The sequence below is a fragment of the Tubulanus polymorphus genome, chromosome 4, assembly GCF_964204645.1.
Source record: "Tubulanus polymorphus chromosome 4, tnTubPoly1.2, whole genome shotgun sequence".
NCBI classification, from domain to species: Eukaryota; Metazoa; Nemertea; class Palaeonemertea; order Tubulaniformes; family Tubulanidae; genus Tubulanus; species Tubulanus polymorphus.
This window is the reverse complement of record NC_134028.1, coordinates 486,283-604,099: the sequence shown is the minus strand read 5'-3', so window position 1 is coordinate 604,099 and position 117,817 is coordinate 486,283. Positions and strand designations below refer to the sequence as shown.

Here is a 117,817-nt window from a genome sequence, read left to right as displayed (position 1 = left end):
TTGCCACCATCGCTCCCGATGCTGAAGGTGCAGGTGACTCTACCCGTTTTATGTCGTCACTAGTCGGCATACTTTTAGTTGATGAACCACTTGGACTCCATCGTAGTAAATCCGTATCTGTTATTGGCAGCGAGCCAATCGACCAATGATTTGATGCCATTTGATCGAATAATCAGCCTCGGAGTCACGTGACTCCTATAGGAAACAACACCGCGCAGTATTTTCAACGTGTTACATCCAAAATTACGAAGAAAACAAATTCCTCTCGATATTTATCATCATCCTTTCTTTCTTCATATTCATTCAAATGTGTAAACGTTGACAGAGAAAGACAGTGTCGACACTACTGTGTACAGTCGTATAAAGTAGTAGTGAAACGAGTCACTCCGCACCGCGTGCGCGCGCAGTACAGAACGTGGCCAGTCCTGCAAATATTCCAACTATCTATTCAAAACAGTAAGTCATGCTTACAAACGAAATACTGTGTAAACGAACGCTAGTGGGTTTAGATATTTGGAACAATTTGGTCCGTGAAGGGATACTTGAGTAGTCTGCGCTGTGTGTAAGTCTTTCATTTGGAGGGTATTTCAACTGCGTTCCGTAGAACAATTTAAATCTAACGGTATTGACCTGGGCTGGAGTACGATAAAACAAAACATTTGGAATTTTCGCATCAAAGTTCCCCCAGCCTACGTTATTTCCTGGCATGATTAAAATGTCTTTCGCTGGAATGACGGATAACCGCACAGTTTATGCGCGCAAAATAAGAATATCATATATTCAGATGTATTTTCTGGAGGTATTTTCGCTCACAAAAAACAAATCAACATATTTCCTTACATTCGACCCGAGCGGGCTCGACCCACAGTATTTACCCACCTGGAGCGACATAAAAACCTGCTACAGCTATGGACTGTGTTCTCTTCATGTGGTGCTCGGAGCGCTATTCATGAGTCCTAGTACAGTTCGGGCTGCGTGGTCTACAGAACTAGCCAAGTGGAGCATGCCCCGTTCAACATGGCGGACAAATCAATCGAGAGTTTTCATGTTAATGATTTCTTAGTGACTGAGTGTGTGGCGCAGACAGTACTCCAACTAGGCGGCATTTTGTATATCGGGCTCGTATGCAGTATCATGAAACTATACAGCACCGGGCGCGGCAGGTGCTCATTTCCCGAGTCGGCGCCTATCTATTCTATCTTCGCTTCGGATCGATTGCTTTCAACAATCTTTCTCCTCACTTGCCGAGGGTTAATACTCCGTGTGACAAAAAATGAAACCGAAAGATCAGGCAGTTGACTGAGTTCATCTGATAGCATGGACGGATTGGAGATAATTGACGATTCCACGAGGAGCCCAGCCTCTGCCGGGTCCAGTTCCAGGAAGATAAACTTGAATTTTCGGTTGAGCGTCTACTCGCCACTTCCCTGTCTAAACTAACTGCCGCAGACCCTGGTAAATCATTCCCGACAGCGAAAGATCATTAATGGTAACTTTTGCTTGTGGGAAATGCTGTGCATTTACTTACTAATCCAGTTATATTTGAATATTATGTTCACCCTACATACAGTGTTCGGTGTAGGCCTACATTGTATTAAGTGGCGGATACCTTCAAAAGGAAACAATATTTCATAATATTTGAAATGAAACGACTGTTAGACTTCACTCCCTCCCCAAACCCTATCATAAATTAGACTTTCATCTAAATTGTTATAAAGACACTGCAGTAGTTCATGAGTATTTTTACTATTTTAAGCATAGAAATACAACAAAAACGTGGACAAATTATCAATGGCGTCTTTATATTTAGCATTGAATCGTTAACGTGTCTTATCACGTTAAATTTCTAATAAGAGTTAAGTGAATTTAGAAGATATATAGAGTTAGGACAGGCATATTCTTCAACGAGGAACATGAACTTGAAGAAGACTTGTTGAAAATTAGATCTCAATGAAATAGTTTATATTCATTGCCGTTCCAGCAATTTTATAGGGTTGCAAATAATCATTTCATAACCAGATTTTTCACTGCTTTTACTTATTATTCATTGATGGTAAAAAAGTGAAACTAGTTTTGAATTGTAAATACCGTGTATTAGGAATTCCCATAGTATTGTTCTCTTTACAGATACCACACCTTTACTTCGCAAAAATGAGAGCCTTCGATTGAATGGCGACTTCGATTGAATGGAGAGAGATAAAAATTAGTTCTGGTTCACATTCCAAACTAGTGACAGTTTTCTTGTCACATTTTATTAAGTAAAAATCTCAGACGTACGAATTCTTGTTTCGTGAAAAGATAATTTGCCCGATAGTCTAAAAGCACCTAACTTATGACTGAACTCGTTTTAATATAACTTTAAAACGAAAATAGACATCATTCAGTTTGCTAGGCCGGGGTTGAGGTACATTATGTACACGAGATTTAAATCTAAATATATGAATGAAAATATCGGTGACGAAAAAGTAGATTTGGTTTGATAAAACATGTATTTCACTCGTAGATTTATTTTTCAGGAAAATATTTTCGAATGAGTCTATTCAGCCACCATAGTTTATCAAGGTATTTCTGTTGTATTTTTAGTTTCGTATTGAAAACTTAACGAAAATATCATTAAAAAAGTGTTTACTGCATTTCGTCGATATTTCTACAGTCGGTCACGTGACGACATTCCAGGTATAAACCGGTTCAGCACTATTCACGTGATTGGGTTTTTCTTTTGCCCCCGATTAAACTAATTATCGACAGAGTTTGATATCGTGTGTTTCATGTCCAAAGCTTACACTTCATTATGAATAAGATTGATTATACCGCATGTTAATCATGTTTTTAATTTTTCGACTAATGAATCCATGAATTGACTTATGAATCCAATGTCAAACTTTACATCCAATAAAAACCTATATGGCTAAATGAATAAAAACGGTGATGAAATCTTTCTTTTTTTGTTTACATAAAATCAACGGCAATTTTGTTTGTATTTTAAGTTGAAACTCGAACGGCAAATTCAGGGATTCAAGTTTGGTAAAAGGAGAAAATTTCTTCTGAAGGTTTGAACCAATTCAGGTACAAACGCTAATTTACCCGGGGAAAACATACCGAGTATGAGCTACAAATTATCGCTTTCTGATTGGATACAATCTTCGTGGAATAACTTCTAATTGCAAAAAAAAGATATACATTTTGGTTCGACAAGCTTTACAATTCAGCTCACGACGATTACTTCATTTCGGGTCGAATTTATTTTTTCATTCACGTACTATATTTCATTGTCTGGTTGTGTTTATTGGGTTAAATTCGAGAACACGTTTGGTTCAGTAACGAAACAACTTCCGTTTCGTAAAGTCGTTCGGATCTCCTGGTTCTACGCTATGTTGAATGTGATACGATAAAGAAGCGGAATGTATCATTTACACAATTATCGGTTATCTTTACTCGCTGTTGTTTTCTTCGTTGTGTTGGTGAATGCGACAATTACCGGTTTGTATAGCAATTTGTGATTAATATTTAAACAAGATGCATTTTAGTTTCATTTGCTTGAATTGATAGAAAATTGAGTACATTTCGTGTCTTTAGGTAATTATACACAATCTGGCACAATCACTACACCAGCACCATCTACTGGCAGCACCGCCAAAAAGGCAACGACACAATTTTATACAACCGCTCCAACAACGACAACTGCAACAGATACTGTCACTAATGGAACGACTGAATCTACTGATACATCCACTTTCCAAACGGAAACTTCAAGTTCTTATACAACTACCGGTACTAGTGTATCGCATGAATCTATTGACGCATCGAGCACAGAGACGACATCACCGACAGATTCGTCTACTTCATCCTCGACTGTCAGCTCAACTACTGTGGACACATCGACCTCGGCGAGCACCGATACGACCTTAACAACGGATTCGTCTACTTCGTCCTCGACTGTCAGCTCAACTACGGTAGACACATCGACATCGGCGAGCACCGAGACGACAACACCAACGGATTCGTCTACTTCGTCCTCGACTGACACCTCCACTACGGTAGACAAATCGACCTCGGCGAGCACCGAGACGACATCACCAACGGATTCGTCTACTTCATCCTCGACTGTCAGCTCAACTACGGTAGACACATCGACATCGGCGAGCACCGAGACGACATCACCAACGGATTCGTCTACTTCGTCCTCGACTGACACCTCCAATACGGTAGACACATCGACCTCGGCGAGCACCGATACGACATCACCAACGGATTCGTCTACTTCATCCTCGACTGACACCTCCACTACGGTAGCCACATCGACCTCGGCGAGCACCGAAACGACAACACCAACGGATTCGTCTACTTCATCCTCGACTGACAGCTCAACTACGGTAGCCACATCGACCTCGGCGAGCACCGAAACGACATCACCAACGGATTCGTCTACTTCATCCTCGACTGTCAGCTCCACTACGGTAGACAAATCGACCTCGGCGAGCACCGATACGACATCACCAACGGATTCGTCTACTTCGTCCTCGACTGACACCTCCAATACGGTAGACAAATCGACCTCGGCGAGCACCGAGACGACATCACCAACGGATTCGTCTACTTCATCCTCGACTGTCAGCTCCACTACGGTAGACACATCGACCTCGGCGAGCACCGAAACGACAACACCAACGGATTCGTCTACTTCATCCTCGACTGTCAGCTCCACTACGGTAGACACATCGACATCGGCGAGCACCGATACGACATCACCAACGGATTCGTCTACTTCGTCCTCGACTGACACCTCCACTACGGTAGACAAATCGACCTCGGTGAGCACCGAAACGACATCACCAACGGATTCGTCTACTTCATCCTCGACTGTCAGCTCCACTACGGTAGACACATCGACATCGGCGAGCACCGAGACGACATCACCAACGGATTCGTCTACTTCATCCTCGACTGACACCTCCACTACGGTAGACACATCGACATCGGCGAGCACCGAGACGACAACACCAACGGATTCGTCTACTTCATCCTTTAGTGTCAGCTCCACTACGGTAGACACATCAACCTCGGCGAGCACCGAAACGACAACACCAACGGATTCGTCTACTCTATCCTCGACTGTCAGCTCCACTACGGTAGACACATCAACCTCGGCGAGCACCGAAACGACAACACCAACGGATTCGTCTACTCTATCCTCGACTGTCAGCTCCACTACAGTAGACACATCGACATCGGCGAGCACCGAAACGACAACACCAACGGATTCGTCTACTCTATCCTCGACTGTCAGCTCCACTACGGTAGACACATCAACCTCGGCGAGCACCGAGACGACATCACCAACGGATTCGTCTACTTCATCCTCGACTGTCAGCTCAACTACGGTAGACACATCGACCTCGGCGAGCACCGAGACGACATCACCAACGGATTCGTCTACTTCATCCTCGACTGTCAGCTCCACTACGGTAGACACATCGACCTCGGCGAGCACCGAAACGACAACACCAACGGATTCGTCTACTTCATCCTCGACTGTCAGCTCCACTACGGTAGACACATCGACATCGGCGAGCACCGATACGACATCACCAACGGATTCGTCTACTTCGTCCTCGACTGACACCTCCACTACGGTAGACAAATCGACCTCGGTGAGCACCGAAACGACATCACCAACGGATTCGTCTACTTCATCCTCGACTGACACCTCCACTACTGTGGACACATCGACCTCGGCGAGCACCGAGACGACATCACCAACGGATTCGTCTACTTCATCCTCGACTGACACCTCCACTACGGTAGACACATCGACCTCGGCGAGCACCGATACGACATCACCAACGGATTCGTCTACTTCATCCTCGACTGTCAGCTCCACTACGGTAGACACATCGACATCGGCGAGCACCGATACGACATCACCAACGGATTCGTCTACTTCATCCTCGACTGTCAGCTCAACTACGGTAGACACATCGACCTCGGCGAGCACCGAGACGACATCACCAACGGATTCGTCTACTTCATCCTCGACTGTCAGCTCAACTACGGTAGACACATCGACATCGGCCAGCATAGAGACAACTTTCCCAACGGAAACTTCAAGTTCTGATATGACAACTGGTGGAACGACTGAACCTACTGACACATCCACTTTCCCAACAACAGAAACTTCAAGTTCTGATATGACAACTGGTGGAACGACTGAACCTACTGACACATCAACTTTCCCAACAGAAACTTCAAGTTCTGATATGACAACTGGTGGAACGACTGAACCTACTGACACATCCACTTTCCCAACGGAAACTTCAAGTTTCGATATGACAACTGGTGGAACGACTGAACCTACTGACACATCCACTTTCCCAACGGAAACTTCAAGTTCTGATATGACAACTGGTGGAACGACTGAACCTACTGACACATCTACTTTCCCAACGGAAACTTCAAGTTCTGATATGACAACTGGTGGAACGACTGAACCTACTGACACATCAACTTTCCCAACAGAAACTTCAAGTTCTGATATGACAACTGGTGGAACGACTGAACCTACTGACACATCCACTTTCCCAACGGAAACTTCAAGTTTCGATATGACAACTGGTGGAACGACTGAACCTACTGACACATCTACTTTCCCAACGGAAACTTCAAGTTTTGATATGACAACTGGTGGAACGACTGAACCTACTGACACGTCCACTTTCCCAACGGAAACTTCAAGTTTTGATATGACAACTGGTGGAACGACTGAACCTACTGACACATCAACTTTCCCAACGGAAACTTCAAGTTTTGATATGACAACTGGTGGAACGACTGAACCTACTGACACATCCACTTTCCCAACAACAGAAACTTCAAGTTCTGATATGACAACTGGTGGAACGACTGAACCTACTGACACATCAACTTTCCCAACAGAAACTTCAAGTTCTGATATGACAACTGGTGGAACGACTGAACCTACTGACACATCCACTTTCCCAACGGAAACTTCAAGTTTCGATATGACAACTGGTGGAACGACTGAACCTACTGACACATCCACTTTCCCAACGGAAACTTCAAGTTCTGATATGACAACTGGTGGAACGACTGAACCTACTGACAAATCCACTTTCCCAACAGAAACTTCAAGTTCTGATATGACAACTGGTGGAACGACTGAACCTACTGACACATCCACTTTCCCAACGGAAACTTCAAGTTTCGATATGACAACTGGTGGAACGACTGAACCTACTGACACATCAACTTTCCCAACGGAAACTTCAAGTTTTGATATGACAACTGGTGGAACGACTGAACCTACTGACACGTCCACTTTCCCAACGGAAACTTCAAGTTCTGATATGACAACTGGTGGAACGACTGAACCTACTGACACGTCCACTTTCCCAACGGAAACTTCAAGTTTTGATATGACAACTGGTGGAACGACTGAACCTACTGACACATCAACTTTCCCAACGGAAACTTCAAGTTTTGATATGACAACTGGTGGAACGACTGAACCTACTGACACATCCACTTTCCCGACGGAAACTTCAAGTTCTGATATGACAACTGGTGGAACGACTGAACCTACTGACACATCAACTTTCCCAACGGAAACTTCAAGTTCTGATATGACAACTGGTGGAACGACTGAACCTACTGACACATCAACTTTCCCAACGGAAACTTCAAGTTCTGATATGACAACTGGTGGAACGACTGAACCTACTGACACATCAACTTTCCCAACGGAAACTTCAAGTTCTGATATGACAACTGGTGGAACGACTGAACCTACTGACACATCCACTTTCCCGACGGAAACTTCAAGTTCTGATATGACAACTGGTGGAACGACTGAACCTACTGACACATCAACTTTCCCAACGGAAACTTCAAGTTCTGATGTGACAACTGGTGGAACGACTGAACCTACTGACACATCAACTTTCCCAACGGAAACTTCAAGTTCTGATATGACAACTGGTGGAACGACTGAACCTACTGACACATCAACTTTCCCAACGGAAACTTCAAGTTCTGATATGACAACTGGTGGAACGACTGAACCTACTGACACATCAACTTTCCCAACGGAAACTTCAAGTTTTGATATGACAACTGGTGGAACGACTGAACCTACTGACACATCAACTTTCCCAACGGAAACTTCAAGTTCTGATATGACAACTGGTGGAACGACTGAACCTACTGACACATCTACTTTCCCAACGGAAACTTCAAGTTCTGATATAACTACTAGTGGAACTATCGGAACTGCATCTTTAACTACCAGTCAATCAGGTATGATATAGTCGTTAGTAATTACCTAATTAAGATTATTTTTTTGTCGCATATAGATTGGTGCCATTGATTCTCGTGATATGTGTTATGTATTTCAGTGCATGGAAACTGTAATCAATGCCACGTCGATGCTTATTGTATATCGAGTCAACTCGGGGCGATATGTCAATGTCGCGATATGTACGTCGGTGATGGTGTCAACTCGTGCAAGAAAGGTACAAACCTTTTGGATTTTAATCTTTTCGGAATCTTTTGAACGCGACGAGTGAACAACTCGTTTCGAGCCAGTTCTAAAGTCAGGAAGATAACCCTTGAAAATGCATATTTACTTCGGGGGACTTCAACTTACCTGTGGTACCCATGCAGCAAGCCCTAGCTGCAAGATATCTCGCTAGACATTTTCGGAATAGCCTATAAAATTGGATGAGGCAATTTTCGTTCTGCTTCTCAAAAAACCCATCGCAGACGCGAGGCCCGGAGGGGGGGGGGGCTACTTAGGAGAATTATGATATTCACTTCCTAGTACCTAAATCTTTAACCCTCTCGTATAAGTGATACATTTTTGATGTTGTATTCTAGTGATGCTCTGTTCTATTTATTTGATATTTATTACAGTACGTACGTCATTGACTCTACAGTTTACCTTAGATCTGGCGTGGATTGTCCAATACGCAAATCTCAATACTACTGAAAGTATCAAGTTAAAGTTGCAACTGGAAAAAGCTGTACGTATCTCAAATCAGGAAATGGTTTTGAATAATGAAGATTAAACCTTCTCTTAAGTTATTGATTATTTTTTCTAGGTTAAAGCATATTATGAAGCGGAAATGAGAGCTTTAGGTTTTGAAGCGGCTTTGGTTACAATGTTTAGGTAGAGTATATCGTTATAAGATATCAGAATAACATATACATCTCGGACTCATGTGAAATTTATCAATCGAGATTGATCAATATGAAATTTATCAAATTGTCGGTGTATACTGATAACGTGTATCGAAGAACAAATGATTCCATTTTTTACAGTACTTTGATTTTTACTTTTTTGTCTCATTAGAGTTTTCATGTGAATAATCGATAAATGCAGATAACATATTTTAGGTTCAAAGCTACGGGAATCGTACTGGGGACATCTTTATTAAATGAATTTGAAAATTAGTTTTAACAGATAAAACCAGTATATTCCAAATTAACAAACTCGGAATAAATCTCGAAATTCGTTTTTGCAACTATGAATATCTTGATTACAGTAAGTCAAGTGTATTGGTTCATATGGCGCTGTTATTCGATGAAACGAGAGTTAATCCGGCTTTGCTACCTACGCTGTCGGATATAGAAGAGACTTTCATGAAAGCAGTCCGTCAGCCCAACGGCCAATGTCTTCTAGATGGGCATGATGTGCAATGCGATAGCACTAAAGTTTACGGTAAGCCGGAACCTGTAAGCCTGTTATTATTCGGGTGGTCGACAGTGTAACAGTCGGTTCACCATTAAACGGCTTACCGTATGTTCGTGTTGCGAACTCGAGTAAGGCCTAGTCTTTTAGGTATCGGTTTAATTCGAACCCAAAGTTAAGTCATTTGGTTTTTAATAGACAGGGCACTCACTGTCTTATTCGATTTATGAATAAAACCCCTACAATATGAGGAAAATCTGTTACAGGATTCCGACGTTTCGACTGAAATATATCTATGACGACCATTTTGAAATGAAAATGGCTCATTTTTCTTTAATATCGGATTTCATTCGTAAATGGTATCTTCTTAACTATTAACATAGGTTGCCTAAGCCTCCATCATAGTATGTGTGTCATTCAAAACTTTGAAAACAAGTATTGAATGGCAAGAAACCAATATTCCAAATTTCTTGATCTATAAGATTTGCCTTTGCAGATCGAGATGAGTGTGCAGACCCAACATTGAGCCAATGTGCTGTAAATGCTCATTGTATCAATACACCTGGGTCGTATGAATGTAAATGTAATGACGGTTACTACGGTTCTGACCCTGAAACTAGTTGTACAGGTAAGTGAGATTACTTCGAATAACTATACAAGCATATCCGCTCAGTGAAAGCCAGGGAACTTCCAATGTTGAAAGTTTCACTTATAATGTAGTCATTTAGCCGAATAACTTTTCTTTATTATTACTTCAGATGTGAACGAGTGTGATAGAATAAACGCCTGCGATGGAAATTCCGTGTGCCAAAATACAATAGGGAGCTACACATGTACCTGTAAAGCTGGCTATGAGGGAGATGGAAAACCCCCGAATACTTGCAACAGTAAGAACTTCATTTCACTGGCCTCGATGCCGCAATTATTGCTAACGTGTGCCCGCAAAGAAAGTGAACTGACCCAGCTAGCGGTCATGTAACTGCTAGGTTTGATTGACTCGAAGTCGCTTGGGTATGGTATCTGTCCAAAGTGGTAGTAGAGGATCCAACAGAAGAAATATATCTTTTAACTTCTAAATACCGAATCAGTCACTATGTCAAGCATCAGTCTACTACATGTCAACAGGCTTGATTACGACGATTTGTTGTTCTTGTTTTCAGAGAAGATCTTATTTCCGGAATGTCGCTATTATAATCGCCTGAAAGGTGATGATAGGTTCTCGTGGCGTTACTACGTTCCATCGGTGAAACTAGGATACAGGACCCACAGATACCTTCGGGTAAGATACGTCTTTTAACGGAGAGAGTAATATATTTGGATTTCATTTTAGAAATCTGCAAAATCGCCAATAATGAAACAATAATTGTTAATTAATATGCGCTTATCTATGTGTACATTTCATAATCGCTATAATATCTATGTATCTATTCTCATTTCACAGGTCAATACGAACGGCTTCATTGCATTTGGGGACAATCTCTTTCGTATGAGAAATACATACAGACCTGTATCGGTTAAAGATTTTAACTTGAAGATGGGATTAGTGGCGCCGTTCTGGGCCGATTTTGTTTTTCCATACAGCAGCAGGACTTCGACTGTAACTTATTGCTCTTACTATTTCTCCAGTTTTTACAAAAAGTATCGCGATGTTTACTACAGGAATCGACCCGACTACCACGCCGTTTACGATGCAGCCCAGGACATTGTGAGGAGCCACGGTCAAGATGTGTCACAAGATCAATCGTCAGACTTCAAGAATTTTGAACCTAGGTATGTATGACATGAGAGCAAATGTTTCTGATCACCAAGTCGTTGCTCAGCACTGATAAATGTTGGTTGCCCACAATATTTCTGATCAGTTAGACACGCGGTACTGCAGAGATATCCATGATTCTGACATATTTCTCATCTATTTCTAATAAGGTGGGTTTTTATGGTGAACTGGAATAACGCCATTCCATATCCTGCCTCATACTACAAGGGCATTGAGGTAATAGATTTTTCTTTTTGTTTTCAATGAAAGTATAAGTAACTCTAGATAATCATTAGTATAAAATCGGTAAACCTTGAGAAACTCAGTTGAGGCTTTTGTAAATACGAAACAAAATCTTGCGAGTTTGGTTGCGATTTCCGAACTTCAATTCATAGGTTTATAACCGATATGTCATTTCAGGACGCATCGTTTCAAACTATACTGATCGCCGATAAAAATCACACGTTTTCTCTGTTCAACTATCAGCCTGGTCAGATAAATCTGGATGTTGATAAATATTGGAGAAAGATAGCGATCGGTTACGCGGATAAATCATACACTGGTTATGAGGTCTATCACGAGAATAGTATGTCGCTCACGCCAGAAGCGTTAGGTGTTGACAAGGTTACCGGTAACACAGGTATAATCATATATCACACTTTGAATCAATTATGTTTTTACGTTCTTAGAACTGCCATCTCCTTACATAATCCAAACCAGTTGAGCATTCAGATTTTAGATGTGCCTACTCGCCTACTATGATGACAAGCCCAATCTATCTAGTTCTCAACACGATCAAAATGAATGCTCTGTGATGTACCCAAAGATGACATTGCTATTGAGAAAGTTACCACCTAATGTGAGAATGTTCCTTTTATAGGCGTGAAGGGTCAATGGCTGTATAGAGTTAGCGCTGATACAACTGGATTCGACGAGTATACGGTACGCTGTAATGAATGGTACGAAGATGAAAGAGAAATGTCTGAAATACTGGCGAGGTTTGATTCACCTGATACGTGTCCGTGTTCGTTCTGGCAAGCTCGCCGTGATCGGCGTTTCTTTTGGTATTCGTGGTATTGGATGGGAAGAGACTCGGAAGGAGATTATTCTTATCGACTCTGCTTCATCAGTAGGTTCAGCAGATTTATAGCACTGGACTCATACAGCGAAAATACCGGTTGGAGGAAGATTCGATATTTCTACAGGCGAGAATCCTGTTGTTATCTATATAAATGGAGGATGAATGGAGGTCAGATTATGGCTTCACTGATTACAAGTGCACCATACTCCGGATCTATGATATTCTCATACCGCCGAGATAGAAAAGCTCAAATGGATTGTTGTATCAAGAGTTCTAATTGTGATTTGTACCATTCATTACGTCGTGTCACGACTTGTGAAAAATACGAGCCGCCAATTGATGGTTAGTAAATGATACCCGGAATGTACTCGATATAACTGTTATAATGATAATGATTTATTTCTTAAAAACGCTTAAGATTGAGAACAATCTCAAAACCCTTCACATCTTTATTGTGAGTCTGTGAAAATTGTTTTCAACTGGAATTAAATAATATTTGTATACTTTCAGGCTGGGCCAACGGAGATCCTCATATCAGAACTTTGGATGGCGTACATTATACTTTCAATGGCATCGGTCAGTATGTAATGTTAGAGACTTTCGATCTGTCTCCTAAACAGGCCGATCCGGTCATCACATCAAACACGACCCAGTCAGATATCGGCAACGACAACAATGTGGCGGATTCTAAATTCGTCATACAGACACTTTTAGAGAAGGCATCTACCGATGGAAATAATACAGTAGAAGCGACTATATTTACGGGTTTTGCGATGAAATCGAATGACTCTGACACAATTCAGGTAATGTTATCTGCGAATCGAACGAGTATGGAAGTTACGATCAATTCCACCATAAAAATGACGCTAGATGAAATGACTACCAATTCAACCGACTATAACAAGGTCAGCTTGGAAAAAACTGAGAACGAAACTATTGTAGCAGCTTTTGAGAATGGTTTTTCTGTTGAGGTATGTAAAGTAGTTGCAGTTTACCGAAAATGTGTAAAAAGAAAGCCAGCTAACCGGAGCCTGACCGTTACGTCACAACTATTACAACTAACTCCTAATGTTTGAACTTTGAAAACTAGGTGATTCTTGGCTACAAACTGTTGACAATAGGTGTAAGCGCACCTCGTCAGTACCAGGGTCATGTGCGAGGTCTCCTCGGCTTCTGGAATGGAGATAAGGCCGATGATTTTAGAAAATCAGACGGGCAAACATTGCCAGCTTCCAGTACTGAAAGACAACTATTCGATTTCGGTACATCTTGTACGTACAGTTACATCTTCCACTTCTTAGCCTTACTATTCAGGACTACAAGAATAAAAGAACTTGAAAAACTGCATATTTTATACATTTCAGGGCGTATAAAACAAATTTCTGATTCATTCTTTACTGATTTGCCAAAGGCATTTGACGAATATTATGATGCCAACTTCAAACCGCTTTTCCTGGATGAATATGAAGATAAACTTCTAGAACTATTTCACAACAACAGCGAATTACTTCGTTCATCTAACGCTGTAAGCAACCATTTGATTGAAAAAATTACCGAACTCACTTCACATTATCAACATCATTCAAAGGTTTAAGTAGACGATGAGTATCTGTTACTTTTTAATGTATTCTATATAGACTTGTACGGGTAGTTCTAACTACATGGCATGTATGTACGACTCGGCACAAATGGCTTCGCCAAAAGCTGGTAGTTCCGCCTCATCATCCGAAAATAATTTCCAGAAACAAATGGAGGAACTGGGTAATTTGAAGACGTTGTATAAATACGTATTACACCAATTACAATCATTTTCATATATTTTCTTTTGTTGGAACAGGAAATTTCCCTCCGACCTTCAAAAATACGACGCTAAAGGTGATCGAATTAAAGCCGAATGTAACAGTAACTATTCAATTAGAGGTGACTGATCCGAATGAAAATCAGTCGATATCGTTAATACTCGACGGAAATGTCACATCGGAGGTGACTTTGAACAACAACGAGCTGACGATATTGAAAACTAACGACGTACCGATAACGATAGACGTGGTGGCCATTGATAACCTGGGCGCTTCCTCGACCTATCAACCGGAAATCAAATACTGTGACTGCCGCAACAATGGAACGTGCGATTATGGCAATTCTAACCGTGAAACTCGACCAGGTCTGCTATATGCATTAATTACAATGCGAAAACAATGTTTTTTTTCACTATACAATATGTAATGATAAAAAGCATATCTCCATGAAATAGAAATGAATCTGAATCAATTGATATTTTCAGATCGATTCTATGTAGCTACATGTGAGTGTGCTGGAGGATGGGGTGGAGAACATTGTGAAATACATCCCTGCATGGTAGACCCGAAACCGTGTTTCAAAGGCGTCTCCTGTACAGTAGTTAACGATACAGCAAAGTGTGGCCAGTGCCCTGATAGTCATCGTGGCGATGGGATCAAATGTCACGGTACGTGTGTATAAACTGATGTCAGGGATTCTGTAAAAACCCCACGCAAAAGATCGTTTTTCAGTTATTATTTTTTTCCATAGAAATTGATGAATGTGTTGAGACGCCTAATATTTGTGAGGAAATATGTCATGATGTTAAATTCGGTTATCGCTGCGAGTGCACGTCACCGGGGAAAATCATATCAGCTCTCAATAAGAGTTTGTGTGTGGGTAAGTCAGTTCCTCTTCACTGGGAAACTTCGGCGTTTATTTATCATATATAGAAACGACCACTAGACAACAACAACTATGAATTTTCTAGAAAACTTTGAATTCAGTAGATCGTAGATAAAAGTAACTGCGTAGAGCATTAATTATTGGCATATTGTTTATATTTCGGCCACAGATTTCGACGAATGCGAAACTGGAACCCATAACTGTACTGATATAGAGAAATGCCGAAATACTATCGGAGCATACGCGTGTGACTGTTGGCCAGGAAGTAGTAGGAATCTAGCTGGAAAATGCATTGGTAAGTATTTCCCCCATTTCAAACTAAAATTCAGATAACCGTAACCTATTTCACATTCGTTAATAAACAATCTTTAAAAAGAATGACATTAATCCATTTCGAGCACTCTTGTAAAACGTGTTTTTAGTCATACCTTCTATCAAACTATCCTATCCCTTGTCGCCTAACTCCGAAGCCATAAGTACGTCATCACTCTGAATCATTTTCAAATTGCTGTTGTATATCGGATTTTATTAATCTTGTTTATTCTACAGAATAAGTAGCGATGATAATTCTGTCTCTGTTTTTATAGATGTCAACGAATGTGGATTAGATCGACTGAATGATTGTCATCGCGATGCTACATGCGTTAATATTCCTGGATCATATAAATGTGAATGTAAAAGTGGCTACTACGGAAACGGAACTCATTGCGAGGGTAAATAATAAGCTGTTCTCATTGTTTAACATGCATAGTAGTCTTTTTCTATTTTTCCATAAATTCTTACAAACATATCTGGTCAGAACATTAATCATGATTAGAATGAAGGAAATAGAAGTGTCTTCTTAATGATATCCGTAATATAAATCTGATTGACACTCTTTGATCGTTACAGACATCGATGAATGTGAAATCACGCGTCTGAACAATTGCAGTCAACAGTGTAATAACGTTGTCGGTGGATTTAACTGTAGCTGTTATCAAGGTTTTGATCTTGGGGCTGATAACCGGACCTGCATAGGTTAGTTAAGTCTTATCGCCTTCATTTTCCAACATATCTACATTGTTTCCTTGAAATTTCCGTTAAATCCTCAAAATACCAAGATATAAAGTGCTGACTTCAAATTCAAGAGTTTAAGAGTTCACTAATTTTCTGGTCATTGTATATGGTACAACTATTTTGTTCGGTGATCCGTTTATATTATCATCATTATTGAAATTCCTAGTCAAAGATGGATCGAAGTGCACGAATGCTTCTAAATGCAATCAGGACTGTTACAAACAAGGAGGTGCGGATACGTGCACCTGTCGTAGCGGTTACATGCTTATGAATGGCTCTGTATGCGTCGGTGAGTATCAATAAAGTTGACACCACCCAATCTATGTCTTCTTTTGAATTTTACATGATTACATATCTATGACTGTTGCTGCTTGTTCAGTTATTTGCCTTATTACGTACGTTTCAGACATTAATGAATGTAATGACACTACCCACAAATGTTCACAAATTTGCCACAACTCAGATGGTGGATATACATGCAGCTGCAGAACAGGATTCAAAATGGAAGCTGACAAACGGTCCTGCTCCAGTGAGTATTTGTAGATAAAAGTGAAGAAAATGAAAGAATTCTGATCATTCAGCAACTCTTGATGAATGTATGTATTTATTACAGATATCGACGAATGCTCGTTGACACCTTACCCTTGCGCTGCTGGCGATCTCAGTGTCTGTACTGATACTGATGGCTCGTATGCCTGTCAATGTAAACCCGGATATCAAGGTGATGGAAAATCGTGCCAAGGTATGTGCCGGAACGTTAAAGGATCATCTTCATTTATATCGTCATCTAATTTTATTTCCACATTTTCAAATTTCTAGATGTTGACGAATGCCAAACGGGTACGAATTGTCCAGCCAAAGCTACATGTATAAACAAACCTGGTCATTTCACTTGTAAATGTCCAGCAGGTTATCAGGTACAAGGATTCGCGTGCACTGAAATAAAATGTAAGTTCATCGATTAGGATATGAACGAATTTTAATTCCAAATCACTGCTGAATGCCAAACCGAAAAATTATAATTTGAATCTACCGCAACTTTCAGCAAATCTTCGTTTCGAAGCAAGTATTTTACTCATTGCTACTTGGGATAACAGATTGAGCGATGTGAACTCGATTGAGAGAGTTCAGCTAGAGGAGAAAATCGTCAGTGGAGTAAGATATACATTCGGCTCTTTTCTCCAAAGTCTTATGAGTAATCAACGTCCCTCGTATCGAAATATCACATTTCATTTCATCTCAATACAATTGGTTTTCAGATTGATGGTATTTATAAGGAGAGATACCCTGAAACATACCAGACAGCGTCCATTACTTCAATCACGTACGTTTTTTATTCTTCGTCCTCGAAAGTAGTCCTTATTTAGTAGATGTTAAATGTGTCCTCTTATGAGTGCCTTCTTCTAGGATCTCAATTTTCCGATTCACTGTATCATATTCATGGTTGCTCGCAATCTTTAGGAAGTGTTATTCATTACGAATCCGCTGTTTTTTAAGACGTTATTTCTGTTCATTTTCATATAACAATTCAGACAAGGAAGTATCAAAGTGATGTTGACGCTGTTTTTCGATACCTCGGGAATTACGACCGGCAACCTACCTACCCTGATCGGTACATCTTACACACTACTTGGCGCCACTCAGAAATTATCGACGTCCTGCTATTTGCCTAATATAGGAGTAGTCGCTTGCAATGTTCCTGTCACTGGTATGTTCATCTCGAGTAATTTCTTTCAATTGCTTACAAATTATAGTTGGCTAGTTTTAGCCGAATATTATTGTTTTATCATTCTTTTGTAATCGATATCTGGATAATGTAAAACCCAAAAATGATTCATTTTAAACAGATTTCAATGAATGTGGCTCGCCGAGTACGTTCCACTGTTCAGCAGATACAATGTGTAAAAACACTATCGGGGCTTATGAATGCGTCTGTCTCCCCGGGTATGACACAGTTACCAATAAAACAGTTGACAACACTACAATTCCACAATGTCAAGGTATCTTTTGTCATTACGATAAAAATTAATGAAGATTTTGATTCATCTGATCCTGCAACATAGATTGGTTAAATTCCGTCTAACTTCGTCTCCTTGCAAGAGTCAAGCATTTATTTCAACGTCAAATTATTATCATATATCTTTCAGATATTGACGAATGCCTGAACTGGTGTAAATTACCACGTAGCGTATGTAAGAATACACCCGGTAGTTATCAATGTACCTGTGAGACCGGTTTTACGAGTCCGAATCCGAACACAACAGAATGTAAAAACGGTAACGAACAAAATAACTCCCATTGCCATAATCCTGAAAATAATGCGAATACCCGAATTTTCTCTTCGCAATTCAAATAACGTGTTGTATTTTATTTTAAAGACCCGTGTGCTAACTCAAAGTGCTTGAATGGAGGTGAATGTATATTAGATAATGCAGGCGGATTCACATGCCGGTAAATATTCATAGCGAACATCGAAGGATTTTTAATGAAATCTAATTAAATTACTGAATTATTTAATATCGCGTGATCTGTTGCAGTTGTTTGTCTGGATTCCAAGGGCCTCATTGCGAAACTGGCCAAGGTATGTGTTATCTTTTCCAAATATCTCCCTCCCTAATTCTCTCTTCTCTCTTTCCCCTCCCTTGCTGTTTTCCTTTCTCTCTCTATTTCCCGTTTCAAATTCCAGTTCCACTCCATTATCTCATTACAATTTTTGATGTCGATGAAATGAATAACATCAGCTGTTAACTTGATCATCATTTCTAGATGTAGATTTGACAAAGATTGTTATAGCTGTTTGATTTGAATCAATAAAATGAATAAAATCTATTTACCATCATTTGTAGATACAGATTCTACACAGACTGTTATAATAGCTGTTTGCGCCGGATGTGGAGGTGTTTTGCTTATTGTCGCTATCGTTATTTTGGTCGTGAAATGTAAAAATAAATCGACGAAAAAAGTGGAACCAGAGGACGAAATGCCGGAAAATACCGCAGCTGATATATATCATTTCCCTTCACGAGAAAGAGATAGCATCGCGAGCGTCAGTCAACTGACATTGTTCGAAGGTAGCAGCCATTCGAGACGTACTTCGTTGACTCGTCACGATGAAGAACCGGGTGACGATTCTCAGTTCGGTCTTTACTCGAAAAATCTACTCGCTCGACTTCCACAAGTGGCGGAGGGAGATTAAAACACATCGCCGTCCGAAACTGTGCAAATATGGTTCCGATTGATTTATAGCCTTCATATATATTTTTACTTCTATTTTACAATTGCTTGTTGAATGAACGCGTCAGAATATTATGAATCTTCGAGTTTATATTCCATATTTTTTAGACAGAGTTTATATTTCTATACATCATTTGAAATATTCATATTTATTCCGTTTGTGTTCTCAATGATTTTTTCTTGTACACATCTTAATGTATTATAAAATGCTCGAAAATGAAACACGCAATTTTATAAAAATCTATATGTGATAAATATGTGATAAATATAAGTTTAAAGTATATATGAATTTTATACTGTTTTAGATAAACTTCTTGTAACATGGTCGTTAGTTTCAAGTTTTAGCACAAGTTTTCAAGATTTGAAAATCTAAGGTGATATTGTAGTAAGTGAATTATCAATGCTGCAAATACCAGACGAGACCAATTCCTCTGAATGATAGAATATATTATTAACCACGTATGATTTTTTGGTCCTTTGATATTCATCGTATATTACGTATCGATTTGTATGGATAGCTCGCATGTGCAGAATATCAATCGATCAGTTATGTTTTGTAGTTAAGTATAAGTAGAAACAGGTGAAAGATTTCATAAACGATTTGAAGTGATTTATAATTCCCTGTTCTCTCGAAACCCATTGTCTAACGAGCAGTTTTCATAAATCTTTGGATTATTATTCCACTTCGAGAGAGATGAATGCGATGTTTTTTGAGTAGGTTTGTGCAGAGATTAATTCGGTTTTGGTTTTATCAAATATCATTCTGTCGACAGACACGAAAGAACAACCATGTTCCCGATTATCATCAGTTGTGTTTTGATAGCGACTGTCATCAGTGAGTATTTCATTTGTTTCCAATGATTTGAAAAACAAACATCAAATTGATTATATTTATAATTGTAATTACCGTAATTTCAAGTACGTCGTGTTTTCATCACAATCCTTCTAAAAGTTTTCTTCATTTCTCTCATTATTTGAATTCAATTCATCACACTTTTCGCTTCTATTTCTTCCTTTCAATACTTTTTTTCTGTGGAAAAAACTCTAATGAATAAAAGCTGTCTAAAAACGTCTGTGATAAAAGAACTATTTCCATTTTTCATTTTCCCTTCACCAGATCTTATTCTTTTCTTGAAAATTCCGTAAACCATGTAATTGAAAAAGGCCTTATTTTTGTGATTATGGTTGTGAAAATTGTTCCAAATACGGAAAATGAAAACAGCTTTTTCTCTGATTTCAGGCGACGATGCGCAAAATGTCGTCGTTCGTGACGTCACAAAGCGAAGTATATCGGAATCAGCGATTCATCCGGAATCTCTCGCGTTTAGACTTGAATTTCCGCAAGACACCGTCATTCTTCATCTACAGAGAAGAGATTCGTTGAATAGACGAAGCGTTCCGGTTTATAGTTCTGACGAGGACGGAAATGTTCAGCGAGAAGAATTAGATTATGGAGTAAGCGAAACCAAATACTAATCATTCCCATTGTTTTGTATGAATGATCTCAATACTGTTGATATTGTAGGATAGTGCGCTTTACCAATCTCTAGATAAAAGGGCCGCAGTAACAGTAATAGCGAAACGACTTGCAAACGGGAGAATACAGAGAAGTCTGGTAAGTTATCTGTGGATATGTTGTGAATGTTTATGAATAGTTCGACAATATGCGATGTAACTATGAATTGTAGATGGGTTTGTTTGACATGAACGATGACGGTACCGTCGCTATAATCGAAAGATCCGACCCTCCCGTAGCTGATAGAAAGCGGAACGCCGCTGACCCTCCCGTAGCCGATAGAAAGAGGGATGTCGATGAAAAGCCTGGTGTTACACACAAAGTCACGAGACGAGCGATAACTCAAGTATTTGGTAAAGATTTTTCACCATGCTCTTCTTCTATATAATAAGTATTGTTTCTATTATTGTCGGAAATATATATCTGTATATAATCTATCGTTGAAGATGAAAGTGATTTGGACCAGTCAGTGAAAGTCATCCGTCGCGAGGAAAAAAGAGCCGTTAAACGGGGAACTAAAGTTCGGACTAATTTTGTAGAACTGTCAGTTATAGTGGATTTCTCAAGTTATTCGGCGTATGTTATTGTCTGATGGCTTTCCGATTATAAATGACTAAATTCTATTTCCATTCGCTCTGTTTCTTTTTACAGTTTTAAAAAGGATGTGGCAGCCATTACTAAATACTACAATCAAATTGTGAACGGGGTGAGTTTATTTCAATCAGTTCTAATCCTGTAACTCAATTCTGCGGTTGATGTATATATCAATGATGTATCTGTTTATATAGATGGACATCGTCTACAAAACGATTCTCGATCCAAAAATCCGGGTATCTTTGTCGACATTCTACATCGCTAAGGTGAATATAATTTTTATTTTAAGACGCTTTCATCGATAATTCAATATCACCACATATTGAAAACTTACTGAAAACACATTGAAAACGTACTAACAGATGAACACAATAGAACGATAACCACACTCAAACGTGGTGAACGGATAATAAGATAAAAACCTACTATCTACAGATTAAAAGAATTTAAAAAAAAGAATTTATTTATTATTTTATTATTATTATATTTATTTATTTTCACACCTGACGATGATCTCTAGGGTGAGATCGAAACGTCGTGTATTCTATATATTTTAGATTGAATAAATAAATTCTTGTTTTTTAAATTCTTTTTAACTGTAGATAGTGGGTTTTTATCTTATTATAGTTTCTATTGTTTTTACATACTAAGACATTACTGCGGAAGTTACAAAAAATCGAACGATGTTTTACAAATTGATAGATTTTTCGTTGAATGATTTGTTTAAAGAGGGCTGGCGATTCACCTTGGACAGACAAATCTCCGGACAAAAAGGCTGACGGTAGTATAGATTCCGGAAAAGTGTTAGACTCCCTAAAAAACTGGATTCAACAGAGCGGCGAGAAGTTCGGCCTGAAGGATCACACTATGCTGTTTACGTCGTAAGAAGCTTAATAATCCTGATTCCCTGTCAACAAATAATCATGTATCCCGAACTTTTATAATGATTTCACTTTGAAATTGAATCCTAGGCTGGATTTGTTTAGTCCGTCGCTGTCAGCCCCTAAGTCAAATACTGGTAAGTGAACGATTTGTTGTGCTCCCTGTTTTTGTTGAAAATGGCTACTGATGGAACAAAAATGAAGTTGTGAAAATTACAAATATTGAACATGAATATTGAAAAACATGAACATGAATCTACGGTTGATTATTTTTCTACAAAACTTAGGTAAGGCTTATGTAGGAGCAATCTGTAACCCTCCCTTTGCGACATCAGTCGTAGAGAATAATGGTCTGGTTAGTACATTCACGGCTATACATGAACTCGCGCACAAGTAAGTGAATAAATAGCTTCAATGATAAATCATCCAAATCGAAGGCTTTTTGAAGAAAAAATTGACAAATATTTGCTTGAAGTTTGAACGCGAACCACGACGAAAGCGGTAATAGTTGTAAGAGAAGTGCTGGTAACATCATGGGATCAGGAAGTTTAGGTTTTTCAACGTGTACAATTCAGTATTTCAAAGATAAAATCAGCACTCTTTCTCCGTAAGTGTATATCATGTTCACAGAACCAGTTTCATTCGAGGAATCGGAGCGAATAGTTAATTTTCTTCCATCCTACAGAAACTGTTTGAGGAATAAACCGAATGAGACGGCGGAATTCGCTGCCGTTACCAAACTTCCGGGACAAATATATAGCCTTACGGAACAATGCCAAATGTTGCAAGGCCCTTCGTCTGAATTATGTGTAAGTATCTAAAACCCCTTGTTTAACACATGCCTTCTGCCCCCCCCCCCGGCGTTTACTTATATATATGTTTTATTTTGAACAGTATTTCGGAAAACAAGATCTGACGACAATATGCAAAGAGTTGGCTTGTAAAACTCCATCCGGGTCTTGTTCTAAATCGACTAAGTCTATCGCTGCCGAGGGAACTCAGTGCGGAAACAAGATGGTAACTTTTCATTTACGGATCTCATCTTCTATCATCAATATGAAAATATTAACATTTTATTTTTTATATTTCCAGTGGTGCAAGGCTACGGAATGTGTGCGGAGTAAGAAAGCTCCTCCATTGTAAGATCGTTTGCGATCAACTATAATTCATAATGTATTCATTTATCAGTGAATAAAATAATCTTTAATTCCAAATGGTAATATTCATTCGAGTATTCCTGAAGATGCCTATTAGAATACAGTCGAATAAACTACACTAGCTTCAGTAACATTTTCAGACTGTATTTTGTTATTATTGTGGGATTCTCTCTCTCTCTCCTCTCTCTCTCTCTCTCTCTCTCTCTCTCTCTCTCTCTCTCTCTCTCTCTCCCTCCCTCCCTCCCTCCCTCCCTCCCTCCCTCCCTCCCTCCCTCCCTCCCTCCCTCCCTCCCTCCCTCCCTCCCTCTCTCTCTCTCTCTCTCTCTCTCTCTCTCTCTCTCTCTCTCTCTCTCTCTCTCTCTGCATTATGGACACAAGATCATGTTTCACTGTGTCGTGTGTGTATGGTTTCGGTAACAATGTTTCCGCGATCAAACAGGCAGGTTTGATTCCTTGTTTCTCTGTTTATCTGTTTCCCTGAGTGCGATGGCCTCAAAGGTTGCAAATGAATACTTAGAGAGATCGTACACGACGAGGAATATGGACTGTTACACAAAATCATTAATCACCACAAAAATCAATTTACAGTCGATTATACGACGGGTTGAATTCGAAACACTGTACGCGGACTTTCATCTTATTTTTTAATAAATGTCTTTATCTAGTTGGGTCATAGTAGAGCTAAATATGTAACGAAGGTCATCGACTTCTACGATAAGCGGCTGATTTAACGCATAAATCAAGGACTCCTAAACTTTAAAATTTGACTGGACCCTTAACCGACTATATCTCCTTTCATGTGTCAAGTGTATCGCTAAGACTTGTAATCTTACCGATGATAACCAGATAAATCTCGAGGCATATTTTGATCTGTGTTATTTCTTGGGCTGGGACTCTCGAGTGTCAACGGTCTGCTGGAAATACCGGTGAGTATTAAACCAGGTTTATATAATTAGATTGAGGAGTAAATATATAAATATATCGAGTCGAAATACTCTGAAACTACAATCAGAATTATACTAATATCTTAGTAAGAAATATAACGTTTTTTCATTATTCTACGCTATGGCGTTAGCTGATGTATTAAGACGTTTGACAACCAGTGATTACGGAGATACAGTCGTCATGGCTCAGGATGGTGTTATCTTTTGGGACGCTGCTTGCGGAAAGGACAGGGCTTGGGCATTCTGGGTAATTGTCCATCGTTTCTCGTTCGTAATTCAACTGTTTTGTTTTTAATTTGTTACGTGTTTGATAGAATCTATCATTTCATTTCTTCGATTTTAATGTTGTTTTTAATTGGCGTTGGATTCTTTGGATGAATTTATCTACCGAAAATGTCTAGAGATTAGATTCTATCTTTTTCTTGGTTTTGACATAACATACATATTGTTAGTAGATTTAGAAATAGTCACCCTAGATCGTCTGCGGTTAGATTCTGACCTTGAACGCTTTGAACACGGTATATGATAACACGATATCACTATATCGATTGATTGGTTTATCGGTACGAATTCAAATATTAGATTCAAGCCCTAAAAAGTATTTCTGAAAGCACTTGAATTGTACCTTTTAAGCACATTACTTCTGTAGCACAATATGATACAACTGGATCATATATATTCTATATTTTCTAGGATTACCAAGCTACGGTGAACGCCTCATCACCCGAACTTCCGCTGTGCTTTCATTGGTCAATCGTCGGTTGGACACCGTGTTTATTGTTATGGTTGTGTTTACCGTTCCACGCGGGGCTCCTGTCGAGGCTTCCATCAGTTCCCGGCCGACCTGGAAAATTGACCATCGCTAAATTGGTAAATTTTTAACGCATCTAAATTGGGGGCGAGAAAGAACGTGATCTCAAAATCTCATTAAAAAACCTATTGTCTTTTCAATGAACTTAATTCGTTTTTGATCCGTCGTAAATGTAGATTTTTTCAAATCATCGAATCATTGATATCGTTTGAACTAATACTATCGCTATACTATGTTTATCGCTGACACAGATTGTATCTGTGAGGTGATTGTGCTTATTTATATTCCCAGTTTCAGTTTCATGTATAAAATATATAGAAATGGTTGTTTTCTTTTTGTCAATTATTTCAGACATTGTCGTCGGCATTGTATTTACCATTACTGTTGGGAATAGCAAAAATCATTGCCGATGAAATAATGAAGTCTTATCATCACAAACCAGTCGTGGTTGTGACGCCTATTGTACATCTGGCTACTGTGGTAAATAGATAACTATTACTGATTACATAATTTATCAGATCTCATCAGGTTCAATTGATGCAAACATATTTCCAGGCTTTATCCCAATTCATCGTGCTGTTCGAGAACGTTAAAGCTCGTCATACATCGGGTGTAATGTTCGTGTTTTGGTTAGTGATGGTGTTGTTTGATATATTGCCGTTTCACTTGCTCGTGACCAGAGCCCATGAGCTGATAACACAATCAGTAAGCTAGTCGAATAAACCGGGGGAAACCCGTTTATACAGTAATTAACTAATTTGTATGACGATGTTATTTTCTCAGGATAAAGTACAGCGAATCAATTCGATCATTTTGTTGATAATCGTTTGCATCGTGTTCGCCATTCACATCGCTCAGTTTTGCCTGTGCCTAGTAGCGGATCTCAGCGTGTTCGAGCGCCCTCTACCGTCATCAAAACGCGACGACAAACAGGAACTAGTAGCCGGAGAAGTAGCGCCCGCGGAGGAAGATGTACCAGGAACGTCGGCTGCGAAAACAGTCCGCGTACGAGAACCAACCAGTGAAACAATCCGTGTAAGATAAATAAAGAGGAATCTAATACACTTAGATTCTTGTATCTATGATTCAGTAATTTAGTTATATGTCAAATATACAACTTAAGAACTTAGATGAAATATTTAGTTTAAATCTTCTGTTGAACAAACAATTGATCGGTTTTTATTACGTTTTTTTACGACAGGATTCCTGCCCTTATACAAAAGCCACGTTTCTTTCCCGTATCACGTTCTGGTGGATTACGAGGTATTGAAAACATTTCCACAATATTCTCAAAACTTGTAAATCAACTTTAACAAAAATGTGTTCATTGTGTTCGCTTTTCTAATTATTCAACAGTTTGATCATTAAGGGATACAAAGCGTCTCTAACATTCGTTGATCTGTGGCATATTCGTATTGAAGATAAAGCTTCGTCTATCAATGCATTGTTTGAGAAATACTTTAAAGTGAAACCGAAGATAAAGAGGTAATGCATGCGATGCAGGGAACTATAATATTACCTGTCAAAAACTTAGTAATTGGAAGCGTAATATCATAATACGATGAACCCTAACCCAAACATATCCTCATCTAACACGGGATGTGAACCTGCATGTTTTACAGTAGAAAACGTGTGGTGAGATCGGTGTCATTCCAGCGACGTTCAGTGAATGTAGACTCAGTAACCGGTGATGTGATGGAAGATAGCCACGAGGCTATAGACGGTGATAGTCTGCCACATGTATCTATAGATGATCGAACTACTGAAGAGAAGATCGACGCCGGTAAAAGTTCGCTATTTTTGGCCTACCTGAAATTATTCGGGCCTCAGTATGGGCTTGCTGGTTTTTTGAAATTCATGTACGATGCTACAACCTTTTGTCAGCCGATACTTCTCAAGTAAGTTGTTTTAAATTCTGAGTAAAACTTCTGAATACTTACAATTATACTTGTTACGCATAGTTTAAAACATGAAATGTTAATATTCAAAATGCGCGGACAGGTCTCAAAACTGTTTTCTTAATTTATTTGTTTATTCTTATAGTTTATTGATAAATTACGTCACTAGCACGACAGCCTATGAGTGGCAGGGTTATGTCCTAGCGCTTCTACTACTACTCGTTTCCTTCATGAAATCCATATTCGTTCAAAACTTTTTCTATAATTGTTTCGTCGTCGGAATGCGAGCTAGAACTGCGGTAACGGCGGCTGTATATCGGAAAGTGCGTATAGTTACATATCTCATATATTTTTCGATTATTTTTATGATTTTAATGACATTGATCCGTTCATATAAGTTTAGTTTCTCCAAGCGCTCGAATTCATCTATCATCTATCGATGTCCAAAAAGACTTGAATCTACATTATTTTGAAAAACGTTTGTATAAATGATTGTTTAATTTTTTTTCAGGCGCTACGATTATCAAGCGGCGCCAGAAAAGGAGTAACTGTCGGTGAGATAGTGAATCTGATGGCAGTCGATGCGCAGAACTTACAAGAAGCGATGCCGTATCTACACTTCATATGGTCGGCCCCTATGATCATTGCCGTAGCTATGATTTTACTGTGGCAGATTCTCGGCGTTGCGACCATATACGGCATTGTATTCCTGATCGCCCTGGTGCCCGTTAACGCGGCCATCGGCTCAAAAACCCGAAGCCTTCAGGTAGTTTTATAGTTTATGGACAGTAATCCTTATTCAAATCAATCATTTCGTTCATTTTATATTCTACTGTTGTAGATAGAACAAATGCATTACAAAGATTCTCGTGTTAAACTGATGAATGAAGTTTTAGGCGGAATGAAGGTAGAACACATACATTAAAACTCATATCGATTATATTGAGGAGATTATTTGCACATTTTACCGTTCGCTATTTTTTAGGTTTTGAAGTTGTACGCCTGGGAAGAATCGTTCGAAGAAAAGATTGATCAACTCCGAGCTGAAGAATTAAAACGACTGAAGCATATATCGTATCTACAAGCTACTCACACAGCGCTTTTCTTTTTGACTCCATTCATGGTAATTCTACTTGTATTATTGATTTTTGGTGAAAATCAGAAGTCCATGGTCTGTGTTTATTGGCTATTTGTGTAGTTCTGTTCTCTAAGAGAAATTACAACCAATAATCATACATAACACGAATAGATGTAAATCAACCACAACCACTTACAGGTGTCACTGTGCGCATTCGCGGCCTACTGTTTAAGCGACCCTCGTCACGTGTTAAATGCCAATAAGGCTTTCGTGTCGTTATCGCTGTTTAACATCATCAATCAACCAATCACGTTCCTTCCAGCTACGATGACGTATTCTGTTCAAGTAAGCCGAACATCTTATTTCATCTTTTCCGAATTACACTGAATTTATCAAAAACTAACCATTGAACTTTGACAATTGAACTTTTGATCGCGTGAACAGGTTTTGGTGTCTATGAAACGTATTGCGAAATTCCTAATGGATGAAGAAGTTGACAAAACCGCAGTTTCACACGTTCCGATGCAAGGTCGCCTTTCAAAATCGTCTTTATCACTTCAGATAACATAGTTTACTACAGGATTTTCATAATGTTTGCGTATTGTGTATATTTTCAGAGTCAGCTATCAAAATTACTGATGGATCATTCAGGTGGGGCTTCAATGAACCGAATATTCTCACCAAGTACGTTATGATTTCCTCTTTCATAATGTGTAAATAATCTAGTAAAAAAATAGATTAATATCGAAACATTTTATATGCGAACAGCCTATAAAGTATGGCGTCTGTATGCTTATAAATTTCAACGATTTCTAGTCTAAATTTGGACGTTAAACGCGGAAGTATCATCGCCGTTGTCGGACAAGTCGGGTCGGGTAAATCATCTCTGGTGAATGCGATGCTCGGAGAACTGAAAGTTCAGAGTGGATCAGTGAATATTGATGTAAGTATTGAGACATTCAGGTCCGATCAGGTTTTTTACACTCCAATCTTTTACTGACATTCTATGAATGTATCTCTCTAAACAATAATGTTTTACGTTGTCGATGTGTTTATATATAGGGAAGTATAGCGTATGTGCCGCAACAAGCTTGGATCCAAAATAAAACAGTTCGTAACAATATTCTATTCGGACTGCCGTATAAACAGGACAAATACGACGGCGTTATTGACGCATGCGCATTAACGTCTGATTTTAAAATCCTTCCTGGAGGCGACGAGACGGAAGTCGGTGATAAGGTCATTATTCAAATTTCAGTCAAAAATCAATTTACATTTTTCCGAACAAAAACTGACTTTCAAATTCATATCTAACAAATAGGAATAAATTGGTTCCATATAATCGTTTAAAAAATTCAAAAAATCTGATGATTCACATCTTGATGTTATACAAGAGAAATCCCGCAATAGATTCAGCTAAAGATGAAAATCATCTCGTATATTCATCTTACACGGATATTGTGTATGTTTTCACTTTATGTTGTTATTGTATCTCAGGGTTTGAACGTCAGCGGAGGACAAAAGCAGAGAATTAGTTTAGCTCGAGCGGTTTACCAGGAGGCTGATATATACGTTCTCGACGACCCTTTGAGCGCAGTTGATTCTCATGTCGGGAAACATATTTTTGATAAATGCCTCGGCAAAGAAGGAGTCCTCAAGGATAAGGTATGTGACGCGCATATAGATCTTGAAGAATCACTGAAAACCAGCAAAGATGAAAGTAGATTTATTATTATATATGATTGTTTCATTAACCGATTACATCTTACTAAAGTTATGATGTATTTCTTTATTTCCAAGGTAAATTTGATGCATATATTCTATGTTTGTATGTTTAGACGAGAATTCTGGTGACGCATGGAGTGACTTATCTTCCGTCTGTTGACTATATCGTAGTACTGAAAGGCGGTCGGGTAGACGAGATGGGAACATATGACGAGTTGATAAGTCACGACGGAGCATTTGCCGAATTTATCAAAACTTACCTCATCGAAGCTGAAGAGGAGGTAGACGAGGAAGAAATGGATGAAAATAGTAAATCGTTTTCTCTAGTCACTCTTGATATGATTAACTAAACGAATGAAATTATTATCACCTCATTTTAACCTTATTTTTGTTTTTTTCAGTGAAAACAATTCACCAAGAACTGGTTAAACAGATATCAGTGCTGGAGGATTCACAAGAAGGTGACGGAGACTTCGTTCGGTCTCTTAAAGAAAGACGGTCAGTAATGAATCTTTCATCCGCATTCCGCTGAAATGGGCGGCACTTTAATCTTACTTCTCTATCAACACAGGAAAAGCAGAGCGATGACCTTGACCCGTCCAATGACGCAGCTCGAATTCGATAAAGAATCGATTAAACGCAGTATAAAAAAGAGCGAATTGACAACGGAGGAAGTGGTTGAAACAGGAAGTGTAAGCGATTCTCGATAAACCATTTTCCACTTAAGACATTTCTCCATTCACATAATTTCCTCAAATATTCACATTCGTTCACCCTCCATATTTAGGTGAGTTTCAGTGTATTTGCATCTTACGCGAAAGCTAATGGATTATTTGCGGTTATTTTGACGTCCATCAGCTACTTCATGTTTGTGATAATGCAAGTTTTCAGCAATATTTGGCTGAGTTGGTGGAGTACCGACCCGGCTGAACCTGACGGTACTCAGAATGAACACGAGATGCATATTAGGCTGGGAGTGTATGGTGGAATGGGAGTCGTACAAGGTGAGTAAATACAAATGTGAAAGGACCATTTTTGGAATTCATGATCTAGAAATATCTCTGTTTTTGGAGTCAATCTTTCTTTGAGATGTCAGTCCCATCGATGCAGCTTGAGTCTAATTCTGAAACCGGAGCTGCTCATATCGATGATAACCTATCGCTACATTCTTGTATTCACTTTTTTCCTCAGTGGTTTTCACATTTGGTCTAACGTTGGGAATCTGTTACGGTTCTTTGAACGCCTCGCGAATCCTGCACTCAAAGATCCTGTCGGGAATCATGCGAGCTCCGATGGCTTTTTTCGACGTCACTCCACTCGGTCGAATCATGAACAGAATATCAAAGGATATGGATATCGTAGATGTAAATGTGCCGTTATGTTTACGGATCTGGTTGGCTACGGTATCGATGGTGCTCGGAACTATTATAATAGTCTGCTATAGTACTCCTATATTCATCGCTATCCTGGTTCCACTTGCGATATTCTACTACATGATACAGGTACAAATTGAACACGTTTTTCCTCAAAGAACGCAGTTTTAAAACCCAACTCGAGTATTCAAATATACCGTCCATATTTCAGCGACTTTACATTAGTACATCGAGACAACTGAAGAGAATTGAAGCGGTGAAAAGATCTCCAATATTTTCGGCTTTCGGTGAGTCGGTGGTCGGAGCGAGTTCTATTCGAGCATATTGTCAACAACAACGATTTATGGATATTATTGATGACCTGGCTGACAGAAATAATATGGCGTATTTTCCTAACATCGTCTCATACAGGTTAGATATGAATAAAATCCTACACATTGGTAACTATGGAGAGGTTTGAAATGATCTTATTATGTATCAGTTCTTGAATTGAAAATGAGTGCTAACCCCAACTGCAACCCTAATGCCGCCTTTCAAGCCACCTTTCCAGAGGATGATGATTTGACCCGGGTAATTTCTTGTTTTTCAGGTGGCTTGGATTTTGGTTGGATATGATTGGTAACGTATTGGTATTTGCTACAGGTATAATGGCTGTAGCCGGTAAAGGCTCGATTGATGCTGGTGTTGCTGGTCTCGCTATATCGTACGCTCTCAGAGTGAGTTGAAATCCAGAGAAAAATCATCGCAAACAATGAGCTAGAAACTGATAGAATTTTCTAAAAACTCGATTTTGTAGGTAACGGCTGGTTTAACATTGATGGTTAGGCAAACATGCGATATGGAAACCTATATCATATCAGTGGAAAGAATCCAAGAATATACGGAAGTAGAACCAGAGGTGAAGAATTTCAATCCTCTCTTTAAACTGCTGTTCAAAATTCTTTAATCGGATCAAGGGATGATTGATACGCGATATTTTGTCGACTCTATTTTAGGCTGACTGGTATAATGACGAGACGAGACCATCCCCGGAATGGCCGCAACACGGCAAAGTTGAATTCCAAGATTACTGCACAAGGTACAGGAAAGGCCTTGACCTAGTATTGAAAGGTATCGACGTCACGATAAAACCCGGAGAGAAGGTCAGATTGAAATCGCAGGTTTCTTTACGAATTTTGCAGTTTTTATCTTTTAATCCAAAATAATCGTTTTCTGATTTAGGTTGGAATCGTTGGGCGAACAGGTGCCGGAAAATCGTCCTTGACATTGGCACTTTTCAGGTTAATCGAATCAGCGAGTGGATATATAGTTATCGATGACGTAGAAATATCGAGTCTGGGTCTCCATGATCTACGAAGATGTTTAACCATCATACCACAGGTTTGCATGTATTACTTTCAATAGAGAGAGATAGATATTACGTAAGAGTCGGTTAGCTGCAAATATATGGAATACGTTTAGGTTATCGTTCTTCATTGGACTCTATGCTTTCAATTATTTTATTTTAAACTTCTTAAACATATCATATCAATGAAACGCCATTTTTCAATTTACACGAAATGCCATACAGGATCCTGTGCTGTTCTCGGGTACCTTGAGAATGAATCTAGATCCGTTCGATGAACATTCTGACGACCAACTGTGGAAATGTCTTGAGCTTGGGCATCTGAAAGGTTTCGTGCAGAATGAACCAGAAGGATTTCAATACGAATGCAGCGAGGGCGGTGAAAATCTTAGGTAAACATTCTCGCTCTACGTAACTTATGACATCTTTTTATTCTATAACGAATATGAATCTTGCTAATGTACATATTTCTTAGTTACGTGCTCTGCTCTGAGGAAAAGATCATTTTGAAAGGACAGGTTCAGACCCATCCATATACGTATTAAATTTTCAGTGGCAGGTTTAGGGTACCTCACGCTCCCCCTGGAGCCATCCCCTGGAGCCACCCCCTGGAGCCAGCCCTGTATTGTATACACTCCTCTCTTTTTCAGTGTTGGACAACGTCAGCTGCTATGTTTGGCCAGAGCTCTTCTGCGTAAAACGAAGATTCTCGTCTTAGACGAGGCTACTGCGGCAGTCGACCTAGAGACCGATGATCTCATTCAGAATACGATTCGAACGGCGTTTGCAGATTGCACCGTGATCACTATTGCTCATCGACTAAAAACAATCCTAGATTATGATCGGTTAGTAACAACCCAAACTATTCTCTTCACTTCATCTATCTCATTTCATCACAGTTTGTTTTTCAAGAAAGTATAAATATATACAGCAGAACTAATTGAATCAATGTTTTCCTTCATTTTTCATTTTCAGAGTGATGGTTCTGGATCGCGGTATAGTCGAAGAATATGATTCACCCGCTAACCTTATGGATAATAGTAGTTCCATATTCTACGGAATGGCCAAAGATGCAGGATTAGTCGCCTAAGAACTAGTCGCCTAAGAACTCGTGGAGTTTAAAGAATAGACATTTTGATATTTTGATATAGAAAATCTTGATATATATCAGAATGAAAATCTAAAGCTTTCGTTTAAAGTATCTAACAGCTTAGTGAAAATCAGTGTATCTCTATAATTTGTAAATGAAAATTACATTAGAACTCGTGTCTATTGTGTTAACTATGCAATAATTCATGTGCTTTCTGGCATTAAAGCAGCTCAATGTTATATAAGTATTAACGTGTTGTATCTGTTTATGTTGCTTAAGTTGAAAATGAAGTAATAGTAACAAACTGCCGTCGTTTATATATATTCAATAAAACAGTAACGCGTAAACTACTGTTATACGAGTGGTTATTATTGTGAAGAATGAATGTCGCACACCCTGATAATAAATTCTTATTATTTTGGTCCGAATAAAATTTTCTTCGTGATATTGTTTAACAGATGATGTATGTTTTTCTATGATTCCATCGGGTATAGATATAGTCATTGTTCCTGTTTCCTACAACACACTCCAAAATAATCCTTGGAACTGGATGCTGACGAGAGTAATGTATCATATATAATGCGTGGATCATATTGTGAATGAAAAGGTCACCTTGCGAAAACGATCAGTTCTTCAGTACGAGAGTACTTATGAATTTTGAACACGTCCAATAGTTATCGAATAAGGAGATATTCATAAGATCGGTAGATATTCAATCAGATTGAATCCAAAGGAAAACAATGCGTTCAATAGAAGGAACTCTTTTTGCGACGTATTTTCTGCCTGAGGCTTTAGTTCGTTATTATAATCAGAACAAATATGTGTATCAATATGAATCGTTGCAATTATATATATTGCCCTTTATACTTGGGAAAACTAAATTAGGCTTGGTTTAAATACATTCTTTTAAGTAACAACGGTTCACTTTTTTGAATATGTCTATATGATTTCTTGAATACATTGACGTTTTTGTTCAGTTTTTTTTCGTAGCCTCAGGGGTTTCCTTTCAGTAAATTCGAAAACCAGGGTTTCGTCTAACTAAGCATATATCTATTCGTAGTTTGAGTTTACGAACGGCAGGTTAGTTTATTCCTGTGATCCTTTCGTAATATCATTTAGCATTTTTTTATCAATTATTTGATTTGTTGATTGCAAACGAATATAATTTTATGATAATTTCGATCAAAAGACAAAGAAGGATTTGGATCTGTTTACATACATGCAAAATCTGTTAGAATCATATTTTGTGCGGTACAACAGTAAAATCTTTTAGAAAGTTGTGAAAATATGGAAAATAGAGTCCAGTCATATTAAATAAGAGTTTGGTAAAATATTTTTATTGCAGCAATGTTGAAAGTAGCCTTGCTCGTGTCTGTAGCATTCCTGGGCCTGTCGACGGCCAGTAAAGGTATGTATATCTCAGTAACACGTGATCGTCTAAATAATTCACCTGTTCAGTAATTCTCGTATATTTATATTTCTGATAGATTATAAGATTGTTTGTTATTACACTAATTGGTCACAGTACAGAACTGGTTTCGCGAAATTCCTCCCAGGCGACATCAACCCTGATCTATGTACGCACATTATCTTCGCCTTCGCTAAAGTAGTCGATAATGACATCACAAATTACGAATGGAACGACGAAGATGGCGCGGATGGTAGGGTCGGTCTGTAAGTGATAACCGGACAACATGCTGTGTAGACTGTAGACTTAAGATTGCAGCATGTTTCTCTATAATCTTGTATGAACCTCATTTGAATATATAAAACAAAGATATCTTTCTATTAAAAGCTACTCGCAGTTCGTCAAACTGAAGGAAAAAGCGCCACAACTAAAAGCACTGATTGCTGTCGGTGGTTGGACTCACGCAGGCTTCGGCTTTACAGAAATGGTGGCGACGAAACAGAACCGAACTCAGTTTATAAGAAACGCTATAAAGTTTATCGAAAAACGAGGATTTGATGGGCTAGATTTAGATTGGGAGTACCCGGCTTGCCGCGGTAGTCCCCCAGAGGACAAGGCAAATTTTGCGCTCCTTTGTCAGGTATAGTTGTGGTATGATACATTTATCGATCTATGAGTGAAGTACGTAGATTATGTTTATCTAACAGGAACTGAGGGATGCGTTTGACAAACATGACCCTCCTTTACTAGTGACAGCTGCTGTCGCTGCCGGTAAGGACACCATTGAGAAAGCCTACGACATCCCATCTCTGGCTAAGTAAACATCTATATCTTATATTTGCATCTGTATATTTACATGTTTTAACATTTATCGATTTGTAGCATTTCATGAGAGATATTTTTTAATATTTTGTTTAGGAGTTTACATTTCATCAATTTGATGGCCTACGATCTGCGGAGTATGACTAAGTTAAGTCACCACTCGGCGCTTTACGTAAGAGATGATGCGGAGGGCGATGACAAGTATTTGAACGTCGTAAGATATTAAAACACAATGATTAGAATGTCGGAATGTTGAGTGGATTCAACGGTCTTCATATTTCAGGCTAATTTTCAAGTGATTCGTTCACGGAATGTATCGTCACTTATGGTTGAAATCAAGCGTATAATACTATCATATAAACAATGCCCGTAGAAAGATATTAATAATATTTTGCCGCATCACGGTTAGTATATTCACATTGATTATTCTAATGTTTATAGAACGCGGCTGTGAATATTTGGCTCAATGGCTTCACTTCAGCTGGACAATCATCCGATAAACTTATCTTAGGTATCCCTACGTACGGACGCGGGTATACAATGGCGACGTCTAATTACAGTTACGGGGCTGAAATTTCTGGCATGTCCACTCCTGGTGATTATACCAAGGAAGGCGGTTTCTACGCGTACTACGAGGTATGAACTGTTATACCTTAAATATTACTTAAATGCATAAATTACAATGGAATAATTATTGTTAATCAACATTTCTGTCTTTATCTCTCCGAATGTTTTAGATATGTGGTCTCCGTAAAAACGGCGCTCTATTACATCTTGTTAGGGATCCATTTGTCGTATTTGGAAAGACGTGGGTAGGATTCGATAATCAAATGAGTATTTTTAACAAAGTACGTGATATTTATGGTAAAACAATTTACAATTTCCTAACACGTCCTAAAATCATTATAAATAATATTATAACGAATTCCGTATTTAAACTGTGTTTATAGATGGGTTACATAAAGTATAAGAATCTCGGAGGTGCAATGATTTGGTCGTTACCGTTAGATGACTTCAGTGGTACTCAGTGTGGACAAGGAAAGTATCCATTAACCAAAGTTATCGCTAGAAAGCTGCGTTTCTACCACGAAACTGATGAATCCAATATTAATCGTCCGTAAGTATATAACTACTTTATTATCATTTCTTAAAGTGGCAGCCATTGATTTATTTGACTTAGTAACGTGTATTCTACGATAGGGAATATTATTGCATTTTTCAGAATGTTCAATGGAACAATCCTCATCGCTTTGTTTGTTACACTAGTTTTGGCCGTACACAGGAAGTAGCGTGACGTCAACTTGAAAACCAGTGAATTCTGAACAAGAAATACATTCATCTACTCGTCAGATAGTAGCATTAAATCACGCACAAGAGCAAATAATGCTATAAAAATATTATTTTCGCGGCCTAATTTTGCCTAATTTTAATTATAGTACTAATGCACCCTCGATACGCACATGCTACACTAAAACACGTATCTTATTTCCATCTTTAGAGTTGATAATAAATGTGATCTCTTTATGATGTGCGATATATCTTGATTTGTTTTATTCTTTCTTGGCTTTTGGAAAAACGTAACCGGAATAGGTCCCCTAGACCTTCACCAAGAACCTTAGTGTCTGATTACACTGGGATCGTCGAGAGACGTAGATCGCTGTGGAGACAGCCACACTACAGGACTGGTCGAACCTACACCACAGACTTGACTCTCGATGCAGGGCCACGACAATAGTGTGATGGCTTTTTACTAGTTACATCCAATGAATGAAGACAAGAATTTCACGAGTTTACAATAAGCGAATAGCATTTATTTCGTACCCGAATTATCAAACTTATCGCAATGCAGATACAAGTACACAGGCGCCAATCAAAAACGAAGCTTTGAAGAAAGCCGTGGGAACGTATCTATTGATATAAAACAAGTTCCTTTAGTACACGATATTGCTACAAGAGATTGAGATACGTTTTTTACATCTTTGTTTTTTTAAATCTTAGTAATGAATAAACGTTACGACAGTATGTTTGTTTGTATAGTGTGTCGCGCATGGAATATATTTGCAATTTAAACTATACAAACTGTGTTTGGCTTGTGCTTCTTTCATAGATTTTCCATATGTTCGGTAGTTTATATGTTTAGTTTGTACGCATCGTTTTCGATGATAGTTTCTATACAAACAGATCTACTGCAAGAACTAAAGAATTTATAAGCTTTTGAAAACTGAACTTATAAAATACACGTATAATAGACACTTGATGACGTATATCAGTAGAGGTAAATATCACGGATTATAGAAATATGTTAACGACACAGGTTTCGTACCGGAAATGACATCATAGATCTAATTATCGACAAACACCTAGGCCTATTACACAGACTTCTAAAATAAGTACATCAACAATATTTAATCGATATATTTGTTTAGAAAATATTATAAAAAAAGAATTTTTACAGCGAAATATCATTTATTTGAATATTAATACGTATTTATATATATATATTTTCATATCTGAAGAGATTTTGGTGCATCGATACGTAATGAAACATTTTATCGTTTGGCCATAATATTAATCTCAAGATGAAATGTGCTGCGAAGGGAAATTCTTTTTAGAAAATAATTGGACGTCATTATCGCCTCAGAATTTACAAGGGATTTACAAGGGAGGCCATCGTTTAAAAATCAGCATCCACTAACGGATTTGCCTCTTTATGGCTATTTGGTCAGAAATTCCTTCCACACAGGCTGCCAAGGAAAATCGCTTCGTCACAATAAGATGTTTAAAATCAATTGGTTTCCGTAGCGAAATTGCTTCCAATGTTTACGTCGCGAATTACTTTAGAATATAGATGCAAAGGTACATAGGAAACACATTAATATCATGATATATAATGATTGGTTATTGTGTCATTAGTTGTGAAAAAGGTGATGACATATTTCACTTATGAAACGCCTTCATAATATCAGTCGATTATGGCATCGATGACGCGATGGTAGCGCCATCTTCAGTCGACCACTCAAACGATATGCCTTCAACTTAAATGCGGAATGATTATCACATGTATACAGATATATATATCAATCATATTTGAATGTTGTTCTCAACGAGTCTCTCCTCAATTCAACGGTTCAACATAAGCGATTACATTTCCACCTTTAATATTTGGAAATTCGCATTGAATATGTCGACGCACTCCGTCAATGATGACTATAGAAGACTGTGATGGGGTTACGATGAATTGTCCGAATATTCCGCTGTTCACTAGAGCTCGGTTTTTTGCATTCCATTTCCACTGCTCCGGTTTAATCGCATCTCCCACACCTGAAAAACCAACACATTGTTTTCTATACAATGCACAAGTATAAGCAGCTACTAAGTTATTTATCAAATGTCCTTTTTTCGATGAATTTCCACGAATTCGAATCTACGAAACGTATTCCTATGTTTTCGCAAAAACTGTATTTTGAAAAAAAGAACTTCAATCTCCAAAGTTTCAGTTAAATCTTCACCGATAAACCACGTGAATCTGGTAAAATTAGATTTAAACAATACCTTCAATCAGCTCCACGTGCGCCGTTTCCAGATTCATAAATAGAATATTATTCTGATCAGTAGAACTCGCGAACATGTTGTAACTTCGCCCGTTATCCGACGGAAAGTATGCCATGTCGCTGATATGAACATTCGTAAAATCATCGAAGGAAAATTCAATTTTACCTAAAATGGAATGCACGATATTTCTGTCAGTGTATCAAGAAGTGATGGGTGGATCGCCGGGTAGTCGACTATTTGGGAACTAAGTGAAACCGAGTATCAGTCGGGACATAGCGAGCTTCGTAACCGAGCACGGTCGCTGTAGATCAGACCTAGTTACAAGAAATCCAACACTGTGGGGATCATGCGTTAAGACTAAGCGGTTATATCAGCTCCAACTAGTCGACTAACTACGAGAACCAGAGTTCGCCCTAGTTCCTGACATTTACACAATTTCAGCAGTCAACCGGCAATGATTGTTTCAGGGTATCAGTCATCAATGAACTTACCTTCTTCGGTTACTTTCTGAACGGAGATAGCTCCCAATAGCGGATCTACACTTACAATATATTTCCCGTCTGGGGAAACATTTGGTGATCCGGGTACCGGTGCCTTTTGCAAAATCTGATCAGTTACGTAATCCATGACGAGTTGTAACGCGATTTTCTCCTGACCAATAGGCGCTTTGCATTCGATCAGTATTTGGCCACCTAAATAAACGTACAACGATCATGTGGCAAAATGAGCCTTACTCCAGATTTTATAGAATTATCAGTAAATCTTAAATTCGATTCGTAGGATGCAAACATTTACCTATAGGCAGGAACCCAACGGATTTGGGAACGCAATTAAATTGTTTCAGATCGATTGTGTTAACGTATTGCATTCGTGCTAAATCCAATTTATACAGCGCCATCTTTTCAAAATGTGTCACGTAACCATGTCTGAATTTATGTTTCAAATCGTCACTAGGTGGCAGAAAAACGTCTTTTAACTGAAACAACAAAAATCAGTTCTTTAAACATTTCTTTTTTTCCAAATTCAAATATTTGCATCAATCTTTCATTCAATCTGTTTGAAATACACACCAGATCAAAATGGCGACCCATCGGCTGCGGGTGAACCATTTCGTGATGTAGATCTTTACTGGCGTCACGGACCGCGACGAGTAACTTCGATCCGGAATCTTCGTTCGCGTTCCAACAAACAACCCACACTTGATCGAGATGTTCGATATACCGTAAATGAACCGGAACCTTTTCGGTTTTTATAACCTATTGATGGAGAAACGACAGATTATGAACAGCATTACATAAAACAAGTCGAGTAGTTACACGACAAATAAACCAGAGATATCCCACAATAAATAAAAACTTTGCCTGAATTTGTTTTGGGATTGCTTCGTTTATGATTACACAAACCTTTCCATCAACGCTTTTTGCGAGATTCATATTTCGCGTTATTCAGCGACTATTACCTGAATCGGATTGAATCCATTTTTGACGCCAATTACTACAACTCTATTCAAATTAGGCTGACTGATGTACAGATACGTGTTCTTTACGTTCACTACTGATCCCCAGGAGCACTGACCCTCGCTTTTACACAAAGTCTTCAGATCGTCACCAGGGGGAAAGCGGAAGTAACCGTAGTTCCAGTTAACGGTATGGCCCTGGTGACAGTGTTGAGGCTCGTACACTGTGTAACCATTATCGTGAAATACTACAAACCGTTCAAACGATTCTTCGGCTGAAAATCGAAAAACAAAATTTGTTCCATTTTCAAATGATACCAAATCATTATTCAATTCATAATTATTATATCATAACTATTAAAATGAAATAAATTTTATGTACATCAGAAAATGATTTCCCGATTTTTTAAATGAACCTTCAAAGATATTCGGACCGTATAATCTACTTATGAAACATGTAAGTTTTCAGTGATTTACCCGTCATTATCTGATCTTTAGTATCAGTAATAAAGATTGTAGAAGTATCCTGTCCCTCGCCAGCGATATTCGTTCCTTTGCATTTATAAGAACCGATGTCCGTAGAATAATTAGCGTGTTTTATACTAAGTACTGTATTACTACCTGAAATAAAAAAAACATTTTTTTCAAATTCAGTAAGTGGCCCGTGACTGCGAACTATTCACGGATGTCGCCATCAGCGATTTATTCCTTGCAAAATGTTTTCTTTCCTGAGAAATGATTGTATGTATCTAGAAATCGTTATTCCGGCCACAACCCCCCCCCCCCCCCTCCACCATACTACTGTCCCACTCGGCAATAAAACATCAAAACGCACTTTGCCAAGTAAGAATTTATGAAATACTGGCTCGTGAATCAGGCACGCGTTACCTGGACCCATTAACCACAGTCACGCACAAGGTAAAATAGCGGAGTATGAAAAATAGATATTTATGATGTGATCATTAATAAACATATCGAGCGGTCCTGTGACTGGAAACATGGCGTCGTAGAGCGTTTATATATACTTACTGTCCCATGTGTATAATTTATGATCGGGATCATCGGGCAGCGGTAGGTTGTTTTTTTCCCAGGATATTCTCGGACGCGGCAAACCGTCGGCGTGGCACCGTAATGTTACAGTACTACCGGACGGGAACACGTGATTGTTAGGGGCAACACGAACCTTAGGCGGAACTAGAATATAAAATAACAATAAACAGAAATATTGCGAAGACGAAAGGTGTGTCTACTTAGTCAATATATTTAGTGTATTTTCGGGTTGATAGTTTGGTTAAAGGTAAAACTACCAAAGCTAAAGGTTTAGGTCGATATAGCTCTTTCTCACTGATATGATCAGGATAAGGTATATATAACTTAAGATTGATTCTTTATTATAAATATAGTCAAAGGAAGGCTTTATTCAGAATATCGATAACCGATGAAGCCACAATTTTGCTGCAAAAACAATTATCTATATATGAAATGTTTCAGTGTGTTGTTTTAGCCTCGAGGTTATTAACAGTATTTCTGCGGACGACAAGACTTCATCTTACCTTGAACTTTGATGTAATGGGTTTGCACAATTTCTGGATATGCAGTATCGTGACAGGAATAGTTTCCCATGTGTTCTAGTTCTAATCCTCTGATGTAAAGTGATCCATCATTCAGAACCTAATAAATGAGTTAAATTGACGTCGCTTTTTAATGAAAACAAACTCGGTTTGATATTTGCGGGGATTTGACTGAACGTTAATTGTGAACTAATCAACGCTTTCTGCGAAAACCTATCAATAATTCACGCAACGCAGGCTTTTAAATTCAGACCTGTAACTGAGATTTTATCGTGAGGCGTTTTTGAAGCGTTTTTGAATCTCTGAGGATTTTCAAAGTATCCACAACATCGACAGATGTGACAATAATCAGAGAGCGTGTCGATTGCTGCTGATAACTCTTTAGATTGATTTCTGTTGGATTAGAGTTTTAACTAAAGCGTTAGGTATAAAGCGAGTATGAAGAATTATTGCTTGTATCTGATTTCAGCGCGGATGATGATATCTACTAAAATGTCACAACTATGAATAGAAATAAACCTCTTTTCTAAGAATTCTCGCTATATAAATAGCTGCAGTTTCCAGACCCCTGTAAAACAGATTCAAGCTTTAGTTCACCATAAGATCGTTTTCATTCTTTCGTTGATTGTTTGATTATGTTAATTATTTTCTTGCAGCTCCAAATATGCAAAGTTTAGTTCACCTGGAATCAACCAGTTTTCTCAGTTTTGATAAGTAATTTGTTTTATAAATATGGCTCCCTGGCAGCCTCCGTAGAAGTCGATGAAATCGTTACGCAAATTTCGAAATTTGATATAAAGCAGTCCATTAATAATTAATTGATTAAGAATTTTAGATTGAATTAAACAAATTAATATACGTACGGATATAGTGTCATCCATTACTGCTGAAAGGTCGACATTATTTCGAGTCCAAACCACTTTAGTTACACCTTGAATATCGCAAGACAGTTCTAGATTTCCTCCAACAGCGGAAACAACGGTAGGAAATTTCAACTCTTCGTCCAGCGTCAAACGGGAAATGTCTGAAAATAGAAGTTAGATTTTCAGATAGACCATAAAGCCCAACACACACGGCGCAGGGAAACGAACATCTCGGAAACATTGTTCCCGAGATCTCGTTTGTCGTAAATGCACACGACACAAGGAAACATCCGGAAACACGTTTCTGTTTCCGTGTGTCGTATGCAGATTAAGGTTTTTATTTAGTTTTCACTCAACAATTTCTTTTATGATAAAAATCGCCGCAATCGAGACTTACACGCGATCAATCGACTGAATGAGTCACTGGCATGTGAATATTATGCACGAGTCTCTCACTGATTCAATTGAGATTCATCATCGGATTCATGTTCGTTTTAAGAGTTACAGACGGCTTCTATTCCGGGGGTTTGTGGAGGAAACTCGCGCCGAGTCCCGCGCCGGATCCCGCGCCGGGTTCCTCGCCGAGTCCCGCGCCGAGTCCCGCGCCGAGTCCCGCACCGAGTCCCGCGCCGAGTCCCGCACCGAGTCCCGCGCCGGGTCCCGCACCGAGTCCCGCGCCGAGTCCCGCGCCGAGTCCCGCGCCGGTCCCGCGCCGGATCCCGCGCCGGGTTCCGCACCGAGTCCCGCGCCGGTCCCGCACCGAGTCCCGCGCCGGGTCCCGCACCGAGTCCCGCGCCGGTCCCGCACCGGGTTCCTCGCCGAGTCCCGCACCGAGTCCCGCGCCGGTCCCGCACCGGGTTCCGCGCCGAATCCCGCGCCGAGTCCCGCGCCGAGTCCCGCGCCGGTCCCGCACCGAGTCCCGCGCCGGGTCCCGCGCCGGTCCGATCCCGCACCGAGTCCCGCACTGAGTCTCACAGAGTCTCATCCGTTCTTGTTGCTGCCATAACAGCATAAGCCGTTATCATGTGTCGTTCCCCGACGTCGTAAAATCAGAAAAGCTTATCAATAACGAACAAGCCGTGATTACGATCATAGCTGAGATTATGTCGTTCGTACACAGCGACGGATATCTATATATATATATATATATGATTCCTTCTTGACGCAGCCGCAGACGAGATACGACGTTGTATAACGTGTAATTTCTGCCAGTTTACAACTAAATACGTATAATTTAGGTTGGAAACTGCCGACAACGCTTAGTTAGATTGTTAGAGGAAAATTTGACGTAATCAAGATGGATTTTGCAATCGGTTTGATTATTCTGTGTTTTTTTGTTAGCGGTGTTTACGAATCACTTCATTAAGTAGATTGAAGAATATCGAGATGAGATTTTAAGACTCAAAGCTCGGAATTATTGTAGATTATTCTGTGGCTGTTAGAAAGTGTTGTATATATATATATATATATTTATATGAGTGATGAAGATCAATGGTCTGTTAATAACATGCTATAGAACTCACTACGCACTCTATCATTCACCAGAATCATCCAGCTACGAATAAAACACGGTTTTAACACCGGGGTAATGTCGACACGTTTCCGTTATTGAAGCGAGAGATAAAACTACACAGAATTCGACAGTTCGCGCGTCGGAACCAAAACCCGAGTCTGATTTTATTCTTTTTCTTATCGTTACGCCGTATTTATTTCCTCCGCATTTGAAATACAAAAGCCGGTAAAAATCAGTCGTTTATTTTCACAAACAGCCTTTGAAAAGAAGAGTCGGGGATAATGCGAGCTAGGGTTAGAGTATGGAAGGCGAAAACTACCAAAATATATAAACTTTTTACTATCGAATGATGTATGGCCATGTTTTGGTCGTTTTCGTCTTCCGCGATAGAGTTTCAGCACAATGCAAATAATATTACAAAAATGTTTAGGTCACAAATGGCTTACGAAGTTACCTCTGGGTAGGGCTTATCAGGATTCTATGGGCCAGATGAAGGGAGCTTCTCAATAATTTTTTCACAAGGTTTCTTTAACACGATTAGAAGTGTTTTGCCAGTAACATCGTTAAACTGAGGCCATAGAATAACTCTGCGACAGGTTCTGAATGGCGCGTTTAAAATGTCTTTTTATATTCTTCGCAGTGATATTTCGTGCAAACCAATTACATTTCGGAAATGTAGCTATGACGACAAATCTAACGGGGACTTTGCGCGCAATCGACTATTTATAGGAAGGAGGACAATCGATGTCGCAAAACGGCTACGAAAGGCACCAAAAATCCTCCCGACGACGCTTTAAACCTCCGTATCTAAATACACGATCAATAATCACTCGTTGTTTACTTACTAAAAGCCTTAAAGAATTCGTCGAGATTGATCTGCCCGGATTTATCGCTGTCATCGAATAAAAGCAAATCAGATAGGCCACAAGTCTCTGAGAGTCGTTCCAAATGATCCTTATGTTCAATATTCTGTAACTCTCGCCCGCTGAGATAACCATCCAGATCGTCGTCGTAGTACGTGAACATTACATTGGCCAGGAACGGTTTGCCTAAACAACATAGAAAAAAAAACAAGCAAATATTATAAATTTAGTGTCAAATGATTTCAATTTTCATTTTCCATTTTGCGATGATACTCGTCGTTCAGTATGCGATCATACATTTTCAATGCAATTTCAAATTGTGCATCAAATATTGAATCATTCGCAATTTTTCGAAAATAAATTTCAAGGCAGACACAATTTAATATCGAAACCGTGCGATAACGTTGAAATCACTGGTGATAATGAGGAACGAGGGAAATGTGGATTTAATGATGTGTGGCTATAGCGCATCACGCGGTGCTCTTCAGCATCACGATAGCCAGATACAGTGAAGTATTATTTCCCCCCTAAATTGCGCCAGAATGCCTACATGCGCACAACTGATGGAATCTCATTAGTAGAGCTTGACATTCGCAATTAGGATCGTCGCCGTTAATGTAATGGAGAGGTATATAATTTGACCGATAAGAGCTACCGTGGATACCGGTGGAGAGCTGGTGTGGATACCGGTGGAGAGCTGGTGTGGATACCGGTGGAGAGCTGGTGTGGATACCGGTGGATGATTTCCACCGCAGCTCCGGTTACAACACGCATCACTCTACGTAACAGAATCACACGAAATCTCGCGGCCAATTTCGTTCAAAGTGTTTCAATAGAATTCACGTTATCGCGGCTCAAGTCGAGGAGGCGGCAACTTGAGGAAAGCGGTGATTATTGTTCCCTTCGTACTTTTCTCATCCGTTCTTTAATTTCAATGAAAATCTTTAATGAACTAAGATCCTTTTAGTTTCATCCTCGACTTCGCTCGATTCAAAATTCAACCCGAATTTTTTGTTTTGAATACTTTGTTTAAACTGATCGAATCATTTTATTCAAAAGTTACTGAAAAATATAAAACTATGTCAATGAAAGTAGTAAGATATCAATAACATTCATAAACAGAACAGTTTGTTTTTACCGTGACGTAAAAGCGAAAAATAAAACATGTTTAAGAATATCGCCAGATATCGAGTGTCATATCTCTCTTTTTACCCGAATCACTTTCAAAAGTATATAGTATTGGGAAGAAGAAATGAAATGGCGCGCGAGCAGCAGCAGCAGCAGCAGCAGCAGCAGCAGCAGCAGCAGCAGCAGCAGCAGCAGCAGCAGCAGCAGCAGCAGCAGCAGCAGCAGCAGCAGCAGCAGATAATAAATGTTTCATCTGTGGGTAGATGTTATGCTAATGAAGTATTCATGTATCGCTTACCTCGGATTTCACCTTTATTTGACTTGTCGCAGTTTTCCTCTCCTATCCGACTGCAGTGATATGCTATCAGGTTGTTTTTGAATTCTGTCAGTTCTTTAGCGACGCATTTATCGACGGGAAACTCGGAATCAGTTTCAGCAGCTCCGCTACTCGATTCACCGCCGGTTTTCTTCTCCGTGATTTCACCGCTGTTTCGGTCGTCGTTTTCCTGTTCGATGTTCTTCTTTCCGGGGAGTGGAATAATCTTTTTCTTGATTACGATATCGTCGTTTCCTCGCTGGAGGAACTCTTCCAGTTCTTCCAGTCTGTGGCTGTTCTCCTTTTTGGCCTCTGGAAATTTATCAAAAATTAAGAATTCATAGGTAGAAGCTGGTTATTTACAGCGCCTCAATCGAACATTTATAATTTTATCTAAGAAAAACGTCGCGGAAATTTCGATTCTGAAAATTTTTCAAACAACCCTCATTTAAATGTTAATTAAATTCTACAAGCGTGTATTCGTCATGTATAAGAGTTTGGTGATTTTAAGTCAATTTAAACTTCCTATCTGGATGTCATTATCGTATAGTTATTTCAATTGACGTTTTAAAGACGTCATTAATGACAAAACCTATTAATGCCGGATAACAGCAATTTAGATTTGCATATTTTGTTATTTTGCTGAAATACTTTATCCTAGAACTCATTGTCTCATCTGATATGTTAAATGATGGGTACGTCTGGTATTCACCGAGTGTCTATGTGACCGTGACCTTTAAACACGTTTAGAGCGCGATGTTTCCCGCCATTACGCACATTAAACAATAAACGAATATAAATGTATTGAATGCTCGGTATTTCTGTCGTTTTGCGGTTGTTTTCATTGACAAGATTCACTTAGTTTAACAGTTTTCTATATTATATCTATCGTAAATTGAATACTTGACCACGAGTTTAATATTCATCGCCTGCAGCAGCTACAGCCAAGTGTCAACTACACACATACAAGCGCGATAAACCGTTACTCTATTAATATCGGCGCTTATCGGTTGTGCGTGGATTATTCTGGTGTCAATTTTCATCGGGGACTCGACTACTCTCACAGAGTGGTTTTAGGATTAGCTGAAATGCGCGCGTCTAACGCAGATTCCAGCACACAGTGATACGACGCTATATGCAGAAAGTTTAGTTTCCTGAAGAATCGTTATAAAAATAATGGACTTGAATTGCGCGGAAATGGCTTTTAATCGAGTGTCATTAGTTATTATTCAATTTTCACTCGATGATTCACACTATTTATACAAAACACGTCGAAACATTTTAACTATTCCAAATGAGAATAAATTGTGAGTTGTGCGCATTTGTTCCGATGATTTGACTGAATTTTTATGATATCGAGACTTTGATTTTGGTGTTAAAACCTCTGTAGCAATTGTAGATTTGGCTCGAGTCATCTAAACAATAATCGATAGATGAACCGTCGTTTAGAGGTGTTTTATATAAGATATCTAACACAGAAATATAAAAATCTCCAATAAAACATACAGCATATAAATCATAGATATCACCTGCTGCCGTCTCTGACGGGGTAACTTCCTATCCAAATAATCTACACATCTACCCCGCTTAATTACGAACAATACGCAATTGCAAAGAGCTAATTGATTTCCCTCAGGTAACTTTAAACCTAAATCATCAACATTCTCTGCCCGCTAACAACATCCTTTAATTATCCAACCTTAATAGCTTTGCTCCGTAATTTCCACTCGATTCTGCTTCTTCTCTCAACATCAAAGTGTCCGTTTTGATTACACCTAAAATTGAAGCCTCTCTTATCGTTGCCTGCACTCGCTAGGACTGATTGAAATTCAGGCATCATTAACTTTTACCCGACAATAAAAGAAAACAACTTATTCTGTATGTGTTGTATTTCTCCTTCGCGCATTCTTGGAAAGTCGACAATTAATAAGCCAGATGGGCGTAAGCATTGTGTAAATCTGGTTTTCGGAAGTCGCAGAAAATACGGTAAATTGTGGAGTAAATGTCACAAATAACTATATCGAGTAATAACATCTCGGGTGCGTGCGAATATGGAAATGTGTGTAATGGTTTTATAAATGAATAAATACAAGTGAACCCGGCACTGCAGTGACGCACGAATAACACAGGAATGTTCATATGATTTATATCAATTGATTATACGTTATAGCTGACATTATCGATAATACCTTCATCTATCAAACCTACCGAACGGTCTGGTCCTTTCACGACTTCTCGTCAGATGAAATTCTAATATTGCGGATTAATATAAAGACCCGATGTGAAGCCGAGCGGCCGCGTTACTTTTTGTGCAGTTTTCATATTAGCGAAAACACGATTTCGATATTCTATTTCTCCCGAGATCGATAACTTTCCACCTGACCTACGACATAACGGAGCTTGCGCAGCGCAATGTCAAAACATACTACAATGTGTCCATAGTTCGTGTCTATCGGTAAGTCTTGGGCGTTTGGGCTTTACCATTACGGGGGAAGAAATAAAGCTAAATTGTTCATCGACTTCGAGAGCTTTTCATTTTCTATTATTGCAAAACAACATTAAAGATTGAATTTGTTTTTCTTCACGTTTGGTAATTAGGTAAAGCATTTCACGGTTCTCTTAATTCGTGACCCAGTTTCCAGAAGGTGATGACCTTCGAGTGGCGGTTAACGCAGGGTGACAAAACAAATCGATGAAGCGGAATGAAACAGACAGGTTGTCGTCACACACGGGCGTGACAGAAATATCTCTTCTTGTCACACATATCTCCTTTTTTCTGCTGTTTTTCCGATCACGAGCTCGAAGTAAAAGGGGATTTAGAAGCAAGCAGAACGAATAACCGCTGACCCGCAGCAAAACGGCGCTGACTCGCAGCAAAACAGATCCAATTTGTCGGTTAAATACGGTTGATACAAATTTCTGAAAGCATCGCATCGGTTCGCGATGAGTCCGGTGAGTTTGACGCGCATTGAAAAGGTTTTCAGTACCGTACTCTGATTAATGCAAATTTCTAGACGAAAGACTGCGGCCACAGTGCAACTAATTCATCATTCCGTTATCTAATAAAACCAATGTATACTAATGGAATTGCATTGAAATACTGACAGTCCCGAAACGTCACTGCTGCGCCTCGCATCCCCCGTCAAAGCTACAGTTATGACAGCGGGTCGCGGAACACACCGACAACACTGAGAACGTTTGTCGAAGAAATGAATCAGTTTTTCGCTGATCGACCGACAGACCTCCTACGACTATCAACATTCCTATTAATGGTTTCTAGCGACAGAACTTCCGTTGAGAAAGCGATTTAAATCTCACTAGATAAAATAAATTAGGGGTTAAAGAGGACACCCAGTACCTGTCTTATTTTACACCCAACTTTGAAACTTGTTCTATTCAGCCCTACTTCGAAAAGATACATTTTTAATTTCCACATTCAGACTAGATTCCCGTTGATATATTGAAGGTCTAAATTAATGACAAATTTTGAGAACCATATTTGATGTTGAAATGGTTGTAAGAGGTGTTAGTGTAATACATTTCAGCTTGATAATGTTTTCAAATGAAAAATGCGCGAACCTAAAATCTGAAACCCACGAACACAGCCCCACACCCCACATCCCACATCCCACACCCCACTCCCGAGGCCCCACGCCCCGGGCCTGGCATAAGTGAACATCTATCTATGTATCATGTGGCTGCGGTGGTGCATGCATTATGAATTACACGCTCTCGAGGAGGGAGAGTTTTATATAAACCCGCATTGAGAATTACCTCGGTTAATCTTCATTATAAATGGGAAACAATATCCAACCAAGTCCTGTGACTTGCCAAAAGGGTTCTGTAATCTGAAACGTCGGTAATAATTAATGATGAACGAACACGCTATCAGAAATATCAGAGGAGGAGGAGGCCACACGTTAGTCGAGATGTATGTAATCTATCCAAGCAATCGCTACACGTATTATACCTGCAAATAGTTTCACAGATAATTCTTATTTAGTCACATACACTTTTATATGGAATATTCATCGTCAAAGATGTAAAGCTATAATAATAGATATAAACTATGGGAACGTGAAGATTTATGTAACGAATAAACATGTAAACATTGTCTTGTAGGCAATTACTATGCCATGGACAATGATAGATTTGTTGATGATGACTGGTTTCTATTCCCAATAACGACGGTTTGCCCGATCGATGACCTATTACCCCCAGCAATGATCAGCTACGATCGATGCATTTAATCAGTGGACGAGCATATTCGTGACGTAAGCAGTCTTGGTGCAGTACGTCGACAAATTTGATCGCAGAGACCCCCGACTGGCAGCCATTGCGAGTTACGTAAAATACATTTTGCAGATTATTAGTTGAAATACCGTGTTCCAAATATAAGCGTCGGCCATATCGACATTACTGCTAACAGTCAGAAAATGATTGAGCATTTTGTAAACATTTCTGAAATGATCATCATCAGCTTGAACACTTTCAGAAATACTTAGACACAGCCTCTCTTAACGTATTTAATACTGATACATTTATGATACGAGATTTAGTAATTCCTAATGAACGACGTGTAGAAATAAAATCTAGTTGAAAATAGTTGATATCGAAAATACATAACAGAAATCAGCCGAGCTCTGTTTGAAATAATGAAATATACAGTTTGATGAAATATTGACGATGAGTATAAGATTATATGAATACCATAACAATGTCAGGTAAAACTACTACATTTAGATATATGAAAAACAATCTAAGTCATCTAAAAGCTCGTAAGAAAATACAAAATAGCCATATGAACTATGAAGCGACAATTCTATTTGTAAACAGCACCAAAGCTTGGACTAAAAAAGAGACAAATATATGAGACTTATTAATGCAGGCGATGTTTGAGATTTGTTCCATAGGATGATAGGACAGGATATGATAGGACAGACGTCAAACTGACGATTACAGCTGAAAAGCTTTTCTCGTCTGCTGAAAGTGTAATGAGTCGGTGTTCATTTTAACGACCGAATTCGGCGTCGTGGTGAGTTTTATATAACGATTTACTGCCTCGATCGATGTGGAAGCAAACGCACTTCATTAGCCCGGCTTTAACTGGGGGAGATGTAAAAAAACATCGACGGTAAAAAAAAACACACCCGATATGATGATTTATTGGAGGGAGTTAAAGTGAGAGTGATGTCCCATTTCGTGCAGGTCTGACTCTCGAATGGAGCGCGGAGTAAAAACTGGAAAACGAAACTTCCGAAAAAAGCTTTATTCGAAATTCGAAATCTCAAAATGCATTTGAACAAAATTCTAAAGAAATGAATATTTATGTAAGAACCTAAAAGTAACGCAAATTCAGATTTTACCAAAAAAAGGAAACTTCATTTTTGCAAAATACGTGGTTTCTGTAAATCAAAATCAAATATCAAAACGGAAATGATACGGAATAAATTATTAGTGAGTTTGATATTCGGATAATATTTCAAATGATGAACTAGGAAAAGGTTTTTGTAGATTCATAAAGATTTTGGGCAAGAAATTTTGAGGGACATCACTGCGTTAAAAGTTGTGACCATCACTACGACATCACCGGTAAGTTTATCTGCTTACCTTGCCTCATATCGTCAAGGAAAGTTTGGAATCGTGGAAATACCTCCATTAACATCATAAGTAGCCGCAGCCTGAGGACCAATTGTGACAGGTGAGGTTCTGGAATATTTTTTTTCATAAATAATTATGGTTTGTTTTCGAAACATCCGTTCCCTTAACTCATAGTTTCCCCGAATTTGCGTTGATTGATTTTACAATCATCGTTTCAGTTGTAACTATCGAATAAAGTATTTTCACTACACGATGGTCGTAAGAAGGACACAAGCTTTGGCGCTTTAAATGTGATAGAATTCAGTGGCGATTCCTACCTAACTTCATAAGTCTTTCTACATAAACCGGCGTATTTCAACAGAAATCCCTCTTAAAATTGACATTACGATTCTTTATTTTCATCGCCAAAATAAAACTTCAAAGAAAAATGTCTCATCAAGTGAATAGTGATTTTAGTAGTAAATTCGATCAAACTGCGTATTATTATTCCGTTCACTCGTTCTGTACCCAGCTAATCTTGAGCCGTTAAAATCATTTGGTTCAGCACCGACAACAAATTCAAGCCATACGTTACAAAATTAAACCGCTATGTTTATGCGTCAAACAACTATTTCGAAAATGTTTATTTTCAAATCTGATAAGACAAGAATCATAAAGATTGTTTCCGGCAGCTCTTCTCGATTAAACGTCTCGAATTTCATCGTCAGCAACTTTCGTTTAGTTTCGTTGAACTTATTTTACACAAAAAATTGACTTTGTCACCAGTAAGAATATCAAATAACTCCGTTCAAAAATTCATAGACTTCATAGATTTCTGCAAAAAACTGTTGATTTATCTAGATTAACTTCCTTCGATCAGTGGGAGTTGATTTGAATTGTTTCTATTTACATCCGTCGTCATTTAAGACGTTTCAGTTCAGGGAAAGGAAATTAGTAAAGTTATAGAAGAGCCTAATTATGAATATCATCATGAAGAACCAGAAAAGTCACGATGAGATTTTCTATGAAATGTAAACCATACGTGTGCGACATGCTGAATGTTTATCATGCGCATTTATCGTCATATATCAACAGAACATAAACATAGATTTTACCTTTCAGATAGGCTTCCGGTGAACATTCTTTGCCGGTGTGGTCGACTCCGATGTGAATGTTTTTCACGCATGCCATACGATGTAATTCGCAGTGACTGGGATACATGACATTATCATCACCGCAAACAGGTTTATGATGATCTAAACACAAATCTTTATCCCCGCACACGCAAACACCCTGACCGTCCTGAGGGGCACACACGCGCCCTTGGTGACACCACACCCCTTCGCAAGGGTCTAAAAAATCAAAAGATATTTCATGTACATACAGCTCTATCTATCCTAATTTTGTAGAGAAATATTCGTTCAGTTGAGACACTCACCACCGCTATTGTCGTCCCCTTTTGAATGTTCGTATTTGTCGGCATTTTTGAGGAGTTGTTCAGGGGTCCACGACATCCAATGATCGCCTTTATCTTTCGACTTGATCTTTGTTTTGAATACGTCGTTTTTGTGCGCATTTTCTTTATTCCCTTCGCTCTTCGGAGCTTCCTGAATAGAAAGAAGAATATGCATCTTATGTTCTAAAAATTGCAATTCTTTTGGAAAATTATTGCACCGCATCTGAAAGTGGCTTCATCGGAAAAGGAGAAAGTAACCGTCGTTGAAGTTCTATCAAAGATTGATAAAAAGTTTGTTAGAATATGAAGTTTATTTTCGTAATTCTAATAAATGCTATTAAAAATAAACCTGCGAAAATGTGGAGAAAACGAAATGAATTAAATTTGCAGTTGAAATTGTGGTATGTGCAGCAAGTAGTGCGAAATTAATGACTGGTTTTATGGGGCGTCCTTGTTGTCGCCCGAACGACCATGTGCGTTCCGTACGGCGGTCGTGTGTAGTGTAGGTGTAATCATTGACAACGATCGGTGCCTGGGCAAAATATCGATATAAACAAATGAGATGCAGTCACTATGGGAACAACAGGGGAAAAGGGACAATAAGACGACGTATTGAATTTATTTCGCGGACAAATTTCCGGCACAGATATCGAGAAAACGCGGACACGCTGAGGTGTTCCTTCCTGACACTGGTGTTCCTAGCTAGCGAGGATCTGATCACTGATCACGGTTCTGTAGTCGATTCATAATGAATATCATTTTCATTCGGTCGACTGTTTGGAATTCTTTATCGGTAGATGTTCGCGTATTTTTAACTCTTGTACGCTTAGATCAAAATTACCGATTCTTAGCATGAAAATCTGTTGTACGCGTGATGAATTTTTTCAGCCGAAATATGTAAATAATGTTCACACATCTAGACAGCAGTTAAATTGTGAGAACAGAGAATAGATACTCGTGTGGACAGGCAGCACTTTGTAAACATGTATGTATATATATATATATAGAAGGATTTTTTGGATGAGATGCACGCACGGAATAGCGATATATAGCACGACATGAGTCACACGGGCCTGCGCAACGCGTCATCTCTCACCGGCTCCAGTAACTGGAGAACTGAATCATCATCAGATCCGTGCAGAGCAACAAGTTCAATCCGAAAACCGATTCTACCGCAATCACGGCCGCATCAATTATAACATTCTGCGTCAAATCCAATCATAAAAACGTCTTGAAATAGAATATTCTCGCATGAAGTCGTTAGAGTTCATCCCCCCTCCCCCACCGAGCACCCCCTCCCCCACCGAGCACCCCTCCCCTCTCTCCACGTATGGGAAACAGTGTCTTTTGCAATAGTTCCTAAGGTCAAGGTAAAATCAATCGATAATTGACATTGATGAATTTTAGAATTTATATTCATTTTCATGGTTTTCATAATTCAATACGCACACAGATATTTGTAAGGGTATGGCTGTATTACCGGTTCTAATATTGTCCCTGTTCATTTTTTTTTTTCATTTGAAGCATTTGTTTTAAGTAAAGTTGCATTCGGTTTTTGAATTATTCTCAATGATGAATGTGGAAACGGTATGAGTTGTGGTTAACGGACTCGAATGTTAGAGATCCACTAAATAGAATTAGTGTTATTACATTTGGTTGTCACTGGGTCTGCTGCGAGGAATGGACTCTGTCAAAGTGTGTAGACGAATCGACATTGACAGATTCATTAAGAATATTTTCAGCAGATATGGATGAAAAATATGAAATTTATGGAAAGAAAGTAAAGAATGAATCATCGACAATACATTGAGATAAAAACCCGTTTAAACAAATCCGATATAGAAATAATTGTTGCTTGTTTCGATGACAATAGCGCGGAATAAAGCAATTACTAAAAAACAATGACGTGAAAATAATTCAATGATTTGCGGCCATTTTGCGCGCATTCGTTCGATCTTACCTTCGGATAAGGCTTTGCATGGCAGCTTATCAACAGTAATCCGCAAATGATGCCAACCTTATCCACAAAATTAACCATTTTCGCTGGATTTTGAGGAGGGCACTTCGTGAATGTAGCGTTGCGCGTATTTGTGTGTCGGTATCACTCGGTTGCCTTTCTTTTTATTCGCACGTTCACCATTAGAATTAGACAACGGGTTTGGATACTGAGTCAGCTCGACGCTCACTCCGCGCTTACTGAAACAGGATAAATCAATATTCGAGATGGCATTCCGAACAGTAACTCGTATCAATAATAGAGGACACCACAATCCTGTTACCGTGGTAACAATAAGTCCTGATGGTTCTGATGCAGCATTAGCAGCAGCGAAATCATTCTTCGTAGTGGTGACTTTGAAGGGCGGGCTTATAATAGCTAAGGGTCGACTTGCGACTGGTTGCAACTGGTCGCACGGATGAGGTCGACCAGGACACGATTGTCAGAACAGTTTATATCGCTTGACTCGTCAGATTGGGGCGAGATATTCTCATTTGAAGTGATAATGATTTTATTGGGCGCAACATGTGAATCAAATAATTTGAATAGTCAAATTAACCAGTGAATTACATCTTCATCAGCTCTAGCCTCGTCATGTAGCAGCTTTCTGCATTTGGAGAACATTCCATCTAAAGTAAACATATTCAACCAGAATTTCCAATGTGTTCATCATCAGAGTACGAATCTTAGTAAATTTCTTAATCTTGTTTCGGATAGTGCAAAAAAACCATCGAGCGACGATGAATTTCCTAAGATTGATTCTTCATTCCTTCCAGAACCCGTTTACTTGCCGAGGTGGTGAGCATTTTGCGACAAAAAACGTCACAAATAAATCGTCAAATGGACGACGAGATCTGATGAATCGAATAAGGGATCGTGATGAGGCCAATTCGTTTGCTATTTTAACCCCTGGATACCCACCAAATACGTCCTTTTCATTAACTTTAGAACTAATCTACATTTGATTCGGGCGGAAATATAGGAAAACTGAAAATCGATGCCGAGTTTTCATTTAATCAATGCCGTGACTCAAAGATTCAATCACTCGACTCGCCTTCCATTTTTCCCTGAAACCGAAATTACTATGAATTTCGTAGAGTAATAGAGCCGAGAGCGCGCTGGGGTCTCGATAGCGTTAAACCCCACATAATATTAATCAATGCGCGTCTAAACCGTGGATGTGTAAAACGGTGGTCACGTGTTTACTACCGCTGTATGATCGGGTCGGTGGTCACGTGTTTACTACCGCTGTATGATCGGGTCGGTGGTCACGTGTTTACTACCGCTGTATGATCGGGTCGGTGGTCACGTGTTTACTACCGCTGTATGATCGGGTCGGTGGTCACGTGTTTACTACCGCTGTATGATCGGGTCGGTGGTCACGTGTTTACTACCGCTGTATGATCGGGTCGGTGGTCACGTGTTTACTACCGCTGTATGATCGGGTCGGTGGTCACGTGTTTACTACCGCTGTATGATCGGGTGGGTGGTCACGTGTTTACTACCGCTGTATGATCGGGTCGGTGGTCACGTGTTTACTACCGCTGTATGATCGGGTCGGTGGTCACGTGTTTACTACCGCTGTATGATCGGGTCGGTGGTCACGTGTTTACTACCGCTGTATGATCGGGTCGGTGGTCACGTGTTTACTACCGCTGTATGATCGGGTCGGTGGTCACGTGTTTACTACCGCTGTATGATCGGGTCGGTGGTCACGTGTTTACTACCGCTGTATGATCGGGTCGGTGGTCACGTGTTTACTACCGCTGTATGATCGGGTCGGTGGTCACGTGTTTACTACCGCTGTATGAACGCGCTGAATACGATACAAAACTAAACAACACTAAAATATATATTATTATCATATATTATTCATTTATTTACGTTATTTACATGATTTCGGTGTAAAAACTATCAAATATTTCTAGACGTGTTTGAATGACAAAATGATAGCAATTCGAGTAAACCGTTCAGAGACCGGACTGGAAACCGGACTGGAGACCGGACTGGAGACCGGTTCCGGAATCTGACCCGATATGATTTATCGCTATTTAAAACTTAACATGTATTCTCCAATAACACCAATTGTAAATGGAAGGAAGTTTGTAGTAAAATACTGTTTAAAACTAAAACAAGTACAGCCAGAAATTTGAATAGGTTCAACTAGAATAAAGACAAACATGAATCGTAGAGCACAGCGGTAATGCAATAACATGCAACCAGATTGTTGTACCGTAAAGAAATGCCACAAAAATGCCATAAACCGAGACAAGAACGTTTTTAGGTAAATTGATTAATTAAACTTTTCGCCGAAATGTCATCGTTGTAAATTGTGAAGTCGTTAACCACATTCTTATTCTAAATAAGGTTTTAAGAAAAAATTGAAAAAACAGAGTTTACGCGACATAACACTAGAAAACGTGAAGAACAAAAAACCCAACCCCGATGAACAACACAACATTAAAAACGATTAAAACCAGCTGTAAACTTTATAAAAGCTGTTTGAATAAAAAAACTAAATATAGTCGTTGGTCCCAACATCACAAATTAATCGCCTGCTATATTCGTTCGATTAAACATCTATAGACATGCGTTTCAACAAAAATCTATTTTGAATAAGTCTATTATATATATATACATATATAAATCTAGTAACTGTGCTTTTCTCTAAATCTGGCAAAATTTCTCAATTAATTTAAACGATATATTTACAACTGTATTTACACAAATTACATAGAATCTAATATATACAGGAAGTTACTGCAAGTAACGCGTGTTAGGTAGAGTTCACTTCTAGTAATGCATGTTAGGTAGAGTTCACTTCTAGTAACACGTGTTAGGTAGAGTTCCCTTCTAGTAACGCGTGTTAGGTAGAGTTCACTTCTAGTAACGCATGTTAGGTAGAGTTCACTTCTAGTAACGCGTGTTAGGTAGAGTTCCCTTCTAGTAACGCGTGTTAGGTAGAGTTCCCTTCTAGTAACGCGTGTTAGGTTGAGTTCACTTCTAGTAACGCGTGTTAGGTAGAGTTCACTTCTAGTAACGCGTGTTAGGTAGAGTTCACTTCTAGTAACGCGTGTTAGGTAGAGTTCACTTCTAGTAACGCGTGTTAGGTAGAGTTCACTTCTAGTAACGCGTGTTAGGTAGAGTTCCCTTCTAGTAACGCGTGTTAGGTAGAGTTCCCTTCTAGTAACGCGTGTTAGGTAGAGTTCACTTCTAGTAACGCATGTTAGGTAGAGTTCACTTCTAGTAACGCGTGTTAGGTAGAGTTCCCTTCTAGTAACGCGTGTTAGGTAGAGTTCCCTTCTAGTAACGCGTGTTAGGTAGAGTTCACTTCTAGTAACGCGTGTTAGGTTGAGTTCACTTCTAGTAACGCGTGTTAGGTAGAGTTCACTTCTAGTAACGCGTGTTAGGTAGAGTTCACTTCTAGTAACGCGTGTTAGGTTGAGTTCACTTCTAGTAACGCGTGTTAGGTAGAGTTCACTTCTAGTAACGCGTGTTAGGTAGAGTTCACTTCTAGTAACGCGTGTTAGGTAGAGTTCACTTCTAGTAACGCGTGTTAGGTAGAGTTCACTTCTAGTAACGCGTGTTAGGTTGAGTTCACTTCTAGTTACATGTGTTTAGTTGAGTTCGTTAGACTAAATTTGCTTGAGTTTTTGTTATTTGTCACAAACACTTATCAATGATTGCGACACCTGCGTAACTTCGTCCAGTCATCATTGTATGCGGTAACATTGTCCATTCATCTTTCTTCGGATCGTAAACTTCGACCGATGATAAATTCGATGAACCGTCATCGCCGCCGACAACGTACAGATGAGTTTCTTGCGTTACGACACCTGAAGTATTAAACGGTAAAGAGTGAGATGTCTCTAAAGCGTTGCTGCATAGCTGGAAGCCTCAAATAATACTTACCAGCATTCCGTCGACACAAATGCATATTCGCTACTTTAGACCATGAGTTCGTTTCAGGATTATAAACCTCGACGCTGTTTCTGACTAGAGGACCATCGTGGCCACCGACTGCATACAGCATACCATTCAAAACACCAACTCCTACAAATTACAAATATTCACCTTGTATCGAGCCTTAATCAGCTGGAACTAACAGGTTAGTCTTGTTTTAGATTATAGCTATGTTTGCGTGACCGAGCCCGGAGTCGGCGATTCAATATACTAAAGATTTAGAATAGCAACTGAGCCTCGAGTTGCTGCCCCGTAACAATAAGTTGAGAAAGAACATACCAGCTCCGCTGCGACGACAAGACATTTCTGCAACTGCCGTCCAGGTATCAGTCTCTGGATTATAGCACTCTACAGTACTCAGACAATGTCTCGATTGACCGTCATAACCTCCAACAGCATATAGAAAACCTGCAAACATATTCAAACTTGTATGAAAAATATTGACAAAGCTCACAGAGTTGATAACTCAGTAAATAGAGAAATATAAACATAACAAGAGACAAACACCTCGTACCTCCAACCACTCCAACTCCGACACTACTTCGCCTTGTACTCATTGAAGCTACCATTTTCCATTCACCGATTAAAGCATTATAACACTCAACACTGTTTAAACCTACACAGATAATATAATATAGTCGAGGTTACGGTTAAAACTACATCATCATCAGTGATTTATTTTATTAAATGTTTATCAATTCACGACGATTACAATCAAAGTATTGTTATAACACCATCCTTTCAAATGCCACTGCACTTAATGCCATTTTCCAGAGAACAAATTTGCTCAATCTAATACAAATCCAATGGAAACAGCATTCATTATAACACCATTGGTCCAAACAGTGGAATTTTAAAGGACATTTACTATATATAGAATGGATATGGATACCTGAAGATCCATCGAATCCACCGACTGCATAAATCGTATCATTAAGAACCGCTGCTCCCAGTGTACTTCTCCTAGCTTCCATACAGGGAATCGATGACCAATGATCCTTACTAGAATCATAAACATCGACCGTACGAACTCTTAATGATCCATTAAATCCTCCGACTGCATAAACTAAACCATTCATAACAGCAACACCTTCACAAATAATCAACATTTTCATAAAACTCGAAATAACAGTTCTGTCATGCAAGAATTATATACAGGAACATACCACAGCGACATCTCCTCGAAGGCATTTCAGCGACTTGTTTCCATTTTTCTTCTTTAAAATCATAACATTCGACGCTTCTGATAGCTTTCGGCGCTTGACCACCAATTACCAATAACACCTTTTGAAGATCAATTTTAGTTCCAGAATCAAAGCTTATATCCATATCTAAGACCATCTATTTTTGTTATTAGGCCGATTTAACAAATTACCGGTAAGACCAAACAAAGACTATTCTTGGCCATCACTGCGGAAAGTTTGATTTTGACTTTAATGATGGAATCTCCAAAATGAAACCTCGGAGTCAGGAGACACAGCGCAAGCAATTTCGTCTTACCTTAGGTAAACCAACTGGAGTCCTCGGTTGAGTTCTAGGAGTTCGATACAATGACTTTTGATCGCCTTTCAATAAATGATATTTCATAGCTTCAATGAGGAAATCTTTACATTGAGAGTTTGATTTAACGAGAGGTTCTTCTTCGACGCGTTGTACGAGAAATTCTTGCGACAATAAGGGCAGACGGACATGCTCGAGAAGTTCAGCGATATGATGCCCTTTATTGTTCAGATCATGGTTTATCCAGCTTAATGCCGCCTCAAATACCTACAATATTGTAATAACACTTTACTTATCACGGATATAGGCAACATTTTGATTTCTGCAGAGTGCTGCTTTTTTGTAATTCCTCTATTTCCTTTGTCACTTTGTTATCATATATATATTTTGAAATTATTTGTTCAACCAGCGGAGCCTATAATGGCAAGGGGCAGGGTTCTTTTTTCATATCTTATAATCAGTTCGCTGTCAATAATAAATATGATGATAAAATAAATATAGGCAACAGATTCATTGAATTCTATGTTTGGCTGCAGCAGATTCTCACTAACCTGTTCTTCAGACGTAACACTCAATCTATCACTGGCAATCAATTTACAAACTTGAGACACGGGACTCGTGAGAAATTCTTCGTGAGCCGTTACTTCGCTAAACAATAAAGAAACGAATCCATAAATTGAAACGTCAGAAATCTACGAGCGCAATTACAATAATCCGATGTGTAATAAGTAATCAATCACCTGAAATGCTGTTCGACGTATGTTTGTGAATACTGCAGTAGATCTGTACACGCGTGAAGATCAGCAAACGCACGAATCCCTAAACAGTTACTAGGGTGAAGTTGAGATTGTAAAAAATCACAACAAGCGTCTCGAACTTCAACCAATTGTAGGAGATTAGCGGCTGGAAGAAGTATCTGTAATTGAATAGAATATTCTCACAGCTGAATTAAACACGATCTAAAAAGGAAAAACACAGACCTAGAATCATAAAGTCAATAGGAAACACGATGAAATTACCTGTACATTCTCTTCAGTAACGTGAACTTCTGATGTATAAACGAAGTCAATAAGGAGACTGAGAGCTTTACCATCGATTTCACGCAGCACAATTCTATCGGCTTTAGCTTCAGTCAGTTCACCGGTAAACATAGCATAAAAATACGGGCTACAGGCCGCTAAAACTGCTTTATGAGCCGGAATTTCAACACTATCAGCGACTAATACAACATCGCATAACTGATGATGCCTGAAAACACAACAAATATATATAACTAGTTTAACTTACAGCGTTAAAGCTTCAACGAGGTTTTCTTATCTAATCATTCCTGCTTTCACAAACCTTCTCAAAACATTCAAAACATCGAATGCTTTTTCAGTATGTAAAGGATTTTTATAAGTCGGTCTCGATTCCTCCAGTTCAGCCTCCGGAGCACTGTCAATAGTGTCCTCCATTTCTTCGTTTTCTAACATCAACAGCCTCTGACACCGGGACAACTCGAGTTTCGATGTTCTTGATATCGTATTCAATTTAACTGAAATAGAGGCGGAAGATCCAAGAATAAAAACAGGAATTTACATCGGACAAAAACAGAATCACTAGGCCTAATCGGAAAGAAGGAACAGTAACAGCAAACATTGTAGAGAAGAGTGCCGGTGGGGTACGTGTGGAAGGTGATCAGACTGTATCCTCTTCATGTGCCTTAAACTGACAACAATCAGATATCATTAAATGATCTTTGTGCCGTGGCAAGGTTTTGGTGCAATCCCAATTCAAACCGGATGAACATCATCGGATCGAATCGGCTTACCGCCAAGTGAAGGATCTCTTCCCCCTACCCTAATATCTATCTCTCATCTCATCTTCTGATGAGAGTCCTTTGACAGATTGTTTGACAGCTTATGTGACAGCTTGTGTCACTACTCACACTGACAGTTGTTGTTCATTTATTTTAGTTTATTTTGACAATACGGTGTCGGTGACTCAGTCAGTACTGACTCTGACTGACAGTGACAGATTGACCAGTGGCCGGCAGTTCTTACATTACAATAATAGTAATACCTTCTATCTCACCAAACTAAACCTCCTGTCTCTTTTTTGTTTGGCTTTAAGGCATTCATCACTTGACGAGTTGAGACTCTTTTTCGAGCCTTAATTCCTATTATTTCGCCCTCCTATTTTTTTTATTCTTTTAGGTTTTTAGTTCTTCACAAAATGTACCATGTCATCTCAATCTTAGACAAATGCAATTCAATTAAATATATTAGACGCAATTGTTTATTGATCGCAAACTGTTAATAGATAGGTGCCCAAAATGAGTTGATTGTAATTCGAGGGATATCCATTTATCAATCTCTCTAAAAATAAAAGAATTAATCCAATGATAATTTTACTAGAGTGGCATGTGTGAGGCCAGGGGTTAAATGGGTGGATCTTGTTTCCGGAGCCACCCTTTGGTATTGGATCTTTTGAATAACTATTCGAATGATTTTAAGATAGTAAATTAGATATAACTAAATACAGTTTATCAGATATACCCTTCGCAATGAAGTGCTAGGCATGAAAATATTCCTTTTCGAAGAAGGAATAATATTTATCATTAATCAGTTCGGTATCTGGTGATAATTAGTCGAGCCACTAGGTTTTGGAACCTTGCATCGAGTCGTCACTATTGACCTGTGGTCAGCCATTCTGTTTGTCACTCCGATATTAACTGGTGACTCAAACCCGTGAAACTTCACTAAAAACGCCCGAAAAGGTTCCAGCCTACGAACAGACAATCCATACACAAGTTCACATTAAATTCCGATATCAAAATGGCGCTTAAAAGGATAAATAAGGTGCGATCAACGGCCGATGATGATTCAATTTCTATAATTTGTGTCGTGTGAAAACTGTCTACTTACTGTACTAACTAGGCTACGTACTGTTTATTTCACTGACTTCTTTCTGTCTTCTTAACTGATGACGTCTACGGCCTTTTTAACTGATTCTTTGTAAAAGCATTTTTATCCCTATTTGGCTTAACCTTTCAAAAGACCTACTAGACGAAGTGTCGACATTGACTAATTCAGTAAAGTTGCAGCCTCTCTAGCGCAGGGCTAGGCCTTCTTGAAACTTAGTTGAATAACAATGTATGAATATGGCGGGTATTTAGTATATTCAGTATCACGCCGGGCGGTTGTACCTGTATGTGGTGAAGGATTTTTAGCTGTGAGTGTAAAGGATTCAATGTAGTGAATCATAGGAATCTGTCGGCAATAAATGCTGCTTGAAAAAATGCTTCTGATCATTGCTAATCCCTATAAATGATGATAAGTCTGCAGAGATGCAGGTTCTGGGTTCGATTGTTATGATTTCAGGCTAAATCTGTAATTTACTGTAACAGTTATATAGATATCCATATTCTAAACAGTTTACAGATATCACAGAAATGGATGATGTCAGAAATTTATGGTATAATTAAAGAATATCTGCGTATGATTTTTAACCAAGATGACGAATATCAACTTGACAGTATTTTTATTTAGTTGGCACAGAGCCATTATTTCCTCATTGCTATCTTAGTAACAAAGTTCGCGTTGATCGAAAACCAGATCTATTTCGGTATTTTAGATCGTAATCAATGAGTTAAAAGGATTCATCAGGATTTTGATAACAACACCTAGAAAGAAAGCAATTATAAAAATTGTTTCAATTAGATTGTGATTTGAAGTAAAAATACAGAAATGATATCATAGGATCAACGGCTAGTATCGTTATCATGCAGGGTTCCTACGACTCCTGATTCCTTGAAAACTACTTTGAAAGGTGATAGATTTATATGAACTCATTGTAACTCAGTGTAAGGATAAGCTTCAAGGATATGGTAGTAGTATAAGGGCTAATACGGGTTGAATTATTTGCAGGAATTACAAGATTTAGGACGGGATCCTCCAGCACAATGCTCAGCAGGACCTGTAGGAGATGATTGTAAGTTATTAAAATGATACAGTTTGTGCTATCAATTCAGAATTAACCGCGCCCTGAAAAACATATTGTTTTACAGAGAAATATCCTGAATTACGTTACTTTAAATTTACTTTCAGTATTTCACTGGCAAGCTACAATAATGGGTCCTGTAAGTATAAAATATGTAATTCATATGATCCGTAAACTTCATCGTTTAGTTTTTATATCGTTGAAATAAAACTTATTTTCCAGAATGAAAGTCCATATCACGGGGGTGTGTTTTTCTTAAACATCCATTTTCCAACAGATTATCCATTCAAACCTCCAAAGGTAAACAGTTCTGACTGAACCGGAAGTACAAGCGGTGATAGTTTTAAGCAGGTTTTGCTTCGACTGTTCTATGTAAAATGTATAATAGTAGTTTTTTGTGGATTCGATTATTTTCAGGTTGCTTTTACGACAAAAATTTACCACCCTAATATAAACAGCAATGGAAGTATTTGTCTCGACATATTGCGATCACAGTGGTCACCCGCATTAACTATTTCAAAAGGTAATTTTATAATTGAGATTGTGAATGAACAATGCAGTCTATCTGTCCGCTGCGGTTTCAGAACAGACATAGTGTCGCCACCTATTATCTAAAGTTAATAGCGTAATCTAGCTGTGTATGTACAGGAGCAGGTTCCGCGATGATCCAGGTTTGTTTGTAGTTTCAGTTGCCACTATTTCAATGGAATCAACTTCTCAGAATCAGTTTTCAGTGAAATTAATACCAAACGCCGAGATAGATTTTAGTTGATTGTATTTCGTTTGATAATGTTTTTACATTTGGCGGCATAATTGAACCATGAAACCCGGTATAGAATTCTATATTTAGAACGATTATTCATTTCAGTTCTTCTGTCCATATGCTCGCTATTAACGGACCCGAATCCCGACGACCCGCTCGTACCAGAAATAGCTCGAGTTTTCAAGACAGACCTACCGCGATACGAGAACCTCGCTAAAGAGTGGACAGCCAAGTACGCCATGTGAGAATTATAAATCGTGTCGATTGAAAAACTTGTCTCAAAATGAAATGAACGATAATTTTTGTATTTTCAACGTAAAACAATGAGTAGGGGGAAACATCATTTTCTGTATCCAAAGGATTTCATCCGGGGACAATGAACACTTTTGAATGAGGAAGATCTTGGTCCTGCGTTCAGTTATTCGGGGAGGGATTTTAAATGTTCGACTCATATTTCATCGAAAACTTGGTCATATTTGTGTCACTTTGAATGATTCACGAACTGATGTAGAATTGTAATGAAACAGTGAACATATTTAATATCTCGGAGACTGTCGACTATTTATCTTTCAAAATACATGTCGCTAATTATATGAACAAAAATACTTTGTCCCGACCTGTCTCTATTTGTTTTCCTATCTAACTACGATGGTCGGTATCTCTGTCGATCGAAGGCAGATATTGAAATTTGGTATTTAATTTGTCTTTATTTCACGTGTGTCGTTTATTTCCATATCTCTTTGTGAACTTTCCGTGAACCGAATGAAAAACAAAAACCTCTCTTATTTCCAGACATGTGATTAGAAAGTAGTGATTTATGCATGATTTATTATTTCGGTCATCAGCGATGTTAAACTATTCAATATACGTGAAAGAGATAAATAATATGGATGAACTTTGTAATTTCTGTCAGTGATGAAGTGATAATATTTGATAAAACAGGAGCCAGAGTTTAAATTTCACTAACCATGTGTAAGTCGAGGTTAGTACTAACTGGGTCCTGGTTTTTCAAATGAATTAAGTATTCATGAAATGGTTGTAAACATATTATACTTAGAGCTGCTGGCTGTATCGACATTAAATCGGGGATAGGCATTTATTTAGAAATATTCCTCTAAGTATAGTTACTAATGCCTGTTCACAATATTTACAATCTTATGTTCGTAGTTCGTACTTTCCAGACAAACACAGACAATTTCCGTGGCCTCATCATCAGTAAGGCATTATTTTCAGTGAACGATCAGTGTATAAGTTTAGCAGCCGGTGACAGTAGAATTCTGTCCACTCTTCTTTTTCATGAATAGTTAATTAATGCGCGTTTAAAGAGTCAAATGTAAATGTCGATGTAGTGAATATTTCAGAAGTTTTCAACTCTATGCGCGGACGTCACTCTCTATACAATAAGCAAGGAATATTACGATATATAAGAAATCATTTTACTCTGTACATTTTTGTACGTAACTCATTCATTACTATAGAATCTACTAATGAATGTTTGTGATATTCGGTTATGTTTTGTTTCTCTTTTTTTGATAATGGTGCCGACTTTTGTTCATGAATTATTTAGTAAAATCAGACTCTGATGTCTCATCACTCTCTCGATTGTCCTATATTCCCGATCATACATGACTAGTAATATTTTATTACATCTACGTGTGCGCGTAAGTTACCGCTGCCTTATGTCGAGCGTGTGAGCCTAGAGAAATCGAATATTGCTAATTGAAAGACAACCGTCAGACCACCTCTTGTTGTTCATTCAAACAATCGTAATCTGTAGTCAGTAACCCCTTTTTCTCCTCAACTCTCGCACGAAATTCTTGAAACTGTCGGTTTATGCTCGGAATTGAAACTTTCAATATTTATAGGTATATTCCGCTCAATACAACGAAATTATCAAAGATAAATCCTTGACCGAAAACATATTTATTCCTTCAATAAACTGCGCAAACCGCTTTATCAATTTTACATGTTTAGTAAAACCGAGAACCTCGTAATTATTTGAGACTCTTTTCGATCAGATCGCGCGTTTCGGTTTGTTTAGTTGGACGGTTTCGGGTTTGAAGCTCGCCTCAAATCGTTCATTCATCTAATCTTGAATATTAAAAGATATAAGATTAGTCAGTAGTATAGAAGCCCGATTATTATAACATTACGCATTTCAATTTGTACAATAATATACGTTTAAAAGAGAAGTCAAAATACTCTAGTACTCAAACCCCTGTGCTATGTTTTAAAATCCTCGCCCCTCATAATAAAGTGCTTGATTCATCTGGAGTTAGTCGGGAGATGAATAGAATATGGAAGAGATAATACCTAGTGGGCCTGGATTGAATGTATCTCTGTGAACTAACGTGTCGGGCACGCTGGATATTTTTCACTCTGTAAGTAATTTGATTTGTCTCTTTCTGTTGATAAGAGAATAAATACACTTTGTTCAACCGAAATCTCTTCGTTGTTCTCTTTATTTATTTCCCGTTGTTGTCGCAGGATTTCCAGGGCGTTTCCTCCGCTTCGCCATCGGAATCTGTCGAGGAGAAGGAATCTTCAACTCGTCAAGGGATTCGAACCCACTACGCTATAGCTGTTCCCCGAACTCCTTGACCTCGCGAATCTGGAGTCGTTACTAGCCGACCGGTCGTACCAATCACAGCGCTTGTAACAAACGACATAAGGCTTCTGTTGGTTTCCCGTTAAATGGACCAATCAGCGAACGTTTTACCGAACAACGAAGTATTTTGCAAGTTGATATATGACGTCATGCACGAAAGGACCAGTAATGAAATCACGCTTCGTGGTGCGGCCAGGGGGCGCTGGTGGAAGCTATACCGGACCCCTGGCAAGCGAGGACGGAGGAAAACGATACGCGGAACGTATAAACTTATGAATCAACAAAGATGGAGATTTTATGTTCGATGATTTTTTTAATATTTGCTCATGACTGAATTAATCCAGGAATCGTAGAAAGCGACATCGGTGTAAACACCGGGACTGTTTGGCCGCGCGCACCCTTCTCCCCAGCTCACAACACCCGCTAACTTCCAATTCTCACCCTGTTTACGACAGACCAGCGGTCCACCCGAATCGCCCTGAAAAGAAAACGTAAGATTTTGAAATATCGAAACCCGTCGTAAATCAATAGCATCATTATCAACCGTATGGGTTCTAGAACATATTATCAGCACGAAATATATATTAGCAGCAGTCGTTTAACTGACCTGACAAGCGTCTTTCCCTCCTGATGGATGTCCAGCGCAAATATTCGAAGCGAAGATACTATAATATCTGTATTGTCGTTTACACTCGGTTAATGATATGATCGGTACATTTACCTCCTGTAGATACCTAGGCCCATAACCATCTGAAAATAGCATCGGCGCAAAACAGCGAGAAAAGTTGTTACGAGACAAAATGCGGACTGAATTTCAGAACATGGAAATTATGGCGATGTGCTTACTTTCTCTGGTAGCGCCCCATCCGGTAACGACACACGTCAGTCCTGTAAACTTCTCGCCTCTATCAGGTCGACAAATCGGTCTGACGTAGTTTGTATATTTCGCCGGTGTCGCTAGTTTCATTAAAGCTATGTCATTCTCGTTATCCCTGTCGTCCCAATTAGGATGCATTATGATGCGAGAAATCTTTACAAACTGCTCGACGCCATCTTTATAAAAACGATCGTGTTCTCCTAAAACCAGTGACATTCTCCGGAAACTGTGACTGAAATAGAGAAAATAGTTTACTTTTAAACCCGCCGCCGCCAAAACCTATTTGTAGGAGAAATGACGTTATTCATTTCAATCCATTTCATGTGTAATCGTGTTAATCTCAGAGTACAGAACGCCCGAGACGGCGAGGAGGAGGCGGAGTTGGAGCTCACCCGTCAACGCAATGGGCCGCTGTCACTGCCCAATTATTGTCCAGTAAAGTTGCGCCACACCAATGGGAACCATCTAATAACAACCCAACCTGTTATTGAAATTATTTTTCATGAAACAATTCTCTTATTTCCATAACTATTTTGTCTGTGAATAATGTTTACCTGCCACGGGAATTCACCGAGTTCAGCAGTTTTACCGCCGACTATTCTAAACGACTCGTCTGCTATACTCGTACCACATTTTACTTTATTTGCTGCTCAAAATAAGAGAATGGCGCTCATATGAAATATAGAATTTGTTGAAAGAGTTGAAATAAGATTTATTTGGCAACAGTCGGGCCACGAAAGCGATCACGAGTAAAGTTCATGGGCGCATGATTTTAATTTTCCAACAAACTCGAACAAATTTAACCAGTTTTAAATAATCTAATGATTAAAGCTGATTTTTATTCAGTAACCGCCGCAACCTACGATCAACTGCTGCAGTTGGTTTTGTTTTCGGCAGACAACAAATCTGGTAAAAAGAACAGTCATCAGTGGCGGAGTCATCCTGACCATACGTGCAGGTGTTCCATCTGAAGGTACAAGTTCCACCTATACCTCGACACTCTGAAATATCGAATCAATCATTTATACACAATGTGATCTACAGTCTCTTCAAAAGAGAATTCATCCGAGATTATTTGTCGCTTACTTCTTTAATGACACCCAAATATCATTGATATCGACCTAATTTTAACGCTTGAAACCAACATAAAAATGAAAACGAATTCCTGTACTCACTTTTACCAAAGGATAATCCTATAAATCCTAAAAATAACAAAATCAAAGCCGTCGTCGTCGTGTTCATGTTCACACGTTTCCTAATGTCCGCCGTTATCAGGTGACGCGAAGTGATCGAACAACATTTTCCAAACACATTTTATGTTCACAGATTTAATTGATATGTCTCGATTAAACATGAGATAATGTGCGTTTTCCATTAAAATATTTGGAGGAGAGATCGAGGATGATACCACCGCGACTGCGGATAAAAACACGTAGCTACCGATAACAACGAACAATGACTCAGTCTGGTTTAAAGGCAACAAGTTCATAATAATTCCGACACGTAAAACAATAAAAAAGCATATGTTTTGTCGTTCAGGGCGCTCCGTTTAGTCCAACTCGAAACATCAATTGATTTTGTCGATTTTCCACGTGACAGACGAAAATAAAATACTTGAAAGTTACACATGTTTTATTAGCTTGGAGAAATTTCCATACAATATTTAGATTAAAAGTTGTTAACGATTACGAGTATAAATCATATAAAATGATACTTCGTTTATATAAACTATGGAATAATGTAAGTATGCTATTTCAGGACTTTGAAGAGATGACCGTTAAATTCTTTACATCTAACCATCGATTCTTAACCAAATAGATTCAGAGTCCATAATCTGGCGCAACATACGGAGAATAGCGGAATATGCTTTACGAGTTTATAACAAATTTAGTATATGACGAATCATAAGTTCTGATGCGTAACTGTTGTCAGCGGGGACCTGAAATGATATAAAACAAAATAATGAATGAATTAGTTATTAGATTGAGTTAACGGATTCTGATAGTCACCTCGTGACCGGCGTTTAAAATCCAGTAGAATGAAAATTTATCAGCAGTTTTCACGAAGCCTTCTGGATTCGGACCAGCGGACAATCTTGTGCGATTACTGGAGAAGAAGTTCTCGATTCCCGGCCACGTTAAGCGATGCAACCATTTTTCAGAACCTGTAATGACAAAAAAACGGTGATAATCATCAACGAAACATTGGCGGCAAGAATACACTCTATAGTTGATTATTATATCGTGTATTTTGTCACCCTCTCTAAAATCTAAATTTAGGATAGATAAATCAGTGTTGATGATGACATACCCAATGAATTGACAACGATGTCCAATTGACCGACGTAAACTGTCACGTTTATATTTGTCGAATTCAATATAAAATCGACTGAAAAAAAAATTCAAAAAAAAAAATTATATCGTCGCGTGTTTGAGCTAAGAATTACAGATGATATCATTTTATTTAAATGAGTGTAAAATGTTTATACCTGTGTTGGCAATTGGAACCGCCATATTTGGACGTTCCGTCGAGTAGACATCAGTATCATACTCTATACAAAATACAAGTGATGAAATAAAAGTATATATAATGCTGCCTGATCGTCACTCGGAATCAGAAACAGTTACCTTTCCAACTAACATGACTCGGTATTACTGATAATTCACGCTTCATAACTCCATTCATTAGCTCATCCAATTGCTTCGCCCTTTCTTGAAAAGATATTGAACGGTATAAATTTGTCGATATAATTGTTTTATTTTAGAATGGTTGATCGTCAACGAATTAAACTGCTCTCATAATAAACATTTCAATATAGAAGACTAATATATAGAATGAGTAAATTGTAATCACTTTTTCTTTTGTTCCACGTAAGAAAATTGTAAGTGTCGACGTCTTTGGGAAACTGTGAAAATATTGAAGTCAGTAACTGGGAGGAATTTGCTGGATTTGCGAGAAAACTGCTTTCAAATTGTTTAAAAACTACGTTGTTGTAATGGTCCCTCTCATTCGTGTCCATCAGCGACTACAAAAAATGGCATAAACTACAGTGTCAATTGTCTTCGGGTTAAACCTCCATACTCAAACACACCCGACCGATTTTGAAATCAACTTAACAAAATAAAATATTAGACAGTTTTAACCAAACGTTTCATCGTTCAGTTTTACTTTTAACCGTGTATAAACTTTTTACCACTGAATAGAGGAAGTTTCCATAGGTCGATACGATATCTAGTAAATGGACAGCAGGACCTCCGAGAACAATCTCCACTAAATTACACTTCATACGATTTGCCAAAACTTCCTACAATTAAGAAATACCTTCAATCTGTTCATTGCCTCGTGAAAATGAGAAAATCGCGATATCTGAGGTTATACTTTTGTACCTGATGAATCAATTTGGCGAGAAGTGGAGCGATTTTTCCACCGTAAGATTCGCCAAAAATATACAGAGGAACCGTTTGAAATTGTGGATATGTCGTAAGGATTCGCTGGACGAGGACGAAAAGATCTCGCACCATTTGGTCGGTAGAATTAGTCATTAAAGACGGTTTGTCTACATAACTGTAACCAGTACCGACAGGTTGATCGGTGAACAATATACTCGCGTAGTGAACCTGTCACAGATGAATATCAAATAAAGAGGCGTAAGAGAAAAATTACCGATTCAGCTCGATTGAATATTATTTGGGAATGGGTTCATATTTCATAAATCGTGAACCAAAATGAAATTCTTCTCCTAGTTTACCCATGATGTTTGTCGTTTAATAAGATTCTCATCATACGGTCCCATTTCAAGCATGTTTCCTATACCGGTTCCCGATTCACTAGGTCCACCCTACAAACATCGAAATATCATAGTTTAGTTCGGCAATTGATGAGCGACGATATCTATCTCTTTATCTCTCTATCGATCGAAGTCGTTTCTACCTGAATCCAAATAAAAAATGGTTTTTCGATGTGGTTTGAAGCGGGTTTCGCAAAATAAAGCCACCAGAACATGTGAGCTCCGGGCCGGACTTCAACGTATCCCCAAACCGAATCTTTCACCGCCTCCGCTGCGGAGACTGGTTCCCGCCAATCTTTGTCGAGGCGAGGTTCGATAACTGTAATATTGACGATATTTGTATAAGTAGTTCGGGTAATGAAAGGTTGATGTCGAGGTAGTACCACGATTGATGTGTAATGCTTGAAAATAGAGTGGTTAAATTGATATAGAGCGATTAAATAACTTGTTGGTGTCAAAGAACTGCGATTCAAAGATTTCGTGTTCTCGAATGTGTGTCAAGCGATTCACGTGGAACAAAAAATTTAACTCACAAATTACGTATATGGGGACAAATACAACGAGAGCGACGACTAACGTTGTCACTGAAGTAGCGCAGTAAAAACAAACAGAAAACTTCGTATTATGTTGATGTCTTTGACTTTTCTCGACGCTGAGATCGTCTCGACCAGTTCTCTGATTGTGGACGTTTGTTGACTCGCCGTCCCCGACAAATGCAGCATTTACTTTTCCTTCAATCTAATAAATCAATGTTTAAAGCGCAATATATCTGTGAAAGGTCTTCCTCGCGTAAGTGACCAAAAGGAATTTCGACGTTTCGAAGGATCATTCGAAAATCAACTGACATTAATTACAGACAAAAAAGGATTTAGAAAAATATATTCGACAGTGATAATATCTTTTGGAGCAAAGCTATTCAAAAATAAAAAGTGAAAGACTATAATTACCATTTCTATACGATTGCGAGTAGTCCTAGTAAGCGCCCTAGCTGCAATACTCACAACTAAACCGGAATTTTGAACGGCGCCTCTTGCTGTATAAAACCACTTACATTTATTTTCCGTAAGACTTCAGTACAGAACATTCAATGATAGATAGACACGTATTTTCTTTACATAAGGACCAGATTTGGTGTTAGGAACTGTCAATCAAGATTATGAATATAAATACTTTATTCTCACTAATATTAAATACATATTAACATACAAATACAAATATTTTGAGAAAAGGACCACTCCAACAAGCCGGGGGGGGGGGCTGTAGTACCAAGAGATTTTATCACACGCAATCACTGCGGCTTTAATTTGGGTAATAAAGAAATTGCAACAGATATGAAACCAATGGCATTACGTTTATATATACGTATTTAGACCTAAAATAACATATAAAAAGGTTCCCAAAACATATTCGGTGGAACTTTGTCAATTTTGGAATTTTCAGTTTTTTCGATGCATGAAAACCAGCAAAACCTTTACAATGTCTTGAAAGAAAGGGACAAAGATAAGCTAACAAAACATCAATTAAATTGATGTTACGGATAAAGCATTTTGAATGAATCTCTGAAAATGGATAAAAGTAATTTACAGGAATCGTCGGAAACCTAGGAAATCCTTGTCTGGTTGCAACGGGATTTTGTTGTTAGATCTGCAATTCATGTATGATTGTTGGTAGCACATACGAAATTGGATGGAGAGTATTTAGCATGGCCCATCTCCAGCATCTACGGGTTCAATTAGACCGATCGGAAATAAACTAGCAGTTAATACTGTGATATTCGCCATCATCCCAACTCGACCACCATTATATACATACATAAATCACACAAAAATATTTCACGAGTAAAAAGATATTTATTGAACAACGAATGACAAGAACACATCTAAAGCTTACATACCGCTACTAGCAGATAGTCTAAACATTAAAATATAAAAACATTTCATTCTAAAAATCACAAAAAAACTGTACTTCATATCATTAAGTTTAAACAACTATCGCTCTGTATCAGTTCCAGCGGCAGTGTTTCAAATCCTAGACTAGATTCATCACACTTTACACCACAATAAAAAGATGTGTCTAATTTTGAACTATCAAATGTATTCAAAGTCAAATCACTTTTAGATAATTGAGATTAACAATATCTGAATTCATTTAATGCTACCTGTAAAAGAAATGATAGTCACAATACGTTTAAAAGCAAATCGATAGTTTTTTCGGTGAGTATTGGAACAGTAAATATAAACAACATCAATCCTTTAATCTATTTTACACATAAAACATCTAATCAATGAAAAGCATGGACGGAACTTTGTTCTCAAGACTCAAGAGATCATTACAAAAATTCATACTCTGACAAATACATTTATCGATAAAGATTAAAATTAATGACTATATCAAACATTATACAAATGACTTTAAAATAAGTTACAAATACATTAGATTCAACACGAGTACAGAATGAAATATGTAAACCGATTGTTGACTGGAAACTGAGTTGAGAACCAAACAAACTAAATGTAGTTCTAAACTAAGTGTTGCTTTTTCTGCAGGTCTACATCCAACAGAACCTCGTCATAACGATTTATCATTGATTACAAATCTAGAATTTCGTCCCGAAAAGGATTTAACTTCGGTCGTTCTATACTAGATATAACGAACTATCCATTATTACAAACATATTTTCAGGTTGTCTGAAGTTTTCACGAGGTTCTGCTGTACAGGAGCCGATCCAGGGAGACTTGCAAGACTTGTATAGTCCATCAAATTTTTTGTCCTTTTCAATTTTGACCCCTTTTTTATTTACCGGTAGTTCTTTAAAACGAGCCCCTCAGTGCGAGAGTATTGTATTTTTGGACATCGATGTGACCTGTAGGGATGTGACCTGTAGGGATCTGCACCAGCTGTAGAATAATAACTAATTACGACGCGCAACCAGAAGGAATGAAGATTGTTAAAATGCATATAAAACCATCGCAGGTGATACGAATTTCATATGAAGTAGATTATTATGGCGCTCTTGTTTATGGCGCTCTTGTCTACAATCTCTGAGTTAGATGAATCGCCTCCGACCAAACTGAATAAGCGTTCATATCTTCATTCACGAAAAAGCATCTTCAACATAAACAGACTCTGCTGCAGCTGTAGGGTACTGTATAACTGAACTACTGGACATATAATATACTGAAAATACACAACGCAGCAGCCATTATTTCACAAGCGATTATTGATTTAATCCCGATTATTGTTAGACTTACTCTAAATGCATAACTTTGTCGTCGAGATAACAGCTTCACGGTTAACATGGTATCTGTGTGTTCCATTGATGAATCAGCTTCCAACGACAGTTCATACAGCGGTAAAAACATTGAATCAACAGTAAAACTGAAGAAATTCGGCGGGTTGCAGGCAACCACTTCAACCGATCCGGTTCCTGTAAATAGTGATAAAAAGGAGAAATGTGTATCGAGAGCAAACAGTCAAACCTAACTTGTCGGAACGAGGTCTCGATGTTTTTACCAAAGAATGGGAATGAGTTACTACCAGGCTCCCTGTATAATTTACCGACATGATTCTGACTTTTTGGATCGATGGCTTTTAAATTATGCAGTATTGGGTACCACTGAAATATATCATTTTAGAAATTTAATAATTCAGATTTAATAAAAGAGTTAATTCAATGAGTTAATTCAACGAGTTAATTCATTCAATGAGTTAATTCAATGAGTTAATTCAATGAGTTAATTCAAAGAGTTAATTCAATGAGTTCATTCAACGAGTTAATTCAATCAGTTAATTCAAAGAGTTAATTCAAAGAGTTAATTCAACGAGTTAATTCAAAGAGTTAATTCAACCATTTACTTCAACGATTCAGGGAAGAATTTACCTGATCTATTTGTTCAAGATTTGACACGAAATCAAATACACTGTTTAAAGGTCTAGATAAAAGAACTTTTTGGCTCGTAATGACTGTCGGTCCTTTGAATTCAAGCTGTAATAACACTCCAATCAGCAATACCAGAAACGCTAAGACAATCTTCCAAAACATCTGAAATAGAAAATAGAATTAACAGATTTTTACAGTTCCTGCCTACTTACTCTGACGAGCCGCTTGTGACCAACAGGTAGGCCTAAAAATGTTCGGTTTTGTTGAAAAAGACAGTTTCGCGACTAAATAATCCCACAGCTGTTTGGCGATGGGCTTGGATTAAATAAACAATATAAACACAAGGTATTTTTTATGATATTTTGCATTTCATTTCATTTCATTGCGCCATTCTCGCGAGATTATCAACAACCCGGAAATGAAATCTAAGCCCATTGCATCGCCAAACACTTGTGACTGTGTCGCGAGGAAATCCATACAAAAAAACGAAATCTAGAGCAATTTCGACGGGATTATTTCAACCGATATAACCAAAAAAATATGTTCAAGTAGGATATAATTCGGAAAATATAGAAAATCTTACCTTTATAACCCCAGTTGCTGGGGTACGGCCTACGTATATCGGGCTTTATTGACTGAATTACTTACTTTGGTCAACGACCTTGAAAATTATATTTCTCAACCGAACCTCAGACTAGTCCAACCTCACCTGCCACACCTCACCGGTCATACTAATTAGCGTAAACAACAATAGGGTACGTTTACTAAACAGGCCAACACTAGGGTTACTGCGTTTTACCACGAGTGGCAATGACGTGATCACTGATTGCGATGCGTGAAGTAAAACCGTCATCATTCAAGAAGTCAAAAATATAAATCATATCAAACCCTAATATGTACCGTATCTAACCCGGCGGCCACCCTGGATGTTAGCTGCATGTCTTCTCTGAGGTTTTTATGTTTATTTTAGGATGTTGCGCTACAAAACACTGGAGTCATCAGGAAGTTCAAGAAGAAATCATTTTAAGCAATGAAGTGACCAGGCGATCATTCAATTCAGGTAGATATATCTTAAGAATATATAATCACAGACATCTACAAACCAGTTTCAGTGTAGCATTTCGATGTGTTCCCGACTTTAAGTGTGAACCCTGGAACTAAATTGTAGAGGATAAATTGATCAGTTAACCGTGAAGTCTTGTATGGAAAAAGATTGTAACACTGAAAATTCTTGGCACTCAAATCATTTTGAATCTTTTTGAATCTGTGTTTATTTTCAACTTTTTTTAATCATTTCAACTTAAACATTTCACTGGAGTTTTGTTTATTCTACTCAAAAGAAGGTGATGTTTAGATCAGGTTCGTTTAGTTACTCTTATTTATATCGAATATTTGCTATGATTTTTGTGAAATTGCTCTAATGATGTTATAATGAATGTTGTTTGATTTATTTTCAGTCGAGGATCTCAATTACTGAAATCTGTGACGCCTGGTTAAATGAATGAATCATCGTTTCTATATCACTGTGTCGGGATGTCCCAGCTTCAAACCCAGGATTCTGATCAGATGATGAACCAAGGTGTCTAATTAGTTACTACATGTTCGCCACCTATTGGAATTTTGCTGAACCACTAAATTACTGGAATAGCTAATAGCGACGATTGGCAATGAGTTATATCTCGCAGGCGCCATCTATCGGAAATTTGAACTGTGAACTTTTGATCTGAACACATTGTATCACTATATCTGAGTGACTAAAAGCCCCCAGGGACTGGCAGTAAAGTTTACCATCAGTACCGAGATGATTTTGGGGAAGAACCACCGTCTCCAGTTTTGCATCATTCAAAATCTACTCAACCAATATAAACAAACTTTAAACCAAATTTGAGAATCTACAGGGCTTCATTTCTGAATGATTGTTGTTTGTTTTGACTGGTTCGTTGTCATGGCGATGTCAAGCTGAATTTCTGGAAAAATAATAATTCCTCAAAACAGAGCCAAATTTCATACTGAAATGATTAACAACACTTATTTTCATTGATATGAAAACAAAATGAATTTATTTGAGCAAAATATTTCACAGAAATATAAAATTAACCTCGAATGATGATATTGGAGGCCGTAATGTCGAGTCTGGGTGACCCAAAATACTTCAGACCGCACAAATGATGATGATGAAATCTGTCATGAAAACTGTGTTCTCCCCTTCTTCAGAATCAAGCTATAAATTAAGAAAAGATATTTGCATTATTTACTTAAAGGTGTCATTATTGCTTAGGCTACATTCTGCTTTCATCAATATCAATATCTACAAGCCTATGTGCCCCTAGAGGAACCTTATCTATTTTCTGAATTGATAATCACGAGTTTCAATGCACCTTATTTCTTATGCATCATCTATGGGAAATATAGAATGAAATTTATTCAATGAATTAAACTCTGTGTCCGTGATTCGAACCCTGTAACTTGCCATTGGATGTTGAAGGAGAGAATTTTTCCCGGGTTCCAGCGTCCGCATATTTGACACCAAATTTCAAAAAAATTTTCTTTCCATACAAAAACTAACTCATTTTTACTATAGAATCAATCTTATATAGGTCTATATATTGTAAATGGAAATAAATAGAAATACATTGATAAAGAGACGATTATTTCTTTATGGTCTGATGGTGCATGGTCTTCTGGTCCCCTTCTTTTCCCTGGTTTAGGATAACACGGACACACAGCAGGAAAACTGGAATAATCATTTGTCACATCCCAAATACCCCCGTCCCCAGACGCGCGTCCGCATGTGGGTATAACTAAAACCTCGAACTACAATCGCTACCTGGGTTCAAGTTGACATGTTTGATAGGGTTTGGACACTTATTCAATCAGTAACTTTGAGCCTTTATTTCGCTTCTCTTGCCCCATCCCCGACCAGTACATGGCGCCTAATCGTATATCAAAGGAGTATTTACGAACCTGTTCGTTGTACGTTCGTCGCCCGATAGAATTAAGAGAGTTTTGTCCTCCATATGATTTCTACATAATGATATGCTGCAGTCACATGTATCTATTGTCTCATGCGCGACGCCGTCTCTATAATGAGATCACAAACATAGACCCGTCCAGTGAGAGGGTAGTCGCATCTTCAAGTTCCTTTTTTACAGATATCATTAAAAACGGCGATAAACCTTAATAAAAACCCCTAAAACCTCAATCAGCAAAGTATCGAGGATGAAACTACCCCCGGCTCGATATTTCAAGATATTTGTAACAAATGGACCCATCCCGCATCCCGCTGTCGCAATAGCTCATCCCCCTATTGTTGCAACACAATAGAACACGCCACAATTGAAATATCCCGCGCACTAGCAATAGACGATATCCCCCTATTGAGATCGATTAGCCAATCAGCGTCCGCGAACTGAAGCGTGTCTGGGCTTGTCGCAGGCGCCGGGAAATTCGATTTCATCGAATAAATCGTAATGTCAGTCGAATCGTGCGCCATCTTTCGCTATTCTGATTGGATTTTACTCGGAAAGGAATTAATTCAATCGGGAATCGTATGCTCATTACGGAGACATTGTTTTTGGAAAGTTTTAAGATTGTATGAACTAAAAAAATTGGAACATTTTCAACCGAACTTCGATAGAAAATTTCGCCTGAAAACTGGATTTTGTGAACGTTTAAAGACTTGGACACGGAATTAAATTGACTCAGGATTGGATTAACTAACTGGATCAGGTCGGAAACTGGTGAAAAGTTGCAGTTTTGTAGGTAGGAAAAATTTCTTAATATCAACGAATGTAATCATGTTATTTAGGTTTAGTAGGGAAATATATTATTATCATTATAGGAAGTTTACAAATATCTTAAACATTCAGAACGCAGGATACAGAACTTCACTACCCGAATTATATACGTAATCTAGTATATAGTTCGTTGATACGTTTCCAAAACTTTCAGCCGTTTATTTTTCTTACCGATTTTAAATACCCCTCCTTTTCAAATGGGCTAGATATAATATTCATATTTTGTTTTTATGCGTGACTTTTGCATGAAACTTATTTTTCTTAAGTGACTTGAACGTGATGATGTTGAGCAGCAGGGCTTTCAAAATATAAGTCGTCGGCTATGTCAGCCGTCGCATCCTACTCTAGTAAGAATCCTGCGACGGCTATGAAATACCTCGTCTGAGGAATACAGATTTTTCTTAAGTCAAATTTCATTCATCACTCAACACTAGTTTTGTTTGAAATTAATAACTGTACCAACATTAGAGCTTTATATAAGGAGAGTAAATGGTATGATAGAATCTCACTAATTCCGATCATTGGGACCAACAAAATTCATCCGTTTTACGGCAAATCCGGATTAAAAGTCATTTTCGTGTATATTAATGATTAAATTGACTGTAAATATTATCCGGATTAGACCAAAATTCGGATTAAGCCGATGCGGATTAAACGATTTAGTTTGACTGTATTAGCCAATAGAATCAGTCTTGGAATACAGAAAGACGTTCACGATTGAATTATGTATAAATACCGATATGAGAAAAGCTTTGATTCACCTCCCAAGCCATCACCCATGGAACTGGCCCCAGGGCACTAAAAAGGCAATTACCAAGAAATAAACACTGACGAGTGTTGGCCTGTTAAATAAATGCAGTAATCCTAGTGTTGGCCTGTTTAATAAACGCAGTAACCCTAGTGTTGGCCTGTTTAATAAACGCAGAAACCCTAGTTTTGGCCTTTTTAATAAACGCAGAAACCCTAGTGTTGGCCTGTTTAATAAACGCAGAAACCCTAGTGTTGGCCTGTTTAATAAACGCAGTAACCCTAGTGTTGGCCTGTTTATAAACGCAGTAACCCTAGTTTTGGCCTGCTTAATAAACGCCGAAACCCTAGTGTTGGCCTGTTTAATAAACGCAGTAACCCTAGTTTTGGCCTGTTTAATAAACGCAGTAACCCTAGTTTTGGCCTGCTTAATAAACGCCGAAACCCTAGTGTTGGCCTGTTTAATAAACGCAGAAACCCTAGTGTTGGCCTGTTTAATAAACGCAGTAACCCTAGTGTTGGCCTGTTTATAAACGCAGTAACCCTAGTTTTGGCCTGCTTAATAAACGCCGAAACCCTAGTGTTGGCCTGTTTAATAAACGCAGTAACCCTAGTTTTGGCCTGCTTAATAAACGCCGAAACCCTAGTGTTGGCCTGTTTAATAAACGCAGTAACCCTAGTTTTGGCCTGCTTAATAAACGCCGAAACCCTAGTGTTGGCCTGTTTAATAAACGCAGTAACCCTAGTGTTGGCCTTGTACCACACTGACCACACGTATTCACAAACTTCGTCGGCCACCAGAACTCAGCGGTCTAGTGGTTAGCGTGTTCGGCCGGCATGCTGGAGGTCGCAGGTTCGAGTCCTGCTAGGGTTAGGGTTACGATCGACCTAGGGTTAGGGTTAGTGCCTCAGGTTGGGGCTAATTTTTGGCCCAGCGAGGTATTTGTAGTACGATGATCATCTGTTTGACTCGGGTTGTTTTTTGGTCAATAGATTCTATACTAACTTATATATTTTGAACACAAACATTCGCTTTATCCTTAGAAGCCACTTTATTTAAAAGATACTTCGCTCAATACAGTAGATTATTTCTGAATGAATGAAAGAGTTGGTGACATTATTCAATATATATATATATAAACCACAATATCTACTTTACGGTTGGTATGCAACAATTTCCACTCTTTTCCAAGAGGTGTCGCTTTGGATAATTGTCTATAGCTCAAAAATTCGAAAATCAATAGAATATGGTATGGTATCTGTTCAATCTGTATAGAAATAACCAACTTAGCTCAAAATGGATTAAATCCATAACATATTACATGATTGTAACTTAGGTTACGTATGGACGATCCAGGATCCAGTAGATGTCAATGGTTTAAATAATTATATGAAATTATTCCTTAAATATCAATTTATTCAACATTGGCGGAACGAAATGGCTACCAAAGATACCCTTTGTAATTATAGAATGATTAAAACGAATTTTGAATTTGAAAAATACCTGATTGAGTTACCGTCGAAATACTGTAACTATTTGCTACGATACCGTGCCAATAATCATTATTTACCGATTGAGAAGGATAGATATACGAAAAAGAAAGAAGAAAGACTATGTACAATGTGTAATTCAGGCGAAATTGGGGATGAATAGCATTATCTAATGATGTGTCATTCTCACACCGATCTAAGAAGAAGACACATAACTAGTTATTATTACGATAATCCCTCCGAGCTAAAATATTACGAGTTATTGAATACGAAGGATCCGAAATTATTAATGAATATTATTGATATGTTAAAATGTTTTGTAAATATTTTGATTTTTAAATAGTGTGTTGATATAAATGTTTTTCTATATCCTTATACAATTGACATTGTCAGGATGAATAAAGTAAGAATAAATCTCTTGACCCAATGGACCGATTACGATTAAACTTGATACACAGGTACTTTTATCAAGTAGCACTCGGGGTGGGTGAAATCGCTCTAGGTTGAAGTTACACTGACCTAAAACGGCTCCAAACAACGTGAAATTGGTAGTTAGGCCTACTACGAGTACGGGTAGAACACAGTTTGAAATCGTATCGTTGTAGGTTATCGTAAAGAAGATGAATCCGTAGGCACCTAATACGACGATTAACAGTACAAATATCGATATAGACACGCGGTTTTAGTCGAGACATTGATCGCCGGGTTTAAATATTCCTGGATATGACCATGTTTCACAATTAAATTCATCTTCTGAATGAGGTCGAGCATCGAACACGTGTCTAATCGCATCATAATGGGTACGGGGTGTCCCGCGTTCGAACCAAGTAATTACTGATACTGGTTCAGAGTGGTCTTGATGATGCTGATTAGATGATGTACAGGGGTTTCCCGGGTTCGAACCCAGTAGTGGTCCAAGTTGTCCTGATGCTGGATAGAGGATGTCCCGACCGTACGGTGCTGCCGCTATGCTCATCGTTAGCGGGATTTCCATACACTAATTGAAGTCAACTCTGGCAATCGTCGTGCTGTCCAGTTATACTCCGTAACCCTTGCTTGCCAGAGTTGACTAACGTCAGTGTATGAAAATCCCGCTACCGATGAGCATGGAGGCAGCACCGTACGGTAAAATGTTGATATCTTAACAAAAGTAATTACTGATAACTGATTCAGAGTGGTCCTGATGCTGAATATAGCATGTACAGGGATATCCCGGTCTATTGGTACTGATTCTGATTGGTCCTGATGCTGAATGTACAGGGGTATCCCGGGTTCGAACCAAGTAAATACTGATACTGGTTCAGAGTGGTCTTGATACTGAATAGAGGATGTACAGGGGTGTCCTGGGTTCGACCCCGCCACGAAAAATGATAAAATAACGCACACACGACTTACAGCAACATTTATCTATATTTATTCCTCATTGTCATGTAATGCACCTGCCTTTTTAAGAATAGTAGTTGGACCATCGAATTGAAACCCTCGCATACCATACCAGGGTAAAAAAGAATAAAAGAATCCCTCGAGTGGACACCAGGGGTCGCAGTTTCACAAAAAACGATGCATTTTTTAACTGAATTTGTGAAGAAATTTAAAGGACAAAACAGATGAAATCTTGATGATAATTATCCATATGTGAAACTGTACCCTCGGTAGGATTTGGTTTATGATGCGAGGGTTTCAATCAGATTTAGATGCCGCAGTTTCGCACACTGAAAAGCGAGTATTTAATCCCGTCGAGTCCAGTTTCACAGAGAAAGGATGAATCAATTTCAACTTGGATTTAATTTTTTCTTCAAAATAAAATGTTTGAACGCAATTGGTTTGTGAAACTCTACCCTAGGCCCAGTTTCTTCAAAAATATTCATTCATTGAGGCGGTAAAGTCGAATTAAGTAAAGTTTTTTGAGTAAATTACGTATTTCAATGAAACTGAACCCGTGGGATTTACGTGTGACGCACTGAGTGTGTGTGAAACTGCTGGCGTCTGTAATCACAACTAAAACAACACAGAAAATTCATCTTTATTTCAAATAAAACAGAACAACAGTTCACACGAAATATTATATATAGTCCCATAATAAAGAAAACCTGTCGATATTTCAACTTTATGGTTTCATTGATTGAGTTACTTAAAACATGTCCATATTACATCATTATACAATATGTGTATCATACAATTTTATACAAAACCAGACCAATAAAACTGGGTCGTGGGGTACAAACAATTACAAACTAATGCAACCAGTTATCGCTGCTTTACAGCTACATTTAATCTTCAATTTCAATTTTCACTAAAACTTTTAAACCCACTATATAGAAACTTAATAGAAGTAAAAGAGACAACATTTTGGAGTCTCTGTAGAGACCATCATCAAGTCTGAAGAATAACTAAAACAGGGAAAAACAAGTTAATTAGGAAAGTAAAGCGAGTGTTTAGTGCTAAGGTTGAGAGGTTTTGTTATTTTGTTGGTATAGGTTGTTCTAGTTATTTCTTCATTATACTTTTATTATTTTGATTCTGATTCTTGATAAATGAATTTTGCCTTTTAAATTTGCACATAGCGGGGTTTAAATTATATATTCTATGCCCGAGTCAGGCTATTATTCTATTAGCAAAAATGACACCACAGCTTTGAGAGACGAATCAGGGGATGACTCGATTGTTTTTATGTATACGTGATACAAAGTCTATCAAACCATCATAAACAGAACAACAGTAGGCTGCCCGTGCCGGTCGGCACAGGTAAACAATATTCATTTGGCTTTAAACTTAAAAATTGCAGATCTGAAATAAGTGGCAGCATATCAATCTCCAGGTAGATGGCTGGTTCCTGTCCCTGTCAAATGGCAAATTGATCCCGATCCCCACTTCGTCCTAGAATAGAGAAAACTTGCGTCAGCAAACATTATATAGAAAATGTTCGATTGAATTAACAGTCAAATAGGAATTGTTTTCATGACATATTTCGGTACCTAGAATTTATAATTACCTTATAATTCTAGATAAATCAACACTATTATTCAATCTTTGATCACTTTTCAAACTGTTCTATTGGACAAATTTCATGCTGCAAAAAATCATTATACTATGAAAGTACTAAGTAATGTATTTATAGCAGTCTGAAATTGGGGCTAAATTCTATTAGAAAATCAATCATTTTCAAACTTGTGATGAGCAGAATTAAGCAGCAGCAGCAGTAGCAGCAGCAGCAGCAGCAGCAGCAGCAGCAGCAGCAGCAGCAGCAGCAGCATCAGCCGCACTGCTTTCCGGAGAATCACACATAAAAATTCTGTACAGAATAATTAAATGTTAGAATATTATGAAATTAGAGCACAGTGGATTTATGAAATACTCACCATTTCTAAACTCATATCAGATAAGTTCAGTGCCATCTAGCAGGATTTCACTTCCAACAGTCATAATGTCATGAAGTTAAGAGAACTGATGATTTTCTGAGAAAATAAATTCATAAAACGATAGCAGCAGCTTCAGCAACTAGAGCTTCTTTACTCTTTGAAGGTGAATATTTTTAATTTCTCCAGTTCCAATTTGTGTTGGGCGTATTGCATTCTGGAAAGAGAAAATTATGCCAGAAAATGGTTAATGAATTAGATAGAAACTGCAACTTGTTTGTGTTCGATTGACAGAAAACCTACCAGGTTAATGAGTAGTTAATCACAATGTGTCGAGTATATGCAGATTTCAGAGAGGTTTGATGGTAGCTTTAGACTGCGTCCTCAAGTAAAACGTTGATACCTGCCAACATTGACCGATCAAAACATCATTTTCTGGACTTGATTTGAAGATCACCACAAATTACTGCAATAAATCGATATAAAACTCACCGCTTCTGACTTGTTTGATTTGTGGAGCGCAATGTTAACTGCAAGTTCAGCTTTATTTTGGACCCTAGAATACAACAGTTGTATAATTTTGATGATTCGAACTTTGACCAGAATAGAAGTGATTGAAAATTCGCCTTCACTGATTAATGTAGCTTCTAATCAGGAAATGAGTTTATAAATGTACAGTCAAACAGAGACTAGAATCTGTAGAGATATTTACCGGTACCGTATTGGTTTTGAGGATCTAAAGCGATGTCCATCTTAAACAAATGTGAAGTGAATTCCCAATGTTTACTGTTCACAGATTCTATCAAGGGTTCCAGTTATTTCAGCTCCTAAATACAAATTTTAGAAATTGTCAGTTAAGTTGTAATGAAATAAGAGCAGTTTCACACCAAATCAAACTAAGCCGTGATCTTTGAGTGATTGAATGCTGGAAACATAAACAGATAGAATAATTTATATAGAACAGTTCTCTAAAAATAATGAATTTCCAAACAGGTTTTACCTGCAGCTGCTGCTGTTGCAGCTGCTGGTGGCGCTGTTGCTGCATGGTACTGGTACTGCGGGTACTGCCAGTACTGCTGTTGCTGCATGGTGCTGGTACTGCGGGTACTGCCAGTGCTGCTGTTGTTGCTGCTGCTGCGGTGTGTATCTCATCCTGTAACTGAGAGTAAAACAGTAATTTTTAGTTCAAAAATAATTCAAAATATCAACAGAGACTGTGAAGAATTCTGTGGAGAAATTCATTACCAGTTTTGTACTTACCTTAAATGAGCCTGTTTAAATAGTAAATTCTATTGCATTCATTTCATTCTGAAAAGAAAAAGAAACAATAATCAGTGACAATAGAGCAGAATGTAACATCTCAAATTATCAATCAATCAGACAGAAACAGTACAGGATTTCTGTAGATTAAACAGCTGTACTTATTTCATACTGATTGTACAGTTACAGATACATGTAACATTGTGTACAGATACAGAGTACAGATCACTGCATTACTTCATCCTGTGATTGAACAGTGATTTAATGTTCTCTCATCTTCATTAGACTCCCATCCGTCTAACTAAAACATCAGAACATTTTAACTCATCTAACCTCCCGAACCGACCCTCCCATACCCCTTCCCTCCCGCCCTCCCGGACCCATTCCCTCCCGCCCTCCCGGACCCTTTTCCTCCCGCGCCCCATCCCTCCCTCCCTCCCTCAATGCCCTCCCACCCGGCCCACCCTCAATGCCCTCCCTCAATGCCCTCCCACCTAGCCCTCCCATCATGCCTCCTCAACTCTCTTGTCTCCTCTTCACACACCACTCATCTGTACAATAACTACAAAACGATTTGCCATTTTTCACGATCATATCAATTTCATTTATAAATCATAATCCTTAATCAATTGCATCATTGATGGGACTCACAGATACTTTCTTTACACATTTTGGAGGCATTCAGATGACCTCAAATGATCATATGCTTGGGTTGGTCTTGAAAATCACATGGCTTCATTTTACAGATGATTTCTTTATCAATTTCATCACATTATTCCTATTATTTCTACTCCCTCTAATAAGTATTCACAATATATCTCAGTTTCATGAAAAGTAGCAGCAGTCGTCTGTAAACAGATTTCATTTCATCAAATGATGCGAGTTTGAGTTGTAGAGGTTACATCTAAAACATCAAACCAAACCGGAGGAACTTAATGTTGTAAGGGAGGGGGAGGTATACGGAGGGTTCACCTGAACAAAGGAAATAAGCCCGAACCAAACCTTCACACTCACAAAATGTCGCGAGAAAGGCAAACACAAACCAAGGACAAGAATGATGGCTGAGATCAAAACAATTAATGCTATTGATGTTGCTTCACCAATTCAACATGACGTCACTAAATGAAACCATTGTGGACTATTTCAATACTCTCTACTAGAGGTTTCATATAAGCAAGTAGTTTATGGAATCCTATTCATAAAAGTTATTAATCAATGTTTTTAAACTGCTGATGCAAAATATATACGTCATTAAATAATCTGTTTGATTGTCTTTTCAAGTTAACACTTAAACCCAAAGGAACAAATCAAACTCCAGCCATTTTTCCTTCATTTGCCATTTTTCGTTTTTACTCTTTTCTCTGACTTTTAGCACTTGAGTCGAGGTAGGAATAGACCCCTGCCCACTCGCTAAGCGTGCAGGACTCTAAACCTTCGAATTGCTCTCGGACCCCACTCTTTATATTTTATCTTTTTTGAGTCGAGGTAGGAATAGACCCCTGCCTGCCCTCTAAGCGCGCAGGACTCTAAACCTTCGAATTGCTCTCGGACCCCACTCTTTATATTTTATCTTTTTTGAGTCGAGGTAGGAATAGACCCCTGCCCACTCGCTAAGCGTGCAGGACACTAAACCTTCGAATTGCTCTCGGACCCCACTCTTTACATCAGCATTTCATGCTGTTTTATTTTATTCACGCATTCGCTTTACATTTTTTCATATGGCTTTTCCTTATTTGTCGTCTCACTAAAATTCTCATCAGTTCCGACTGGGATCAAGTTTAATCTTTTAGAGACAAACAGCAAAAGGTTGTGTTAGTTGCACCAGCAGCAGCAGCAGCTGCAGCAAAACCAGCAGCAACACTGATACAGATGAATCTTTCATTAACTACGTCATTTGTTCCATTCTCAACTATTGAGTCATGAAGGCAACAGAAATAACTTTTAAAAATGTTAAATCTTTCATTTATGGCCTTGGTTTAGTGACCTAAGCGTCAAAGTTTGGTTCATAGCCCAGGTTTGGTGACAAAAGAGTCAAAGTTTGGTTCATAGCCCAGGTTTGGTGACCAAAGAGTCAAAGTTTGGTTCATAGGCCTGTTTTGGTGACCAAAGTGTCAAAGTTTGGTCTATGGTTCTGATTTGGTGACCAAAGAGTCAAAAGTTTGGTTCATAGCCCTGTTAGGTTTACCAAAGAGTCAAAGTTTGGTCTATGGTTCTGATTTGGTGACCAAAGAGTCAAAGTTTGGTTCATAGCCCTGTTTTGGTGACCAAAGTGTCAAAGTTTGGTCTATGGTTCTGATTTGGTGACCACGGAGGGTAAATATAGCTCATGAGCGTTGCATATGTTGAATAGGGGAATTGGACTAAACACTCATCACTAGAATAAAGTGAAGAATTATGTTCACACTGAATGGGCTCAAAATCTTGGACTAATTGATAAAGTCCGAAATAATTCTGACTAATTTGAGTCTCCTGGAAAATGATGCATTGATCGAAGTCTAAAAGCTATAAACTGACAAATTGATCGAGCGCTGATAATATTTTAAATAACAGCGGAGAATGAAATCACTTTCATTAACTGATATGATCGTGAAAAATGGCAAAATACACTAGATACACCTCCCCCCCGCTTTATCAGAGTCCCATTGTAGTAGGAAGATTGCCGTAGCCTAACTGTAAAAACTACAACTACATCCGGTTGAATATCATTTGTTTTTACGGCTTTTAAATTCAGTAAAATATTTCCTGATAGAAGTATAATTAGTTCGCAGCCCCTTAAATTCTGTCTAGAATAGAATTATAAGTCACAGGTAGAAATAGAATATTATCCTATTCTAAAATGAATATAATAATAGAACAATAGTCTCTCCGTGTCAATCTTTGTCCCACCTAAAAATTGTACAATTTATTTCAGAAAATATGTCCCATCTTTTTGAAAAGGATAACTAATTATTAAGGATATCTATGAATAGTGATATACTGTGCCATGAAGGCAAATGAAGAAGTGTGTCAATAAAAGTGATTACAAAACATATCACTTATTCTAATGAGTTCTATACTCTTCTTCCAAAAATGAAGAGTAGGTCTCTGTCTAAGAATCTGCAGAAAAAAGAGGAGGCAGCAATGAATGTGAACTGCATCTCGACTCTCGTCAACAAATTTCTAAGTCGTCCTATACAGTTCTCAGTATTTACAGCCGTTTCTAAAATAGCACAGAAGAAAATACATCTTTCAGCTGGAAATGTATCAGTAAACCGCCAGATATCAACAGTAATTATTACGTATGATTGTTGTTTCATTCAATTATTAATGAAACCTTATTTTGATCGAGCCAAGGAGCAGTTTGTGATCATTCAAAAAATATCTCTCATTCCTGACAACATTAAATAATGGCCCTCAAAATTGAAAAGTCCCAATTCAAAAATTTTCTCATAATGATTGAGAGAAGTGACGGTGAAATTACGTGCGCACTCACCGGGGATCAAACCCGGGTCTCATAGAAATAACAACTAGTAAAATAGAACGAGTCCGATTGGCCGATGCTTATACAGCTTAGGCCTACTGAAACATGACATGTTGCAGTCATGTGTGGCCACATAACGTGTTTCATAATGATTAATCCTTTCTTAGAACAGTGTTTTCAATAAGAAATTAACAAGCCAGGTCCCTTTGAAAAACAGGAGGGTCCCATAATATGTCACAGTCCCTGAAACGAAAGCTTGTTTGAAGTAACAGGCGGGTCCTTTACAAACGACAGATGGGTCTGGGACCTGGGACCTGGCTCTTATTGAAACACTGTAGAATAATAAAAAGATGGGACACATTTTCTGAAATATCCTGAACTTCAAGGCTAAAACTACGACTAAACCACCTGTACCTGTACCTAAACCCTAAAGCCCCACCCTATATCCCTCCCTCCAAAGTCCTAACACCACCCCTACATCCCTCCCAAACCCCTTCCCTCCCACCCTCCCGGACCCCTTCCCTCCCACCCTCCCGGACCCCTTCCCTCCCTCCCTCCCTCCCTCACCCCATCCCTCCCGCCCTCTCTCACCCCTTCCCTCCCTCCCAGACCCCTTCCCTAACTCCCACCATCCCCCACCCCAACCCTCCCGCCCTCCCTCTACCCCTTCCCTCCCCCAACCCTACCCACCCTTCCTAAACCCTGTGGTTAGGTGAGATGAATGTTCTAATGTTTTAGTTAGACGGATGGGAATCTAATGAAGATGAGAGAACATTAAATCACTGTTCAATCACAGGATGAAGTAATGCAGTGATCTGTATCTCAGTATCTGTACACAATGTTACATGTATCTGTAACTGTACAATCAGTATGAAATAAGTACAGCAGTTTAATCTATAGAAATTCGAACTCTTAAGATACACATGATCTGATTGTCACGAAGGAACATGATTGATAACAGTTGTATTATTGACATCAGGAACCAGTTTCATATTGATTAGAAATAACATTTGAGTTGATCACAATTTAGAAAACCTGTAAACCCGCTTACAGAAATAACAATCCCAATCATGAACTGATTATAGTCAAATATTTACCAAAAGAAATTTGAAATGATTGAATAAATGCAACAGGTTTCTGAGATTTCATTTCAAAACATGGTTTATAACAAACAATATAAAATTGGTCCCTAAAAATCAATTCAACAACCGATAAATAAAGATTAATGTAACTTATCTTGAATTTCCACATAGGCTATAGTGATTCCTGATGTCATGCTGAATCCAAGAATGATTCCCGATGTCCGGCGCGAAACCAAAAAAGTCTGATTGTGAAACACTGATTCCTTGTTGTCCTGTGCTGAATCTGAGAGTGATTCTTGTTTTCCTGTGCTGAATCAAAATTCCCGTTGAACATGTTGAAGTGATACCTATAATAGACAAATCTAAGATTGTTTTCTTTCCTTAGAAATAACTGCAGAAATATCAAATCTAAAATTCAAACTTACAAATTAGATTGTTCGCTCCAATCTGCAGTTCATTTATTCACGGGGTTTTTCTATCCACAGTTTAGGTTTTGCATCTAGAGTTGAACATGAAATATAAACAAAAAGGTAATGAAAAAATGAACAGTTTAAATATTATCTGTTTCTGAAACCAATGATCATCATCATCATCATCATCATCATCATCATCATCATCATCATCATCATCATCATCATCATCATCATCATCATCATCATCATCATCATCATCATCATCATCATCATCATCATCATCATCATCATCATCATCATCATCATCATCATCATCATCATCATCATCATCATCATCATCATCATCATCATCATCATCATCATCATCATCATCATCATCATCATCATCATCATCATCATCATCATCATCATCATCATCATCATCATCATCATCATCATCATCATCATCATCATCATCATCATCATCATCATCATCATCATCATCATCATCATCATCATCATCATCATCATCATCATCATCATCATCATCATCATCATCATCATCATCATCATCATCATCATCATCATCATCATCATCATCATCATCATCATCATCATCATCATCATCATCATCATCATCATCATCATCATCATCATCATCATCATCATCATCATCATCATCATCATCATCATCATCATCATCATCATCATCATCATCATCATCATCATCATCATCATCATCATCATCATCATCATCATCATCATCATCATCATCATCATCATCATCATCATCATCATCATCATCATCATCATCATCATCATCATCATCATCATCATCATCATCATCAATATCACAGTCGAATGGAGGCAAGTAGAGGCATCCATCCTCCCGCAGCAGGGACTCGAACCTGATGGCATCCAGATTGCCACGGTACGAAACCCTGCCACACTAGACCGAGTGCGCAGCAGCTACATGCGCAGCTTAGATGATGTCATTAATAGCCAATCAGATATTACGTTTCATTTTAGCCCAGGTTTTGCCATTTATAGTTCTTCCAAGTTTTCGTGCGGCAAAGCTGCGCATGTACCTGCGCACCCGGTCTAGTGTGGCAGGGGTTCGTGCTGTGGCTGAGTGTAGCAAGCGATGTCATCAGGTTGGAATCCCTCCCGGCATGGGAGGATGTTGGTGTCCGACACGTTTGGACTGTGGTGGTGATTAATATCGGTTTAGCGACAGATGAAATAAACTTACACTGTTTTCACTGTTTGATGTAATCAGTCGATGGAATCATTTTAGAACAAATTCATCACAAAACAGCGAGGTGAAGCCCATCGTGGTCTAGATATATCAGGATGGAATGACGTCGATATGCTTGACTGAGCGCCACCAGTCCAAGTGCACCGTTTGTAGGATGTACCTCTGAAATAATTTGATTTACCACAATATCTGAGATGGAATATTTTTCGCCATTTAAACCAATGTTACAAACACTTACCAAATATTGAAATACTGATTTCAGGGGTCGGGAAGGAGGGTGGCAATGTTTAGGTGAGGTTTTTGCTAAATTTCGTGTTATGGTAAAGCACGCCATTTTGATATTGCGTCATAGTGTACCTCAGATTGGGATTCCCGCCGCTAGACTGGTCACCGCCACCTGCATTCGCGAGTAGAAATGGCAACCAGTCTATTGCAGGTCTCGGCTTCTTTTCGATTATATTAGATTTTTATATTCTACGCATCAAAGAATTTATTCTAATGAAACCCACGCTCTTGGATCAAAGGCCCGTGGATTACTGCTTTAGTTCACAAAAATTCCGCTATCGTTATTCATAGGGGCAGCACTGAACGGTTGTTATCTGATGCAGTCTTGCTATTTTACTGTGGCATGTGAGGAATACAGATTTTTCTTAAGTCAAATTTCATTCATCACTCAACACTAGTTTGTTAGAAATTAATAAATCTACCAACATTAGAGCTTTATATAAGGAGAGTAAATGGTATGATAGAATCTCCCTAATTCCGATCATTGGGACCAACACAATTCATCCGTTTTACGGCAAATCCGGATTAAAAGTCATTTTCGTGTATATTAATGATTAAATTGACTGTAAATATTATCCGGATTAGACCAAAATTCGGATTAAGCCGATGCGGATTAAACGATTTAGTTTGACTGTATTAGCCGATAGAATCAGTCTTGGAATACAGAAAGACGTTCACGATTGAGTTATGTACAAATACCGGTATGAGAAAAGCTTAGATTCACCTCCTAAGCCATCACCCATGGAACTGGCCCCAGGGCATTAAAAAGGCAATTACCAAGAAACAAACACTGACGCGAGTGTTGGCCTGTTTGATAAACGCAGTAACCCCAGTGTTGGCCTGTTACCACACTGACCACACGTATTCACAAACTAAATCGGCCACCAGAACTCAGCGGACTAGTGGTTAGCGTGCTCGGCTGGCATGCTGGAGTTCGCAGGTTCGAGTCCTGCTAGGGTTAGGGTTACGGTCGATCTAGGGTTATTGCCTCAGGTCGGGGCTAATTTTTGGCCCAGCGAGGCATTTGTAGTACGATGATCATCTGTTTGACTCGAGTTATTTTTTGGTCAATAGATTCTATACTAACTTATATATTTTGAACACAAATATTCGCTTTATCCTTAGAAGCCACTTTATTTAAAAGATACTTCGCTCAATACAGTAGTTTATTTCTGAATGAATGAAAGAGTTGGTGACATTATTCAATATATATATAAAAACCACAATATCTACTTTACGGTTGGTATGCAACAATTTCCACTCTTTTCCATAGGTGTCGCTTTGGATAAATGTCTATATCTCTTTACCCAATGGACCGATTACGATTAAACTTGATACACAGGAACTTTTATCAAGTAGCACTCGGGGTGGGTGAAATCACTCTAGGTTGAAGTTACACTGTCCTAAAATGGCTCCAAACAACGTGAAATTGGTAGTTAGGCCTACTACGAGTACGGGTAGAACACAGTTTGAAATCGTATCGTTGTAGGTTATCGTAAAGAAGATGAATCCGTAGGCACCTAATGCGACGATTAACAGTACAAATATCGATATAGACACGCGGTTTTAGTCGAGACATTGATCGCCGGGTTTAAATATTCCTGGATATGACCATGTTTCACAATTAAATTCATCTTCTAAATAAGGACGACCATCGATCACGTGTCTAATCGCATCATAATGGGTACGGGGTGTCCCGCGTTCGAACCAAGTAATTACTGATACTGGTTCAGAGTGATCTTGATACTGAATAGAGGATGTACAGGGGTATCCCGAGTTCGAACCCAGTAATTACTGATACTGATTCAGAGAGGTCCTGATGCTGATTTGATGATGTACAGGGGTGTCCCGGGTTCGAACTCAGTAGTGGTCCAAGTTGTCCTGATGCTGAATGGAGGATGTACAGGGTTGTCCCGGGTTCGAGAATCAGTAATTACTGATACTGATTCACAGTGGTCCTGATGCTGATTTGATGATGTACAGGGGTGTCCCGGGTTCGAACTCAGTAGTGGTCCAAGTTGTCCTGATGCTGAATGGAGGATGTACAGGGGTGTCCCGACCGTACGGTGCTGCCGCTATGCTCATCGTTAGCGGGATTTCCATACACTAACTGAAGTCAACTCTGGCAATCGTCGTGCTGTCCAGTTATACTCCGTAACCCTTGCTTGCCAGAGTTGACTAACGTTAGTGTATGAAAATCCCGCTACCGATGAGCATAGAGGCAGCACCGCACGGTAAAATGTTGATATCTTAACAAAAGTAATTACTGATAACTGATTGGTCCTGATGCTGAATGGAGGATGTTCAGGGGTATCCCGGGTTCGAACCCAGTAATTACTGATACTGGTTCAGAGTGGTCTTGATACTGAATAGAGGATGTACAGGGGTGTCCTGGGTTCGACCCCGCCACGAAAAATGATTAAATAACGCACACATGACTTACAGCAACATTTATCTATATGTATTCCTCATTGACATGTAACACATCAGGACCCAGTTCCACAGTTGTGAGTCTGGGCCCTGGGGTAACCCATTGAAAATGAAATAACTTTAACTCAGAGTTAACTCTAACTCACAACTGTGGAACTGGGTCCTGCCCTTTTAAGAATAGTAGTTGGACCATCGAATTGAAACCCTCGCATACTATGGTAAGAAAGAATAAATGAATCCCTCAAATGGACACCAGGGGTCGCAGTTTCACAAAAAACGATGCATTTTTTAAATGAATTTGTGAAGAAATTTAATCTGGATCAAATCTAACAAAAACAGATGAGCTTCCTGAACTCAGTTTTTCTTTTTTGTTGATCTTTGATAATTAATCCGGTGAAACTGTACCCGCGGTAGGATTTGGTTTATGATGCGGGTTTCAATCAGATTTAGATGCCGCAGTTTCGCACACTGAATAGCGAGTGTTCAGTTTCACAGAGAAAGGATGAATCAATTTCAACTTGGATTTAATATTTTCTTCAAAATAAAATGTTTGAACGCAATTGGTTTGTGAAACTCTACCCTAGGCCCAGTTTCTTCAAAAATATTCATTCATTGAGGCGGTAAAGTCGAATTGAGTAAAGTTTTTTGAATAAATTATTTCTATGAAACTGAACCCGTGGGATTTACGTGTGACGCACTGAGTGTGTGTGAAACTGCTGGCGTCTGTAATCACAACTAAAACAACACAGATAATTCATCTTTATTTCAAATAAAACAGAACAACAGTTCACACGAAATAATTATTATAGTCCCATAATAAAGAAAACCTGTCGATATTTCAACTTTATGATTTCATTGATTGAGTGACTTGTCAAAACATGTCCATATTACATCATTATACAATATGTGTATCATACAATTTTTTACAAAACCAGACCAATAAAACTGGGTCGTTGGGTACAAACAATTACAAACTAATGCAGTTACATGGAATTTGTAAATTAAACCAGTTATCGCTGCTTTACAGCTACATTTAATCTTCAATTTCAATTTTCACTAAAACATTAAAACCCACTATATAGAAACTTAATAGAAGTAAAAGAGACAACATTTTGGAGTCTCTGTAGAGACCATCATCAAGTCTGAAGAATAACTAAGACAGGGAAAAACAAGTTAATTAGGAAAGTAAAGCGAGTGTTCAGTGCTAAGGTCGAGAGGTTTTGTTATTTTGTTCGTATAGGTTGTTCTAGTTATTTCTTCATTATACTTTTATTATTTTGATTCTGATTCTTGATAAATGAATTTTGCCTATTAAATTTGCATATAACAGGGTTTAAATCATATATTCTATGCCCGAGTCAGGCTATTATTCTATTAGCACAAATGACACCACAGCTTTGAGAGACGAATCAGGGGATGACTCGATTGTTTTTATGGATATGTGATACACAGTCTATCAAACCATCACAAACAGAACAACAGTAGGCTGCCCATGCCGGTCGGCACAGGTGAACAATATTCATTTGGCTTTAAACTTAAAAATTGCAGATCTGAAATAAGTGGCAGCATATCAATCTCCAGGTAGATGGCTGGTTCCTGTCCCTGTCAAATGGCAAATTGGTCCCGATCCCAACTTCGTCCTAGAATAGAGAAAACTTGCGTCAGCAATTATTACATAGAAAATGTTCAATTGAATTAACAGTTAAGTGGGAATTGTTTTCATGACATAATTCGGTAACTAGAATTTATAATTACCTTATAATTCAAGATAATTCAACACCATTATTCAATCTTTGATCACTTTTCAAACTGTTCTATTGGACAAATTTCATGCTGCAAAAAATCATTATATTATGAAAATACTAAGTAATGTATTTATAGCAGTCTGAAATTGGGGCTAAATTCTATTAGAAAATCAATCATTTTCAAACTTGTGTTTAGCAGAATCAAGAATCACACATACAAATTCTGTACAGAATAATTAAATGTTAGAATATTATGAAATTAGAGCACAGTGGAGTGATGAAATACTCACCATTTCTAAACTCATATCAGATAAGTTCAGTGCCATCTAGCAGGATTTCACTTCCAACAGTCATAATGTCATGAAGTTAAGAGAACTGATGATTTTCTGAGCAAATAAATTCTTAAAACGATAGCAGCAGCTTCAGCAACTAGAGCTTCTTTACTCTTTGAAGGTGAATATTTTTAATTTCTCCAGTTCCAAAAAGTGTTGGGCGTATTGCATTCTGGAAAAAGAAAATTATGCCAGAAAATGCTTAATGAAATAGATAGAAACTGCAACTTGTTTGTGTTCGATGACAGAAAACCTACCAGGTTAATGAGTAGTTCATCACAATGTGTCGAGTATATGCAGATTTCTGAGAGGTTTGATGGTAGCTTTAGACTGCGTCCTCAAGTAAAACGTTGATACCTGCCAACATTGACCGATCAAAACATCATTTTCTGGACTTGATTTGAAGATCACCACAAATTACTGCAATAAATCGATATAAAACTCACCGCTTCTGACTTGATTGATTTGTAGAGCGCAATGTTAACTGCAAGTTCAGCTTTATTTTGGACCCTAAAATACAAAAGTTGTATGATTTTGATGATTCGAACTTTGACCAGAATAGAAGTGATTGAAAATTCGCCTTCACTGATTAATGTAGCTTCAAATCAGGAAATGAGTTTATAAATGTACAGTCAAACAGAGACTAGAATCTGTAGAGATATTAACCGGTACTGTATTTGTTTTGAGGACTTAAAGCGATGTCCATCTTAAACAAATGTGAAGTGAATTCCCAATGTTTACTGTTCACAGATTCTATCAAGGGTTCCAGTTATTTCAGCTCCTAAATACAAATTTTAGAAATTTTCAGTGAAGCTGTTATGAAATAAGAGCAGTTTCACACCAAATTAAACTAAGCCTTGATCTTTGAGTGGTTGAATGCTGGAAACATGAACAGATCGAATAATTTATATAGAACAGTTCTCTAAAAATAATGAATTTCCAAACAGGTTTTATCGGCTGCTGCTGGTGGCGCTGTTGCTGCATGGTGCTGGCACTGCAGGTACTGCTAGTGCTGCTGTTGCTGCTGCTGCTGCGGTGTGTATCTCATCCTGTAACTGAGAGTAAAACAGTAATTTTTAGTTCAAAAATAATTCAAAATATCAACAGAGACTGTGAAGCATTCTGTGGAGAAATTCATTACCAGTTTTGTACTTACCTTTAAATGAGCCTGTTTAAATAGTAAATTCTATTGCATTCATTTCATTCTGAAAAGAAAAAGAAACAATAATCAGTGACAATAGAGCAGAATGTAACATCTCAAATTATCAATCAATCAGACAGAAACAGTACAGGATTTCTGTGGATTAAACTGCTGTACTTATTTCATACTGATTGTACAGTTACAGATACATGTAACATTGTGTACAGATACAGAGAACAGATCACTGCATTACTTCATCCCGTGATTGAACAGTGATTTAATGTTCTCTCATCTTCATTAGATTCCCATCCGTCTAACTAAAACATCAGAACATTTCAACTCTTCTAACCTCCCGACCCAACCCTCCCAGACCCCCACCCTCCCATACCCCTTCAATCCTGCCTCCCGACCCCTTCCCTCCCACCCTCCCTCGCCCCTTCCCTCCCGCCTCCTTCCCTCCCTCCGGCCCTCCCCGACCCCTTCCCTCCCGCTTATACCCTGGCCCTCCCTCAATGCCCTCCCACCTGGCCCTCCCTCAATGCCCTCCCACCTAGCCCTCCCTCAATGCCTCCTCAACTCTCTTGTCTCCTCTTCACACACCACACATCTGTACAAAAACTACTAAACGATTTGCCATTTTTCATGATCATATCAATTTCATTTATAAATCAAAATCCTTAATCAATTGCATCATTGATGGGACTCACAGATACTTTCTCTACACATTTTGGAGGCATTCAGATGACCTCAAATGATCATATGCCTGGGTTGGTCTTGAAAATCACATGGCTTCATTTTTACAGATGATTTCTTTATCAATTTCATCAAATTATTCCTATTATTTCTACTCCCTCTAATAAGTATTCACAATATATCTCAGTTTCACGACAAGTTGCAGCAGTCGTCTGTAAACAGATTTCATTTCATCAAATGATGCGAGTTTGAGTTGTAGAGGTTTCATCTACAAAACATCAAACCAAACCCGAGGAACTTAATGTTGTAAGGTAGGGGGACGTATATGGAGGGTTCACCCGAACCAAAGAATAAGCCCGAACCAAACCTCCACACTCACAAAATGTCGTGAGAAAGGCAAACACAAACCAAGGACAAGAATGATGGCTGAGATCAAAACAATTAATGCTATTGATGTTGCTTCACCAATTCAACATGACGTCACTAAATGAAACCATTGTGGACTATTTCAATACTCTCTACTAGAGGTTTCATATAAGCAAGTAGTTTATGGAATCCTATTCATAAAAGTTATTAATCAATGTTTTTAAACTGCTGATGCAAAATATATACGTCATTAAATAATCTGTTTGATTGTCTTTTCAAGTTAACACTTAAACCCAGTGGAACGAACTCCAGCCATTTTTCCTTCATTTGCCATTTTTCGTTTTTACTCTTTTCTCTGACTTTTAGCACTTGAGTCGAGGTAGGAAAAGACCCCTGCCCGCTCGCTAAGCGTGCAGGACACTAAACCTTCGAATTGCTCTCGGACCCCACTCTTTATATCAGCATTTCATGCTGTTTTATTTTATTCACGCATTCGCTTTACATTTTTTCATATGGCTTTTCCTTATTTGTCGTCTCACTAAAATTCTCATCAGTTCCGACTGGGATCAAGTTTAATCTTTTAGAGACAAACAGCAAAAGGTTGTGTTAGTTGCACCAGCAGCAACACTGATACAGATGAATCTTTCATTAACTACGTCATTTGTTCCATTCTCAAATATTGAGTCATGAAGGCAACAGAAATAACTTTAAAAAATGTTAAATCTTTCATTAATGGCCTTGGTTTAGTGACCTAAGCGTCAAAGTTTGGTTCATAGCCCAGGTTTGGTGACCAAAGAGTCAAAAGTTTGGTTCATAGCCCTGTTTTGGTGACCAAAGTGTCAAAGTTTGGTCTATGGTTCTGATTTGGTGACCACGGAGGGTAAATATAGCTCATGAGCGTTGCATATGTTGAATAGGGGAATTGGACTAAACACTCATCACTAGAATAAAGTGAAGAATTATGTTCACACTGAATGGGCTCAAAATCTTGTACTAATTGATAAAATCCGAAATAATTCTGACTAATTTGAGTCTATCGGAAAATGATGCATTGATCGAAGTCTAAAAGCTATAAACTGACAAATTGATCGAGCACTGATAATGTTTTAAATAACAGCGGAGGATGAAATAACTTTCATAAACTGATATGATCGTGAAAAATGGCAAAATACACTAGATACACCTCCCCCACGCTTTATCAGAGTCTCATTGTAGTAGGAAGATTGCCGTAGCCTAACTGTAAAAACTACATCTGGTTGAATATCATTTGTTTTTATGGCTTTTAAATTCAGTAAAATATTTCCTGATAGAAGTATAATTAGTTCGCAGCCCCTTAAATTCTGTCTAGAATAGAATTATAAGTCACAGGTAGAAATAGAATATTATCCTATTCTAAAATGAATATAATAATAGAATAATAGTCTCTCCGTGTCAATCTTTGTCCCACCTAAAAATTTTACAGTTTATTTCAGAAAATATGTCCCATCTTTTTGAAAAGGATAACTAATTATTTAGGATATCTATGAATAGTGATATACTGTGCCATGAAGGCAAATGAAGAAGTGTGTCAATAAAAGTGATTACAAAACATATCACTTATTCTAATGAGTTCTATACTCTTCTTCCAAAAATGAAGAGTAGGTCTCTGTCTAAGAATCTGCAGAAAAAAGAGGAGGCAGCAATGAATGTGACTGCATCTCGACTCTCGTCAACAATTTTCTAAGTCGTCCTATACAGTTCTTCATTTTAGAACCAGTATTTACAGCCGTTTCTAAAATAGCACAGAAGAAAATACATCTTTCAGCTGGAAATGTATCAGTAAACCCCAAATTCAGAAATCTGGGGGCAATTATCTCATAACGATTGAGAGAAGTGACAGTGAAATAACGTGCGCACTCACCGGGGATCAAACCCGGGTCTCATAGAAATAACAACCAGTAAAATAGAACGAGTCCGATTGGCCGATGCTTATACAGCTTACTGTAACATGACAAGTTGCAGTCACACAAGTTGCGGCCACAAGACATGTTTCATAATGATTAATCCTTTCTTAGAACAGTGTTTTCAATAAGAAATTAGCAAGCCAGGTCCCTTTGAAAAACAGGAGGGTCCCATAATATGTCACAGTCCCTGAAACGAAAGCTTGTTTGAAGTAACAGGCGGGTCCTTTACAAACGACAGATGGGTCTGGGACCTGGCTCTTATTGAAAACACTGCAGAATAATAAAAAAATGGGACACATTTTCTGAAATATCCTGAACTTCAAGGCTAAGACTACGACTAAACCACCTGTACCTGTACCTAAACCCTAAAGCCCCACCCTATATCCCTCCCTCCAAAGTCCTAACACCACCCCTACATCTCTCCCATCCTCCCAAGTCCTACCACCACCCCTTTCATCCCTCCCACCCTCCCAAACCCCATCCCTCCCACCCTCCTAAACCCCATCCCTGCCACCCTCCCGGACCCCTTCCATCCCGCCCTCCCTCACCCCATCCCTCTCGCCCTCCCTCACCCCATCCCTCCCGCCCTCTCTCACCCCTTCCCACCCTCCCGGACCCCTTCCCTCCCGCCCTCACTGACCCCTTTCCTCCCGCCCTCCCTCACCCCATCCCTCCCGCCCTCTCTCACCCCTTCCCTCCCACCCTCCCTCCCAGACCCCTTCCCTCCCGCCCTCCCTCACCCCTTACGTCCCCCAACCCTCCCACCGTCCCGAACCCCTTCCCTCCCGCCCTCCCTCACCCCTACATCCCTCCCGCCCTCTCACCCCTTCCCTCCCACCCTCCCTCCCAGACCCCTTCCCTCCCACCGTCCCCCACCCCAACCCTCCCACCCTCCCTAAACCCTGTGGTTAGGCGAGTTCAATGTTCTGATGTTTTAGTTAGATGGATGGGAATCTAATGAAGATGAGAGAACATTAAATCACTGTTCAATCACAGGATGAAGTAATGCAGTGATCTGTACTCTGTATCTGTACACAATGTTACATGTATCTGTAACTGTACAATCAGTATGAAATAAGTACAGCAGTTTAATCTACAGAAATTCTAACTCTCAAGATACACATGATCTGATTATCACGAAGGAACATGATTGATAACAGTTGTATTATTGACATCAGGAACCAGTTTCATATTGATTAGAAATAACATTTGAGTTGATCGCAATTTAGAAAACCTGTAAACCCGCTTACAGAAATAACAATCCCAACCATGAACTGATTATAGCCAAATATTCATCAAAAGAAATTTGAAATGATTGAATAAATGCAACAGGTTTCTGAGATTTCATTTCAAAACATGGTTTATAACAAACGATATAAAATTGGTCCCTTAAAATCAATTCAACAACCGATAAATAAAGATTAAAATGTTACTTATCTTGAATTTCCACATAGGCTATAGTGATTCCTGATGTCATGCTGAATCCAAGAGTGATTCCCGATGTTCTGTGCTAAATCCAAAAAAGTCTGGTTGTAAAACACTGATTCCTTGTTGTCCTGTGCTGAATCCAAGAATGATTCCCGATGTCCGGCGCGAAACCAAAAAAGTCTGATTGTGAAACACTGATTCCTTGTTGTCCTGTGCTGAATCTAAGAGTGATTCTTGTTTTCCTGTGCTGAATCAAAATTCCCGTTGAACACGTTGAAGTGATACCTATAATAGACAAATCTAAGATTGTTTTCTTTCCTTAGAAATAACTGCAGAAATATCAAATCTAAAATTCAAACTTACAAATTAGATTGTTCACTCCAATCTGCAGTTCGTTTATTCACGGGGTTTTTCTATCCACAGTTTAGGTTTTGCATCTAGAGTTCAACATGAAATATAAACAAGAAAGTAATGAAAAAACGAACAGTTTAAATATTATCTGTTTCTGAAACCGATGAAGATCATCATCATCGATATCACAGACGAATGGAGGCAGGTAGAGGCATCAATCCTCCCGCGGCAGGGACTCGAACCTGATGGCATCCAGATTGCCACGGTACGAAACCCTGCCACACTAGACCGAGTGCGCAGCAGCTACACGCGCAGCTTAGATAATGTCATTAATAGCCAATCAGAAATTCAGTTTTATTTTAGCCCGGGTTTACCCATTTATAGTTCTTCCGTGAAATTTACCTCAGCGATTAACGAGCAATCTGTTTGGTGCCGCAAGATTTCGCGCGGTAAAGCTGCGCATGTACCTGCGCACCCGGTCTAGTGTGGCAGGGGTTCGTGCCGTGGCTGAGTGTAGCAAGCGATGTCATCAGGTTCAAATCCCTCCCATGGGAGGATGTTGGTGTCCCACATGTTTGGACTGCGATTAATAGGCCTATAGGTTAAGCGTCAGATGAAATAAACTTACACTGTTTTCACTGTTTGATGTAATCAGTCGATGGAATCATTTTAGAACAAATTCATCACAAAACAGCGAGGTGAAGCCCATCGTGGTCTAGATATATCAGGATGGAATGACGTCGATATGCTCGACTGAGCGCCACCAGTCCACAAGTGCACCGTTTGTAGGATGTACCTCTGAAATAATTTGATTTCCCACAATATCTGAGATGGAATATTTTTCGCCATTTAAACCAATGTTACAAACACTTACCAAATATTGAAATACTGATTTCAGGGGTCGGGAAGGAGGGTGGCAATGTTTAGGTGAGGTTTTTGCTAAATTTCGTGTTATGGTAAAGCACGCCATTTTGATATTGCGTCATAGTGTACCTCAGATTGGGATTCCCGCCGCTAGACTGGTCACCGCCACCTGTATTCGCAGGTAGAAATGGCAACCAGTCTATTGCAGGTCTCGGCTTCTTTTCGATTAGATTAGGTTTTATATTCTACGCAATATTCAAAGAATTTATTCTAATGAAAACCACGCTCTTTACCAATCTAATCATTCGTTTCGAGGTTTCGGGAATTACCACTTTAGTTCACAGAAATTCCGTTATCGTTATTTATAGGGGCAGCACTGAACGGTTGTAATTTGATGCAGTGTTGCTATTTTACTGCGGCATGTGAGGAATACAGATTTTTCTTAAGTCAAATTTCATTCATCACTCAACACTAGTTTGTTAGAAATTAATAACTCTACCAACATTAGAGCTTTATATAAGGAGAGTAAATGGTATGATAGAATCTCCCTAATTCCGATCATTGGGACCAACAAAATTCATCCGTTTTACGGCAAATCCGGATTAAAAGTCATTTTCGTGTATATTAATGATTAAATTGACTGTAAATATTATCCGGATTAGACCAAAAATCGGATAAACGCAGAAATGCTAGTGTTGGCCTGGGTGAATAAACGCAGAAACCCTAGTGTTGGCCTGTTTAAAAAACGCAGAATCCCTAGTGTTGGCCTGTTTAATAAACGCAGGAACCCTAGTGTTGGCCTGTTTAATAAACGCAGAAACCCTAGTGTTGGCCTGTTTAATAAACGCAGAAACCCTAGTGTTGGCCTGTTTAATAAACGCAGTAACCCTAGTGTTGGCCTTGTACCACACTGACCACACGCATTCACAAACTTGGTCAGCCATCAGAACTCTGTGGTCTAGTGGTTCGCGTGCTCTGCTGGCATGCTGGAGTTCGCAGGTTCGAGTCCTGCTAGGGTTAGGGTTACGGTCGATCTAGGGTTAGGGTTAGTGCCTCAGGTTGGGGCTAATTTTTGGCCCAGCGAGGTATTTGTAGTACGATGATCATCTGTTTGACTCAGGTTATTTTTTGGTCAATAGATTCTATACTAACTTATATATTTTGAACACAAATATTTGCTTCATCCTTAGAAGCCACTTTATTTAAAAGATACTTCGCTCAATACAGTATTTTATTTCTGAATGAATGAAAGAGTTGGTGACATTATTCAATATATATAAAAACCACAATATCTACTTTAAGGTTGGTATGCAACAATTTCCACTCTTTTCCATAGGTGTCGCTTTGGATAAATGTCTATATCTCTTGACCCAATGGACCGATTACGATTAAACTTGATACACAGGAACTTTTATCAAGTAGCACTCGGGGTGGGTGAAATCGCTCTAGGTTGAAGTTACACTGTCCTAAAATGGCTCCAAACAACGTGAAATTGGTAGTTAGGCCTACTTCGAGTACGGGTAGAACACATTTTGAAATCGTATCGTTGTAGGTTATCGTAAAGAAGATGATGAATACGACGATTAACAGTACAAATATCGTTATAGACACGCGGTTTTAGTCGAGACATTGATGGCCGGGTTTAACTATTCCTGGATATGACCATGTTTCACAATTAAATTCATCTTCTGAATGAGGACGACCATCGAACACGTTTCTAATCGCGTCATAATGGGTACGGGGTGTCCCGCGTTCGAACCAAGTAATTACTGATACTGGTTCAGAGTGGTCTTTGTACAGGGGTGTCCCGGGTTCGAACTGAGTAGTGGTCCAAGTTGTCCTGATACTGAATGGAGGATGTACAGGGTTGTGTCCCGGGTTCGAGAACCAGTAATTACTGATACTGATTCAGAGTGGTCCTGATGCTGATTAGATGATGTACAGGGGTGTCCAGGGTTCGAACTCAGTAGTGGTCCAAGTTGTCCTGATGCTGAATGGAGGATGTACAAGGGTGTCCCGACCGTACGGTGCTGCCGCTATGCTCATCGTTAGCGGGATTTCCATACACTAACTGAAGTCAACTCTGGCAATCGTCGTGCTGTCCAGTTATACTCCGTAACCCTTGCTTGCCAGAGTTGACTAACGTTAGTGTATGAAAATCCCGCTACCGATGAGCATAGAGGCAGCACCGTACGGTGAAATGTCGATATCTTAACAAAAGTAATTACTGATTCTGATTGGAGGATGTACAGGGGTATCCCGGGTTCGAACCAGTAATTACTGATACTGGTTCAGAGTGGTCTTGATACTGAATAGAGGATGTACAGGTGTCCTGGGTTCGACCCCGCCACGAAAAATGATTAAATAACGCACACACGACTTACAGCAACAATTATCTATATTTATTCCTCATTGTTATGTAACACACCAGGACCCAGTTCCACAGTTGTGAGTTAGAGTTAACTCTGAGTTAAAGTTAATTTATTTTCAATGAGTTACCCCAGGGCCCAGTTTCACAAAAAGGTTTAACTCTTAAATCGATTTAATTTCTTCATTAATTCAGTTTATCTTAAATCGATTTAGGCCTTAATCCTTTTTGTGAAACTGGGCCCAGAGTTAAATCTTAACTCAAGAACTGTGGAACTGGACCCTGCCCTTTTAAGAATAGTAGTTGGACCATCGAATTGAAACCCTCGCATACCAGGGTAAGAAAGAAAAAATGAATTCCTCGAGTGGACACCAGGGGTCGCAGTTTCACAAAAAACGATGCATTAACTGAATTTGTGAAGAAATTTAATCTGGATCAAATCTAACAAAAACAGATGAACTTCATGAACTCAGTTTTTCTTTTTTGTTGATCTTTGATTATTAATCCGGTGAACTGTACCCGCGGTAGGATTTGGTTTATGATGTGAGGGTTTCAATCAGATTTAGATGCCGCAGTTTCGCACACTGAATAGCGATTGTCCAGTTTCACAGAGAAAGGATGAATCAATTTCAACTTGGATTTAATTTTTTCTTCAAAATAAAATGTTTGAACGCAATTGGTTTGTGAAACTCTACCCTAGGCCCAGTTTCTTCAAAAATATTCATTCATTGAGGCGGTAAAGTCGAATTGAGTAAAGTTTTTTGAATAAATTATTTCTATGAAACTGAAACCCGTGGGATTTACGTGTGACGCACTGAGTGTGTGTGAAACTGCTGGCGTCTGTAATCACAACTAAAACAACACAGATAATTCATCTTTATTTCAAATAAAACAGAACAACAGTTCACACGAAATAATTATTATAGTCCCATAATAAAGAAAACCTGTCGATATTTCAACTTTATGGTTTCACTGATTGAGTGACTTGTCAAAACATGTCCATATTACATCATTATACAATATGTGTATCATACAATTTTTTACAAAACCAGACCAATAAAACTGGGTCGTGGGGTACAAACAATTACAAACTAATGCAACCAGTTATCGCTGCTTTACAGCTACATTTAATCTTCAATTTCAATTTTCCCTAAAACTTTAAAACCTACTATAAAGAAACTTAATAGAAGTAAAAGACACAACATTTTGGAGTCTCTGTAGAGACCATCATCAAGTCTGAAGAATAACTAAAACAGGGAAAAACAAGTTAATTAGGAAAGTAAAGCGAGTGTTCAGTGCTAAGGTTGAGAGGTTTTGTTATTTTGTGCGTATAGGTTGTTCTAGTTATTTCTTCATTATACTTTTTTTATTTGATTCTGATTCTTGATAAATGAATTTTGTCTTTTAAATTTGCATATAGCAGGGTTTAAATTATATATTCTATGCCCGAGTCAGGCTATTATTCTATTAGCAAAAATGACACCACAGCTTTGAGAGATCAGGGGATCAGGGGATGACTCTATTGTTTTTATGGATATGTGATACAGTCTATCAAACCATCATAAACAGAACAACAGTAGGCTGCCCGTGCCGGTCGGCACAGATAAACAATATTCATTTGGCTCCAGGTAGATGGTTGGTCCCAGTCCCTGTCAAAATGGCAAATTGGTCCCGATCCAAACTTCGTCCTAGAATAGAGAAAATATTACATAGAAAATGTTCGATTGAATTAACAGTCAAGTGGGAATTGTTTTCATGACATAATTCGGTAACTAGAATTTATAATTACCTTATAATTCTAGATAATTCAACACCATTATTCAATCTTTGATCACTTTTCAAACTGTTCTATTGGACAAATTTCATGCTGCAAAAAATCATTATATTATGAAAATACTAAGTAATCTATTTATAGCAGTCTGAAATTGGGGCTAAATTCTATTAGAAAATCAATCATTTTCAAACTTGTGTTTAGCAGCATCAGCTGCAGCAGCATCAGCCGCACTTCTTTCCGGAGAATCACACATAAAAATTCTGTACAGAATAATTAAATGTTAGAATATTATGAAATTAGAGCACAGTGGAGTGATGAAATACTCACCATTTCTAAACTCATATCAGATAAGTTCAGTGCCATCTAGCAGGATTTCACTTCCAACAGTCATAATGTCATGAAGTTAAGAGAACTGATGATTTTCTGAGAAAATAAATTCTTAAACCGATAGCAGCAGCTTCAGAAACTAGAGCTTCTTTACTCTTTGAAGGTGAATATTTTTAATTTCTCCAGTTCCAATTTGTGTTGGGCGTATTGCATTCTGGAAAGAGAAAATTATGCCAGAAAATGGTTAATGAAATAGATAGAAACTGCAACTTGTTTGTGTTCGATTGACAGAAAACCTACCAGGTTAATGAGTAGTTTATCACAATGTGTCGAGTATATGCAGATTTCTGAGAGGTTTGATGGTAGCTTTAGACTGCGTCCTCTAGTAAAACGTTGATACCTGCCAACATTTACCGATCAAAACATCATTTTCTGGACTTGATTTGAAGATCACCACAAATTACTGCAATAAATCGATATAAAACTCACCGCTTCTGACTTGTTTGATTTGTGGAGCGCAATGTTAACTGCAAGTTCAGCTTTATTTTGGACCCTAGAATACAACAGTTGTATAATTTTGATGATTCGAGCTTTGATCAGAATAGAAGTGATTGAAAATTCGCCTTCACTGATTAATGTAGCTTCTAATCAGGAAATGAGTTTATAAATGTACAGTCAAACAGAGACTAGAATCTGTAGAGATATTTACCGGTACTGTATTGGTTTTGAGGATCTAAAGCGATGTCCATCTTAAACAAATGTGAAGTGAATTCCCAATGTTTACTGTTCACAGATTCTATCAAGGGTTTCAGTTATTTCAGCTCCTAAATACAAATTTTAGAAATTGTCAGTTAAGTTGTAATGAAATAAGAGCAGTTTCACACCAAATTAAACTAAGCCGTGATCTTTGAGTGGTTGAATGCTGGAAACATGAACAGATCGAATAATTTATATAGAACAGTTCTCTAAAAATAATGAATTTCCAAACAGGTTTTACCGGCTGCTGCTGGCGCTGTGGCTGCATGGTGCTGGTACTGCGGGTACTGCCAGTGCTGCTGTTGCAGCTGCTGGTGGCGCTGTTGCTGCATGTCGCTGGTACTGCAGGTACTGCCAGTGCTGCTGTTGCTGCTGCTGGTGGCGCTGTTGCTGCATGGTGCTGGCACTGCGGGTACTGCTAGTGCTGCTGTTGCTGCTGCTGCTGCGGTGTGTATCTCATCCTGTAACTGAGAGTAAAACAGTAATTTTTAGTTCAAAAATAATTCAAAATATCAACAGAGACTGTGAAGAATTCTGTGGAGAAATTCATTACCAGTTTTGTACTTACCTTTAAATGAGCCTGTTTAAATAGTAAATTCTATTGCATTCATTTCATTCTGAAAAGAAAAAGAAACAATAATCAGTGACAATAGAGCAGAATGTAACATCTCAAATTATCAATCAATCAGACAGAAACAGTACAGGATTTCTGTAGATTAAACTGCTGTACTTATTTCATACTGATTGTACAGTTACAGATACATGTAACATTGTGTACAGATACAGAGTACAGATCACTGCATTACTTCATCCTGTGATTGAACAGTGATTTAATGTTCTTTCATCTTCATTAGATTCCCATCCATCTAACTAAAACATCAGAACATTTTAACTCATCTAACCTCCCGACCCGACCCTCCCCTCCCAGACCCCTTCCCTCCCAGACTCCTTCCCTCCCGCCCTCCCAAACCCCTTCCCTCCCGCCCTCCCTGACCCCTTCCCTCCTGCCCTCCTGGACCCCTCCCTCAATGCCCTCCCACCTGGCCCTCCCTCAATGCCCTCCCACCTGGCCCACCCTCAATGCCCTCCCACAATGCCCTTCCATCATGCCTCCTCAACTCTCTTGTCTCCTCTTCACACACCACTCATCTGTACAATAACTACAAAACGATTTGCCATTTTTCATGATCATATCAATTTCATTTATAAATCAAAATCCTTAATCAATTGCACCATTGATGGGACTCACAGATACTTTCTCTACACATTTTGGAGGCATTCAGACGACCTCAAATGATCATATGCCTGGGTTGGGCTTGAAAATTACATGGCTTCATTTTTACAGATGATTTCTTTATCAATTTCATCACATTATTCCTATTATTTCTACTCCCTCTAATAAGTATTCACAATATATCTCAGTTTCACGACAAGTTGCAGCAGTCGTCTGTAAACAGATTTCATTTCATCAAATGATGCGAGTTTGAGTTGTAGAGGTTTCATCTACAAAACATCAAACCAAACCTGAGGAACTTAATGTTGTAAGGTAGGGGGAGGTATACCGAGGGTTCACCCGAACCAAGGAAATAAACCCGAACCAAACCTCCACACTCACAAAATGTCGTGAGAAAGGCAAACACAAACCAAGGACAAGAATGATGGCTGAGATCAAAACAATTAATGCTATTTATGTTGCTTCACCAATTCAACATGACGTCACTAAATGAAACCATTGTGGACTATTTCAATACTCTCTACTAGAGGTTTCATATAAGCAAGTAGTTTATGGAATCCTATTCATAAAAGTTATTAATCAATGTTTTTAAACTGCTGATGCAAAATATATACGTCATAAATAATCTGTTTGATTGTCTTTTCAAGTTAACGCTTAAACCCAGTGGAACAAATCAAACTCCAGCCATTTTTCCTTCATTTGCCATTTTACGTTTTTACTCTTTTCTCTGACTTTTAGCACTTGAGTCGAGGTAGGAATAGACCCCTGCCCGCTCGCTAAGCGTGCAGGACACTAAACCTTCAAATTGCTCTCGGAACCTTCTCTTTATATTTTATCTTTTTTGAGTCGAGGTAGGAATAGACCCCTGCCCGCTCGCTAAGCGTGCAGGACACTAAACCTTCGAATTGCTCTCGGACCCCACTCTTTATATCAGCATTTCATGCTGTTTTATTTTATTCACGCATTCGCTTTACATTTTTTCATATGGCTTTTCCTTATTTGTCGTCTCACTAAAATTCTCATCCGTTCCGACTGGGATCAAGTTTAATCTTTTAGAGACAAACAGCAAAAGGTTGTGTTAGTTGCAACAGCAGCAGCAGCACCAGCAGCAACACTGATACAGATGAATCTTTCATTAACTACGTCATTTGTTCCATTCTCAAATATTGAGTCATGAAGGCAACAGAAATAACTTTAAAAAACGTTAAATCTTTCATTCATGGTCTTTGTTTAGTGACCTAAGCGTCAAAGTTTGGTTCATAGCCCAGGTTTGGTGACCAAAGAGTCAAAGTTTGGTTCATAGCTCAGGTTTAGTGACCAAAGAGTCAAAGTTTGGTTCATAGCCCTGTTTTGGTGACCAAAGAGTCAAAGTTTGGTCTATGGTTCTGATTTGGTGACCACAGAGGGTAAATATAGCTCATGGCCCTCGTTAAAGGTAAGTCAGTTTTATGGCTCTGGTTTGATTAGCAAATAACATGAGAAATTGTGCGTTGCATATGTTGAATAGGGGAATTGGACTAAACACTCATCACTAGAATAAAGTGAAGAATTATGTTTACACTGAATGGGCTCAAAATCTTGGACTAATTGATTAAGTCTGAAATAATTCTGACTAATTTGAGTCTATCAGAAAATGATGCATTGATCGAAGTCTAAAAGCTATAAACTGACAAATTGATCGAGCGCTGATAATATTTTAAATAACAGCAGAGGATGAAATGACTTTCATAAACTGATATGATCGTGAAAAATGGCAAAATACACTAGATATCCCCGCTTTATCAGAGTCTCATTGTAGTAGGAAGATTGCCATAGACTAACTGTAAAAACTACAACTACATCTGGTTGAATATCATTTGTTTTTATGGCTTTTAAATTCAGTAAAATATTTCCTGATAGAAGTATAATTAGTTCGCAGCCCCTTAAATTCTGTCTAGAATAGAATTATAAGTCACAGGTAGAAATAGAATATTATCCTATTCTAAAATGAATATAATAATAGAACAATAGTCTCTCCATGTCAATCTTTGTCCCACCTAAAAATTGTACAGTTTATTTCAGAAATTGTGTCCCATCTTTTTGAAAAGGATAACTAATTATTAAGGATATCTATGAATAGTGATATACTGTGCCATGAAGGCAAATGAAGAAGTGTGTCAATAAAAGTGATTACAAAACATATCACTTATTCTAATGAGTTCTATACTCTTCTTCCAAAAATGAAGAGTAGGTCTCTGTCTAAGAATCTGCAGAAAAAAGAGGAAGCAGCGATGAATGTGAACTGCATCTCGACTCTCGTCAACAAATTTCTAAGTCGTCCTATACAGTTCTCAGTATTTACAGCCGTTTTTAAAATAGCACAGAAGAAAATACATCTTTCAGCTGGAAATGTATCAGTAAACCGCCAGATATCAACAGTAATTATTACGTATGATTGTTGTTTCATTGAATTATTAATGAAGCCGTGTTTTGATCGGAGCCAAGGAGCAGTTTGTGATCATTCAAAAAATATCACTCATTCCTGACCACATTAAATAATGGCCCTAAAATTTGAAACGTCCCAATTCAAAAATCTGGGGGCAATTATCTCATAACGATTGAGAGAAGTGACGGTGAAATTACGTGCGCACTCACCGGGGATCAAACCCGGGTCTCATAGAAATAACAACTAGTATAATAGAACGAGTCCAATTGGCCGATGGTTATACAGCTTGTCATGCATAACAACTGAAACATGACATGTTGCAGTCACGTGTTTCATAATGATTAATCCTTTCTTAGAATAATAAAAAGATAGGACACATTTCTTGAAATATCCTAAACTTCAAGACTAAAACTACGACTAAACCACCTGTACCTGTACCTAAACCCTAAAGGCCCACCCTATATCCCTCCCCCCAAAGTCCTACCACCACCCCTACATCCCTCCCATCCTCCCGGACCCCATCCCTTCCACCCTCCCGGACCCCTTCCCTCCCGGACCCCTTCCCTACCGCCCTCCCTCCCAAACCCCTTCCCTCCTGCCCTCCCTCACCCCATCCCTCCCACCCAGACCCCTTCCCTCCCACCGTCCCCCACCCCAACCCTCCCTCCCTCTACCCCTTCCCTCCCCCAACCCTACCCACCCTCCCCGAACCCCACGGTTAGATGAGTTGAATGTTCTGATGTTTTAGTTAGACGGATGGGAATCTAATGAAGATGAGAGAACATTAAATCACTGTTCAATCACAGGATGAAGTAATGCAGTGATCTGTACTCTGTATCTGTACACAATGTTACATGTATCTGTAACTGTACAATCAGTATGAAATAAGTACAGCAGTTTAATCTATAGAAATTCTAACTCTTAAGATACACATGATCTGATTGTCACGAAGGAACATGATTGATAACAGTTGTATTATTGACACCAGGAACCAGTTTCATATTGATTAGAAATAACATTTGAGTTGATCACAATTTAGAAAACCTGTAAACCCGCTTACAGAAATAACAATCCCAACCATGAACTGATTATAGCCAAATATTCACCAAAAGAAATTTGAAATGATTGAATAAATGCAACAGGTTTCTGAGATTTCATTTCAAAACATGGTTTATAACAAACAATATAAAATTGGTCCCTTAAAATCAATTCAACAACCGATAAATAAAGATTAATGTAACTTATCTTGAATTTCCACATAGGCTATAGTGATTCCTGATGTCATGCTGAATCCAAGAGTGATTCCCGATGTCCTGTGCTAAATCAAAAAAAGTCTGGTAGTAAAACACTGATTCCTTGTTGTCCTGTGCTGAATCCAAGAATGATTCCCGATGTCCGGTGCAAAACCAAAAAAGTCTGATTGTGAAACACTGATTCCTTGTTGTCCTGTGCTGAATCTAAGAGTGATTCTTGTTTTCCTGTGCTGAATCAAAATTCCCGTTGAACATGTTGAAGTGATACCTATAATAGACAAATCTAAGATTGTTTTCTTTCCTTAGAAATAACTGCAGAAATATCAAATCTAAAATTCAAACTTACAAATTAGATTGTTCGCTCCAATCTGCAGTTCGTTTATTCACGGGGTTTTTCTATCCACAGTTTAGGTTTTGCATCTAGAGTTCAACATGAAATATAAACAAGAAAGTAATGAAAAAGCGAACAGTTTAAATATTATCTGTTTCTGAAACCGATGATGATCATCATCATCAATATCACAGACGAATGGAGGCAAGTAGAGGCATCAATCCTCCCGCGGCAGGAACTCGAACCTGATGGCATCCAGAATGCCACGGTACGAAACCCTGCCACACTAGACCGAGTGCGCAGCAGCTACACGCGCAGCTTAGATGATGTCATTAATAGCCAATCAGAAATTCAGTTTTATTTGAGCCCGGGTTTTCCCATTTATAGTTCTTCCGTGAAATTTACCTCAGCGATTAACGAGCAATCTGTTTGGTGCCGCAAGATTTCGCGCGGTAAAGCTGCGCATGTACCTGCGCGATGTCATCAGGTTCAAATCCCTCCCATGGGAGGATGTTGGTGTCCCACACGTTTGGACTGTGATTGATATCGATTTAGCGACAGATGAAATAAACTTACACTGTTTTCACTGTTTGATGTAATCAGTCGATGGAATCATTTTAGAACAAATTCATCACAAAACAGCAAGGTGAAGCCCATCGTGGTCTAGATATATCAGGATGGAATGACGTCGATATGCTCGACTGAGCGCCACCATATGTGCACTGTTTGCAGGATGTGACTCTGAAATAATATGATTTCCCACAATATCTGAGATGGAATATTTTTCGCCATTTAAACCAATGTTACAAACACTTACCAAATATTGAAATACTGATTTCAGGGGTCGGGAAGGAGGGTGGCAATGTTTAGGTGAGGTTTTTGCTTAATTTCGTGTTATGGTAATTCGGTAAAGCACGCCATTTTGATATTGCGTCATAGTGTACCTCAGATTGGGATTCCCGCCGGTAGACTGGTCACCGCCACCTGCATTCGCAAGTAGAAATGGCAACCAGTCGATTGCAGGTCTCGGCTTCTTTTCGATTAGATTAGGTTTTGTATTCTACGCAATATTCAAAGAATTTATTCTAATGAAAACCACGCTCTTTACCAATCTAATC

General features: G+C 38.6%; 12 protein-coding genes across 15 annotated transcripts; 7 read left to right on the top strand and 5 right to left on the bottom strand.

Annotated features, from left to right (window-relative positions):
- Positions 1–3,334: 3,334 nt before the first annotated feature.
- On the top strand, positions 3,335–7,156 carry LOC141903304 (uncharacterized). Its single transcript, XM_074791405.1, has 3 exons — positions 3,335–3,480; positions 3,577–6,706; positions 7,141–7,156. The coding sequence occupies exons 1-3, from the start codon at positions 3,402–3,404 to the stop codon at positions 7,154–7,156; spliced, it is 3,225 nt and encodes a 1,074-aa protein (XP_074647506.1). The 5' UTR covers positions 3,335–3,401.
- Positions 7,157–7,387: 231 nt separating this feature from the next.
- On the top strand, positions 7,388–19,721 carry LOC141904781 (uncharacterized). Its single transcript, XM_074793443.1, has 34 exons — positions 7,388–8,313; positions 8,412–8,528; positions 8,929–9,038; positions 9,117–9,184; positions 9,561–9,736; positions 10,203–10,334; positions 10,465–10,593; positions 10,867–10,985; positions 11,148–11,476; positions 11,630–11,696; positions 11,880–12,099; positions 12,340–12,882; positions 13,051–13,511; positions 13,631–13,811; positions 13,905–14,065; positions 14,178–14,301; positions 14,378–14,704; positions 14,825–15,007; positions 15,091–15,219; positions 15,395–15,520; positions 15,813–15,938; positions 16,117–16,242; positions 16,448–16,570; positions 16,688–16,810; positions 16,895–17,023; positions 17,101–17,229; positions 17,327–17,436; positions 17,541–17,605; positions 17,814–17,989; positions 18,129–18,281; positions 18,429–18,557; positions 18,660–18,732; positions 18,819–18,862; positions 19,128–19,721. The coding sequence occupies exons 1-34, from the start codon at positions 7,434–7,436 to the stop codon at positions 19,475–19,477; spliced, it is 6,438 nt and encodes a 2,145-aa protein (XP_074649544.1). The 5' UTR covers positions 7,388–7,433; the 3' UTR covers positions 19,478–19,721.
- Positions 19,722–19,973: 252 nt separating this feature from the next.
- LOC141904782 (A disintegrin and metalloproteinase with thrombospondin motifs like) lies at positions 19,974–23,762 on the top strand. 2 transcript variants are annotated; one of them, XM_074793445.1, is made up of 15 exons: positions 19,974–20,350; positions 20,756–20,970; positions 21,041–21,130; positions 21,204–21,271; positions 21,308–21,384; positions 21,478–21,607; positions 21,683–21,737; positions 21,820–21,891; positions 22,355–22,506; positions 22,597–22,643; positions 22,794–22,899; positions 22,982–23,113; positions 23,192–23,315; positions 23,401–23,523; positions 23,599–23,762. In XM_074793445.1, exons 1-15 carry the CDS (start codon positions 20,305–20,307, stop codon positions 23,647–23,649), a joined length of 1,488 nt encoding a protein of 495 aa, XP_074649546.1. In that variant the 5' UTR covers positions 19,974–20,304; the 3' UTR covers positions 23,650–23,762. The 2 variants fall into 2 exon arrangements, with proteins under 2 accessions (XP_074649546.1, XP_074649545.1); XM_074793444.1 differs by having other exon boundaries at positions 19,975–20,350; positions 21,204–21,384; positions 23,599–23,761.
- Positions 23,763–24,546: 784 nt separating this feature from the next.
- On the top strand, positions 24,547–34,345 carry LOC141903137 (multidrug resistance-associated protein 1-like). 2 transcript variants are annotated; one of them, XM_074791116.1, is made up of 32 exons: positions 24,547–24,589; positions 24,739–24,854; positions 25,301–25,477; positions 25,770–25,898; positions 25,974–26,123; positions 26,202–26,453; positions 26,620–26,681; positions 26,775–26,903; positions 27,044–27,316; positions 27,462–27,639; positions 27,828–28,082; positions 28,158–28,223; positions 28,302–28,439; positions 28,593–28,739; positions 28,839–28,923; positions 29,012–29,078; positions 29,211–29,337; positions 29,457–29,633; positions 29,892–30,059; positions 30,233–30,428; positions 30,521–30,617; positions 30,691–30,811; positions 30,907–31,123; positions 31,311–31,621; positions 31,704–31,903; positions 32,082–32,208; positions 32,289–32,390; positions 32,488–32,634; positions 32,714–32,872; positions 33,063–33,229; positions 33,488–33,682; positions 33,813–34,345. In XM_074791116.1, exons 2-32 carry the CDS (start codon positions 24,789–24,791, stop codon positions 33,925–33,927), a joined length of 4,800 nt encoding a protein of 1,599 aa, XP_074647217.1. In that variant the 5' UTR covers positions 24,547–24,589; positions 24,739–24,788; the 3' UTR covers positions 33,928–34,345. The 2 variants fall into 2 exon arrangements, with proteins under 2 accessions (XP_074647217.1, XP_074647216.1); XM_074791115.1 differs by having other exon boundaries at positions 27,041–27,316.
- Positions 34,346–35,274: 929 nt separating this feature from the next.
- On the top strand, positions 35,275–36,383 carry LOC141903302 (acidic mammalian chitinase-like). Its single transcript, XM_074791402.1, has 5 exons — positions 35,275–35,335; positions 35,415–35,601; positions 35,723–35,951; positions 36,043–36,152; positions 36,254–36,383. The coding sequence occupies exons 1-5, from the start codon at positions 35,275–35,277 to the stop codon at positions 36,381–36,383; spliced, it is 717 nt and encodes a 238-aa protein (XP_074647503.1).
- Positions 36,384–36,465: 82 nt separating this feature from the next.
- On the top strand, positions 36,466–37,559 carry LOC141904652 (chitotriosidase-1-like). The gene is made up of 4 exons (XM_074793283.1): positions 36,466–36,793; positions 36,895–37,005; positions 37,108–37,274; positions 37,380–37,559. Exons 1-4 carry the CDS (start codon positions 36,698–36,700, stop codon positions 37,444–37,446), a joined length of 441 nt encoding a protein of 146 aa, XP_074649384.1. The 5' UTR covers positions 36,466–36,697; the 3' UTR covers positions 37,447–37,559.
- Positions 37,560–37,969: 410 nt separating this feature from the next.
- On the bottom strand, positions 37,970–56,631 carry LOC141903858 (follistatin-related protein 5-like). 2 transcript variants are annotated; one of them, XM_074792208.1, is made up of 15 exons: positions 56,416–56,631; positions 54,438–54,606; positions 54,115–54,351; positions 47,402–47,731; positions 45,958–46,161; positions 43,600–43,760; positions 42,719–42,836; positions 42,195–42,359; positions 41,643–41,786; positions 41,169–41,440; positions 40,780–40,965; positions 40,505–40,685; positions 40,201–40,401; positions 39,710–39,874; positions 37,970–39,478 (listed from the first exon to the last, which is right to left on the bottom strand). In XM_074792208.1, the coding sequence occupies exons 1-15, from the start codon at positions 56,491–56,493 to the stop codon at positions 39,273–39,275; spliced, it is 2,817 nt and encodes a 938-aa protein (XP_074648309.1). In that variant the 5' UTR covers positions 56,494–56,631; the 3' UTR covers positions 37,970–39,272. The 2 variants fall into 2 exon arrangements, with proteins under 2 accessions (XP_074648309.1, XP_074648310.1); XM_074792209.1 differs by having other exon boundaries at positions 39,344–39,478; positions 39,710–39,828.
- A 3,125-nt stretch (positions 56,632–59,756) lies between these two features.
- Positions 59,757–64,147, bottom strand: LOC141903175 (kelch-like protein 3). The gene is made up of 12 exons (XM_074791207.1): positions 63,976–64,147; positions 63,256–63,448; positions 62,934–63,162; positions 62,655–62,830; positions 62,466–62,562; positions 61,915–62,181; positions 61,581–61,698; positions 61,307–61,504; positions 60,929–61,030; positions 60,694–60,822; positions 60,364–60,504; positions 59,757–60,287 (listed from the first exon to the last, which is right to left on the bottom strand). Exons 2-12 carry the CDS (start codon positions 63,384–63,386, stop codon positions 60,115–60,117), a joined length of 1,761 nt encoding a protein of 586 aa, XP_074647308.1. The 5' UTR covers positions 63,387–63,448; positions 63,976–64,147; the 3' UTR covers positions 59,757–60,114.
- A 424-nt stretch (positions 64,148–64,571) lies between these two features.
- LOC141903138 (ubiquitin-conjugating enzyme E2 2) lies at positions 64,572–69,102 on the top strand. The gene is made up of 6 exons (XM_074791117.1): positions 64,572–64,754; positions 65,823–65,886; positions 66,003–66,034; positions 66,118–66,195; positions 66,313–66,418; positions 66,764–69,102. The coding sequence occupies exons 1-6, from the start codon at positions 64,731–64,733 to the stop codon at positions 66,901–66,903; spliced, it is 444 nt and encodes a 147-aa protein (XP_074647218.1). The 5' UTR covers positions 64,572–64,730; the 3' UTR covers positions 66,904–69,102.
- A 457-nt stretch (positions 69,103–69,559) lies between these two features.
- Positions 69,560–71,461, bottom strand: LOC141903185 (trypsin-1-like). Its single transcript, XM_074791222.1, has 7 exons — positions 71,319–71,461; positions 71,007–71,144; positions 70,698–70,789; positions 70,536–70,624; positions 70,113–70,375; positions 69,874–70,016; positions 69,560–69,744 (listed from the first exon to the last, which is right to left on the bottom strand). Exons 1-7 carry the CDS (start codon positions 71,383–71,385, stop codon positions 69,580–69,582), a joined length of 957 nt encoding a protein of 318 aa, XP_074647323.1. The 5' UTR covers positions 71,386–71,461; the 3' UTR covers positions 69,560–69,579.
- Positions 71,462–71,801: 340 nt separating this feature from the next.
- On the bottom strand, positions 71,802–74,895 carry LOC141904245 (retinoid-inducible serine carboxypeptidase-like). The gene is made up of 12 exons (XM_074792811.1): positions 74,878–74,895; positions 74,464–74,668; positions 74,074–74,249; positions 73,892–73,981; positions 73,530–73,760; positions 73,337–73,447; positions 72,997–73,168; positions 72,771–72,854; positions 72,632–72,694; positions 72,454–72,531; positions 72,153–72,307; positions 71,802–72,082 (listed from the first exon to the last, which is right to left on the bottom strand). Exons 1-12 carry the CDS (start codon positions 74,878–74,880, stop codon positions 72,020–72,022), a joined length of 1,431 nt encoding a protein of 476 aa, XP_074648912.1. The 5' UTR covers positions 74,881–74,895; the 3' UTR covers positions 71,802–72,019.
- An 873-nt stretch (positions 74,896–75,768) lies between these two features.
- Positions 75,769–78,469, bottom strand: LOC141904074 (uncharacterized). The gene is made up of 5 exons (XM_074792523.1): positions 78,394–78,469; positions 77,811–77,972; positions 77,444–77,546; positions 77,182–77,357; positions 75,769–77,107 (listed from the first exon to the last, which is right to left on the bottom strand). The coding sequence occupies exons 2-5, from the start codon at positions 77,970–77,972 to the stop codon at positions 77,021–77,023; spliced, it is 528 nt and encodes a 175-aa protein (XP_074648624.1). The 5' UTR covers positions 78,394–78,469; the 3' UTR covers positions 75,769–77,020.
- Positions 78,470–117,817: the final 39,348 nt, after the last annotated feature.

Bases quoted from the DNA above. Each gene is read 5' to 3' on its own strand.
- LOC141903175 (XM_074791207.1), bottom strand. From the start codon at position 63,386: ATGTTAGAAAACGAAGAAATGGAGGACACTATTGACAGTGCTCCGGAG. The intron at 62,563-62,654 runs GTGATTGATTAC...TTTATTGTTTAG, and splicing joins TACGTCGAACAGCATTTCAG to CGAAGTAACGGCTCACGAAG. The intron at 60,505-60,693 runs GTATGTTCTTTC...TGTAATTTGTAG, and splicing joins TTGTCGTCGCAGCGGAGCTG to GAGTTGGTGTTTTGAATGGT.
- LOC141904652 (XM_074793283.1), top strand. From the start codon at position 36,698: ATGGCGACGTCTAATTACAGTTACGGGGCTGAAATTTCTGGCATGTCC. The intron at 36,794-36,894 runs GTATGAACTGTT...CGAATGTTTTAG, and splicing joins GTTTCTACGCGTACTACGAG to ATATGTGGTCTCCGTAAAAA. The intron at 37,275-37,379 runs GTAAGTATATAA...TGCATTTTTCAG, and splicing joins GAATCCAATATTAATCGTCC to AATGTTCAATGGAACAATCC.
- LOC141903137 (XM_074791115.1), top strand. From the start codon at position 24,789: ATGGCTCAGGATGGTGTTATCTTTTGGGACGCTGCTTGCGGAAAGGAC. The intron at 26,682-26,774 runs GTATTGAAAACA...ATTATTCAACAG, and splicing joins ACGTTCTGGTGGATTACGAG to TTTGATCATTAAGGGATACA. The intron at 32,635-32,713 runs GTCAGATTGAAA...TTTCTGATTTAG, and splicing joins CGATAAAACCCGGAGAGAAG to GTTGGAATCGTTGGGCGAAC.
- LOC141904782 (XM_074793444.1), top strand. From the start codon at position 20,305: ATGTTCCCGATTATCATCAGTTGTGTTTTGATAGCGACTGTCATCA. The intron at 20,351-20,755 runs GTGAGTATTTCA...CTCTGATTTCAG, and splicing joins TTTGATAGCGACTGTCATCA to GCGACGATGCGCAAAATGTC. The intron at 23,114-23,191 runs GTAAGTGTATAT...TCCATCCTACAG, and splicing joins AAAATCAGCACTCTTTCTCC to AAACTGTTTGAGGAATAAAC.
- LOC141903138 (XM_074791117.1), top strand. From the start codon at position 64,731: ATGGCGCTTAAAAGGATAAATAAG. The intron at 66,035-66,117 runs GTAAGTATAAAA...CTTATTTTCCAG, and splicing joins AAGCTACAATAATGGGTCCT to AATGAAAGTCCATATCACGG. The intron at 66,196-66,312 runs GTAAACAGTTCT...GATTATTTTCAG, and splicing joins ATCCATTCAAACCTCCAAAG to GTTGCTTTTACGACAAAAAT.
- LOC141903302 (XM_074791402.1), top strand. From the start codon at position 35,275: ATGTTGAAAGTAGCCTTGCTCGTGTCTGTAGCATTCCTGGGCCTGTCG. The intron at 35,602-35,722 runs GTAAGTGATAAC...TTCTATTAAAAG, and splicing joins GCGGATGGTAGGGTCGGTCT to CTACTCGCAGTTCGTCAAAC. The intron at 35,952-36,042 runs GCAAATTTTGCG...TTTATCTAACAG, and splicing joins GTAGTCCCCCAGAGGACAAG to GAACTGAGGGATGCGTTTGA.
- LOC141903185 (XM_074791222.1), bottom strand. From the start codon at position 71,385: ATGAACACGACGACGACGGCTTTGATTTTGTTATTTTTAGGATTTATA. The intron at 70,017-70,112 runs GTAAGCACATCG...TGCTATTTTCAG, and splicing joins ATGGGGCGCTACCAGAGAAA to ATGGTTATGGGCCTAGGTAT. The intron at 69,745-69,873 runs GTCAGTTAAACG...TTTTCTTTTCAG, and splicing joins GAGGGAAAGACGCTTGTCAG to GGCGATTCGGGTGGACCGCT.
- LOC141904074 (XM_074792523.1), bottom strand. From the start codon at position 77,972: ATGTTTTGGAAGATTGTCTTAGCGTTTCTGGTATTGCTGATTGGAGTG. The intron at 77,547-77,810 runs GTAAATTCTTCC...GATATATTTCAG, and splicing joins ATCTTGAACAAATAGATCAG to TGGTACCCAATACTGCATAA. The intron at 77,108-77,181 runs GTAAGTCTAACA...GTGTATTTTCAG, and splicing joins GACAAAGTTATGCATTTAGA to TATATTATATGTCCAGTAGT.
- LOC141903858 (XM_074792208.1), bottom strand. From the start codon at position 56,493: ATGGTTAATTTTGTGGATAAGGTTGGCATCATTTGCGGATTACTGTTG. The intron at 42,837-43,599 runs GTACGTATATTA...CTCATTTATTAG, and splicing joins TAATGGATGACACTATATCC to GTTCTGAATGATGGATCACT. The intron at 40,686-40,779 runs GTGTGTATTTCA...TTGTTGTTTCAG, and splicing joins TGGGTCGCCATTTTGATCTG to TTAAAAGACGTTTTTCTGCC.
- LOC141904781 (XM_074793443.1), top strand. From the start codon at position 7,434: ATGACAACTGGTGGAACGACTGAACCTACTGACACATCAACTTTCCCA. The intron at 15,220-15,394 runs GTAAGTCAGTTC...TTTCGGCCACAG, and splicing joins CAATAAGAGTTTGTGTGTGG to ATTTCGACGAATGCGAAACT. The intron at 17,990-18,128 runs GTATGTTCATCT...CATTTTAAACAG, and splicing joins TTGCAATGTTCCTGTCACTG to ATTTCAATGAATGTGGCTCG.
- LOC141903304 (XM_074791405.1), top strand. From the start codon at position 3,402: ATGTATCATTTACACAATTATCGGTTATCTTTACTCGCTGTTGTTTTC. The intron at 3,481-3,576 runs GTTTGTATAGCA...TCGTGTCTTTAG, and splicing joins GGTGAATGCGACAATTACCG to GTAATTATACACAATCTGGC.
- LOC141904245 (XM_074792811.1), bottom strand. The intron at 72,855-72,996 runs GTGATTACAATT...TATCTTTTCAAG, and splicing joins TACGTGGAACAAAAGAAAAA to AAAGGGCGAAGCAATTGGAT. The intron at 72,083-72,152 runs GTGACTATCAGA...ATATCATTTCAG, and splicing joins TTTTAAACGCCGGTCACGAG to GTCCCCGCTGACAACAGTTA.